The sequence below is a fragment of the Sciurus carolinensis genome, chromosome 19 (genome assembly GCF_902686445.1).
Source record: "Sciurus carolinensis chromosome 19, mSciCar1.2, whole genome shotgun sequence".
Taxonomy (NCBI): domain Eukaryota; kingdom Metazoa; phylum Chordata; class Mammalia; order Rodentia; family Sciuridae; genus Sciurus; species Sciurus carolinensis.
This window is the reverse complement of record NC_062231.1, coordinates 11,506,378-11,646,149: the sequence shown is the minus strand read 5'-3', so window position 1 is coordinate 11,646,149 and position 139,772 is coordinate 11,506,378. Positions and strand designations below refer to the sequence as shown.

At 52.5% G+C, this 139,772-nt stretch overlaps 4 protein-coding genes and 2 long non-coding RNA genes across 6 annotated transcripts; 3 read left to right on the top strand and 3 right to left on the bottom strand.

Moving 5' to 3' along the window:
- Positions 1-22,167: 22,167 nt before the first annotated feature.
- On the bottom strand, positions 22,168-27,195 carry LOC124971093 (uncharacterized). Its single transcript, XR_007106281.1, has 3 exons — positions 27,095-27,195; positions 23,237-23,348; positions 22,168-23,097 (listed from the first exon to the last, which is right to left on the bottom strand). It is a non-coding gene; the product is annotated as an uncharacterized LOC124971093 (long non-coding RNA).
- Positions 27,196-57,944: 30,749 nt separating this feature from the next.
- On the bottom strand, positions 57,945-66,131 carry Lsm3 (LSM3 homolog, U6 small nuclear RNA and mRNA degradation associated). Its single transcript, XM_047534762.1, has 4 exons — positions 66,043-66,131; positions 63,990-64,100; positions 61,730-61,825; positions 57,945-58,328 (listed from the first exon to the last, which is right to left on the bottom strand). The coding sequence occupies exons 1-4, from the start codon at positions 66,061-66,063 to the stop codon at positions 58,248-58,250; spliced, it is 309 nt and encodes a 102-aa protein (XP_047390718.1). The 5' UTR covers positions 66,064-66,131; the 3' UTR covers positions 57,945-58,247.
- A 144-nt stretch (positions 66,132-66,275) lies between these two features.
- Xpc (XPC complex subunit, DNA damage recognition and repair factor) lies at positions 66,276-95,911 on the top strand. The gene is given in 20 exon segments (XM_047534714.1): positions 66,276-66,468; positions 73,685-73,883; positions 76,399-76,514; positions 78,269-78,392; positions 79,646-79,730; positions 81,724-81,881; positions 82,278-82,398; positions 82,879-82,968; positions 84,495-85,128; positions 85,131-85,336; positions 87,819-87,979; positions 90,029-90,093; positions 90,096-90,109; positions 92,455-92,565; positions 92,567-92,590; positions 92,667-92,721; positions 92,724-92,835; positions 93,251-93,344; positions 94,014-94,106; positions 94,973-95,911. Coding segments are annotated over 20 exon segments (2,778 nt in total). The 5' UTR covers positions 66,276-66,368; the 3' UTR covers positions 95,189-95,911.
- Positions 95,912-99,385: 3,474 nt separating this feature from the next.
- On the bottom strand, positions 99,386-113,102 carry Tmem43 (transmembrane protein 43). Its single transcript, XM_047534706.1, has 12 exons — positions 112,912-113,102; positions 109,383-109,532; positions 108,466-108,600; positions 107,303-107,397; positions 106,561-106,610; positions 106,216-106,285; positions 105,496-105,566; positions 104,523-104,644; positions 104,252-104,326; positions 103,788-103,889; positions 100,926-101,043; positions 99,386-99,730 (listed from the first exon to the last, which is right to left on the bottom strand). The coding sequence occupies exons 1-12, from the start codon at positions 112,921-112,923 to the stop codon at positions 99,528-99,530; spliced, it is 1,203 nt and encodes a 400-aa protein (XP_047390662.1). The 5' UTR covers positions 112,924-113,102; the 3' UTR covers positions 99,386-99,527.
- Positions 107,292-109,410, top strand: LOC124971025 (uncharacterized). Its single transcript, XR_007106269.1, has 3 exons — positions 107,292-107,510; positions 109,027-109,208; positions 109,291-109,410. It is a non-coding gene; the product is annotated as an uncharacterized LOC124971025 (long non-coding RNA).
- Positions 113,103-113,268: 166 nt separating the features above from the next.
- On the top strand, positions 113,269-124,323 carry Chchd4 (coiled-coil-helix-coiled-coil-helix domain containing 4). Its single transcript, XM_047534708.1, has 3 exons — positions 113,269-113,473; positions 120,387-120,485; positions 123,161-124,323. Exons 1-3 carry the CDS (start codon positions 113,452-113,454, stop codon positions 123,460-123,462), a joined length of 423 nt encoding a protein of 140 aa, XP_047390664.1. The 5' UTR covers positions 113,269-113,451; the 3' UTR covers positions 123,463-124,323.
- Positions 124,324-139,772: the final 15,449 nt, after the last annotated feature.

Here is a 139,772-nt window from a genome sequence, read left to right as displayed (position 1 = left end):
GTCACGACTATACTTCTGGGTATTTGTCCCTGAAAAATGAAGGCTGTCTATAAAAACCTGCCTATAGACATTCATAACAGTTTTATTTGTAATGACCTCAAACCGGAAATACCCACGTGTCCCTGCGTAGGTAAGTGACTAAACAAAAGGTGATGATCCATAGAGTGGAATTCTGCACAGTGATGAGAAGCAATGGTCCCAGTAACTCAGGAGGCTGAGGCAGGAGGCTCACGAGTGCAAATCCAGCCTCAGCAGCTTAGTGAGGCCCTAAGCAACTCAGAGGAACCCTGTCTCCAAATAAAATAGAAAAAGGGCTGGGGATGTGGCTCAGTGGTTAAGTGCCTCTGGTTTCAATCCCCAGTATCAAAAAAAGAAGGAAAAAGGAAAAGCAAAGCAAAGCAAACAGTGGGCTGTTGATAAACATGTCGTGAACTGATCTGAACTGATCTCAAGGGAATTATGCTAAGAAAAAAAAAATGCCAGCATCGAAAGGTTATCTACCGTGTGATTCCATTTACATAACCTCGTCAAAGTGACACGATGATCACGGTGATGCAGAACCGTGTCTATGATGGGTGGTTGCTAGGGAGTAGGGCCAGGAGAGGCTGAGAGCAGAGAGTTGACATGAGGGAGTTTCTTTGTGGCAGCTGGAACAGTCCCGATCCCAAGGGTCACGTAGCCTGTCGCCGTGACAACAGTTTATAGAGCCTTGCACCCTAACACAGAACCGGCCCCAGCAACCTCTGCATGTAAAACCTGGTGGAGTCCAAATAGCATCTGCTTTTAAGTTAACCACATTGTGCCTGTGTCAGTTCCCCGGCGTTGACAATGTGCCGTGGTTACGTAAGATGTCATCACTGGGCTGCGGGGAGAAGCGGGGTGAAAGGTACTTGGGAACTCTTTGTGCTATTTTTGCAACTTCTTGTGGTTCTTAAACTATTTCAAAATAAAAATTTTAAAAAGTAGCTATGGTTTGGAGCTGCTTTGCTCCATCCGGTTTTCTTTTTTTTTTTTTTCCTGGAAAAACAACAGCAAGACGAGGAGTGTGTATAGAGTATCACTTGTGTGAAATATAGATGCTGAAGTAATCCTGTTGATGACAGAATATTTCTGGAAGATACCGAAGGGACTGGGGACATGGGAGCAGGTCACGAGAAAGGGCAGGAGGCCGGGACACAGGCAGGTAAGAAGGGAAGCCTGAATTCTTGGTTTTCCTTTGGAGATTTTTGAATTTGAAACCGTGAACCTCTGTCGCTGCCCTTGCCTGTCTGTGCTGCTGTAACAAAATGCCACAGTCTGGGTGGCTAATCAAGAGCAGAAATCCGTTGCTCACAGTGCTGCAGGCCGCAGAGGCCACGATCGGAGTGCCGGGAGATTCTCGTGTGTGTGTGTGTGTGTGTGTGTGTGTGTGTGTGTGTGCGCGCGCGCGGTGTGCAGTGAGTCTGCCTTCTGGCTCATGGATGGTGCCTTCCCACCGTGTCCTCATGTGGCGCAAGATTATAAGGAGCTTTCTGGGGCCTCTGTTATCAGGGTCCTGATCCAGACATCAGGTTTCCACCCTCGTGACCCACCTGATCACGGACCAGAGCCTCACCTCTTGATACCATCACCTTGGGGGAGAGAGGATCTCGATATACGAATTTTGGCAGGACACAAACATTCAGGTAACAGTGATCACCATTTAAAACTCTCAGTGAATTTTTGTAAAGCTAAGAGCAGGATCTGAGGCAGTGGGGGAACTCAGGAGTCATTTTGACTCAGAGATACTTAAAAAGCCGTTCCAGTGAGGAAAGGCACAGTGCCGTGGGGATAGAGGTTTTATCAAGAGCCAGTGTGTGTCTGGGTGCAGCGGTGCATTCCTGTGATCCTAGTGACCTCGGAGGAAACGGCCAGAGCACTGCACATTCGCGACCCCCTCAGCCACTTAGACCCTGTCTCAAAAATAAATGAATGAACCGGGTGTGCTGGCGCACACCTGTAATCCCAGCAGCTCAGGAGGCTGAGGCAGGAGGATTGTAAGTAGGAGGCCAGCCTCCACAACTTAGTGAGACCCTGTCTCAAAATAGAAAATAAAGAGGGCTGGGGATGGGGCTCAGTTGAGTGCCCCTGGGTTCAATGCCCGGTACCAAAAGCAAAAAAACTGTTTTACTAAGCTCCCGGGATGCGTAGAACACGCTCACCCAGAATCTGCAGCTCAAGGAGGGCACCTTGCTCCAGTTGGCGGGGGATGGAACCCTCACCTGTGTTACAGCAGCACCGAATGGGGCCTGTGATGAGGGGCAGGTGCGAGGCGGCCTGAGCTGAGACGTCCCCGAGGAGGGCACGTCGGGGCGAGGCACCCCATGTTCCTGGTGGGCCCAGCGTGGCCTTGGAGTCAGCTCCAGCTCTGACGCTGGACCAAGCCCGATTAGCCCGCCACACGGTGCTCTGTCCCGGGAACGGTAGTGTTGCAAGCGTATTCAGGGGTGACCAAGTGCTGCAGACGGAGCGCGTCTCCAGGCTGCCTCCCGAGCCTCGGTCTTAGGCGTGTTTCTAGGATCGGGAAGCAGGTGATTGAAGGTGTGCGTGTCGCTAGGCCGTGCGTACCCAGCTCCTCGGAAGGCGTGTTCGGGAGGTGACGGCCAGTGCCAGGTGAGGGTGAGCCAGCAGGTGGCCTGTCAGGCACCGTGCAGGCCCAAGTCGAGAGTCGGTGGATTCGACCAAAAAGGACCAGGCGCCAGAGCCATCCTTCAGCAAGCCTGGGAGGGACAACAGTGTCGCTCACCTGTGTGACCTCCCAAACCAGGCATCTTTCAAGTCCACTGAAAGCACGTGAACTGACAGGGTTTATCCAGGCGGCAGTCTTTCTCTACTTTCTCTGCTTCCTTCTCAAACATGGGGAGCATGCGAGCGCCTGCCTCCGTGGCCTCCGCTCGTCTCCAGCAGGCTCCAAGCATCAGCAGGTGAGAGGGTGACTGGCAGACCCCTACCTGGAATATTACGTAGCAGTGAAGAAGAGCATACCCTAGCCAGATGCACAGATGAACTGCCCAGAGTGTCGAGCAAGAGAAGCCAGCGGCCGGGAGGGGAAGGGTACAGGCTGCATCGTTCCATTGACATAGAGCTAAATCTATGGGGAGGTGGCAGTGGGACTTTGGGGACCATGGTCACTGTGGTATACTCACTTGTGACAACTCATTAACTGGATGGGAAGTGGTGGCCTGAGATCGTGCTTGGCCGAGTTGCAGTTTCCTGGCCTTGTAAGTGGATGGAACCCGTGATCCTTCCTGTTGAGGGTGTCATCAGGATCAGGTGGTGGCAGGTGATCTCATGGCTGTGAAAGTGACTCCATGGGAGGCCACCGAAGGGTGGGTGGCGGGCCCCTGGTGGGGACAGCACTGGTGAGAGAGCCGCAGGCCAGCCTGGGAGCCCAGCCCTGCAGGAAGGGGAAGCCTGCCCTCACCGTGGACCCCGCTGGTGCCACCAGGCCTAGAGCTGATGGCCCGAGAGCCGAGGGACCTCGCAGGGCAGGGCAGGGCCTGCTGAGCAAGTCCACTTTCTCTGCGGTTCCTTCTCTCCAGGCCCTCGGGGCCCCCTCAGCCGAGCCCCGGCAGCGTTTTCCGGTCCCCTCCTGGGGACCGTGCGCAGTCTCATTTTCAGTAGGGAAGCCCGCCTGGTCCTGCTGGGTTGCTGGCGAGGTGCTGGGGTGTGCGAGAGGCCGTGGCGCCCAGGGAGGCCCGGCTCCGGCTTCCCAGAGGGCCGGTGCTCTTGGCTCAGGACCCGCCCCCCTTGCTGCTGCTCTTCCTCTGACCTTCTGGGAGGCTGGGCTCTGGGTGCAGGTCGGAGCCTGAGGAGCAGGGCCCCGAGCACATCTCTTCATCCCGAGTCGCCGGCTGCGTGGGGCTGCTGTGGCCCGCGCTCGAGGGCCTGGACTTCCCGCCAGGAATCCGGGGCTGAGTCCTGTTCTGCCACTCCCTGGCTGTGTGGCTTGGGGCAGTTGCCTAACCTCTCTGGGCCTCACTTGCTCGTCTGTAAAGTGGGATCACTGAGGAGCAACCTGGTGGGAGTCCTGTGACGGAGCCAGCTCCTGGCCGTGCGCGTCTCACAGGGCACCGCTCGGCGTTGGCGCTGAGTCGACCTGCGCTGCCGGCGAGGTGGTTTCGGGTGAGGTGACTTGTGCGAGGCTCATGCTCAGGCGAGTGCAGCGTCCTGGCCCGGTGCGCGTGACCCTCCACTGCCCTGTGTCCACAGCGGCCGTGCTGCGGGATCTGGTGTGCGTGGCACCTCAGGGCCCGTCAACCTCTCTGGCCTTTCCTGGGCCTGGCTCCCAGCCCTCCTGGCCAGCCAGAGCTCGTTCAGTCTGGGCTCGGGAGGGACCCAGAGCCTGGGGCGGAGGGGCAGGGGCTGCTGGGAGAGGGGCCGGAGGGTGGGTGCGTGCGCAGAGGCACAGTGACAAGGAGGCCATCGGGCCTGGACGAAGCTGGAGGAGCATGTGCATACCGGCCCCGTGGGCTGCCGAGGGGGCGACCGGCCCCAAGGTCACGTGGGGATGGGGCCAGGGAACCCCGGGTGCCCCAGAGACCCAGGCTCCCCAGTGCCGTGCTGACGTGGCCACGTGGCACGGCTTCTGCGTGGCCGCAGGGGGTACGTCGGGGGAAAGAAGGCCATGGGCGTGGCGTGGTGTCCTCGTGCGACAGGAGGGTCCTGGGAGGGTCCTGGGAGGGTCCCGAGATCTCCTCACACACGCAGTGGCCACTCCAGGATCTGTGTTGGTCTTTCCCCTCTGCGACTGGCAGCCATGGCGTGGAGCCGGTTGGTGACCTCTGGGGCCCCGGGACAGGCTTCGCTCGCCGTTGACCTGAACTCCGGGAAATCCATTCGTTTTAATTAAGAAATATCCTTAACACTTAGGAAAGTAAGAAAAAAACCCACCAACGCCTGTGATTCTGTAACTCCGACTCTGACCCGTTCCTCGGTCTTCTCAGGTGGCAGGAGCCTGGCCTCCCCGGCTCAGCTTTCCCGTGTTGGTCCTTCCTCCGTGCTGTCCCTGGCGCTCCGAGTGACTCCCCGCGTGCAGCGTCCCTGTTCAGGCGTTGTGTGAGTGGAGCTGTACCGCGGGAGTCGCTCTGCGACTTGGTTTTCTTTTTCTCTTTTGCCTCAGCCTCTCTCTGGGCAGGCTGTCTGCACACGGCTGCGCAGGACTCTAATCCACTCATTGGAAAGTCTGTAAATAAACTGTGTTTCCTCAGGCCTCCCTCCGTGACGGGTGGCGAGGCTGCTGCAGTCGTTAGTCTGGGCAGCTTTGAACTTGCCTGCCCAGCGTGGCGTGTGCGGGACTTGATCTGGGAGCGCATCCCGTGCGTACCTGCGTGGAGCTGGAATGCCTGGCCCGCCCGCTGCCGCGCCACGGCTCCTCCACGTTCACGCTCCCCGGGGACACTTCTTAAATGAGAAGACTCAGGTTCCATGGAGGGAAAGGACCCGCGATCCCAGAGTCAGCAAGAAAGGGCCATGTTCCAGATACCTGTTGCTGTATAACAAAGGACACTTAGGAGCTTCGAAAAGGTCCCTTACGTGTTTTGCTCAGGAGTACGCGCACCAGGCAGCGCTTGGACAGAGGGCTGTCTGCTCCTTGTGTCAGCTGGACCAGCTTGGCAGGGTCCTGGACAGTCCTTTTCCAAGATGGCGCACACATGGCAAATGGCTGCCGGTCATCCGTGGGCGTGGGGAGCTCTGCAGGGGTGAGGGTGGAGAGGGCCTTACTTCAGCAATCGGGCCTCTTCTTGGGCTGCTAGGATTTTCTCAGGGCAGAGTGGTTGAATCCCAAGAGCAAGAACTGGTGCGATGATTCTTGTGTCCTCCCCGTGGGTCAAGCCATCACAGGATGGGGGTTCCAGGGGAGGGAGAGCTCCGTGACACCCGCCTCTTTCCCTTTTTTGGGACACTAGCAGTAGAACCCACGGGCACGGAACCCCTGAGCCCCACCCCTAGCCCTTTTTATTTTTTATTTTGAGACAGGGGCTCACTAAGTTGCTGAGGCTGGCCTTGATCTTGGGATCCTCCTGCCTCCGCCTCCTGAACCTCTGGGATTACAGGCCTGCGCCTCCAAACCGGGCTAATACCTGACCTTTTGATGGAACAAGTATCAAAGAATTTAGGCGTCATGTGACACGTGGACTTCTGCCTCAGGTCTGCAGTAAGGTAAGGTTCTAGATGCTCTGCAGGCAGCAGATGACAGAGCAACGGGACAGCCATCCTGTCTACTAGGAGCCACGCGGCTCATCTGTGACTGCAAGAACCAAATCACCCAGAGTAGCAAGGGCCTGAAGCACGGGTTCCCCAAGTACTGTGCATTATTTGGCCCAAAAGGAGAGGTTTTGTGTAAAAATAATTACCAGACTTTCATACTTGGTAGCTGGTGCTTTAAAAATCTGGGTTTGAAAATCAAACTTGCTAACACTGGACCTTCCTTCCCAGAGGCCCCCTGTCTGAATAGCCACTCTGGGAAGTCCTCTGGCCCACGGCGGTACCCAGCCTCTTGAACTGGCCTCTCTGGACCTTGGAGTTGGCAAACCCCAGGTCACCGACTTGAAGACATTCAGACGACATGGTGTGTGGGGGACAGTCATTCCACAGTGGTCGTAGCCGTCACAGCTGGGAGCCCACGGCTGGCGGGCACGTGAGGGGTACCATAGGGAGGATGCTCCGCTCTGCGGGAGGAGTAACCCTGAAGACTTCCGAGAGGAGGTGACGTCTGAGCTGTCGGTTAAGATTTGTAAATGCTCAGAGCTGGGACTGGTGTGTTTTGTCTCCAGATGGACATCTGAACCCTGAGGTCAGGAAGGAAGCAAGGCAGGAAGGTCTCCCTGGATTTCTGCAATCCCAGATCCCATCTGGAAGAAGAGCGAAACTGAGGCTCTAAGTGGGCAGTGACTTGACCGACGCTCGGGGACGCCAGATACGAAGACCCTGCCCTGGATGGCTGGCCCTCGGCACTGTACTGGGCCTGGAGGAAGCGCGTGTTATTTGCGAGGGAGGACGTGTGCTCCCCAGAGTCGCCCACCCGGCCGCCGTAGAGCAGGAGGCCGGACTGACCCTGCAGGGCAGCTCGTGTGGAGGGGCTGCCGGGGGACACGGGGGTCGAGGCTCCCGCGAGCTGCATCTTCCGAGAGGCCACCATCCCAAGCTCTCTAGGATCCTGAGTTGTATGGTTGTCTTCTTAAGTATTTTCTCCGCTTGGTAGTTTTGAAAATGTAATCTAAGGATACTGTGGTTCCAAGAATCCATTTCTAGACTGGACGTTTTGAATATTCAAGTTTTAAAATTCAGTCATTCTAAGATTTGATGAACCCATCAGACTTTCTCATCTAGGTCCAGAGCTGGAAGCCTGAAATGTGCAGAGAAGACAAGAAGACAGCGATTTGTCTGTATACTGTCTGTGCCGCACTTTCCTTTATGTTTAAAATTTAAATTAAATTTAAATTCTTTTTTTTTTTTTAAACTTTGCCGCCTTCTAAATAACTGAAGTCATGGATTTGGGCATGGGTTCCTCTGGGCAGTGGGAACGTGGGGTCCGCCCACCGCGGCGTCTGAGGAAGGCGAGCAGGCGGCCTGGGTGCAGGTGGGGCTGGGGTGCTCTCTCCCTGGGGCGTCTCCGGGGGCTGGAGCCCAGGGGCTACTGTGCAACACCGCCACCTAGTGGCCCGTGCAGGCTCCTTGAGAAGGCGTCCCCACACTGGGGAGCAGTTGGAATCAAGGTACAGGGACAGGTGAAGTCCCGCAGCTGTCCACGTCCTGGGGGGCGGTGCCTGCCCGGGAGACTGGCCGAGCTGGCTGGGCCAGCAGCTGTGGACGAGCGCGCAGCTCAGCCAGCGGCGCTGTGGATGCGCGGTACTGGTGGGAGAGGGAGGAGGACGCGGTCAGAGGTGCTGCGGGCACGTGCGGTGCGCGTCTAAGGCCATTTCAGATGCAACCTGGAGTGTCCCCTGCTCTGTCTTTGCCATGCGGTGCATACCCTCCCCCCACAGCCCCGTGGCCCACCTGAGCCTCACACCAGGGCCCCCGACTCTGCCTCTCCCTCCCAAAGCGCACCCACTTCTCGCCCTCTCCACGCCGCCGCCCTGGGCCACGCCAGCATCGTCTCTCCCCTCGCTGACCCCAGAGCCTTCCGGATTCTAACCTTGCCCCTCTTTTCTCCCCTGTGACCCAGAGAGCTTCCCAGCACCCGCCCAGCACGCTGCTGCTGCTGTCCCACTTTAGACCCTCCGAGGGCAGAAAAGCCAGCCCACATTGTGACTGTCAGGCAGACCCCGTCCTGCCCGGATCCTCTGTCTCCTCCCCTCAGCTCCTCCGAGCTCTTGACTTGCCGAGCCCTTTCCCACCCGCCTTCCCACCGGTCCCACCCTGCAGTGCCCTGGCGCCTGCCTCTCTCTTGGAGCAGGCTTCGTGTTTTCTGGTTGGTTTGGGGGATAATATTATTTTGATAAGATTGGGAGGAAGTAATCAGGTTATTTTCATTTTAAGATAACATCGGAAATATAGACCATTGGCACAGGGTGCATTCAGAGGAGACTCTGAGCTGGAAGATCAGGGAAGGCTTCCAGTGGAAGGAAGTGGAGCTTAACTCCTGGGAGAGAGAACATTCCAGAAAGGAAAAGAGGCACAGAGGCATGGAGGTGGGCAGAGGCCACTGGAAGAAGTAGCGTCTGGTGATTTTGCCTGCCTCACCCTGGACTCTGTGGCAGCACCCACTTTCCCTCTCAGGAGCTGTCCTTCCCACAGTGGTGGGCCACGTATTGGCAGAGGGCTGATGGTCCTTGTGGGCGCGTGAATGGAGCTGGGCCCTTGAGAGCCTTGGTCTTAAGACTTTTATGTCATCAATCAAAAGGGTCGTTGCCTTTCTGCTGGACTCACCGACTCCAGGTGGGAGGCATGATCCCAGACCTCTTTGCTAACCCAAGGGAAGAGCCTGCCTGAGAATGTAGTCCATACGGGAGGAAGCAGGGCCGAGATGGAGAAAGTCACCTCCCAGCCCTTTTTATATTTTATTCACAGACAGGGTCTCACTGAGTTGCTTAGGGCCTTGCTAAGTGGCTGAGGCTGGCCTCCAACTTCTGATCCTCCTGCCTCAGCCTCCCATGCTGCTGGATTACAGGTCTGTGCCCCTGCACCTGCTAAAGTCACATTATCGATGTCAGATTTTGAGCACCTGAACCTGCAGTCATTTCCCCAAAGACTTTATGTGTCTGTGAATCAGTGAATCCCCTCTTTGGGGTTGAAGTCTTTTTCCCTCGATGCCTGTCACTTGTCACTCGTGGAACTTGTGTAGTTCCAGGTCGTCTGGCGGGATCAGAGACTTGCTGTGGGACGTGGAGAGGGAGGTGAACAGAGGCAGCAGAAGCAAGTGTCATGGCTCTCTTCTGGAGGCAGAGCTTTATCCCAGGGGACCGAGGCGTCTGCTCTGGGGATTGGGGGGTGTGAGCTTTGGACCACGCCAGAATGTGGGACGGCGACGGGCCTCTCCTCTGGCTGTCCGCAAGCCACGTCTCCGTCCACCCAGAAATCCTTTGAAAGGAGACCCAGGCACAGACATGGCCCGGAGCAGCTCCTGTTCTTGGCTTCCTGCGGTTCTGGAAGGAAATGTTCGAAGCCGTCCCAGACCACACGGGGAAGGCCAAGCATCCACCAGACAACTGGCCCGGGAAGGGGACGCGGGGAGGGGACCGTTCGGTGTGTTTCCCACCGCTCTTCTCGAGGACCTTTGGTCCCTGGCGAGGGGCGGGGACCCTGGGGGGGATGACACGCAGCCAGTCTGTTCCCTCTCTGAGCTGCACTGCGGTGTGACGCGTGGGAACCGCCAAGAGCCTGCAGGGCCGCCCCTGGGAAGCGTGTCCTCCGTGACGCCGAGCCCGTGCTGGCTCAGGGCTCCGTAGAGGGCCCGGCTTCCATCTCGAACCCAGACCCAGAAGGTCCGAGAAGGAGCGGGGCAGACGCTGAGGGCCAAGGCGCCATCCTGGGAGGGCCGCCGCCTGGCATCTGGAGGGCGTGACCCGGCCCTGCGGCTGCTGCTCATCTGGATGGCAGTGAAGAATCGGCCCCAGCTAGACGCAGCCTCTTGTGTTGGAGAGCTGCAGCTGCAGCTGTGAGCTAGAAGCAACAGATGGAGCAAAACAGTGGTTAGATTCAACACCCTTCATCATCCAGACTTCCAGAAGTTTCTTCCTGTGATAAAGTGTGCCTGCTGTGCACACGCGTGTGCTCACACGTGCACACACGCATACGACTCACATCATCACTCACGGTGACGTACCCAATGCCTTTGTCCCAAGGACAGGATCAAGGAGGGGGCAGCTGTCCATTTCTGTTCAGCTCTGTACTGTACGGTCCCATCAGATCAGTGAGGCGAGGTATAAAAATGAGACGAATGAAGATTGGAAAGGAAGCATAGTGTTGTCATTGTCATCTCAGATAGTAATGTTGTGTATGGAAAAAATCCAAAATTATCTGCAAGCTACTAGAATTAATGAGGAGGCTGGGGATGTAGCTCAGCGTGGAGCATCTGCCTTTTGTGATCAAGGCTCTGAGTTTTATCCCCCCCAAAAAAGAATTAACGAGTAAACGAAGCAAGATCACTGGATACAGTCCACATAGGAAAATCAGTTGAGTTTCTGTATAGTAGCAATAGTTAGAAAAAGTTCACTGGGTGTACGGTGCACAGCTGCAGTCCTGGAGGTTTGGGCAGGAGGATCACAAGTTCAGGGTCAGCCTCAGCCACTTAGCTAGACCCTGTCTTAATATAAAAAATAAAAAGGGCTGGGGATGTAGCTCAGTGGAAAAGCACCCCTGGGTTCAGTCCATAGTAGGGAAAAAGTTTAAATGACATTGACAATAATACCCCAAATCATGAAATACTTAAAAATAAATCTAAAGATGTACAGGACCTCTATGATCAAAACTACAAAACATTGCAGATAATTAAGACCTGAATAAATTGAAGGCTGTACTACAACCTCCCCAAATTGATCTTTACGTTCAATACAGACCCAAGTGACGTCCCAGCAAGTATTTACATGGAAAGTGGTACGTTGATTATAAAATTTATATGGACGTTCAAAGGACCTAGAGAAGGTCACATGATCTCAAAAGAGAACAAAGCTGGAAGACTAACCGTACCAGTTACCAAGAGTTTTATGATCCATAGGAATAAGATAGTGTGCAAATAGTATACTCAGCCAAGCAGACCAACAGAGCAGAATTGGGAACCTAGGAACAAACCCATATATATTTGGTTTCCTCATTTGAAATAAACAGGTACCATGTTCAGTAAGAAAGATGGTCTTTATGATAACTGATATTAGCTCAAATGGATATTTGTGGGGAAAAAAAAAACCTGTTTAAACCATGCACATATATTAATATGAAGTGGATTATAGATATGAATTAAAGTCAGGAATATTCTAGAAAAAGAAAAGGGAATATCCTCATGAGCTTGGGCAAAATAGAGAATTTATTTTTTCTTTTCTTCTTCTTCCTCTTCCTTTTTGTTTGGTCCCAGGGATTGAACCCAGGGGTGCTTGACTACAGACCCACATCCCCAGCCCCTTTTATTTTTTATTTCGAGACAGGGTCTTGCTAAGTTGCTGAGGCTGACTTTGAATTCACAGTCCTCCTGCCTCAGCCTCCCAAGTGCTGGGGTACAGGCGTGTGCCACTGTGCCCGGCCAGAAATTTCCTCAAGTAGATTGAGAGCAGATGTGTGCCGTCTGTCTGTAAACCAGAACTCATATCCAGATATGTAAAGATCTTCTGTGAATCAATAAGAAAGAGACATACATACCAGTTTACGAAATGGCCCAAACCCAGGATCAGCCACTGTAGAAAAGAGCGCATCAAGTGGCTGGTAGTCCCCTAAGCATCGTGCGTCATTGGGGAAATGCAGATTGAAATCACAGTAAGATGCCATCGCTCTGCCGGCTGCACTGGCTGGCGGGGTGTGGTGCATAGAGATGCTGCCACCCTCAGGTGCTCCAGGGGTTAGCTCCCTCACCATCTGCCACCAAAGGCCACACCCCTCTGGGTGAGTCCACGCCAGGTGACCTAGTGAGGCAGGGCTTGGAGACCTGCTCTGGGTTTCCGCTGGATGTGGGTCTCTGCTGTCCTCACCCCGGCCCCTGCTGGGTTGGCTGCAGCTTCTCCCTTTGCCCTATTCTGCTCCATCACCCTCTCTTCACAGGTGTCCTTATTCCCTAATAAACACTCACGACCCGACTTTGTCACAGCGTCTGTTCTGGAAAAACCAGCCTGCAACAGCCAGGATGTGGAGACGGAGCAACGCAACCCTCGATTGTGATCACTGACGTGACCCAGAGGACGCCACTTCACGTGACCCAGGAAAGCTATTTGACAGCAACTACTCAAGCTAACCGAGCACAGACCCAGGGACTTGCACGTCCTCTGCTGGGGAGATGCCCAGCGTGGCCATTGCTTCCGTCCTCAGAAGTCTTGCTCAGCAAAGCTCCGTCAGCAGAGTGGGCAGATACCTGGAGTAAGTTCACACCACGCAACACGGCGCGGCAGACGAGGAGGAAAAACGTGCTGTTAAACACAACAACACGGGTCAGTCGTAGGCGTTTTGCTGAACAGAAGCAGCCAGGTACCGGAGACGACAGCGCGGGGTCCCCTTCTTGTGGCCTTCAAGCCCCGACATGCTAATTGAGGATGACGGAGGTCAGAACAGTGGAGAAGTTGAGGCTGGAGGGAGCCTGCTAGGGATCTGGAGTGTCCAGTCCCTGGAGGGACTGGTGGTGGTGGTGTGCACGTGTACACATGCACAGATTGATCAGGGTCGACAGTGAAGATCGGGGCACCTCACTGTATGTGACCCTTTGACAAAAATATAGGTCGAAAAATTGGAAGCCCCAAGCTTTCGTCATGCTCGCCTTCCTTAGCGCTGCCCGGTCCAGACCCCGTGCTTCCCGCCCGGATGCACGTAACCCAGCGCACTCCACACACCCCTCCACGCGTAGGGCACGACCACACAAGCACTCGGATGCACTCACGTGCACACACACCCACACGCGCTCCAGCGCGCTCACACGTCTGGCTTGGATCAGGAACATCCCCGGAGGCCATGTGTTGAGAGCCGAGGTTCCCAGTCTCTGGTCCTTCGGGGAGGCGGTGCGGCCTGGAGGAGGTGGCCCCGTGGGAGGAGGTCGGTCACGGGGGCGTGGCCTTGAGGGACGCTGGAACCCTGGTTCCCCGCCCCCCCTGCTTCCCTCCCCTGCCACACATGCAGCCATGTGGCTTGACAGCACAGGCTCCCGGCGATGGCCAGGTGACCGCGTACAGAAACCTTTGCAACCGCGAGCCAAAGTGAGCATTTCCTCCTTCCAAGCTGTTTATGCCAGGTGTTTTTTTTTTTGTTTGTTTGTTTGTTTTTATTATTGTAAACAAATGGGATACCTGTTGTTTGTCTGTCTGTACGTGGCGTAAAGGCATACCATTTGTGTAATCATAAATTTACATAGGGTAATGTTGTTTGATTCATTCTGCCATTTTTTCCCTTCCCCCCACCCCTCCAACCCCTCCCCTCCCTCTATACAGTCCTTCCTTCCTCCATTCCTGCCCCCCTCCCTAAACCCAACTCCAACCCCAACAGTAACCCCTCCCACCCCCCATTATGTGTCATCATCCACTTATTAGCGATATCATTCTTCCTTTGGTTTTTTGACATTGGTTTATCTCACTTAGCATGATATTCTCCAGTTTCATCCATTTGCCTGCAAATGCCATAATTTTATCATTCTTTATGGCTGAGTAATATTCCATTGTATATATATGCCACATTTTCTTTATCCATTCATCAGTTGAAGGACATCTAGGTTGGTTCCACAATCTGGCTATTGTGAACTGAGCAGCTATGAACATTGATGTGGCTGTATGTCTGTAATATGCTGATTTTAAGTCCTTTGGGTATAGGCCAAGGAGTGAGATAGCTGGGTCAAATGGTGGTTCCATTCCAAGTTTTCTGAGGAGTCTCCATACTGCTTTCCAGAGTGGCTGCACTAATTTGCAGCCCCACCAGCAATGTATGAGTGTACCTTTCTCCCCACATCCTCGCCAACACCTGTAGTTGCTTGTATTCTTGATAATCGCCATTCTAATTGGGGTGAGATGGAATCTTAGGGTGGTTTTGATTTGCATTTCTCTTATTACTAGAGATGTTGAACATTTTTCCATATGTTTGTTGATTGCTTGTAGATCTTCTTCTGTGGAGTGTCTATTCATTTCCTTAACCCATTTGTCGATTGGATTATTTGCATTCTTGGTGTAGAGTTTTTTGAGTTCTTTATAGATTCTGGAGATTAGTGCTCTATCTGAAGTATGATTGGCAAAGATTTTCTCCCACTCTGTAGGCTCTTTCTTCGCATTGCTGATAGTTTCCTTTGCTGAGAGAAAACTTTTTAGTTTGAATCTATCCCAGTTATTAATTATTGCTTTTATTTCTTGTGCTATGGGAGTCCTGTTGAGGAAGTCTGGTCCTAAGCCGACATGTTGAAGCTCTGGACCTACTTTTTCTTCTATAAGATGCAAGATCTCTGGTCTGATTCCGAGGTCCTTAATCCATTTTGAGTTTAGTTTCGTGCAGGGTGAGAGATATGGGTTTAGTTTCATTCTGTTGCATATGGATTTCCAATTCTCCCGGCACCATTTGTTGAAGAGGCTATCTTTTCTCCATTGCATATTTTTGGCCCCTTTGTCTAGTATGAGAAAATTGTATTTATTTGGGTTTGTGTCCGTGTCCTCTATTCTGTACCATTGATCCACCTTTCTATTTTGGTACCAATACCATGCCGTTTTTGTTACTGTTGCTTTGTAGTAGAGTTGAAGATCTGGTATTGTGATACCCCCTGCTTCACTCTTTCTGCCAAGGATTGCTTTAGCTATTCTGGGTTTTTTATTCTTCCAGATGAATTTCATAATTTCTTGCTCTATTTCTGTAAGGTACATCATTGGGATTTTAATCGGAATTGCATTGAATCTGTATAGCACTTTTGGTAGTATGGCCATTTTGACAATATTAATTCTTCCTATCCAAGAACATGGGAGATCTTTCCATCTTCTAAGATTTTCTTTAATTTCTTTCTTTAGTGTTCTGTAGTTCTCATTGTAGAAGTCTTTCACCTCTTTTGTGAGATTGATTCCCAAATATTTTATTTTTTTCGAAGCTATTGTGAATGGGGTAGTTTTCCTAATTTCTCTTTCTGAAGATTCATCGCTTGTGTATAAAAATGCCTTAGATTTATGTGCATTGATCTTATATCCCGCTACTTTACTGAATTCACTTATGAGATCTAAAAGTTTTCTGGTGGAATTTTCTGGTTCCTCTAAGTATACAATCATATCATTAGCAAATAGGGATAGTTTGAATTCTTCTTTTCCTATTCGTATCCCTTTAATTTCTTTGGCCTGTCTAATTGCTCTGACTAGAGTTTCAAGGACGATATTGAATAGAAGTGGTGAAAGAGGGCATCCCTGCCTTGTTCCAGTTTTTAGGGGGAATGCTTTCAGTTTTTCACCATTTAGAATGATATTAGCCATGGGCTTAGCGTAGATGGCCTTTACAATGTTAAGGAATGTTCCCACTATCCCTATTTTTTCTAGTGTTTTGAGCATGAAGGGTTGCTGTATTTTATCAAATGCTTTTTCTGCATCTATCGAAATAATCATGTGATTCTTGACTTTAAGTCTATTGATATGGTGAATGACATTTATTGATTTCCTGATGTTGAACCAACCTTGCATCCCTGGGATGAAACCCACTCGATCATGGTGCACTATCTTTTTAATATGTTTTTGTATGCAATTTCCTAAAATTTTGTTTAGAATTTTTGCGTCGATGTTCATTAAGGATATTGGTCTGAAGTTTTCTTTCCTCGATGTGTTTCTGTCTGGTTTAGGAATCAGGGTAATATTGGCTTCATAGAATGAGTTTGGGAGGGTTCCCTCCTCTTCTATTTTCTGGAATACTTTGAGAAGTATTGGAATGAGCTCTTCTTTAAAGGTTTTGTAGAACTCGGCTGAGAACCCATTGGTCCTGGTAGGCTTTTGATGACTTCTTCTATTTCATTACTTGAAATTGGTCTATTTAAATTGTGTATATCCTCCTCGTTCACTTTAGGCAATTCATATGTCTCTAGAAACCTGTTGATGTCTTCGAAATTCTCTATTTTGTTAGAGTATAGATTTTCAAAATAGCTTCTAATTATGTTTTGTATTTCAGTCGTGTCTGTTGTGGTATTTCCTTGTTCATTCCGAATTTTAGTGATTTGGGTTTTCTCTCATCTTCTCTTTGTTAGTGTGGCTAAAGGTTTATCAATTTTGTTTATTTTTTCAAAGAACCAGCTATTTATTTTGTCAATTTTTTGTATTGTTTCTTTTGTTTCAATTTCATTGATTTCAGCTCCGAGTTTAACTATTTCCTGTCTTCTACTACTTTTGGTGTTGGTCTGTTCTTCTTTTTCTAGGGCTTTGAGCTGTAGTATTAGGTCATTTATTTTTATTTTAGGTCATTTATTACTTCTTTTATTAAATGCGCTCCATGAAATAAATCTTCCTCTAAGTACTGCTTTCATAGTGTCCCAGAGATTTTGATATGATATTTCTTTTTTCTTATTTACCTCTAAGAATTTTTTAATTTCCTTCCTAATATCTTCTGTTATCCATTCATCATATAGTAGCATATTGTTTAATCTCCAGGTGTTGGAGTAGTTTCTGTTTTTTACTCTTTCATTAATTTGTAACTTCAATCCATTATGATCTGATAGAGTACAAGGTAGTATCTCTATCTTCTTGTATTTGCTGACATTAGCTTTGTGGCATAATATATGGTCTATTTTAGAGAAGGATCCATGTGCTGCTGAGAAGGAAGTGCATTCGCTCCTGGTTGGATGGTATATTCTATAAATGTCTGTTATGCCAGGTGTTTTTGTCAGTGGTGGAAATCTGACTAGCACAGGGACCAAACAGACCTCAGCAGACACACACACGTGTATACACACACACGTGTACACACACACACACACGTGTACACACACACAGCGTACACACGTGTGCGCACACACACACACAGCAGCTCCAAAGCACTGCTGCGTGTGGGCCTCAGGCAGAGCTGCTGATCCCACCATTTTGACCTTGTGCTGTGGTGTTGGGACTTTAAGGTTCGGGTGACCCCGTGTCCCTGCATCCCAGACGTGATCACACACTACACTTAGCACCGGGCTGGCATGCAAGGACGGGTCACTGCAGCTGGGCTCTGCGGAGGGAGGACCCTCCTAGGAACACGGAGCCCAGGGTGGCTGGCAGGAAGCTGGCACACACACCAGTCTCACTGGATCGTGCGTGGGCCTGGGGGAGGCTCGGGCCAGACCGCTGTAAACACCTGCATCGTGCACTTGGGTTTGCAGAGTCCTCTCAGTCCTGCGGTGGCATTTATGCCTCTGCAGCCTGGGAGGGATGGTCACGCCCGCTCCTAGAAGCCAAGGCTCCCAGCGTTGGGGAGGAAGAGGGGCGATGAAGGATTGTCCATCGGCTCTTGGCCTTTGGTTTTGAAAAGCAAGGGGAATTCTGATCTCTAGCAAAGGATTGGAGGATTTGCAGCTCAGGGAAGCCAGGAATCACCCAGTTGAAAGGCCAGCTGGGTGTGAAGTCTGAGGCACAGAGATGGCACCCGGGAGACGTAGGTCACACAGCGACTTAGCAGGACCAGAATCTGCTGCAGGGTAAGGTCTGAACGCTGCACCTCAGACAGCATGGCCGCAGGTGGGGAGGGAGGAGGAGTGGACGCTGAGCTGCCTCCTCCCCGGTCCTTCAGAGACCGACCTTCCTGTGGGCGCAGCCCCGGGGGCAGTCGCCATTAGGACAGAGATCCAGACCTGGCGCCCCTTTCTTGTGGGAGGACTTTCAAAATACAGACAAGAACCATGCTGGGGACGTCCCCCACCACGCTCAGAAGAGCACGTGGACCGTGGTAGTGTCGTCCCTGGAGCACAAGCAGACACTCAGCAGAGTCCAGCGCTCGAGACCAGGGGCAAGAGATGGGGCAGCCCCGGATCCCTCAGCTGGCCTTGCAGACAAACCTCCGTCGACATGGCTGAGACTGTATCCTGGACACCACGTGGAGGCTGGCTAGCCTGTGGTCAGGGCTGCCCTCAGAGGAAATGAACTTGGCAGTGGATGAGAGAGGTCCTGGCAGAACCCAGACTGGGTGTCACCCCTACGTGTTGAAGTGGGTGGCTTCTGTGACGATTGGTGGAGGCTCTGAGCGGGGAGGATCTGTGACCTGGTCGCTGAGCCCGTTGTTCCCCGACCAGTGGAAAATTGTGCAACACACACAGGCCCCGTGCCCGGTCTCTCCTGCACGCAGCCCCACGGGGCCTCCCGCAGCCTTGCTTCATCCAGTCTCACCCTGAACCCCACGTCCCGTGAGCCCCTCTTTGCAAATGCCTCTGGGCTCGCTGTGTCCGGGGCAGCGGCTGCAGCCCCTGAGGCTCCCCGACTGTACTCCTGGTGGCTGGGGAGGCACCGTGGCGGATGTGCACCTTTATGCCTGTCCTGCCTCGGAGCGTGCATCCTGTCTAGCCTGGTAGCCTGGGTGGCTGCCCTCACCCCCGTCCTGTGTAATGACAGCACAGCTTCCCCGCAGGACTAGAGCCAGGGAGGCCCAGAGGCTGGAACCACGGTCCCTAACACGCCCAGAGGGCCTGAGGACAATGCCTTCGAAGGCTTGGTTGTGGGGACAGCGAACTAACCACTCAGCTCAGCTTCTGACCCCTGCCTGCTGGGGACAGCTGTGGAAGGCCAGAGGATGCAGCCAGCGGGGCAGGTCCTTGCTCTCCAGACCCTCTTAGTTCTTGGGGCGAGGCTGACACAAAGGAGGGGTGACTTCTTGGTTTGGGGACACTGTCAGGGCTGCACAAGGAAGAGAGGGGCCCCCTCAAGTGGAAATCAGGTCTTCACTAGTGGTGGGTACAACAGAGGGCGTGGGGCCCCGGGGTCCTCCCGGGGAGGTGGAAGGGAAGGCGGAAGAGCCCAGCAGAGGGCAGACGTGGCTGCTCCGGGCCCCAGGCCGCCACCTGTCTCGTGTCTCCTTGGCGTCTTGGTCTTTGCCCTTCCGTCTCTCGCAGTCTTCCTGGTTTTCTCTTCTCTTCTCCCTCCGTGACGCATCGTCGCCTCGCCACTCCCTCACTTCCTCTGCTGTTTCCGCTGCCCTAACCGTTGACCAGGCCAGTGTCCAGCACCTGGGCCTTTGGATTCCTGTCCTGCTGCCTTTCTGGTTATAGGCCACTTCCTCCATGGGAGCCCATGGAAGGATGCCCATGAGGGATGCAGGACCTTCCGCAGAACTCGGAGTTGAAGAGAATCTAATCTGACTTTTTAAAAGTTCAGAGACAGCCAATGTGGTGGTGCAGCCCGTAATCCCAGTGACTCAAGAGGCTGTGGGGGGACAATCCCAAGTTCAAGGGCAGCTGGGCACCTTACCGAGACCGTGTCTCAGGATGAATGATAAAAAGGACTGGCTGAGTTGTATTCGATGTATGAATTAATTATATATTGATATATTCATTACCTGTCGGGGGGCATTGAGGTTGTCTGCAGTTTAGGGCTGTTATGAATAACATGCTGTGGACATTTGTGTAACAGTCTCTGTGTGGGCCGGGCTAACCAGCCGAGGGGACACGCTGGCACAGTGACTGGAAGTGCCGGTGCTGGCGAGGGCTTCAGGAGTGGCTCGCTCCAGAGCCTCTGCGTCTGCTCTGCGTCCGCTCTGTTCCCTCTGTGCTGGGCGCAGGAGCCCGTCCTCAGCCTGGTCCACCTCCCCACTCCTCCCGGAGCTCAGCCAGCGCTCACGGAGGCAGCTCTGTGCCGAGCCCTGAGCCACGATGAGCGTGTCCGCTCTGCCCTTGCCCTGGTGGGACCTAAGTCCTTGGGGGAGATGTGGACAGATAAGCCCATGGATGACCGTGGGGCTGGAGCAGGGGAGAGCGGAGGGGCGGGACGCGGCGCCTGTCCTCTGGGGCGGGTGGTTTTGCTGTTTCTGCTTCTCTCTCTCTCTCTCTCTCTCTCTCTCTCTCTCTCTCGCTCGTCTGTCTGCTGCTGCCCAGATGTGATCTTCCCAGCGTCAGCTGTGCGCGCAGGGCTTCTTTGTTTGCTTCTGCTCACAGACTTGTTTACAAGGATGGCCAGGGAACACGTTCCTTATTCCAGCGGACACCAGAGCCCTGCAGGAGAGCTGCGTGTCCTTGAGGCCGGAACTCGGTGTTCCGCGTCGGTGTTGCTCTCCTCAAGACCTTCTCAGCCACCAGGGCCAGTGCGAGGGATTATTTATTGACCAGATGAAACGTGTCCTCTGGCTGTAAACCTGGTGCCAGAGTCCTAGGCCGTACTTCCAGGCTGAGACTGATTTGTCCCCTGAGGGAAGGGTTCTAAGGATTGTGGCCTGTCCCCACATGTCACGAGGCGAGATTCTGGATTAGCACGGGATATTGTGTCCCTAGCGGTTTTTCCTCCAGAGCCTCCGTCCAGCTTAGCATTTCCTTCACGTCTGGCACACAAGGCACTGGGCCAGGCTCCAGCGCAGGACAGTGAGCAAGACAGACCCAGATCTCTCCCCGGTGGCGCGCACAGGCTGGCGGGGGACAGATGTCCACCACATGGTCACGCGTGTCATCCCCGTGACTCGGGAGGACTGCGAGTTCGAGGCCAGCCTCAGCAGCTTAGCGGGACCCTTTCTTAAAAAAGTTGAAGGGGCTGGGGATGCGAGTCACCGGCAAAGCGCCCCAGGGTTCCGTCCCCAGAACCACCACCACCGACAAACAGGAGGTCTTAACGTGTCAGTCACAGTCCTTCAGCGTTGCCAAGTTGCTCAGGAGGACATAGAGAAGTGCCTGGGCTTTAGGTGGGGACAGCAGGTAGCCTGGTTCAGCGAAGGCTTCAGTGACATTGGGGCTCCAGAAAGTTGAAGGGTGAGCACAGCGACTTGGAGAGGGAGAGGAAGCAGCCAGGCAGCACGTGCAAAGGCCCTGAGGAAGCCTGGCAGAGCGCATGCCTGAGGAGCCCGGAGGCGGGCGTAAGAATGCAGGAGAGCCCCTCATGAGGGGCAAGGCCAGTGGAGAGCAGGGGGACTGCAGCTGGTTCTGGAGCCTGAGCAGCTGAGGAAGTGCGAGCAGGAGGCCCCTGGCTGCTCCCCTGGACCACGGCTCCAGACCCCCCACCGGCTCTTCCTCTGATCCTTCCGCTCACTCAGGCTCTTCCCAAAATACCTCCTGTCTCACCTGTTCTTGGCCTTAGAACCTGCCAATGACTTCACTGTGCACACAAGCCTAGCGCCCTTAGCAGGCACTTGAGGCCTCTGTGACTGGTCACGACTCTGAAGAATAAATAGTGACAAAGTTCCCTGGAGGTGCTTGTTGCCTTGTCTTGCGGCTAATGTCATGCCATGACCTTCTTTAGGGAAGAGGTCACGGAACAGCCTGAGCACGGACACGGTCATTGCTGTGGTGACGATGGCGGTCATCAGGTCTGTCGATCAGGTTGTGATCGCTGTGCTAAGCAGTTTACATGCTGTATTCGTCAGCTGTTGCCGGGTAACATGACTGCCTAAAGTGAATGGCTTCTTCCTTAGCTCAGGGCTCGGCAGTTGACTGCGCTCAGCCGGGTGGCTCTTCTGGAGCTGGCTGGTCTCTCCGGTGTGCCTGTGGGTCACTCTCAGCTCAAGGTTCGCACTACCCATCTCTTGCTTTCTCTCCCTCCCTGCATCTCCTCCGGGCTTCCCACCGTCAGTAACCCGGTTCCTGACCGCGCAGTGAGATACGGGTACCCGAGCTTTGCCTCTGGGTCTGTTGGAGAGGCAGCATATCTTATAATAAAAAGAAGTTGAGAAAGTTATCAAATAGCAACCCCCCAAAAACTCATAGGGCTGGCTGTACCTGGTGTTGACCAGGGTCGGGAGCAACTAGAACATTCATATAGTGTAACGTGGAACAGCCACGTTAGAAAACAGGCCATCTGTTAAAAAGTCAAGCGCATACCTATCGTATGCCCTGATCTTTCCACTTCTGAGTATTTATCCAAGAGGAGGAAAAGAGCATGTATACTGCAGACTTGTACTTTAATGTTTACACTAGCTTTATTTATGCTGGCCCCAAACTGAAAACAACTCAGCGGTCTTAGCTAGTGAATATATAGACAAATGGTGGCGTATTCCTACAGTGGAATTTTACTCGGCAGTAAAGTGAATGAACTATTAACGAGTGATTCTCAAAATCCAGACGCAGGCTGCGTGATGACCCCATGTACAACTGTGGTTCCTTAAAATAGGTAAGCTGCAGGCAAAGTCCAGCAAAGAAAGGGCGTGCTGCTGTTTGATTCCATTTTTCTAAAATGACAAATGATGCAAGCCGATGGGTAATAAAAATTTAAATCTAAATCTAAAATAAAAAGGGGGTGTCTGCAAATAGAAGTGGGGGGGAGATGGGCTGCAAAGGACACGAGGACACTTCTGAGGATGAGGGACATGCTTGTCATCCCTCCTCGGAGAACCGTAGTACACACGGCAGCCTGGGTTTGGCACACGCCTGTCATCTCCTCTACTCAGGAGGCTGAGGCAGGAGGATCACAAGTTTGCAGCCAGTCTGGGCAACTTAGCAAGACGCTGTCTGAGGAAAAAAAATCTGAGGATGTGGGGGTGTGGCTCGGTGGTGAAGCATCTTGGATTCAATCCCTAGTGTTCCCCACCCCCTAAAAATAGTAGGGGAAAATCACCAGGCCCACAAATGTAGCCAACCAAGGCTTTAGAGAAATGATAACTCCAGTGCTATTTAAAGCATTTCTGGGCATAGAGAAAGGAGGAAGGCTTCCAAATTCCTTTTATGAAACCAGCATAACTTGGGTACTGGAAACCTGGCAGAAAGCGCACATCCACGAGGACTTGCAGCTCTGTGCACACACTTGTGGAGTTATTATTAACTCTGTAAATCATCCACGCTGCGGCCGACCTAGATTCACCATTTCTTCTCTCTCCAGTTTTCAGCCATTTCCTGCGGATCTCTTTGGGTGCCTCCTGTTTGGGGAAGTTAGCAGCCGGGTTAGATGCGAAGAGGGGAGAGAAGGCAGGTTGGCTTCTGCGGGGGACGTCAGTGTCTGGGCTTCTCACAGGGGGACCCAGGGACCCAGAGCAAACCCTGATCACCTCTCTCTACCTTCAGGATATTTCCCAGGGCAGAGAGCACCAGGCAGTCCACCCTTCCAGCGATGCTGCAGCTCCACGTCACGCAGCAGAGATGTCCCAAGCTCACGGGGAATCAAAAAGTCCTGGGAAGAGAATTAGGAGCCAAAGAAGGTAATGATTTGGAGACACTAACAAAGTCCCGACAAAACTCCGCTCTCTCCAGCCCATCGATGGGAAAAAGGGCGAATTGACAAGGCAGAACCCTCAGGGAACCTGCTGCCTATCTATACACCAGCCAGGGGCGCGAGGACTCGCCAAGGCCCATGATCTGTTGCTGTAACAAAATACCTGAGGCTGGGAGCTTTACAGAGCACAGGAATTTGGCTAGCTCACAGGTTTGGAGGTCCAGGGCCTGGCGCCAGCATCTGCGTGGCTCTGCCTAGGCCTCCTGGTAGATGGCATCGTGGCGAGGGTGCAGTGCCAAGGGGAGATGGCAGGGTGAGATGGGAAGCCAGAGAAAGTATGGGCCAGGCTTGCTCCCGATAGCGGCACGCACATGCGCACCCTGACGAGTCCCCAGAGCACAGTATTGCCCACTTCCAAGGGTGGCGCCCAGTGACCTCGCCACCTTCCTCTGGACCCATGTCCTAGAGTTTCTGCCACCACGGCGTTGTCCTGGGGTACCAAGCGCCCTGCATCATGAGGGGCGCGCTCAGACCACGTCCAGACCACACTGGGAGCCTCACCTTCGTCCGCGTGAGGCTGAGCACAGGCCCCTCGGCGCCTCTGCTGGAATGGTGTGGGGGGGGACCAGCCAAAGGGCTGCGACAGCAGGTCACCCTTCCCACTCCCCTGGACCCCACGTCTGGGAAGTCTGCATGTTTACTGGTGGTGATGAGCGTCTCTCGCTCTTCCTACTGGGGTGGTGTCAAAGGTCAGTGGAAGGTGGGACCTTGGGCGTGGCCTCCCATGCTGAGGTCCCCTCATCAAAGTGCTAGGGAGCCACAGCTCACCCCACTCAGCAGTTGCCAGAGCCCTGCCTGCCTTGGGTGTTGATGGAGGCCGAATGTGGCCCCGGACTTGGGCCTTCACTTGTGAATCGTGAGCAAGTGCCGCACGTGGCCCCTGTGGGATGGGCTTAGGAAGATCCAGCAAGGCAGAAGCCTTTAGATACAGAAGTGTCCAGCAACGTCAGCAAAGCCAGAAACACTTGTCCTATCAAGAGCCAGGAAGATCTCCAATGGAATGAATAAAAGACGGTCACAGTCAGGTGACCACCCACACCTGTCATCCCAGAGCTCGGGAGGCTGAGGCAGGAGGATCGCAAGTTGGAGGCCAACCTCAGCAAAAGCAAGGTGCTAAGGAGCTCCATGAGACCCTGTCTCTAAGCGAAATACAAAATAGTGCTGCGGACGAGGCTCAGTGGTCGAGGGCCCCTGAATTCAATCTCCGGTACCAGGGGAAAAAAAAAATTGATAGTCACTAGGTGCCACAAGCATGGCAGAGATAGTCTGACAGATCTGAAAGCGGCCACCATAAAGTCTCATCAAAGAGCTGTTAGGAACACATTGAAAAAGAAAAAGCAAGAAAAGAAACCCTCAGCAAAGAAATAGAAGGTAGAAGAAGGTCCCAATAGACATTTTAGAGCTTCGAAGTTAAGTGACGTAAGCAGGCTAATAAGCTCAGCGTGATAAGGGAAGCTGGAGGAGGAGGAGGAGGAGGCGGCGGGACGGAGACGGGAGGACAGCAGGCTTCTCCTCAGAAAGAGGTGGAGTGAGGTTTTTCATGTGCTGAAAGAAGAGGACTGTCAACTCAGAGTCCTCAGCCCAGTGAAGCTGCCCTTTAGGAATGAGGAAGAAATTGGAACCTTCTCAGACGCAGACAACGAAGAGGGTATGTCACCAGCAGACCCCCCTAGGAGAAGAGCTAAAGAAAGGTTTGGGTGTTTGTTTTGTTTTAGCAGAAAAACCCACCTGGCACTACACTGTACTTTTCAGTCAGTATTTCAGAGTGTATTTCTACTTATAAAAACATTTACTGTAGGGCAGGCGCTGTTCTCTCTCTCTGTGTCTCAGCACTGGATATTAAAACGCAGAGCGCTGTAGTACTGAGTTACATTCCCAGCCCTTTTATGTTTTTTATTTTGAGTCAGGGTCTCACCAAATTGCTTAGGGCCAAACCAAACTGTTGACGCTAGCCTCAAACTTGTGAGCCTCCTGCCTGGGCCTCCTGGGCATCGTATCTCCATCGCATTATGTTCCGTGCTTGACTTAACGCCCTGCTCTGCTTGCTGTGCCTTGGGAGCAGTAGGGTCCAGACCCCCGCCGCGTGCCCTCTGTGGCCGTAGGCTGTCCTGTTTACTTAAGTGGACTCTGTGATGTTCCCGCGACATCAGGGTCCCCTAACAGGTGCATCGTGTCTGTCAGCCCGTGTCTCTGCCGTTCAGTGAAGCGTGACCGTGTGCGTGACTGCGGTAGTCCTGTCCTGGGCTCTGCGACTGCCTCCGTCTGCTGCCCGTTGCCTGTTGCCTGTTGCCTGTCCTCTCTGCCCTGTAAGCGCTCTAACTGCTCGTGGCTCGTTCCCTGGTCACGTGAGGCACCCCGAACCTCCACTCCCGAGGGGCCCGGGCCATCGGTCATGCTGGCAGAAATGGGTTGTTGAGGTTTCCACTGACTTAGGTCCCAGGACGCGTAGGATGAGGAGAACCTGAGGTCCTGACGTCCTCTGTCTTGTACTACTTGGCACAGCTGCGTCCACGTCGCGCAGCAGACTTCTGACGGCACGGTCGTCACCCCATCACCCTCATCCCAGATGAGGAGAGTCCCCGAGCTGGGGAGAGGCAGGGCCGGGATTCGTAGCTCGGTGGCTCGGCTGCGGGGTCTTGTGCTTGCCTCCGTGACCCCCCGTTCCTGCTGGACTGGAGGACCCGACGTCCACTGCCTCCCGCTCCCCTTGTCTCATGCAGCCCCCGGAAAGCCAAGGGCTGACCTCTGGCCGTTCTCCTCTGGCAGCGTCGCTCTAAGGACCTGAGCCAGTTCGTTCTGGGCCAGTTGCTTTCTGGGGAGCCGGCAGCGCAGGAGAAGCTGGAGAGGCAGCGGGCTTGGCCAGGGCTCCGCACACAGCAGCTTGTCCAAGGGCCCCTCCCAGGAGCTCGGTGTCGGGGCTCGGCTTCCCGCCTGCAGCCAGACCTGGCCTGCCTCTCGCCTGCCAGCCTGGGTGTGTCCCCGACCACCCACAGCCCTGGTCCCCAGGTGGCCTGGCTCCGTCTCTCCCACAAAACAGGCCCCTTCCAGGGGATACAGGCATCATTTCCCGGCCCAGGCTCAGTGATAAGCATCTATTTAATCATCCCTGGAGCCAGCAAGGAAGCTACTGCCATCCCTAGTTTATAGATGAGGCTCAGAGGAGGATCCTCACTCAAAGTCACACAGTCAACTAGCCAGGTCTGTTGAGCTCCAAATCCATCCTTCCATCCAGAGAGCCCCGCCTCTGTGTGTCTTTGAGAGGATTGGCATTAGGGAAACCTGAAGACAGGGCTGAGCTAGTTTGTTTTGCGTTGCTATAACAAAATGCCTGAGACTGGATACTTTATAAAGAAAAGTGCTCACAGTTCTGAAAGCTTAAAATCTAAAATCAGGCAACCCTCTCTGGCCACTGCTGAGGGTCCCATTTTCTGTACCACAACAAGATGGTGGTGGCTTCACAGCCAGTGTGCCTGTGGGAGGGAGAGCTCACATGGTGGGACCCGAAGCCAGGGAGTGGGGTGGGGCCAGGCTCACCCTTTCCCAAGGACTAACCAGGGTCCCATGAGAGCTACCTTAATCCCCTCTGAGTGCAGCCCCTCAGTGAGTGAGCCCCTCCCATTCAGTCCCACCTCTTAAACACCCACCGCGTCTGACGCCATGCTGGAGACGCTGGAGACGCTGGAGACGAAGCTTCCGACTCATGAACCCTTGGGTGACAAACCCCCTCCAGAGCAGGCAGCGGGTGAGAACTGCTCTCAGTCCATGTGGTCTGGGGAATTTTCTCAGCCTGAGTCCCTCATTTGCATGGTGCAGGGATTGGCTGAGAGATGGGCATGTGACTCAAGCCAAGCCAATCAGAGCTAATCATGGAGCTTGTTCTGAAAGGAAGGAAAAGACGTGGTCTCTCTGTCGGGACCACTAAGTGCAGTTAGGCTGTTGCCTGGTGGCATCCCGCTGCTCCATGGGGGACGCCCTGCTTGATACTGAAGTCAGACCAAGAGAGGGTAGATCCAAGCCACGGAGAGAGACTTTTCTCTGACGGGATTATTGGAGGGCCTGATCTGAGCAGGCCTCTGACAGCCTCGACTGACACACCACCCTTGGCACACAGCTCAGATTTCACACTATTTTGGGGTTAAAACCCACCTCCCTGGAACTTACACTGATCAGTCCTAGTTCTCCCATTCTGAAGAGCAGCAGGGAACTCTGAAGACAGATGGATACAGATGTGCGGTGGCGCACGTCTGTCATCCCAGCAGCTCGGGAGGCTGAGGCAGGAGGATTGGAAGTTGGTGGCCAGCCTCAGCAATTTAGCAAGGTCCTAAGCAACTCAGCAAGACCCTGTCTGAATAAAATATAAAAAGGGCTGGGAATGCGGCTCAGTGGTTAGCACCCCTGGGTTCCATCCCTGGTACCAAAAAATAAGTAAATAAATAACAATAACCCATACTGAGGTTAGAGGCGGGTCCTGAGAATTGAAAGGTCAGAAGTTCTTCGCTTCTGCTCTCTGACCGTCTAGTGTCCTGTTGCCTTTGTTGTTAACAGATTGCAAGTCCCCAGGCAGCAGGGACTTGGTTTAACTCAACACAGATTCCCCGGCACTCAGCAGTGGTTGGCACAGAGTAGGCGCCCAGTAAATGCTTGTCAAAATAAATTCGAAAATAAATCTGACTTCCCAACTAGAGTGGGATACTAGGGAATAGCTGGCCGGGTCACCCCAAATCTATCCTCGTCCCTGCCCTCACCCTCACCATTTCTTTGCATAACATGGATGGTTTTCATCCTTTAAAAAAAAATACTAACTCAATTATTCTGTGAATATTTATCAGTTAGGACCAAAGGAATGAAAATCAGCTTCCAGAGCACAAACCCCCCAGATGTTTGGGGTTAGTTTCTAACACAAGGCTCAACTATTCTACTTATTTAATGTTTTGCTTAAGAAACAAAACAAAACAAAACCAATCTGCCCTGCAATTTGGAAATGAGATCTGGTTCTCACAGTGTCCCCTGCTCCCTGCTGGGAGTGGTGTGGGCATACTTGGCAGTCACGGCAGCTGCGGGGATGGGACAATCAGGTAATGGGAAGCAGCTGCTTGGCTTAGCTGTCTCCTGAGCTCCAAATTGGTGACGAGGTGCCTCGGACAAAGGACAGGCGGATATGGTTTGGGTGGGGGTTCCGTGAGGAGCCACCGAGTCCTCTTGCCAAGTTCACCAGGCGAAGCAGAGCCTGCCCGGCTGGTGCTGGACAGCAGGCAGCATCTGTCCTCAGCAGCCGTTCACGGGCACCCAGCGGGGTGAGCCCAGCAGGCCCAGCGGGGCCCATGCTCTGATGGTGGAGGAGCAAAAACCATCGCTGAGAAGAGAAGCGAAACCATCCTTTAGATCAGGAGTCAGCAGAGGTTCCTCGTGAAGAGCCAGAAAGGGAGGGGATGGCTTAGGCCCTGTGGGGCCGGTGGTTTTTGTCACAGGTGCTCAACATGGCCGTGTGAGAGCAGAATGAGCGGGCCAGACTGTCCCAATAAAACTTTACTTGTAGAAGACAGACGCCGGACAGAGACAACCCATGGGCCGGCCGTAGTTGGCCAGCCTCTTTATTTGATCCTTGGCTCCTCTGCTCAGAACCCTGTCACAGTGTCTCATTCCCTGGGTGCAGAGCTGGAACTCCTGCCTCTGGGCAGCAGGGGGCGGCCTGGGGTGGCCCCTGCTGACCTCTGCACCCTGGCCACCACGCCCCAGCCCCGGCCAAGCACATTCCTGCCTCCAGGTCTGCACTTGCTGTTTCCTTACCTACAACACGACCCCCTCCCGGCGACATTTGCACGTGACTCACACATCCCGCTCTTTAGGTCTCAGCACAAATGTCCTTTCCTCTGAAAGGCCCAGCCTGTGACCTCTCAAGTGACCATCACCTCCCTCCCTGGCCCCTCGTTATCGCAGCACCCTGTTTTATTTTCTGCACAGCACTTGCCACCTTGGAAATGGTCTCTCCTGTTCATCTGATGGCTGTCTGTCCCCCATGAACTCCAGGAGGGCAGGGGAACTGACCTCTGGTGCCCGTGCCTGCAGGGTCGGGGCACAGTGACTATTCAGAGAACGAGCGGCGCGGACGGTGGACCCTCGTGGTCTCTCCACCCTGTCAGCCACGTGCTGACAGACAGATCACGGCCTCTCTCCCCGTTAAACCCTCTAACAACTTCCAGTTGCTCTGATAATAAAATTCCCCCCTCACTGCCCCCACGACCCCGCAAAGGGGACCCCTACTTGCTGCCCTCAGCCCATCCCTCATCCTGAAGAGCAGGTGCCCATAGGGTCCCCTGATGTGACCCCAAAGGACACCGCTTGGCACTGGAGGTGTTTTTGCACTGATAACAGAAAACCGGTGATGTTCCAGGAATTCTCCTCGGACTGAAGAATGAGGCCATGAACACCTGACCCGTGAGAGGCTGGGAAGTCGTCCAGTTTCCTCACCTCGCCCCACCCGGCCAGGCTCCCTCCTGCGACAGCTCGGCACGATCTCTGCAGACCAGTGCCAGAGAGCCATGGGCTCGCGCCCGGGAGGCTGGGACGGGGGACTGGCGCTCTTGCTGGCCTGGCTGCAGATGACCGCAGATTGAAGTGGAAAAGAAAAGGGAGACTGAGGCTTCACCGTCAGGGCTTCCTCCACAGTTGCCGGGTGCTCCATGAGAAGCTGAGGGGGAGATGACATCACGGGCATGCTGCCAGCCAGCACAGAGCACCGCCCGGGGCGATACTGGGGTGGAAGACGGATCAGCTTCCACCCACGGCTGTTCAGATGGGCCTAGAAAGTAACCTCGAAGCGGCTGAAAAGCCAGGACGTCTAAGTGGCTCCATATGGAGCGGGTGATTGAAGTCGCCAGAGGACCCCCTTCTCTGCAGGAGTTGCTGAACTGGCCCTCTTGTAAAGGCGACCCCGGGCTCCGCGGGGCAGTGTGCTCCGCAAGTCGTGACGGGCACCGCACTTCTGGTCATTTTTAATGTCAGGCCAGTGCACCAGGCATCAGCCTCTGCCACACTTAGGAGAGCGATTGCTTAGTACCCTCGTCCTCGGATCCTAGTTGATCTTGACTCGCTTTCACTCGGCTTCTGTCCCCTCCTGTGACGTCTTGCCCGGTCCTGAATGCCTCCTTTTTTTCCGATTATCTCTGGTTTGATCTCCTCCTGGCACCTGGGCCTGGCTGTCCTAGGAGGTTAGCTCATGGCACCTCGCCTTTTGTCCCTGTCTCCTGTGTCCCCTAACTGACCAGCTCAGTCCTGGCCCTTGCGTCTCTGCTCGGTCACAGTGGCACTGTGCAGCACAGGGCAGATGGGGTCACTCCGCGTGCAGCATCCCATCCGTCGCTTACCCTCCTTGACCAGAAGGCCTCCAAGGGCAGGAAACTCACCACTTCCTGCGACTGTCCTTTTCAGCTTCTGTCCACCTCATCAGAGGGCTGGGGCCGCTGACAGGCTCGAGAGCCCTGAAGTAATCTGTTTCCTGCCGAGGCTGACGGTGTGGCGTGACGGCCGGGCCGCTGTCAGCACGCACTCTGCCCGTCGCTGGCCGGGACGGCGCAGGGCATGCGACATGGGTTAATCACTTCCACTTTTCACCACTATGGCTCCTTGTGCTTTTTCTGCCTCTGGTCATTCATACTGGGCAGATAACGGATGGCCACGGCGAGCTCTGGAACACGGGCAGGATTCCGGGCTGGCCAGATATAGCCCGTTATCGTGGCATGTACGGTGTGTGGCTCATTGAGAAGTTTCGGGACACTTTATCAATGAGGGGGCAGTCCCAGGAACCCTGGTGTTGGGTTTCTCGTGAAGGAATGTAGCTGAAGAGAAGGCTCCTGAGATTGTGGGGCCTGCTCATCCGACGTGCTCTTCCCAGGAGGTCAGGCGACCAATGTCAGGACCGTCCCAAGTGGAAACAAGCGGCACAACACCAGGGAAGGAGACCCAGGCTGTGCACGGGACAAAATGGAGTCCGATGCGGGGACCAGACCTGACCAAGGTCATCTGGGGAGATCACGGCAGGGACTCAGGGCCTCCCACCAGCAAAGAAGGGCCTTGTGCCCTGTGTGAGCTGACGACCAGAGGGAACAGATGAGCCTTCGAGGGTCGTGATGCTTTGCATATTTGCTCTGAAAACATACAAAGAAATCAATAAGGAGTCAGCAGGAAGCTAGTTCTTTAGAATCCCGGTTTGTAACTCTTTCTTAGATGACATCTTGAACATATCCCTGAGGTGCATGTGAAAAGAGAAATTCTAAGTAAACATGCATTGATTCAATCTACCCATTTTTATTGAGCACACCAGATTCGTTCCTTTAGTGAGACTTGTTCCAGGCACCGGGGCTACAGAGGTGACTGGAGACGTTGCTCCTGCATCGGCGTAACTCACTCTCAAATGGAGATGGATGATACACACACCAGAACCTGGAGAATGTCAGGCAGGGATAGGTGCTATCAAAGCATGCAGAGGGCATAGGAAGTTTTTAGGATGAGGTTGTGGATAACCGGATGGTCAAAGAAGGTATTACAGAGTAGCTGTCGTGTGTGGAGAAAGCTGAAGAAATGTGGGATCATATTTGGGGTCCATCTGTGGGAGGTGCTCCAGGCAGGAAAAGCAGCAGTGCAAAGGCCCTGGGGTAGGAGCTTGGAACATTGAAGGAACATCTGCAGAGCCAAGGGAGAGAGGAGGGGAGGGCTGAGGAGATGAGGGAACAGAGAAGGCATCAGGGACTGATCACGCAGGACCTTGTGCATCACTGTTGGGATTTTGAATTTATTCAATGCAGATGTGGGAAGCCAAGAAGTAAACTGACCCTGTCGATCTTTTGACAGGTCACTCAGGCTGCAGGGTCACAGACAGAACTATAGTAAGGAAAGGGGAGAAAGGGAGAGACCAGTTTCTGCCATGTCCATGGACTGGATATGATAAGGAGTCAAGGGGACCCAGTGGTTTTGACCTGAACTCGTGGGCAGAGTTGCTAAATACTGAGGTGGAGAAAAGGCAGGAGGAAGAGGTTGGGAGGAGGAGAGACTCCGGATTTTGGTTTGTGCTACAGTTTGAATATGAAGTGTCTCCAAGGCCCATGTATTAAAGTCTTGGTCCCCAGCCTATGGTGTTCTTGGGGGTGGTGGTGGAACCCTTAAAAGGTGTGGCCTATTGGGAGGAAATTAGGTCATTGGGGGTGTGCCTTTGAAGGGATCTTTGGGATCCCAGCCCTTCTCTTCATTTCCCGGCCACCATGAGGTGAGCAGCTTTGCTGTACTTTGTGCTCCCCACCATGATGTTCTGCCTCACCACAGGCCCAAAGACTAAGGAGCCAACCAGTCATGGACTGAATCCTCTGAACCTGTGATCCAAACCTTTCTTTCCTTTAAGCTGATTGTCTCAGGTATTTTGTCGCAGTGATGCAAAGCTTACTAACAGAAGATGGGTGTGACATACTTACGACTATTCAAGAGAAGGTTGCAAGGGGCAGCTGAATACAGCGTGAAGTGTAGTGATATTGGTTTGAGAGTCGTTAACCTCAACAATGCCTTAAAACCTACATGAGACAGGCTGATGTCACTCCTCAAGAGAATGCGTGTGGTTGGAGAAGAAGCAGAATCAGACTTAAGCCCTGCAGCCTCAGGTCAAAGGCAGTGGGAGACAGAGGAGGAAAACCAAGAGGAACGATCTGGAAAGAGCAGAGTGCTTCAGGAGAGGGAGTCACCAGCATTGTCCATTGCTGCCGATGGGTCAAGAAGCAACGAGGAGTGACCATTGACCCTGTGACTTAGCAGCTTGGAGGTCATTGTGGATCCTGGGAACGTCGTGGAGATACGCGGGTTGAACGCCTGATTTTGAGACTGGGAGAGCATGTGGACTCCAAGGTGAGGATGGTGGGGAGGATTCTTTGGAAGACTTGCTGTCATGAGACGCTGAGAAATGAACTCGCTAGAGGGGTCAAGGGTCAAGAGAGCAGTCAGCCCTCGAAGTTCTTGCAGATGCTCCCCCACTTCCTGTCCTTGAGCAGGACTAGAGATCAGGTCCAGGGCTCTGTGCTCCTGGCAAGTCTCGGCGCCCCCATCCTTGGACACCAGCCTCCCCCTCCCCATCCACCTGCCTTGCAAGACTTTCAGGGCCTGTTCCGACATTTCTTTGTGGTCTAACTGGCAGGAAGATGTCGGTTGGATAAATGGACCAACGCACATACCCCAACAGCCAACAGCAGGAAACAGGCAAGTCGAGTCTCTTTGAAAGAAAACCAGGGAGAGAAGCGGTTCACATGAAGCGGCTTGGAGGAGAGCTCCCCGGGAAATGACGTCCACGCTGAAGTCTGCAGCCCGAGTGCCAAGCCACCAAGGGGCAGGATGGGTCTGAGGTGGCGGGCAGTGCGGGGGGCGCGGAGGCAGGCTGGGGTCAGACGACCTAGGGTCGCGCACACTGTTGGGGAGACTCCACGACTGTCGAGGTGGTTTTCATTCCAGGTGTGACGGGCAGCCGTCCAGGAAGCTGAGCGTCACGTCCACCTCGGTGCCCCGTCTTCCTGGTTGGAGGGGAAGGAGAGCACTCGGGAGGAGCACCCAGGCTTGGCACTTAGGCTTGGCCTGGCTCCCCGAGAAGCAGAACGCAAGCCGAGGGTCTGACTGCCAGTCGCTTACTTCGTGCCAAGGAGTACTTGCAGGGGATGGGACGGAGGCAAAGGGGACGGAGCCGAGGAAGTCTGTGTCACCGCACAAGTCGCCATGAGAGCAGCCCGAGCCTAAGCCTCCTGGGGACTCGGGGCCAGTGGGGAGCACAGGGGCATCCTGACACCCTCAGACATGGCCCCCGAGGCCGCGCTGGGGTGGGGCCTGCAGCCAGGGGAAGCTGCCGGGAGGGGCAGACCTGAGGAGGGAGGGTGGGCCAGGACGCCCCGCGCCATCTGCTCCCTCCCGCTGCTGGCTCTTCCTGGAGGCCTCCGCCACCCTTTCTGCACAGAAGGTAAGAAAGGGCGTCTGTGAGACAAGCTGCAGGGGCGTGGCCACCACAGGCTCCCAGGTCACAGTCGGCGCCACCACTCGTTCTGGAGAGCCTCCCTCTGGACCTGCCCTCCTGCTTACGGAGGGCGCTGGTCTGTGGGGTGACGGGACCTTTGTCCCTGGGGTCTGAGCTGCCAGGCACTAGGCTGTGGTGAGACTCTGGTTGCTACACTGCCCGTGATTATCGTCACTGGACAGAAACATCAAGATGACGAATGAGTCCCCCGAGTTCTGAGCGAGTTCTTTCCTGATCCCATTATCTGACAGCAGACCCATTTCCTCTGGTAATCAGGATTTAATGTCCTTACAAGCCTAGGAATTCATTTTTAAAATTTGTTCGCTGCTCTCTTGGCGAGAGCGGCTTGAAGTGATGAGGGGAAGCTGTAGCTTTGGGTGTCCTTGGGAGAAACAGTCCCCTTCGCTTACCCCTGGCACATCAAGGGGCCCAAACTCAGTCCCGCAGAGCCCAGGGCCACGGAGCTCCCTGACGTGGCACCCGTCCGCTCTGACTTGCACTCCTTTCCCCTTATTGTCGTCGGGTGGGGCCCCAACACTATGTGGCAGCCGCCCCTCTGAACTGCGCACTGCTTCCTACAGCATCTTAGACTAAAGGCGGCAGAGCAGGGCCCTGCGAAAGCCTGTCCCTCCACAAAAGCAGCAGATGACCTGGCAACATCTATCAGAATCAACTTGGAAAACTGAATCTTCCTAGCAGCCAAGAGCGCTTCATCGAGAAAAAAACAGAAAACGAGAACTTCACCGGAATCTTGGTACCTGAGCGTGGCGGTGTTCGAGGCCCCCTGGCTCAGCAGTGGCCTTGACGACAGCTACCCACATGCCTGGTACATGTCCCGAGTCCATGAAGGACAAAGGGACCTACTTCCCACAGTCGTGGTGCCTCCCTGAGGCGTGGCCACCTGCCTTCGAGGGCTTCACCTTTCCGGGAGGTCTTTGTTAAAAATATTAGAAATACACAGGCTGCTCCCACTTGGGACAGCAGGGAACAGTTGGGACATACTACAGACAAACCAAAGGATTAGGAGGAAAGGAGATTGAAATTTGGGGAAATAAAGACTTTGCAAAGCTCTTGCGTATTCCCACAGATCTAGAAATGGGCAGCCTGCCTAGCATGGGAAAGACCCAAAATTTCCCCTCGGGCTGACCTTTTTGACCCCACAAACAGGAAGTGAAGACTGAAGCAGAGTTGTTAAATGTCTAAGTCGATGGCATGTCCCACCATGAACGTACTGTTCATTTGCAAGCACCGGGAATCTTCCCCCGCAGGAGAACAATGCAGGTCTATGCTGAAATCGCCAGCTAACTACGGAACTACCAGAACTGACACCTCAGTGCTGGTATCTGATAAGGAACAGAATCTTTGCAAAATTCAGAAAAGAGAACTAAGCACACAAACAATAGTGATCACAAGAAACAGCCACAAACCCTGGGGAAGAGGGGAAGTGAATTCCAGGGTTAGAATATTGTAATATTAAAATGTTCAGTTTTCAACCAAAAATTATGAGTCATGAAATGAGACTTAAAGTATGGCCTCTACTCAGAAAGGAAAAAAAAATGGAGATGGTCTATGAGAAAGCAAAGGCATTGAACTTATTAAAAAAAGACTAAGTGAACTTCAAGGACACTCCAAGAGCTAAAACACTTCCATAAGTAGACAACATTAATAAAGAAATAGAGATCACAGGGGAGCTGAAGAGCAATTCTGGAGTTGAGAAGTATAATAACTAAAATGCTAAAAGTGTTACGAGATGTTCAGTGGCATCGTTGGGCACGCTGAAGAAAGACTCGACAAACTAGATGACAGGTAAAATGAGATTGTCTCGTCTGAGAAAAAGAACAGGAAAAAGGAGGAGAAGGAGGAGGAAGAGGAAACAGAAGAGGGAGAAGAAGAGGCGGAGGAGGAACGAGTAGAGATCTGAGGTCTGCTACCGAGCGTACCGACGTGTGCATAATAGGAGTCTTGGAAGGAGAAGAGAGGGGAGCAAAGAGTATTTCCACTGGTACTGACCAAAGCATAACAGATTTGATCAGAGACATAAATCTGTACAACCAAGAATCTCAGTGAATCCTCAGATCCTCACTGGGACACATCATGATCACATTGTTGGAAACTAGAGAGACCGTGTTCTAAATGCAGCAAGAGAGAGAGGCAACCTATTATGTGTAAGGCATTTTCAGTGAGATTGACGGCTGATAACTCTTCAGAAACCACGGAGGCCAGAAGACAGTGGGATGACTTATTCAAAGTGCTGAAAAATAACATGGTCAGCCAAGAATCTCATATCCAGGAAAACTAGCCTTCAAAAATGAGAGAGAAGCCAGGGGTGGTGGTGCACACCTGTCATCCCAGCAACTCGGGAGGCTGAGGCAGGAGGATCACAAGTTGGAGGCCAGCCTCAGCCACTTAGTGAGGTCCTAAGCAACTCAGTGAGACTCTGTCTCTAAATAAAAACTAAAAAGGGCTGGAGATGTAGCTCAGCGGTGAAACACCCCTGGGTTCAGTCCCTGGTACCAAAGCTGCCATTTATTCCATTTATGGGGCAGTATGGCAATACTTGACATCTACTGTCTCCATTTATTCCTTTTAGGGTGAACATCTTTGTTGTGCAAATGGGGGCACTATCTTTTTTAAAATATATATTTTAGTTGTTGATGGACCTTTATTTTATTCCTATGTGGTGCTGAGACTAGAACCCAGTGCCTCACACCTCTAGGCAAGTCCTGCGCCACTGAGCCAGGACCCCGGCCGAGGGAGCTCTATTGACTTAAACTGGAGTCACTTCCTGGTGTCCCTGGGCCTGAGAGGGCGAGGTGTCCATGAACATGTGGCCAGCCCCCCGGGGTTTCCTTTGTGAGATCTGGCCCACCGTGGCAATCCTGTACCCTCCACCCACCCAGCCCTCCTGGCAGGCGCTGCTCATCAGTCATGGCTGCTTCTCCCAAGTCCGGACTTGACCATCCTCTGCAAGACCGTCTCAGGCACTAGTGACCATTGATCATACAGGAGCTCCCCTAGGTCTGTGCTTTCATTTTCTATGGTTTCTGTACCGTGATCTGAAAATACGTAGTGGAAGATTCCAGAAATAACCCACAGGTTTTCAGTCGCGTGCTGTTCTGTGTAACAGACGTGATGCAATCTCGTGTTGTCCCGCGGTGTCCTTCCTGGGACGGGATCACCACTTGTCCTGGGTTCACATCGTGCCTGCTGTCCGGCTGTCGTGGGGTGGCCGTCTGGGTTAGTAGACTGACCGTCACTGTGTCACAGTGACCTTGGTTTAGGCGATAACAACCCCAGAACGCGAGAGCTGTGGTGCTGGTGTTCAGAATTGCCAAACAGAAGCTGGGAAGGGCTCTAAGTGAAAAGGTGACGCTTCCTGACTTCCTAGGAAAAGAGTCGGCTGCTGAAGCGGCCGAGGTCTATAGGGTGACGAGACTCATGACGGGGACAGTGTGCGTTCGCGTGCACCTGACCATCGTCTATCGTATAATTGTTCTGTGATGCATTTTTGCCTTCAGTCCCTTACTGTGCCTGATTTATAAGTTAGACTTTATCACAGATGTGATCGTTGCGTTCTATCTGCAGGTTTTGGCCTTGCCTGTGGATAAGGGGAGACCGCGGCACGGGAGAAGGAAGCCTGTCCACCCTCCTGGCACCTACCTGATGCTGCCCTGTTCTGTCTGAGCTGGCATCGGCTGAATCTCCCTTTTAGCCAGCAGAGGCCCAACTCAGGGCAAAAGTCCCTGAAAATGATGTGGTCACGTCTGAACGAGGAGGCCCGAGAGCCCGGGACTAGCTGGACACAAAAGGACAAGATTTGGAAACTGAAAGAGATAGGAGGAAACACGAGGCAGGAGACCCGGGTCCCAAACTCATGTCTGCTTCATCTCCAGGAGGAAGCAAGTGACCCAGGATTGGCCAGTGAGCCCGGGAAAACAAGTGGAGCCAGATGGAGCATCAAGAATCCTGAGACTTCGGTTGGAACTTCAGGGAAGAGAGGCTCCGCTAAGTTGTAGAATGTTCGGTTGGTGGTGCTGCGGCCATCTTGGTGTATGTAGGGAGTACAGGAGTGAGGAGTCAACGGCAGGGTCAGTGGAGCCACGGAATGGAGCAGGGCAGACATCGCCCGAGCTCCTGGATACAACCACACCTGCAGTCCGACCCCTGTTCATTTTTTTTTTCTTTAAGCCAGTTTTGAGGGATTTTTTGTCGTTGTTGCTCTTGTTATTGATTGCTAACCAAAAAGTTAATATAATTTTCTGCCATAACTTCTTGTCTGAATTTTCATTTAAAAAACTAGGCCCTTCACCTTTGATAATGAAGGATTGAGTATTTCTTTACTTAGCTTCACCCCAGCTGTTACCCTCCCTGCCGCTCTTTGGTGGAATGCTGAGCTGCACACTACTGGACGGCCTCTCCAGAGCACCCAGGGTTGTGAGAGAGAGCTGCCAAGCAAGCCTCGGTAGAGCTTTTGTGAAAACTGCTTCTAAACCAGGAACTGCTGTGTTTATTACCCAGTGTTCCCCATGAATGAAGGAGCTATGATTATCCCCTTTGCCCAGCGGGGAACTGGGGCCCTGAGAGATCAGTATTCCTGTCTGAGATCATGGTGGAGCCAGGATTCGAACCCGAGGTTTCATCTTTGCAGGGTGCTGTTCTTATGGACGGTCACAAGCAGCTACTCCTGTGGGTGGAGCCATGACCGACTCCCATCCCCGCCCCCCACAGCCTTCCTCACCTGCCAATCAAGCTGCTTGGTTAGAAGCAATCTATAGCTGGAAAAGGGGTCAAATGACTATGTTTGAACCCTCTGTTCCCAAATGGAGTCTTGGAAGGTCCACCCAGGAAGAACTGAAGTTATCTTGTTCCACAGTTACCTTTTCAATATAAGCTTCAGAATCAGTTTATCTGGTGCAGTAAAACCTAGGTCAGCTAGCACGTTATTACCGGGCTGTCTCTGCTAATCGCAGTTTTCCAGTCTTACCTGGAGGTGTAGCTGATGAGAATCGTGAACCTAGCTAGGCACGGTGGCGCACACCTGTAACCCCAGCAGCCCGGGAGGCTGAGGCAGGAGGATTGAGAGGTCAAAGCCAGCCTCAGCAACTGAGCGAGACCCCGTCTCTAAATGAAATACAAAAAAGGATTTGGGTTCAATCCCTGGAACCAAAAAAAAAAAAAAAAAAGAAAGAAAGAAATGAGTTGTGAACCTGCAGTTCACAGAGTTCCAAGCCCACCTCTGCCAATATCTACGTACAACTGCAGGTGACCATCTTCCCCTCTCTGATCACTACATTCCACGTACGAAAACTTGAGAGGTGGTGTGTTTTCCAGTGGGCAGTTTTTACGAGAGGGATTGGGCAGGGGGCTGGAGACAGGCTCCTACCTCTGCCACCCCACCCACCAATCCCAGGTCCAGAAATTTTGGCAGTACTTGTTAGGACAAAGCTCAACAAAATATATTTACTGCAGGACCTGGAAACTTCTTTTTTCATGGTACCGGGGATGGAACCCAGGGCCTCACACATGCTAGGCAAGCGCTCTACCCCTGAGCTGCTCCCCCCACCCAGGATCTGGAAACTTGAGTCCTGTGCACCGTGACTTGTGGCATAGGGAGGCAGAGAAGAGAAGAGTTCCCAGGCTCATCAGACAGAGGAAACCTTCCTGGGTTCCGCATCCCGGGGAGGCGGCTGGTGGAACAGACTCTGGGGAAAGTTCCTCTCGGGGGTCTGCAGGGTCCCTTTCAGCTCAGAGGTTTGACTTCAGACTGCATTATTTTGACCTGAGGCTCTGTGGGATGCTGAATGACCTCCTGAATCCTGACCACCACCACGATCGGGCGGCAGTGAAGTTCAGAGGGGCTTCAGTGGCAACTCATAGAACTCCAGTTACTAAAAATGAGTGCAGATAGAATGGACGCCAATGACCCAACCAGCAGAACATCCGGTGAACTTGACCATGGTGAGCAACCCAGGGCACGACACCGCCAGCCGACCTGGCTGTGACTACCTGGATTGTCCACCTGTTCCACCTAAGTCTGGGGAAAGTGGAAGGTCTTAGAAACTCACAGCTTGAGGAAGGGCCCTAGAGACTCCAAGTTGCAAAATCAAAAAGGCTTTGAACGTTCGGAGAAAGAACCAGACCCAGAAAAATAAATGTCTCCTGGTGCGTGTGGTCTAGCAAGGAACTAAGGAGCAACTCGCTGAACTGGTCTGGGGAAGAAATTAATTCCACAAGAGGCTTAATTGCTAATCATAAAAATGTGCACAATCTGATTGACACCCTATTCAGAGAGCGTCCTCTATTATATTCTGCTGAGCATGAAAGGTGCCCACAGAAAAGGAATTCATAAACACAGTCCTGATGCAAGTCCTCCAAGTCTATTGTCACACAAAATTGAATTTTTCCCTTCATGGGAGTTCTCGGGAAGCAGCAAGATGGGGGGCAAAGGGCAAGGCTTTGAAGTCAGACATTTATTTGACAGATATGTACTGGGGTGTCCTGTGGTCAGCCCCAGCTTGGGCAGTCTACAAAGTCCAGTGTTTCTTACAGAGGAATCCTTGGCCGAGGTTTGGGGTCAGTCAAAACTCAGTTTGCTCAGCGCTGTCGCCAGGTTATGAGCTTAGTTTTGCTCCCTGTGAAAAATGGGGTTAATAACTCCCACCTTTGAATGGAGGTTGTCGACACCTGAAAAGAACATGGATCATATCTGAGTGTCATGGTGCACACCTGTCATCCCAGTGGTATAGGAGGCTGAGGCAGGAGGATTGGAAGTTGGAGGCCGGCCTCAGCAACTTAGTGAGGCACTAAACAACTCAGTGAGACCCTGTCTCTAAATAAAATATAAAAAAGGGCTGGGGATGTGGCTCAGTGGTTAAGCACCCCTGGGTTCAATCCCTGGTAGTAGTAGTAATAACAATAATAATAATAATAAAATAATAAAGAAAGAAAGAACATGCATCTTTAGTTGGAGGACTTGACTTTAAATTCTGGCTTTGCCATTTACACAGCAAGTCACATCCTGTCTCTGGGAACCTCAGTGTCTTCATCTGCAAACTGGGGCTCTAGCATCTGCCCTGAAGAATCATTGCTGCCCAGGAGCCAACCCACACATCACACCTGCACGTGGGAGAGGATTGATACTGAGGAGTGGCTATTAATGGGGTTATCATTTAAAATAATGACCTCCTGAATCCTGAATGACCTCCTGAATCCTGACCACCACCACGATCGGGCGGCAGTGAAGTTCAGAGGGGCTTCAGTGGCAACTCATAGAACTCCCGTTGCTAAAAATGAGTGCAGATGGAATGGGCGCCAATGACCCAACCGCAGAACATCCGGATGAGCTGATGAGCCGAGACCATCCCCTGCTTCCACCACGATGCTCACCTTTTCCGGGCTTCTGGTGCTGGGGTTCCTCTTGCCTCTCATCATAATGGGGCTTCCTGTGGCCCAAAGCTGCATCCAGAGGGATCTCAGGGGCTGCCCAAATTCCTTCAGGCTGCACTGTGCACAGCCCACGCAGCCCTTCCTGGCTAAAGACGTTTTCTCAAATCTGTCTGTTGTGTCCTCAGATACATAACGCCCCACCGCTGTGGTCTGAATTTCCCCTCCAAAGCACATGTCAAAATTTAATTGCCCATTGTAAGTGTTGAGGTGGGACCTTTAAGAGGTAATCAGGTCAGGAGGGCTCCAGCCTTATGAACGAGTTAATACCGTTCCTGTGGACAGGGATTAGTAAAAAGCAAAAGATGTATACACTCTGAAGAGAAACCAGAGTATGTGAGTGCGGATTAATGATGACAGAGTGGGTTTGTTATAAATTTGGCCTCCTTGCACACACTTTCTACCTTATACATGCTCACTTGCCCTTCCACCCTGTTATGATGAGACAGGAAGGCCTTCACCAGATGCATGCACCATGCCGTTGGACTTCCTGCCCTCCAGAACCATGAGCCAAATCACCTTTGTGGTTCACAAATTCCCAGGCTCTGGTATTCTGTAATAGCAGCAGAAAACAGACTAATACACATACTCACTGTGTTCCCCTGTGATCCTCATTCTGGATTGTGTGTTGTAGCCCGTGCTTGGTGTAAACCAAAGCCGTCCTTTCTTTGTGTGATTTGAATCTTGCACTTTGTGCCTTACCCGCTATGAGTCCTCTGCCCCCACGCACAGCTGTAAAACTGGTTCTCTCTTCAGAAGACTAGGTGACGCCAGAAGGGACTGGGATTCCTGAATCTTGGGGCTGGAGGTAAATGGACAGTACTTCGTTGAAACTTTGTTTTCTTGCTTGCATTTGCTGCACCCGACCCTCTGCCAAAGGTGGACTGGCCTCCAGGTTTGGGGAAGGTGGGTGTTTTCATCATCTGTGTGTTTGCCAGTTAGCTGCCCTGGAGCACTTGAGGAAAAAATAAAGTGACATCGAACAGCAACGGAAAAGCTTCTCCCCTGAGTGAGCCATCTGTGAGCAGGAGTTCCAAAGAACAGTACTCTTCTCTTGCCCACCCCCTCCCAACTCGGAGCTTGGTGGCCCTAATAAATGGAGATCCGACATTTTTTCCTCTAGAATAACAAAACTCTCTTACTGCGTCTCTTCTTCACCCACCCACTCCACATCCTGCAAGGGTTCTGCTGCAGATGCCCACAGAGAATACATTTTCAATTCTCAACATAATTTGTTGGCTTCCAAAAGGAGGAGGAGCAGCATCCATGGGCACAGATAAATCATCTCCTTGACCAAATACCCTCCTCCACTTTCCGACAGGGAGGGAGAGTAGTCTCAGGATGTGACTTGGTGGGGGTCACATGAATTTTTTGGTTGTGGAGTTTCAGAAACCCAGGCAGAGAAGATGGCCCGGCAGATCCAAGGCAAACCACGCACCAAATCCCAGGAATTTGAGACCTCCCAGCATGGTAATCGATCTCCTAAGACAAACATTTGTCTTGCTCGCCAGGGATATTTACAGTGGTCCTCAGAGAGGACTTCTGGAGACAGAAGATTATAAACAAGGAAATGGGGCCTGGTAATAAATTGAGTGATTAATTAGCATAGAACTTTCAAATAGGGACAGAATCAATGAGTGGAAGAGAAATGAAACAGCTTTTAAAGAAATTTCCTGCTCCCTGACATTGTTCTGATTCTTCATGCTCCGTCTCTTCGTGAGACATTTTTGATGTGGTTTTTATTTTGTTTTCTTTGTGGCCTTTTTTTTTTTTTTTTTTTCCAGTTCTTTTTGCTGCCAAGGTTATTTGATTTCATCTTCAGCTGAGATTGCTTCTCCCGTTCAGTTGAACATGGCCTTGGCCCAGTAAAGCAGAACGGTCTCTCGCTTATCTGAAGTTGGACCGAAAGAACATGGACAATCAAAAACATAACCAGAAATGGCTGAGACACAGCACGTTCTGTTTTTCTGCCAAGAAGGGGACAGTGAGGATTAGTGCTGGGGTCATGGGACACAGGTAGGTGTGATGGCTTTGGAGGAGCCACCCCGGAGTGTCAGCTCCCCGCAGCGTCACTTCTTTACGTAACCTCGTCACCAGAGTGGAGCCTGCAGGGGAGCTTCCCAGCTCAGCCGTGGACTCGCTGTGTGACTTCAGCCTGCTGGGCGACGTTTCTGAGTCTCGGTTTCCCGGCCAGCTCCTGCTATCGTGGCGAGCTCCCTGCGGGTGGGGCAGTGATTTCTCCGCACCTAGCAGGCAGCAGGCACTGGGGACGGATCTGCTGCATGAATGAACTCAATAAGGACGCCGTCATCAGTACTGAAGGATCATGGTAAGGGCTGGGTAGAAGTTCAGGGTCAGGAGCGGCGTGGGGCCCACACCTGTGGTCCCAGCTGTTCCATGTCAGACCCAGAAAGGATTCTGGACGTTGTATCAGTTGCATGTTCTGCAGCCGAGAAAATTGGATCTCAGCACACGGCCTGCCATTTGTTCACTTCACGTCTCCACCTCTCCACAGGAGGAGCCTGACGTTTGTTCCACACTGTCCTCGGGCAGAGAAACAGGCTCCAGCCTCATGACGTTTATGTTCTACTGGGAGGAGAGAGTTTTTTCTTCTTTTTCTTTGTACTGGGGATTGAATCCAGAGGTGCTTCACCACTGGGCCACATCCCCAGCCCTTGTGATTTATTATTTAGAGACAGGATCTTGCTGAGTTGCTTAGGGCCTCGTTAAGTTGCTGAGGCTGGCCTCCCAACTTGAGATCCTTCTACCTGAGCCTCCTGAGCTGCTGGGATTACAGACGTGCGCCACGGGGCCTGGCTGGAGGACATAATAAATGAGACAAATGTACAAAAGACTAGTTCTACATACAGAGTACTGTGAGAATACGGAACTAGGTGGTGTGAACAGAGGGCCTGGGAGGGGTGGCAGCGGGTGGTATTGGATGGGGTGACCAGGTGGGACCTATCTTTGGAGGTGACATAGAAGCAGAGACTGGAGTAACTGGAAAGAGAGTCACGCAGAACTTCTCAAGAGGACTGTGTCTCACCGGGTTTACTTTGGTGTTTGTTCTCATCAGTCCTTTTTGGCAAGAAAGAACGAATATACTCTGCAATAATTGTAAACTTCTAGAAAAGTTCCAAGAATAGTACAAGCAAGTCTTATCTTCTAGAGTCAGCTATTGCTTGTGTTTTGTTGCTCTGTGTCTCTCTGTAAATATGCATCATACTTATCACACACACACAGCCCTACACACACATCGTGTGAGTGAATCACGCGTCCGTGTTTCCCTTTCAGACCATATACTTCGGTATTTCCTAAGAACACAAACTTTCTCTTACATAACTACAGTCCATAGCTAATCGGTCTATGTTTAAATTTTGTCGACTGTGCCAACAATAATCTTTTAAAATCACACATTTTTCTCTAGGTCCAAGATCACATGTTCTATTTATCTGTCCTGTCTCTTTGGTCTGCTTTAATTTGGAACAGATCCTTAGCCATTCTTTGTCTTTCTTTTTTTTTTAAATATTTTTTTAGTTGACAATGGACCTTTATTTTATTTATTGATACGCGGTGCTGAGAATCAAACCCAGTGCCTCGCGCATGCTAGGCAAGCGCTCTACCACTGAGCACAACCCCAGTCCCGTTCTGTCTTTCTTGACCCTGAAATTCTTTTTTTAAAGTGTACAGACAAAGTACTTTGTGAAACCTTCCTCTCTTTGGGCTTGACTGATGTTTTTGAGGATTGGATTTGGGTAGTGCCTTTTTTGGGGGCAGGAAGGCCACAGAAGTAACAGCGTGTCCTTATCAGTACGTGATACCAGCAGGCACGAAGTGTTGGCTTATTCCAGCATTGGTGAGGGTGACTTTGGTTCTGTGGTCAGGGTGGTCTCCCCACGGAAGCCACTGCTTTTCTCTTTTATTAATAACTCCTTCGTGGGGAGGAGCTTTTATAATACCATCATTTGACTTGTCATTAGTCTCAGCACTCCTGGGCAATTTTCTTTCTCCATCTTTGCTTCTACTTATTAGTTGGTGTGTCAGACAGCTTTCTGTCACTGTGGCAAGACGCCTGAGATAATCAACTTAAACGGAAGAAAGGTTTGTTTTGGCTCACAGGCTCAGAAGTTTCTGTTCACGCTTTCTTGGCCCCGTGGCCTATGGGTCTGTGGTGAAGCAGAACATCGTGGCAGAAGCATGTGGCTGAGGAAAACTGTCACCTCGAGGTCCACTGTAGGAAAGGGGTTTTCCTCCTTCCACGTTTATTTACGCAGTCATCTGTTTTATAACTATGAATTCATGGATTCGTGCTTCACTCAGTTGGTTGTAATCTGCTATCAGATTTGTCTTAGATGAGGCCCATGAGAACCTTTAAACTCGCTTCTGTCTCTGACATGTCTCCATCATTCTGGAAGCATTTCCTTATTTTCCGGCAGAGTAAGATGTTTCAGCTCCTCTGGCACATTCCCTGCTTCAGCCTTGGGATCAGCCTTTTCTCCAATGAGCCTGGTCCTTTTGGTGTGAAAAAGATACTTAGGATCTACGATCTGCTGTGGGGTGGGCTCCTGCTACCAACATGTCATTGCTTCCAGGCCCTCTCAGGCCACAGAGCTGGGAAGCTTCTTTTTTGTCATTTTTAGCTGTAGGTGGACGCAGTACCCTTATCTTGTTTATTTGTTTCTATTCGGTGCTGAGGATGGAACCCAGTGCCTCACACGTGATAGGCAGTCACTCTTCCACTGAGCCACAGCCCAACCCTCCAGGAAGCTTCTTGATACATAATGTGCGTGAGTCACTGAGGATCTTGTTAAAGTGCAGGTTCTGAATCGGTACGTCAGACATGCCAGCTGGGGTTGCGTCAGAGATTCTGCACATCTGACCAGCTTCCTGGGCGTGCGGATGCTACTGGTCCACGAGGCACATAGAATACAGTGGTTCTCAAAATCTCGTGGCAGCAGAGTCAGCTGGACAGCTTTTAAAGCGTGGATTTCTGGGCTCTACTCTAAAGTTTGTGATTCAGCAAACCTTAGGAGGGGGACTGAAAGTCTACATTTCTATTTTTCTTTTTTTTGATACTAAAGATTGAACCCAGGGACACTACCACTGAGCTATATCCCCAGCCCCTTTTTATTTTGAGATAGGGTCTTGCTGAGTTGCTGAGTCTGGCCTCCGATTTGCAATCCTCCTGCCTCAGCCTCCTGAGTTGCTGGGATTACAGGTCGTGAACGATAGACCTGATAAGAGCCTGCATTTCTGTCAGATCTTGGTGATGCTGCTGCTGCTGGTTTGGGACCCCACTTTGAGAATCACTGGTGAAGGGTATGGGTTTTCAAAAGTGGCCCCACATTGGAATTGCTGGCAGCAGGGAGGTCTTTGGTTTTCAAATACTGATCCTTAAGGCCCCGGAAATTATGATTTAATCGGTATGGGACCTGGGCTTAGCCGTGTGTTTCCTGAGCTCCGTAAGTGGTTCTATTGCTTAGCACAATTAAGAGAGGATTGTTCTAGGCAGAGGTAGCAGCTAATGGAAGGGACTTTGAGCGGGAATGAACTTGACATTTTTGAGGAATAACAAGGAGACCATCATCTCAGAGACTCGGGAAGCGGAGGCAGGACAATTGGAAGTTCAAGGTCAGCCTGGGCAATTTAGCCAGACCCTGTTTCACAATCCAAAATAAAATGGGCTGGGGACGTAGCTCAGGGTAAAGTGCCCTGTGTCCAAGGAGGCCGGTGTGTTTGGGCAGAAGGAGGTGAGGCCCTGCTCTTCTGAGAGATGGAGGCCATCGAAGGCTCCGCACAGGAGCGGTGTGATCTCAGGACTGAGCCACGGCCCTGGTCCCGTCGCTAGTCCAGGCACTGTCTGCCCAAAGCCCTTTGGCTTGGATGAGTGAAGGTGGAATATCCTCCCAGTCTCCTCTCAGTGACCCTCATATTTTAAACAGTGCCGGTGGATTTTGTTCAGGGTCACTTTTCAAAGCTTTGAAACCTTTGAAATTAGGTTTAGGCGCAGTATTAAAGCACTGTGTCATAGGAGAGGGACTTGGTGGATAGGGGACAACTTTAATAGACATCCAGGAGGATGTTGCTTTAAGAAAAGTTCCCGTATATTGCACATCAGTGTGAATAAACGTACCATTAGTGAGCCAGACCCTTAAACATGATTACGATGGTACGTTTTTGCAATTCTTTGACTACAATAAAAAATAAACCTGGCGCAATGAGGCACACTTCTCATCCCAATGGCTGGGGAGGCTGAGGCAGGAGGCTTGTGAGTTGGAGGCCAGCCTCAGCAACTTAGCAAGGCCCTAAGCAACTCAGTGAGAACCTGTCTCTAAATAAAATATAAAAAAGGGCTGGGGATGTGGCTCAGTGGTTAAGCACCCCTGGGCTCAATCACCAGTACCAATAATAATAACAATAATAATAATAATAATCAGGGAAATCATTCACAAACATTTCTCAAATACTTATTCTGTCTAGGGTGCAAAAATAAACTGTTAGTATAAAGAAGTTAAATGTAGGTTGACCAAATTCTGCACATTCCTCACATTTTGGACAGTTCTCAAAGATGTCAAAGGACAGGAAGAGATGAGTCACGTCCACCTAGATAGAATTAAAGCTTCAGAGCAAAAGATAATATTCACCGAACAGGCGAAAGACACACCAGCCACGCTCTGCACTCTCCATGTTTTTCTCCTTTTCACTCATACTTTAGGAAAGGCCCGAGTCTTCCACTCCCCTGTGGAAGACGATGTCACACCATGAAGAACTGAAGCCAGGTATGAGACAAATCAGATGAAGTCCTCTGACCCTCCGCAGCTGGGACAGGGGCTGGAGTTGGAGACGGCCCATCTCTCAAACAAACTGACTCTTCAAAGAGGGTCCCTCCAGGGCACCAAGGACACGACTCGCTTGACACGAAGCCTCGCGGAGACAGCTACCCAGAGAGCGGGGGGCTGGCTGCGGTCCTTGTGGGATGTCACTTCCAACCAAGTGACAGTAACGTGGAGGTCTGGCTTATCTGCCTGTCCCCAAAGGGCACTGCACAGCGTGAGTGTGCTTGGATTGGACAGGGTTCCTGTGACACGAATCACATTCTATTTTGATTCTGGCAGTTGCTAACGTTTCTTCTAGGAAAGGGGGGGAGCCCGGTTGGTGAGATTCTGCTGTTCCGAGCGCGTCTCTGTTCAGGGCAAACTGCGCGGACAGCTGTGGTCCCTGCTAACTCTCAGCCCTTCTCCACCCTGGCATTGGACGCGGGCCTGCCGTGAACATGACCTGCCCTTTGCCTTGGTTATTTGAGCCCCGGGTTTTTCCTGGGCAGAAGCTGACAATGATGTCACCGTCTCGTGATGTTGCTGGGTGACCTTGCTCGCCGGCTGGTTCCACCTACTTCTCTTGCACCCTTGAAACCAAACAGAGAAAACATGGCTGAGGACCGAGGTGGGGGAGGGCGGGAGATGCAGAGGGGACGTCGCTCGGGCCCTCGTCCAGTTCCAGATCCTCACCCGGTGGCTTTGTCCCACCTCGGTTCCAGCCGTTCCCTGCCTGGAGAAGTCACGAGAGAGGAACAGACTACAGCAAGATGTCAACAAGTTGTCCTTTGTTTTGTTTATAGTGCTGTAGGAGACTCAGCAGGCAGAAGCCGAGCCATCCTAACGTCGCCTTCGCTCCTTCTTACAAAGACACTCATAAACATTTATTAGTGGTCTTTCCACACTAGGGACCCTCCAGAGAGAGCGGTAAGGTGGTCAGGAGACAGGAAGCACCCGCAGACCGGAAGCTGGCCTGCGGGAGGGACACAGAGACACCTGAGCCCCTCGGCCAGCCTCCGAGCAGATCCTCGCAGACATCGGGGAGCCCTCAGCCCTCCTTCCGGAGGTGAGCACTGCTCTTGGGCCCCTTTCATGGAGGGAGAAACTGAGGAAGAGAGAAGCAGAGTCTGGTTCACAGCCTGCGAGTAATGGTGCCGGGCTTTGTATACAGGACGCGGATCCAAATCTTAACAGACAGATGTCAGCTGTCAGAGAGAGACCAGGTGTTTCAAGAACTCCAGACTCACTCTTTCAATCGGTAGCAGTGACTCTAGGCCTTTCTCTGAGACATACCTGGGTTAGGCCGAAAGGACATCAGGCAGGTGAGGGCACTACGGCTGTGAAGCAGAGCAGGATCTGCTCGCAGCAGTAGCAAAACCTGAACTTGAACCCTGGCAAAAGTCCTGTCCGGCCATCAACCGGCTACAGGGACGGGACCCTGCATGCTGGCAAAACCCAGCTTGCCTCTCCTCTTCGACGTCTTAGGAGGCGGGCACCACGGAAAGGCCATTTTCCCTCACCACTTCCTCCCGGGCTCGGAGAACATGACATGTTTTCTGTGCTTTGCTCTTGGCAGCAGTAGGGAGCGTAGGATCGGAGTTGCACAAACTGTTTGGATCTGAGGAAATCAGGGAGACAGAGCTTGCGGGCCAGCAGTCAGACGCGGTGACTGCAGCAAGAGAAGCTCTGCTGGAAGTGGAACAGCACCACCTGGCGTCCACGGCGGAGATGTGGAAGTTTTGCTGCTTCATCCGATGAGCAAGAAGACCCGAGACAGCATTAGGTGCTGTTCACTTCGGGAAAGCAACAAGGAAGGATGTAGAAAATTTTTACCAATGATAAATATTTGAGGAGGTGACTATGTTTAACCTGATACTAAGATTATACAATGTGCACATATTGAAACATCATGGCGCCCCATTAACATGTATGGTTTTTGTTTCCAGGTACCAGTTTAAAACTACTTAGTTGAGCTGGGTGTGGTGGCACATGCCTCTTATCCCAGCTACTCGGGAGGCTGAGGCAGGAGGATTGCAAGTTGGAGGCCAACCTCAGCAAGTTAGTGAGGCCCAAAGCAAGTTTGTGAGACGCTGTCTCAAAATATAAAATAAAATAAAATAAAGAACCAGGGGTGTGGCTTAGGGACTAAGCACCCTTGGGTTCCATCCGTAGTACCAAAACAAAACCAAAACCCCACATTCAATTGGGGGCAAATAAGACATGTACTTTAGGCACATTCTCTGGGCTTCTTAGATTACTATTATTTTTAAAAAATATCTTTAGTTGTAGATGGTCAGGGTGCCTTTATTTATTTCTACGTGGTGCGGAGGGTGGAACCCGGTACCTCACACGGGCTAGGCAAGCTCCCCAGCACTGAGCCTCCGTCCCAGCCCATCTGAGTCCCTCAGGGGTAAAATCATCTCCCTGCATCTTCCTTCCGGCAGGCGAGCTGTCGAGACCCAGAAAAGACGAGAGGGTTGTTGAAGCCACAAAGCTGGTGGGTGGCAGAGCTGTCTGGGCTCTTCACAGTGCCCAGCCGAGGGAGGGAGGCAGCCATTTTGCCACCAGGAACACGGGGGGCCAGCTTGCCTTTAGCCCAGCTGGCCGCTGGAAGCTCAGAGGGAGACGGAGAGGAAGGATGGCGAAATGGGAGCCCATGATTGGAACGTGCGGGACGTCAACCCACACTGCACATGGCATGGCTCTGGGGCCGGGGCGTGGACGGCCCTCGCTGGAGCTGAGCCAGGGTGGCCCCGGTTGACATTTCAGAACGAGGTCGGCCTCTTGCTGTGGCCTCAGGCAGATTTCTTTCACCTTCTTTGATTTTTCATCCCTGCCTGTAAAATGAAGGTGATGAATGCCCCCGGTCCTCCGAGGTCTCATTGATCCTGTCCCTCTGTCACCTCATCCACTGGGGCTCACTCTTTCAGGCCTGTTGACTCCTTGCTGATCTGTGATCCAGCAAAAATGTTCTCTCTCTTTTTTTTCTCCTGTTTTTCAGTTCTGGAACTGAGGGCCCGGTACATGTGAGACAAGTGCTCTGCCACTGAGCTGCGTCCCGCCTTCCCCTCATTCTGCCTTCTTACTCTGAGACAGGGTCTGGTTGAGTGGCTGAGGCTGGCCTCGAAATTGCGATCCTCCCGCCTCAGTCTCCGGAGTAGCTGGGATCTCGAGTGCACCGTCGAACCTGGCGTGTGATCGACATGTGATAGCGATGTGTAATTGAATCGATCAAATTATTACACAACCATGATGCTCTTGAAAGCTCTCTGGGGAGAGGACGGGAGTATTTGAAATACGAAAGATGCGAGTGGACTTGGCGAACGGCAACACTTCCAACGCTGCTTTCGCCTCCCCACCTTCTGCCCTGGTGCCGGTGGTCAGTCAGTGAGTCGGGAACAGTCCAGCCGCAGCCCGGGCTGCTCCTTTAGGTGCCTGCCAGTCCTTACCCGTGACCTTAGGGCACCTCATTTCCGCAGCTGGCACGTGGCCCAGCTGGGTGGGAAGCCGGGTTTCTCTGACGCCATCGCCAAGAGACCTTCCAGCTTACGGAGGGCGCCTCTGCCCCGTCCACTCCCCAGCCCGGATTCCCACAGCGCAGCGGGGGGGAGGAGGCGCACCACGAAGAAATTCCTCTGAGTAATCGATCTGAAAAACTCCAGTGGGGCATGTTGCTTCCACACCCAGGAAACTTCTAGAAGCAGCCAAGAAAATAAGAATCTATACGCTCTGGTTTACTAAGACTGAGCAGTGGTTTGAAAGGGAATTGCAAACCCGTGGTCGGTTTTCCATGTAAGTTGACTACTTAGGCATTGGCAGCTGCATGTGCTGGTGAACGGGGTCAGGTACGCGGTAACGGGAGGGCTCGGGGGACGACGAGTGGGACGCTCGCCCAGACGTGGGGAGGACACCCGTGTCTGGGGAACGGTGGGCAAAGTTCACCTTGGAAAGGACCGTTTCCTCTTCAGCCCACGACTGCCGATTGCAAAGCAGGGTCGTCCCCAGTTTGTCACCTACCTATTCATCCACTCGGCGTCGGCCGAGGACCGTCCTGGACCGGCCTTCCGCTAGGGGTCTGTGGGTACGGGCTCTGCAGTGAGCAGCCCCTCTGGTGTTCACGCCCTCGGGCATCTGCCCTCCAAGGAGGGACCCCAGTGCTTACCCTCAAGCTGACACCCCTCCGTGTTGCGGATACCCAGCGGGACCACGGCGAGGTGACTCGGCTACCATTGGGCCCCCCCTAGGACAAGCCTGAGTGCCACCCACCCTGGTCCCCCCTTAGGGGCTCCAGAGCAGTGACTTAAAATCACACCGACAAGTCCGTTCCGAGAAATCGGAGGCTGAGAGTCAGTGGTACGTCACAGGCATTCTGTCGGCGCCATACCCGGCCCTCCTCTCTGCAGAGCTACCTCCCTCCACCAGCAGAGGCGGGGATGACCCTGCACTCGGTTCCAGGCACGGGAAGTGACAGGAGCCCTCGATCTCCCTCACTCTCTCCACTGGAAGGAGCAGCCATGGATGGGCACGCGAGCCCATCAAGGAGATGAGACCCCTGTGGTGGCAGCAGGCGGGTGGCAGGTCTGGATCTGCTCAGGAAGGGCTTGTCCAAGAACGAAATCCAGAGTCCAGCAGAGCCGAGCGGCAGATTCATCATTTTTTTTTTTTTTTTAAGAGGAGGAAGTTTATTTGGGACTCGTGATTTCAGAGGTCTCTGTGCACAGAGGGCCGACTCCATTGCTCTTGAGCCCGAGTGAGGCAGAGCATGGGGCGGAGGAAGCAGTCAGGCCCCGGGGAGGGAGAGCAGAGAGCCAGGAACAGCAGGTGTGTCCCTTGTCTGGCAGGGGTGACCCCTGGACTTTGAGGTGTTTTCCACGTTCAGCACAGCTGAGTGCTGTCACAGCTGGCCGCAGTCACACAGTGGAACCCAGTGGAACATTCCTCTCCCGCAGCAGCTGGAAGCAGCGTGGGCAGTGGTAAGTACTGTTATAAGAATAAATAAAAGGGAGATTTCTGCCTCTTAGTGTCCAGAGGGACGATACCTCTAATTTGGGTAGATTTTCAAAAATCAAGATTTAAAATGTGTCCATTGATTTAAAATGTAGCCAATGATTTTAGTGCAGCTTGGGATGCTCAGAAGGTACTCGGTGGGAGGCAGAGGTAGTTCATTTGTTTCCCTTTCGCTCTTTTCTTTCTTCTTTTTAAAAAATTTTTTACAGACTGCATTTTGATTCATTGTACACAAATGGGGTACAGCTTTTCGTTTCTATGGTTGTGCACGATGTAGATTCACACCATTCGTGTAATCGTACATGTACGTAGGGTAACGCTGTCTGTCTCAGCCCTGTCTTTCCTCCCCCCACCCCCTCCCGCCCCATTTGCCTCTACACCATCCAAATTTCCTCCATTCCCCTCTTACCACCCTGCCCCTCCCGCCCCGTTACGTATCCTCATCCACTTATCAGAGAAAACATTCAGCCTTTGGTCTTTTGGGGTGGCTTATCTCACTTAGCATGATATTCTTCAACTCCATCCATTTACCTGCAAATGCCATAATTTTATTCTTCCCTTTCTAACAATTCAATTAACATTTAATGTTTTTAGACTTTGTTTAATTTTTTATGTGGGGCTGAGGACTGAACCCAGTGCCTCACGTGTGCTAGGCAATACTTTTTTTTTTTTTTAATGGCCCATAATTTTTTTATGGCAACAGATTTTCAAATTGAACTTTTAAAAAGTACATTTAATTCTAATAGTAAGATTAAATAAGTACTTATGAAAATATTTACCCTGCAATGGTTAGGGATACAAAGTGTTGGGGTCAATGCTACATTATACATCACACATTATTTAAAAGCCATTTGGTTTCTCTTAATGTAGGAAAAAAAATCACAATATTTATTACTTATATCAAGTGCAGGTTAAAAATCCAGCTAACCAAGCTGGGGAGATAGCTCAGTTGGTAGAGTGCTTGCCTCACAAGCACAAGGCCCTGGATTCAATCCCCAGCACCCCCCCCCAAAAAAAAAAAAAAATCCAGATAACCTTCAGTATCCTTATGCTAAAGGATTTCTCAGTGTGGTCAGGTGAAATGTTTTGTGATACATGTGAACATACTGACACATGAGTGACTTTTTAAAATAATTTTTTGTTTGTTCCTTTCAGTTACACATGCCAGCAGAATGTACTCTTGACATATCATACGTATGTGGAGTACAACTTCCCATTCTGGTGTTTGGACATGTGCAGTTTCACAGGTTGTGTATTCATATATGAACATAGGAAAGTTCTGTCCCATTCATTCTACTGTCTTTCCCATTCCCTTCCCCCCATTTCCCTGTCCAATTCGGTGAAACTCCATTCCTCCCTCCCCACTGCTCCCCCCCCAATTGTGTGTTAGCATCTGCATGTCAGAGAGAACATTCAGCCTTTGGTTTTTTGGAATTGGCATATTTTTGCTTAGCACCATAGTCTCTAGTTCCATCCATTTACCAGCAAATGCTATAATTTCATTCTTCTTTATGGTTGTGTAATATTCCATTGTAACATATTTTAGATAGCTGTGTACAGTTTGGGTTTTAGAGGAACCTGCATCGAAAAGTCCTGAGATGCTGGGTTTGTGACTGTATTGCTCATCTGGCTGATGTCTATTCTGCTGCACCGTTTCGGGGTTTGAGGTCTTTGCTGCAGACAGACAGACCCTCCTGATGAACGCAGCAATGTTAGCTATTATTGCAGAAGCTTGCTGGGCAAAGTAGTTAATTTATGACATCTTGCTGAAAAAAAAGAGTACCCAGCCAACCAAAATGACTGACGTAAACCCCATCTCGGAACAGCCTGCCCATATAACCACCTTCTCCTTTTCCCTTCCGGCTCATTCACCCTGTTTGCCTTCCTGCCCTCTCAACACCACTGCTGTGCTCCACAGCATCTTGTGTCTTAGACGAAAGTCCCGACATGTCAGTGACACCTCTTCTCTGGGACCTGTTCTGTGCCCGTGTTCCTCTCCCGTCATTATTTTGTTTGAGGAATGATCAAAAGCGGGAGATAGTCTTCCTTAGGAAGTTCTTACAGGAAAAGAAGTGTGTGTGGGAATCTTGTGAAAATCAAAGACCAGTAGAGCAAAGGGAGGGGGAGTGACATTGGCCAATGATCTCGTCACATCGTGCGTGTACCAACGTGTAACAGCGAATCCCACCGTCACATACAACGTGACGCACCCATAAAAATAAATAAAAAAGAAAGTTCTTTTCACAACGTCTGTATATTTAAGTCTTCAGACTCTTGGCCATGGGAGAATCTGAGTTGATCTGATGTCTGAATAAAACCCGGGCAGTATTTTCTCACATTTAGTAAGTATACTTGTTTAATTTGAGTATCTTCTTTTTGCATCTGAAGAAGACAGGTGTCCACCGGGAGAAGGTGCCAGGGCGGCCAGCGTCGCACTGGAATGGACGGCCGCAGGCCCGCGGTCAGGGTCAGATTCTCTCACTGGTGATTCAGGGACCCCGGAATCCGGCCAGGTAGTGTCATGAAAGTGAGAGGCTGTTCTGGCCTTGGCACTGTTGGGGTTCTCTAGTTGTCGCAGACGTTCCTACAGGACTCCCCTCAAGGTATGTGGTAACACGTAGAAACCACCTTCACCAGCTCCAGTGACGTGGCCACCCAGCTGGTGGCTGGGGCTCAGAGTGCGGTGCAGCTGCAGGAGCCCAAGGCATGGCCGCTAGGGGCAGCACCGCTGCAGGCTGGATAGCTGACCTCCATCCGGGGACGTGGCAGGCCCTGCGTGAGCTGTATGGACCCCGTGGAGGACCCCCAGCTCCACGAGGCTCCAGAGCTCACGCTGCCTCCCCTTTCATGTTAACGGTGTCTGTTCTGCAGTTCATCTTTTTTCGTCCCTGTCCCCGTGTCCTAGCACTTAGACGAGTGGGCATTTGTGTTGCGGTGTTGTGTGTAGAAAGGTCTCCACGTCAGATTTCCAGCTTCTGCATCTTAAAGACAAGTGCGAGCAAGTCTGTATGCGGTCAGTTCCAGAAAGACGACCAAGAATGGGGTGAGTGTCCAGAAACAGCAGCAGGTGCACAGCTGGAGAGGGCAGAACAGGGCCGAGCGCAGGGCCCGGCTCGGCAGCCTGGCAGAGGTGAGGGCGGGGCTGGCGGCCAGCAAGGGCCCAACTGCCTGCTGCCGCTCCTTAGTACCAGTGGTCACTTAAGCCCTTTTGTTTCTTTTTTTTGTGTGTGTGGTGCTGGGGATCGAACCCAGGGCCTTGTGCTTGTGAGGCAAGCACTCTACCCACTGAGCTATCTCCCCAGCCCACTTAAGCTCTTTTCTTTTTAAGGCTGCAGGGGAGGTTCTGTGAGGATTAGATGAATATGCATACAAAGTGCTGTGGCCCAAGCCTGTGGTTCAACAAAGGTGGCCATTCTTGTGTCACTGTCATGCAGTTCTGCTCAGAAAGGGATCCAGAATGGCCACTTACTACTCCCAGAATTGCAGGTTCCACTTTCCCGCAGTGAACAGGTTACCTCCAGGGACCAGTAAGGCCGAAGGACAGAGTGTGGGGTGCTGAAGTGAAGGGGGTGTCTCCTGCCTGCTCAGCTCTTCTCACTAACTTGCAGGGACAGGTTCAGTAAATCATGAAAACGAGACCTTTTTGACCTTTTCACCTACTGAAAGCCTCTCTTGCCATGGCTGAGATGGAGCCTTCCCGGCCAGGGTGTGTGATAATGGACTTGCAAACACATGTTCCGCACGTTTCTGGACAGGTCACCACAGATGCAGTTTTGATTTTCGGAATAGAACAACTGACTCGCAGCATGCCTGCTCTAAGCGTCCTGACGGGTAGGTGGAGATCGCAGCAAGCACACACAGGAAGTGCTAGAAATCAGCATGGCCGTGCTCAGCCTCTGCCTTACTGTGTCGCTGAGAAGTGCTTCAGACTCCTCGTCACTGAGGATCCAGGAGTGGAACATGGTCCACCCCAGTGTAGCCCTGGGAGCAGACGCCACGCTGTCCTGTGGGCACCTCAGCACTTACTATGGCCCAGGAGCCCCACTGGCATCTGACAGAGCCACGAGCGTATGATCTGGGTACCCGCCGTCCTGCCATGGAGCTGCCAGCTCCTGCTGCTCAGGTCGGGGCCTCGACGCGGCAGACACGCCCGTGTGAACGCGCACACAGCTTAAAAGAACTCACCAGACAGGAGGCCGCAGGGAAAAAGAAACCCAAAAGCAAACATCACATTTAATTCAAAGAAAAAAACCATCACGACTTGTCTGCAAGAACAATGGAGGAAACTAACTTGAAAAAGAGGGGCGTCGGGAAGGACTGGGGATGCAAGATGCGTCGAGCTGAGTCGAGAGTTATTTACAGACAGACTCCTTCCGGGTGGAGGATCCTCGGCCATTTCTTAGCATCAGGTGCACAGGCTCCGCTTCTGAAGGTCTGGTGCATTTTAAAGAGGCAGCTGAACAAAGCCTCCTATTTTCTACGCGGGATCAATTCTTGATTTCAGCCGACTCTCAGCGGAGGGGCCACGAGCACCACCCCGTCTCCCCGGACGAAGAGCATCGGAATATTCCGCTTGGTCGACTGGAAGAGAGAGAAACCAGACCGAACCAAACCACACTTGGTCATATCACTGCAGTGACATAAATGTATCATTTATGCTACATCTAAAAACATTAAGTATTAATATTTAATAATACAAGCATTGTCTTGAGGAAAAATGAAAAAGGATTCTTCACAATGTAAAAACATTGGAGCAAAGAACCACCATCTTTTTAGCACAAAGAACCCATCTACTCACTTTCCCCGGGTGTCACCGCTTGTGGCAGGCTGGTGCCAGCTCCCGCGCCCACTCCCCTCCTGGGCACAGCTAGACGGAGACTCCTCCTGCCCCCTCGCAAGCAGACCTAGCGCCATTTTCAGCCACAGGGAAGTGAACAGGGCTCATCCAGACCGACCCGCAACCCTCTCACGAGGCCCGTCTGTGGCTGTTCCCCTCCCGCTAGGTGGACTCGGGTGATGCCAGGAACTCAGGGGAAGCACCGAGTCCCTGCGTGCGAGCCCACTTGGGGCTGTCGCAGGGCGGGAGATGGGCTGCTTCTCCATGCTATGGCGGGCACAGGCACAGAATGGACCTTAAGGCGTCAGCTTACTGCTCAGGCCTCAGGCAGGCAGGAGACATGGAATGTCGTGCCTTGGCCAAATGTCAGGTGAAAGTTGGAAGGCAGCCTGAAGGCGTGCGAGGCGTGGGGACGGAGGGTAGAAGAGGCCAAGGGCGCGTAGGGATTGCTGCCACAGCAGGCATCCAGCAGGCAGGCAAGGAGACCCACCCAGGAGGAACCTGGCTGGTTTTCAAGCAGAGATGAGAAGGAACAGAATTCACAGGGTTAGAAAAGCCGAACAGACGTATGAAAATGAAGCTCTGATGAACAGGCCTAGCAGAGGCTCAGTCAAGCTCAGCCCCAGGCAAAGAACAGATTAAGGGTGTTGTCTTTCCACCAACTCACTGAGGCCAGTGAGCAAGTCACGTGGCAGATGCAGGGGACACCTGACCCCACAGCTACCTGGCCTCTGGGCCTCTGGCTCTCCAGTAAGGGAGGGAGCTGCTAGCAGAGGGGGCGGCATCCTGAGAGCAGCCCTGTGGACAGCGCACTCATCAGGTTGAGAAAATGGACCGGGACCAAGAGTCTGAGCCACAGTCAGCGGTCTGCACATGAGGCCTTCTAGGTGTGGAGCACAGCAGAGCAAGGCCCTGCCTTCGGCCTTCCTGTTAGCAAAGCAGGAGTAGCTCCATCACCCAGGGGATCATATACGTTGTGGGAAAAACCCCACAAAATACCCACGGTCCATGTCATTCAGTAAGAGAGCGGGACGCACGCTGGGCCGGGGGGAGGCCGTTCAGTCTGGTTCCCTACCTTGAACAGAGAGCAAAGCATCTTCTGTCACCCACTGACTGCACTTTAACACTCTCCCCAGTGAATCCTGACAACCCGGGAGCAGCTCCTTGGCCGAGCAGGCTCTGCTGACTCTACTCTACAGCTGCCTGGAAGCAGCACGGCACACCTTCATGGAGGCCGGTGACACAGACGGTGACCGGCACTCCGTCCAGAGAGGCGCTCGAGTGCACCCGTGCGCAGCAGCTCCCGCAGCTTCAGGAGCAGCGCGGAGCTGAGCAGGTTAGCAGGAATGGCAGCGGTGTCCCACTGTCACTGCGAACCTGGAGGGGGTGCCCTCTCAGAATGCACACCACCGCCCAAGTCACCTCTGTCACAAGCAGAAGTCAACGGGAGCATTGGAGTGTTTGCCAAGAGTCCGCTTCTGTGGTGAAATTCTTATGTTAATAATGTTACACAAGAAAAGTAGAATGTGAAACGATAGACTCCATATTTTATCACACTTGAGAAACGATCTGTAAGCTTTGGATGAACTAAAGAAAGAAAAATGCTGCCAATTAAACTGATAGTATTTTTTCTTATCATCTCAGTTATAAGAAGCAACCAGATTTTAGAGATGCTGAAGTCTAAGAAAAAGAAAGTGTACTGTAAAATTGGAACATTATAATTGTACCCGTGATACAAACGGTGAAAAAATGTAAAAAAATCCACAAAGATAATAGTTACTAAATGATACCTTTGGTAGAAAAAAAATACAGACACTTAAGACACACTTAAGACACAGACAGAATGAACAGTGACAAGAGTCAGGAGTGACTGGAGAGGAGGAAAGCTAGGATAAGCAGAACTACGAAGACCCACAAAGGCGAACGTTTGAACAGCCAGTAGTCAGTCGCCCGTCACTAACATGAAGGCTTTTTGTGTGACCTGTCAACAAATCCTCCACAGCCCTATGAAGCAGGCACCATCGTTACCCCTGCCTAACAGGCAAGAAAGCTCAGTCAGAGTCACGTTAGGCACTTTGGCTCAGTTATGTAAGTGGTAGGCGGGGGAGTCAAGACTTGAACTCAGGCTGTTCTGAAATCTAAGCCCACTGCTTTTAACCATGATGGTCTAGCAGGGCCAGAGATTGGCTATGTAATATTTAAAGACTTTTTTTTTTGAGGAGATTTAACAAATGTGATTGTTAAAATATTGACGAATGAAATGTGCCATTTTTTGGAAGATGTGCATAACTTGCTGAACTGGTAATTACCAAATGACCAGTATTTGATGTTACCAAATCCTGCATCTTACCAAAGACCATTTAAAGTGCAAGGCAGATCAACACATTTTCATGCTATAAGAATATAAAAGAGCTGACGGACATGGTTTCAGATGCCACACTGCAGTTAACCTTGAGTTTGGGTATAGCACCAACAGCAGGTATATGTAAAAATATACACTTGCCGTTCCAACTGCCTGTCTGTGTGGCCAGATCTTCCTTAACTACATAGATCATAGAGGGTGAAATGCAGGAAAAAAAGGCATGCAGATCTGTCATCCATCAAGTCAGGCCTGAAAGAGATTTGCAAAATTGCAAAGCAAACGCACGTCACTAAATACTGTTTTAGAAAGTAGTTATTGTTCACAACCATGTTACGTATGTTAACAATGTGGTAGGTGTCCATTTCTAAATGAATGATTACGTTTCAACTTTCTCATTTTCAGTTTCTGGTACGTTAGGTATTGCTAGGTCAAATCCACAGGACAGGGAGGAACAGCATTCTGTACGCCAGCTCTATGCAGCCCTCAGGCAGCACCCTGCTGTGTGGCGACAACTCCGGCAGTCCTGTGAGGTAAGGGGTAGCATTCCTGCGAGAAGTCTGCGTGGTTAACGCTCTTGCCCAAGGGAGTCCAGATAGGAAGTGGCCAAGTCCGTAGTGGAAACCAGATATGCCTGACCTCAAAGCACTTGCTTTTAATTGCTACACTCTATCAAGTCCATAAGTAGGTATCAAAACATGACAGGCTTCCCATAAACACATTAAGCTCTCGCTTATTGAGAACAAGCGACACATTCAAGGTGAGGAACAGAATTGGATGTCTTACTTTATATATCTCTTCGTAAGTCTCTTCATCGATTTCTATAGTCGTCACAGTTTCTTCCACATCGCCCAGGATCATGTTCAAGTGTTGATCATAAGCCTGAAGTGGGAGGGCACGGAATCACAAAAACACACCGATCCAGTTAAACAACCAGAGGGCTCACGGCATGCATTTAACACGTGTACCACGAACTTGCACCTGCAGGTAACAAATAACCCTGCTGTGCTGGAATACTGGTCTTCACAAATCACCTACAGTGACAAATAATCAACCTAATAAAACAACACTATTTGTAGCAGTCAAAAATGCATTTACTAAAAATTACTTGAAATGATTTTTAAGTATCCTCTCTGTTTAGCCACAGCAGTCATATCACGTGATTATGAAAAATAGCACATTTATCACTTGTCTGGACACTTGTTTCAGTTCTGCTTGTAACAGAGTGACAAGAAAGAAATAGTAAATGAGTTTCTTCCACTGCTAAGATGATGTCACTCGGTTTTCTAAGGTGCAGGACACTGTCATGAGACCCTCCCTGTCCTGGGACAGAACAGGCACACAAGGGTAAAGTAGGTACAGCAACCTCTCCAGAACTGGAACGTGGGCGGCACCTGTGGGCTGAGCGAGTAAGTATTGTCACTAAGACACTCAGCGCAACCTGCAGAGTGCATGCTTTCTGCAAAACGGTGAAGCGCCTGGCCCTTGTTCAGAATCTACTTCCAACTGAGCTCACATCCAAACGAACACAGGTCACACGCCCAGTGGGGAACTGCTGGGCAGGGAACACGAACGAGCAAAATATATAGTGGAGGAGTGGAGAACCTAGCTGGGGCCCCAGCAAGGGGCCATCGAGACTGCAGGGAACCAAGGAATCCCTGAGGGCTAAGTCACATTTCTGTCCTGGAGTGTCTCTCCAGGTGGGACAGACCCATGTCATTAAACTCCACTCTATTTTTCTCCCCCAAATTGACAACCTTTCATTTCTCAGAGTTCCTCTCCCCTCAGGCTGTGGGTTAAAACTACTCTGTCCCTAGGTCCCTGTCTCCCTTCCAGCCCCATATGAAGGTGTGGGTTCCACGGAAGGTATGGTCACAGTGCTCAAGAGTGGGGCTGAGGGGACACTGCCTGGATTCATATTCTGGCTGTCTTATTGGCTGTGTCACCTCAAGCACCTTCATCTTTCTGAGTCTGAACTTGCTCAAGTGCAAGGCAGGCATAATAGTGGTATCTGTTAGTGGTTTCACAGGGTTGTAACTAAATGAGATATCACATACCTCAGTAAATGTTAGCACTTTTTAATCAGTTTAGGGTAGAGCAACAGGGATGAGAACAGCACGGTTAGAAAAGTAACAAGTCATCAAGGAGAAGGAAAATCTCAGTGCACTCTATGAACAAGGAGGATTACTTCAAGGGGCCAATTCTACAGGAATAATTGCACATATGCTCAAAGAAATGTGCATTATTTATAGTACCAAGAAACAGAAGATAATCTAGACGTCACTATTATATATGTAAAGTCACCTTTATAGGCACTAGCCCTCACTTATACAGGACTAGTAGGTCCTCTGCAATGTAAATAAAGGATGGGGCTGGGTTGTGGCTCAGTGGTAGAGCACTTGCCTAGCATGGGTGAGGCACTGGGTTGGATCCTCAGCACCACATAAAAAACTAAAAAAACTGCAACTAAAAAAATATTTTAAAAAGAGATTTATATGCATTCATAATCAATGGTTTCCAAGAAAGATGAAATCAAAAAGGTGCTGAAAGGGCTGGGGATATAGCTCAGTTGGTAGAGTGCTTGCCTTGCGAGCACAAGGCCCTGGGTTCAATCCCCAGCTCCGCAAAAAAAAAAAAAAAAAAAAAAAAAGGTGCTGAAAAATATGGATAGCAGGATTCCATGTTTTTAGAGGTGGTGCAAATATATGCATATAGACACAAATGTGTGTGTGACGGAAAATAAAAGGCCTGAATGAGCATATATATATATATATGCATATGTTCAAGTAAATATGGAGAATAAATTTATTTACAAATAAAAGTGAAAAATGAGGGGGATGAGAATGAACTATAACAGTCCTGTTGAGAAAAAAAATGCTAGAAATATGAGTAAAGCATAGTTGAATTGGGTTTATAGAAACAGGAGCGACTTTCTACCCCCCTTTTCTTCTGCATTTCAAAATACTCTCTCACATCAGACAGGAGTGAGGGCAGGACAGAGTGGCAAGGAAGCAACCCGATCGCAAGGTAACCTGATGTTTCTTACGTGTAATCTGCCGCGAAGCTCCCGGTCATTTCTCATCTTCACGTAAATGCGCTCATCCAGGCTGAGCCTGATGAGATCCAGGGGCTCCTCGACAGTATTGGTAGTCTGTTGCTGATAAAAAAAAACAGGCTTAGTCATGTGATAGGAGAGGTGATACAGCGTTTCAATCACTGCTCTGCTGTGACACGGTGGGCAAGTGACTTGACCCCTCTGTGCCTCAGTCTTTTAATCTGTAAAATAGGAAAACAACAGTGTCTACCTGTACGGCTGTTTTGAGCTCAAATGCTACACATGATGGTTCAGCATGGGCTCTTGTAGGATAGCTGGTACATAAATGAGAGCGAAGCCACACACGTTCTGCAAAATGAGCCTGATCTTGTTTCTCTCAGATAGCATTTAAAACACTCATGTGATGTCTACGTGGATTCCACTCAGAATGCTAAGCAGAGGAGAAGATTTAAGGGAAGATTATGAAGTGAGCACAGGGCAGGTTGAATTTGTGATGCCAACTGGCCAGCAGGATGCATGGACTTTAGTGCCCAGTACAGGAAATTATTGACTGAAAGCACCAGCTTTGGAGTCAGGCAGTCTGGGTCCAACTCCTGACTCTCATCTGACACTTGTGAACTTGGATTACAAATCCTGCCACCACGACTCTCAGATTCCTCAGATGAAAAATGAGGAAGCCATAACCTTCCTTCAGGGTTCTTATGAGGACTAAATGACCCAATACCTGGTAAAAGGAAAATAAATGTTTTCCACTATTATTGTTAAAGAACTATTCAACAAAGTTTCAGAGGTGAGGGCTCCCATGACTTCAGGTCATCCTCATGGAAGGGATGGCTGCAGCCACTAGAGAGGGTAAGAGTATTCTAGAAGAGCAGCCTCAGCGAGTACACGAAGCCGGTGGACAAAGGTGACTAAAGGTTACAGGCCCTACTACATCGTCAAAAAGCTTGATGAGAGAGGGAAGAAAAATCCTGACATCAACTGGTGTGCCCCCGCCACCTCAGTTCAACAGTTAAGGGCTAGTTAACCAGCTGTGGATCACAGTGATGCAGAATCCACAGTCCCCGCCCTCAAGGAGCTTATTCTAGTGTGGAGAGATGCACATAAATAAATAATGAAGATACCATAAAAATATACATATGACAGTCCTCCTGCTACCTCAGTCTAGGATGCCCACTGTCCACCCTGAGTCTCCAAGTGTTGCCTTTTCAGTGGCCTCCCTGACCATCTGGTTCATTCGCTCAGTATTTGTTGAGCGCTTCCAGCACTGATCAGGAAAGGAGAGGGATGGAAAGAAATCCCCGTCTTATGGACTTGCGCTCTAGTGATGGGAGATACGCACTAAACGAAGACGCTCACATTTAACATGCAACACATGCTCCAAAGAAAAGGTGCCAAAATGGCCAGGAAATCCTCTTTCATGAGGTTGCGAATTCAGGGGACAGCTGAAGCAGGTGTGGCCTGACGCACAAGGACACCCGAGCAAGTAGGTGGAAAGCCCGTCCGACCATCCGCTATTCGGTGGACGTTTCTTGTTTCCTTCACACCACGTCACAGTTCTTGTCTACTTTTACCTGCCCTCCTCCAGGACAAGCCCCAAGTGGGGAAGGGGATCACGCAGGTCCCGGGAAGGGTACCCGGCGCCGAGAGCAGGGTCGAGCCCTCCGTCCACGCCGAAGGCGTGCGGGGTTCCCGCGCTCGGTACTGGCAGTGACGCCTGCCTTTATGATCACGCTTCCCGTCGGCATCCCGACGGTTCCCTCAGGCAGGCAGGGACGACTGTTCCCGTTAAGACTGGAGAGGGAGGAGGTGGCCAGCGTGACGAGTACCTGGTCGGGCGGGCTTGTCGGGGGTCTGCGGCACAATCAGGAAGGGGCGCGATAACTGAAGGAACAGATTAGGCAGTGGTGACCCCGAAAGAGGAAGCACGGCAGGCCACTTTCCCGCGAGCTTGGAGAAGACAGCCCTGACACGCGAGGCCGAGCAGGGCCGGGGCTGGAAGTGGGGAAGTCGATTTGTAGTTAGGTCCTTAGAAATCACTTACTTGGTCCACGTCGTCCGCCATGTTTCAAACCCTGCGCCCTTTCCGCCTCTCGCGAGAAGACGCGAGCGTCTGCGGGTCAGGAGAACCGGAAGCGCGATGACGCAATGCGCCGGAAGTAGTAATGATTATGTTTCATCCCGTCCAGCCTCCGAGAGTTTGTATTGGCCGTTTGGAGCTGGGGCGGAGCTTCCTTCTGAGGGAGGAGCTTGGCCCGCGACGATGGGGTGCGGCCAGGCGTCGCCCCGCCCGGGGACGGGCGGGCCCCGCGCTCGGCTGTTTTTGGAGCGCTACTGCGTCACGCGCGAAGGGAGCTTTGCCCGGGCAGCATGGCTCGCAAGCGCAGGGCGAGAGGGGAGCTGCGGGGACGCGAACCGCGCGGCCGGAGTGCCAAGGGCAAGACCGCGGCCCCGCGTGAGGAGGAGGCGGGTGAGAGCGAGGCGGAGCCGGGCCCAGCAGGGAGATGCGGCCGGAGGGCGGAGGCAGCGCGGGCGCGGGCGGCGGAGGTGCGGGGCGGAAGCCGCCGAGCCCGTCCTGCGCTCGGGAGACGCAGTTGCGGTGGCCGCGCCGGGCGGGCCCTGGTGCCGCTGCCCGGGTCCCCGGCACATCCCGGCGCCTTTGTGTTCCCCGCCGGCCCCGGGCGCCCCCGCGAAGCCCCGTCCGGGTCCCGTGACCCAGAGGATGAGGTCGAGCCTCCGGGCATTTGCTGAGGGCCGGACGGGGACAGGCGCTCTTTTGTGTCCCCGGAAGACACGGTCCGGGGCGTGGAGTGCAGTGCGGTGGTTGGTGCGGACTCCCGGGATCGTGGCCCCGACCGGACCTCACCCGAGTGCGATCCGACCCCACCTCCCCGCCTGCCTGCCGGACAGGCCCCCTGACTGACGCGGGCAAAGCGCAGCTCTTGGTTTTTCCTGTTCAAACACGCTTTTCTCATTTTTCCCAACTGAATAAATGAGCCCTTCACCCCCGTGTTACAGCACCCTCCCGCCTCCTCCCGTGCGTCCGCGCCGCCTGGGAACTGCCCTCCACCTGCGCCCCTTGTTTCGGTGTCCACAACCCCCGCTCCGCTGTCCAGCCCAGCGAGTGCGGCTGGCTCTTTTCTGGCTTCCCCTCATCCCTCGGCACCTGGGTGCCCCACCTGGCCGCCCCAAAGACGTTAACAACAGAAGTGTGCCTCGCTCCCGCCCCACCCTGGTCTTCCACCGCCCTGTTCAGGCATGCGTGCCCCTACCTGATCTGGATGCCGTCCCCCCCTTGTCTCCTACCACTCTCCCTTGCCAGGTATCCTCCTTGTTGGCCCTCGTTCTGTTGCCCAAATATGCCAAGTTATTTGCCCTTTGATGTTTGAAACCTTTGCTGTTGATGTTCCTTTTGCCTAGAATAATCTCCCGGGGCTCTTGCTGGAACTCTTGTTCTTTCAGGTCTCAGACCCTCCATGAGCGTCCCACCTAAGGTGATCTTTCTGGGGCGCTTTCTACCATCGTACAGTTCGTTGCTCTCCCACCATCTTTCTCAGTGTGTCATGATCTTGTTAATTTTTGATTACCTATCTAGAAGTTAAGGTTCAGGAAAGCGTGCCTTTCCCGCCACCCCTGCATCCTAATGTTCTCCCCGGCAGGCCCCCCAACATATACTTAATAAATACTATAAATCTGTGCAAAATGCGTGTCATAGACAGGGTGTCTGGACCTTCTGGAATAACTGGGTAGAAGATTAGACTAAGTAACGCTTTCCTGCTTCTGTGACATGAGATTATGTAATTCTGAACACATTCCGAGTTCATCAGCCGTTAGAATGTTGGCAGTCCATTAGGTTAATCAAATGGTAAGAAGTCCTAAACTTGGGAGGTGATTTACTCCACATTTAATAATACAGGTTCCATTTTTTTTTTTTTTTTTGCAGTACTGGGGATCAAACTCAGGGCCTTGTGCTTGCGAGGCAAGCACTCTGTCAGCTGAGCTATCTCCCCAGCCCTGGGTTTCATATTGTTCATGCAAATATTCATTCAGGTAAATTTTTTTTTTTTTTTTTTTTAGTATCTGGCATGTGCTGTACATCATCTGGGTGACACAGACGATCAGAGATGTCTTGGAGGAACTTAGAATACTGTTGACATAACATGCCTATAAAATATTCAAGGATAGCAAATTAAATATCATGAGAGAAGGTGCAAGCCTTTTTCACTTCCAAAGGAGTAATCAAGTTTGACTCTAGACTGGGAAATACTCTGTGAAGGGGTCGAGCTGTCCGGTGTGCCCCTCTCAGGCTGGGGCCATGAAAGAGAGTGGGTGTTACCCTCAGATTGTGTGCTGGGCATGTAGCAGTTCAGAAAGCTGAAGTTTTAATCTGATGAAAATGCTTCCCCCCTGTGTAGCATTTCTCCCCGATCAGTACTTCACCTGGGCACCAGTGTTGGGTAGCTCCAGCGCTTAGTAGTTGTGTGCACTTGGGGAAGTTATTGGGGACAAATGATTTAGACCTTGAACCTCCTTTGTGAAACAAAACTCCCCTACAGGATGCCTGTGAGTTCAGTGAGGTAGCGAATAACGCCTTTGGCCTGGTCCCACGTCAGGTATCAGTTGGACTAGCTCAGCATCTAGGCGAAGGCTGGGAAGGATGCCCTCCAGTTTAACTCATAAACTGTGGCACCCAGAGGCTTAGCAGTACGTTTCCAAGGCAACCTGCAGGGTTGTGGTTGGGTCGTAGAGCATAGACCTAGCAGTTGTGGTTTAGATGAAGGTGACAATAATTTGGGGGCTGTTCAGTGTCATTTCTAACACTATACCAGTGTAGATTTTTGTTTTTCCAATAAGCGTTGGCAGTTTTTATTTTGATTATATAAAAAATAAAATGTTTGAATACAGATAGACTAGAAGACAGCAACAAAAATAGTAATAGAATGATTAAAAATGGTAGGATTAGAAGTTTTTTTTTTTTTTTAAATCTCATTCTGTGATTTAATTTTTTTTAAAAATAGGGTTGGAAGTATAGCTTAGTGGTGAAGACTTGCCTAGCACGCACAAGGCCCTGAGTTCAATCTCTAGTCTCGTTAAAAAAAAAGTTTTTTCTATAATGAACATGTAGTAATTTTATAATCAGGAAAGAAAAAATCAATACTTTCTTTAGAGTTGAAAACTTCTGTTGGGCTGGGGATATAGCTCAGTTTGGAGAGTGCTCGCCTCGCATGCACAAGACCCTGGGTTCAATCCCCAGCACCACAAAAAAAAAAAAAAAAAAAAAAAAAAGTAACTTACAAATAATTAAAAAAAATTCTGTTAATATTTCTAACATTTTGTAAAATTTCTTTTGTTGACATTCAACTAATGATACCATCCAATAATGTCCCAATCTTCTCCCTGTGAAGACACCTTATATATCTTTTTTTAAAAAAATATTTTTTTTAGTTGTTGATAGACCTTTGTTTTATTTATTCCTGTGCGGTGCTGAGAATCAAACCCAGTGCTTCACACATGCTAGGCAAGCACTCTACCACTGATCTACAATCCCAGCCCTTTCTATATCTTTTGGATTTCAGAAATATTCGTTATATCAGGAAGATGTTTCAGAGAAATCTGGTGACCTTCTGCTTGAGCTGTTATGTATTTTTGATTTACTTGTTTTTCTTCTTCATTGTGAACAATTAAAATTGAAATACGTTCTGCTGAGATACCAAAGTTTTTTGGCACTTCTGTGCATGCAGATGCAGGTGATGCTCAGTTGCTTTGGACAGTTAGGAACAGGGTGGTCTTCCTCATTGCTTTCTTGTCGCTCTGAAGACCCCTGTGGTTTCTTCATAGTGCTCTATTTTGATGCCTTTATTGATCTAACTCATTCATTCCTCTGACAACTCTTTATTGAGCAGCTACTATCTGCAGACCCTGTTTTCCGTGCTGGGATTATAGCAGTGAACAAGGCAGACAAGATCTGTGTTGTTATGATGCTGAAAATATGGGGAGGGTCAGGTGCACAGGAACAAGATTGGAATCCCCCATTCCCCAGTTCACGTGGTGGTGGAGCTATGATGAAATCGAGGCAGGTCATTGCGTTAATAACCTGTCCTGTGTGTGTGTGTGTGTGTGTGTGTGTGTGTGTGTGTAGGAGGCAGCTACATCAGAATCCATGGTCAGGGAAGGCTTCTGAGGAGGTGACGTTTTGAGCCAATTACTGAACCTGATTATGAGCCACTGGGGAGAATGTTCTAGGTGGAAGGAAGGGTAAGCTGATGATGGAGGAGGGAGGGCGCCTGGTCAGTTGACTGGACACAGCATCAAAGGGGCGAGTGGGACACATCGAGGTGGGAGAAGTGACAGCATCCTGAGCTTGGAGATCAAGCCGAGGAGCTTGAATTCTGTCCTAAGTATGTATATGAGCTGTGATACGTAAGCTAGGAGGTTTATGCACTGTTCTTTTTTTAAAAAAAATTTTTGTAAATCTCTCTTCAACATGAATTTTCTTTGAATCCTCCATGGCAGATGCTTCCTTTTCCTGCATTGGACTCAGGGTGTTCTTAGCAAATCTCAGCAGTTGACCAGGCAAACGACCGTGGTGACTTCTGTACTACTGAAAGAACAGCACTGAGCTCACGGAGGCTGGTTAGGCAGGTTTTTGTACCCAGGATTGATCCGGGGTGCTCAGCCACTGAGCCACATCCCCAGCCCTTTTTATGTTTTATTTACAGACAGATTTTTTTTTTTTCAGTAAGTGTTGGCAGTTTTTATTTTGATTATATAAAAAATAATAGGGTGTTGCTGAGTTGCTTAGGGCCTTGCTGAGTTGCTGAGGCTGGCCTCGAACTCATGATCCTTCTACCTTAGCCTCCTGAGCCGCTGGGATTACAGGTGTGCACCACCATGCCTGGCAGACAGCTCTTGAGCTTGGAAAGTGATGAAAAATAGCCTCCAGATGTGTAGGGACCAAAAAACTAACCAACCAACCAACCAAATAATCACAGCAAAGAATAAAGGAAAAAAAAAGAAAACCTCATTTATATTTCTATCATCCAGAAACTACCACTAAATAATAGACCATTTCCCTTCTAGTCTGTTCTTCTCACACATACCAGAAAGTATACTGTAAAAACAACTTTGAATGCTTAACATTATGTCATTTCATGTCATTTTTTTTGTCTTAATAGATGACCAAATTATATTTCGTTGTGTGACTGAATTTACTTAATGATTATCCTATGATTGGATACTCAGATTTTGAAAAATCTTTATGGATACTATGAGTAGTGATACACTGAACATCTTTTAAATTGGGTTTTATGTTTCTTTTTCTCTTAATTCTTCTGCTTTCCCCAAATACAGAAATAGCAGCTGTACCTTCTTAGTTACCAAATAAGTGTGGTGACACCTCTGTGTTTTTAGGTTAGTTGATATGAAATATTTTGTATATTTTTATTCATAGAGGGCTAAAGACCACGTAAGATGCAGAAATCTAGATTTTGAGGGCAGGCTACTCAAACCGTCAGACCATAAACCTTTATGGGCTGGGGCGGGGGCTCAGTGGTGGAGCGCTTGCCAGGCACGTGTGAGGCCCTGGGTTCGATCCTCAGCATCACATAGAAATAAATAAAATAAAGGTATTGTGTCCACCTACAGCTAAAAATAAAAGATAAACCTTTACGTATCCTCTGGTCTTAGAATAAGACATCTATTCCCAGATTTGAGTCATTGATTTTGAAATATTTCTTTTTTTAAAGCGTTTGCTAAGTGTTTTTTGATCATGACTCTATTCCAATGTTTAAAACTTGGGGAATGTGCAGATCCCTTTCATAAAACATTGTAAAGACAGAACTGAGAACTGGGGTGTAGTTCAGTGGATGAGCACTTACCGAGCGTGCGTGAGGCCCTGGGTCCCATCCACACTGAAAAGAACAAAAAGGAAAGAAGAAGAAAAAAGACACTGAATCGAATCAATGATTCATGTAGCATTCAAACATCTCTCTCTCTAATGTGGACTTTATTTGAATTAAATTATGTTTTATTTATATCAAAAGGGAGAGTCCCCTAAACCCCATGCAAAACTACATTCTTGGAGAATATAAATACCTGTCTGAAGAGTCAGACAAACTATGAGCGAAAGGGGTGCATTAATTTTATATTTGAGGTTAATATTGCATTCCCTTTTAGGACTTTAGTAAAAGCTACCGTTTTTTTTTTTTTTAATTTTACAAAATTAAATGAAGCAGGTGGAGGAAGATTTATTTATGTGAATATACTTGCAAAGTAGGAAAATAGTTTTCCTGGGCCACTTTATTTATCAGAGTATTAAAATTAATAATATCACATGTAAACAGGTAATATGTTTAGATAACCTGTCCAACTGAAATCGACAGCTTATGAATTTTAATATTTCCCTTTAACAGAAAATCAACAATAATTATTTTAAGAAGATAATGGTATTCCCAATTCTGAAAAACCTTTTTTTTGAGTTAGGAATGCCTAACCAGTGAAGTCTATGGAAGTATTTCAGAATCCGAAAAAACTGTGGTGTCTGACCACTTCCAGCGGGGAAGCAGACACGCACTGCACTGTCTCACTCCAGCCCTAAGTTTGGCGAGGTGGTTGGTTCGATAGTGCCGTCTAGATTAGGTTGGAAAGGTTTTATCGCAGGATGTGTTTTGAGCAGAGTTCGGGCTAGTTATGCGGCAGGAACACAGGCTGACAAAGACCAGGCGGTGGAAAGACTTGGACGTGTGTGTGCTTGAACTGTGCATGTGAACCTGAACCGTGTGTATGAACTTGAACCGTGCGTATGAACTTAAACCGTGCGTATGAACGTGAACTGTACATGTGAACTTGAACCGTGTGTGTGAACTTGAACTGTGCGTGTGAACTTGAACCGTGCGTGTGAACTTGAACCATATGTATGAACTTGAACCGTGTGTGTGAACTTGAACCGTGTGTGTGAACTTGAACCGTATGTGTGAACTTGAACCGTGCGTATGAACTTGAACCATATGTATGAACTTGAACCGTGTGTGTGAACTTGAACCGTGTGTATGAACTTGAACGTGTGTGTGAACTTGAACCGTGTGTGTGAACTTGAACTGTGTGTGTAAACTTGAACCGTGTGTATGAACTTGAACCGTGTGTGTGAACTTGAACCGTGCCACTCCTGTGGATTCCCCTGCACACAGACCATGAGTCTTGGCAGGGCATGAATAAGCAAGGTGTCCATGAGTGGACTCAGGTGTTTTCCTTGTTGGAGGTCAGCCTAACTGTAAGCTCTGGTGTTTAGACGTCATTTGAGCCCTTCGGTGGTTTCTGCCGTCTCCTGAGAAACAGAGTAAACGTCTGGGTGAGGGGCGGGGCTTAGTCAGGGCAGTGGTTCACCTGTCACCCCAGCAAGTCGGGAGGGAAGCTCCCAGGTCAACTTAGCCAGGCCCTGTCTCAAAAAATCCGAAGGAGGCAGCTCAGGTCAGACCGACCCCTGGCTTCCATGTCTGCTGCTGCAGCATGGGACAGGAACACGGACTGGGCCCAGGTGGACACAGGCTGGGAGCTTCCTGTCGCCCAAACATGGGCGGGTGAACCCTGGTGGAGATGTGGTCGGGGGAGAGCTTCAGACCCTGTCCATAAGCCTCACTGTGTCCGCCTGTCCCGTTGTCCCTCACCTCTTGTTCTGCCTGCTCACCTAGATGTCTTTGAAGATGAGAAACCGGAAGTCCCCAAGAAGAGCCTTGTCTCAAAAGTTTCACAAGGAAGGAAGAAGAGAGGCCGCAGTCACCCGGGGGCCGCGGCAGATGGTCCCGCAAGGAAGAAAGTGGCCAAGGCGCCTGTCCGATCTGCAGACCTCATCGTGAAGGAGGAGGCCGTCAGCGACGGGGAAGATTCCAGGTGAGGTGACGGGAAGCGCCACACCCAGTGTCCAAGGTTCCCCTCAGAGAAGCGGGGACGATGAAACCCGCTCTGCTCTTGTCGCCAGGATCCAGGGAAAAGGAGGACTCTTTAGAGTCTGGTGGACCAGCTAGAGCTGGGGGCGTCTCAGAGGAGCAGCAGCAGCGTGAGTCTGAGATCCCAGCGAGGCCGCCAGGCAGTGGCCGCCCCGCTGCAGGGCCGAGTCCCCTGACTCCTGTCCGGCGCTCTTTGGGCTGCACGGAGCCGGGAGGGGCCTGCCCCTGGGGCGTTCTCTGGCGCCATCTGTTGGGGTCCTCGCTGCCCCTGCCCAGCTGGACTTGTCCGCGTCTGCGCAGCACATTCTTGTACTGTGCTGCTGCGGGCGACGCGCCTGCCTTCTCCTTCCACGTGGAATACTCTCTTGGGGGTCAGGTCTGCGGCCCCCTGCTCCAGGGTTCCCACTGATTCCTCCCCCTTTCCTCCGCCCGTTTCCTGTAATGCTTCTGAAGAGCATCGCATATCCACTACCGTTACTTGTGACCGGGCCACATGCTCAGGCTTACTGCCCCCTGAGCTCTTAGAGGGCCGGGATCATCTGTGAGTCATTTTCACGGGCTCTGGAATCCAGGACTGGCTCTGGTCTGGCAGACATCTAGGTTTTTGCATGGTGAGCGCTCCTCTGAACACGTGGTAAACAGGGGACGTGAGCCTGGTTGACTCTCTGCCTCCTGAGGAAGTTGGTGGATGGTTAGAGGAAGAACAGAGGTGTAAGTTTTATCTTTGCTTCAAGACTTTAGTTGTGGTGTTGACTTTTCCAGAGTCTAATCTAGGCATGGGAGGGTAGTTCAGGAAAGGGCAGCAGTTTCAGGGACATGGGAAAGCTTGCAGACTGGCCACCATAGTTTATTTTTTCTGTTCCCTTGTGAAGAATGCCTCTGAGCTGGGTATGGTGGCACATGCTGTAATCCCTGTAGCTCAGGAGGCTGAGGCAGGAGGATCTCAAGTTGGAGGCCAGCCTCAGCAACAAAGTGAGGCCCTAAGCAACTCAGTGAGGCCCTGTCTCTAAATAAAATATAAAAAGTGGCTGAGAATGGCTCAGGGATTAAGCACCAGCATCAAAAAAAAAAAACAAAAAACTTGAGCTACTGCTTCCTAGGTGGCTCCCTTTGCTGGGTGGATCCCATCTCCAGAGATACCTGCATGGACCAGGAGGCCAGGAGGCTGCCAAGGAAAGCTCTGGGTCTCACCTGAGAGTCAACCGTGTTCAAACCCATGGTAGACAGACATTTCCGCCATGGTTATTGTGAGGAAATTTATGTCAGTGTGGTGTTTGAAAAGACCATAGGCAGAATGGTGTGTGTGTCTTATTAGAACTGAAGACAGAAATGGTGATTTTAAATGTCTGTGCTAAAACCTTATTCTCACTTGATACCAAGTTTCATAGTTTGCACAAACTAAAAGTAACTCAGTATCTGAGCACATTTCTATATGAATTTGCATATATAATTGCATGTTAGCAAGCATTTAGTCTTGAATGATTGTTTTGCTAATTCTGGATTGTTACAACATTCCTGTTATACTCATGTTCTCATTTATGGTGAAATTAGAGTTCTGCCAACTTTGATTTACTTACATCTTTTTTTTTTTGGTACCAAGGATTGAACTCAGGGGTGCTTAACCACTGAACCATGTCCTCAGTGTTTCTTATATTTTATTTAGAGAGAAGGTCTTGCTGAGTTGCTTAGGGCCTCGCTAAATTGCTGAGGCTGGTCTCCAACTTGCCATCCTCCTGCCTCAGCCTTTGGATTGCTGGAAGGACAGGCGTGCACCCCCACACCTGGCCCCTTACATCTTATTTCTTAAAGGTGGAGAGAAAACCACTTCTGAGTTGCTTTACAGGAGCATGAACAAGTGGGAATTCCCTCTTTCCTCTGCCCCCGTGTATACATACAGATATTGCAAGTTTTCCTTCTGGAACTCGTGTTACTATAGTGGTTTCTTTCAACCTCCCCCACCATTCCAAGGCACAGCTGCATTTTCCTTCAGAGCTCTGGGTTTTCCTGCACACAGGTTGTAGGTGAATAGGTTCTTTCTGCGTTGATAGCACATCAGGGTTAATGAGCCCACCAGAGTGCATCTTGAGATTTTGAGACCCATGTTGATGGAGGACATGAGACTCAGCACTCAGTAGTCATCTTTACGTGCACAACTGCAACAATGGAAGGAGCTGTCTTTTTTTTTTTTTTTTTTAGTACTGGGAATTGAACCCAGGGTGCTTAACCACTGAGCCACATCCCCAGCTCTTTTTTGTATTTTATTTAGAGAGTTGCTCAGGGCCTCGCTTTTGCTGAGGCTGGCCTCCAACCTGTGATCCTCCTGCCTTAGCCTCCCAAGCTGCTGGGTGACAGGTGTGCTCCACCGTGCCCGGCAGGAGTTGTCTTTTAAAATCTGTTTAACCTGAACATAACCCTCCAGTGTCTGAGCCACCGCCTTCCTTCTTGTGGTCCTTACACAGGGACTTTTCAAGGGACTTCAAGAAGGCCCATCCAAAGAGAGAGGCTACCGTGAAGGGAAGCAGCAGTGAAGGAGAAGATGAGGAAGAGAGCGAGGAGGACTGGGAAGAGGTGGAAGGTAACGTCTTTGCTTGTCTTCAGAGCCGCCTGGTTCTCTTGGATTCACGTCACTTTGCAATCCTGTTGTTTTCTTTAAAATTCAATCAAACCAAAGACAAGGTTGCAGTTAGTGAGTTGCTGCCTTTTTTTTTTTTTTTAAACTGGGGGTTAAACCACCCAGGGGTGCTTAACCACTGAGCCACATCCCAGCCCTGTTTTGTATTTATTTAGAGAGAGGGTCTCACTGAGTTGCTCAGGGCCTCACTCTGCCTTTTTTGAAGTGTCCCAGTCTCTTGTTTTAGAAAGTTCTGGTTTTGTCTGATATACAGTATCTTAGGGTATTGTTAAACTGTGTCACTATTCCCTGTACTTGTAAATGTCATTAAGTCCCGAGACTTGATTGATTGAGTTTAAATTACTTTTTTTTGTAAGAATACTTACACAGGGCTGGGACTCTGTGGTGGAGCCTGTGTGAGGCACTGGGATCCATCCTTGGCACCATGTAGAAGTAAATAAATAAATGAAACAAGGGTATTGTGTCCATCTACAACTAAAAAAAAACAAGAATACTTAAAGGTTAAGCTGCATACCTCAAATTTCGTCCATTAAGAGGCACCTGTAGGTCCTCCCTCTGCTCGGGCTGCTGAATTCAAGCTAGCTACACTGTCATGTCCTCTTGATGAGGCTCAGTGGTTTGTGGGACCGTTTTTGTATTGTGGCACAAGGTTCTGTTCTAGCCTCACCTTTCCTTTCTTGCTCCAGACCTAAAACCAGCTTTTCCCTCCAAGTAGCCCCAGTGACCCTGCGTGGAGACGGGTACAGAGAAACGCAGGTCTTGTAATTCAGTGTATTCATTGCCAGTTGGGTGTCCTGGCTTCTAGGTTCAGAGCTTCTTTAAAGGTGCTTTTCCTTATGAAGGTCGAAGGTCGCAGTGAGAACCAGCTCAGCAGATCCGGTTCATGTCAGCCAGTGTGTATAAGCTACGTGGTGGGTTAGGAGCTGTTGCATAGCAGTTTCCAAGTTTCCAAGTCATGACTGGATACAGAGCAAATTGTGATCCATCTCATAGTACTCATAAAATGAGGTCTTTTTCCTTCTTTTAAAGAATAAGTACTGGCTGGGATGTGTCTCAGTGGTAGAGTACTTGCCCAACCTGTGGGAGGCCCTGGGTTCCATCCTTAGCATCAAAAAGGGGGTACAAAAGAACAAACCAAAAAAACAACTAAAAAACAACCCCCTCCCTCAAAGAATAAGTATTTACTAAGACATACGTGAGCTCTTAAAAGGAGGTTTTTTTTTTTTGCTTTTTTGTTTTTGTTATTAGGGACTGAACTCAGGGTGCTTAACCACTGAGCCACATCCCCAGCCTGTTTTTATATTTTATTTAGAGACAGGGTCTCACTGAGTTGCTTAGGGCCTCACTCAGTTGCTGAGACTGGCCTCCAACTCATGATCCTCCTGCCTCAGCCTCCAGAGCCGCTGGGATTCCAGGCGTGTGACACTGTGCCCAGGGTGTGTTCTTAATTCAGCTCACTGTGTCTGTGCTGTGCGTGTTTAGTTTTCTCATCTGAAGGTGAGAGACGCGTTGTTGCGTGGGTTAAATGAGGTTAATAGATGTCAAAGACCCAGCCCAGTGACAGGTGTGTTTTAGGAACTCCAGGCGTGACAGGTATGGGGCTCCACGTCCACTCTCCACTTCTCCCTCCCAGAACCTTGATGTTGTTTGGTACCATAGTTATGATTATTACTGATTTAAAAAATCATTGTCGCCAGAACTTGGTGAGCCTGTGCCGGGTGACGTGGGAGGCAGCTCGGCCTTCTCTGCGTCTGTTCTGCCTGCGAAGCCAGTGGAGATAGAGATCGAAACGCCGGAGCAGGCCAAATCGAGACAGAGAAGGTGAGAGTGGGCGCTCGATCCTCGGTTCTTGTCACAGGAGGTGGGGGACACGTGCCGTGAGGGAGGCCTTCTGACAGGTTCCTCGGGAGTGGGGCTGAGTCTGGAGGAGGTCAGGGACCTAGGTGAGCGAGCCCTGGGTTCACCTGCAGGACTGGAATGAGGACCCGGGTGACCGTGGGGGCAGGTGATGGGAGGCTCCCGAGTGCCACAGGCCGAGCAGGTGCATCTTCGTTACTGTGGGGCCAGAGGCTCCAGGAGGCTGAGTGACATTTCAGGAGTCACTCGGCCAGTAAGCAGGGGCCAGGAGCTAAACTCTGCCCCGTTTCCCACCACGTCCTGCGGCAGGACTTAGGCTGGCGCTGGCTGTGGTCGGGGCCCTCCTGTGCCCCAGGATCCCCGGGATCCCGCAGCCTCCGATGACGTGGGAAAACAGAACTGGTTCCATGGTTAGCTGTCCCCCTGTCGATGAGCGAAGAGTCAGGAAGGTTCTTGAAGGTCCCTGAGAGAGATCTGGCCCTAGAACAGTGTCATCCAAATGACTGTCACGAACGTGTGACGTTTGCTCAGTTTTCCTGAGCGGGGCAGCGAGTCAGAGCCAAGTATTCAAGTATGAGACGGCCAAGAAGTAAAGGTGACACGCAGCCCGGAGAAGAGCGGGGCACGGTGGCCGGTCCAGCTGGCGGGGGCCTGGACCCGAGCACTAAGGGAGCTTCATTTAAGTGGGCAGGAAGACTGTGGGATTCAGAGGGAGGGACTTCCTGAGGACCCCAGGAGGGGGGTGGCAGAGACAGCGGGGTTGGGGCTGAGCAGGTGACGCCACCTCCTCTACTTCCAGGCTGCCGCGTAGGAACCCGGGGTAGTCAGAGGCAGCGGGCAGGGTGTCCTCACACACGAGCCGTCCCCAGTCCCCGGGGTTTCCCCAGAGGTCTGGGAAGAGCCTCGCCGCCTTGAGCTGGCTCAGAGGCCCAGAGCTCACTCGCGGCCCCACAGACGGCCACGCACTGACTTGGCGGTTGGAGGAGCCGTCGGAGGCCTGTGCTGGCAGGCAGGCCGGGTGCCGGCCGGTGGCTCTGGGGTAGAGAGATCGTCCTGAGCTCAGTGTGCAGGTGAGAACGAGCGGGAAGCAGCGGAGAACAGCTGGCCTGCACTTGCTCAGCACAGCCGGCCCGCGGGCGGGCGAGCGCAGGTCCCGTGAGTGACGGCGTGGGGGCCGCTGGCAGCTTCCCTCTCAGACTTTCCACTCTGCATTGCAGTGAGAAGATAAAACTGGAGTTGGAGACGTATCTTCGGAGGATGATGAAGCGCTTCAATAAAGAAGTTCACGAGAACACACACAAGGTACGGCGTTCCCGGGAACGGAGGGGGCTGGGCGTCCCTCCCGCCGGGAGAGAGCTCGCTGCGCCGGACGCACAGGCGGCCCTGGCGAGATTCTTATTCCAGCTGAGCTTCTATGTCCTCATCTGTGAAAAGAGAGAGAGAGAGAGAGAGAGAGAGAGAGAGAGAGAGAGTGTGAGTGTGTGTGTGTGTGTGTGTGTGTCAGAGGCTGGGGAGTAGTGTCTAATTTCGGGGGTGGTTATGGGGATTAGGCAAATATTATATGTAAAATTATTTGGGACGTGTACCAGGGACTGAGTACCAGGTTCTTGCTTCCCATCTCTCCTTTCAACCTTTTTTTTTTCCTTTTTGGTACCAGGGATTGAACTCAGGGACTCTTAACCACTGAGCCACATCCCAGCCCTTTCTATATTTTATTTAGACACAGGGTCTTGCTGAGTTGCTTAGGGCCTCACTAAGTTACTGAGGTTGGCCTCCAACTTGTGATCCTCCTGCCTCAGCCTCCTGAGCTGCTGGGTTTACAGATGTGTACCACCATGCCTGGCTTCAGCCATTTCTTAACCTTGATTCTGGTCTTGGTTATAATACAGCAGCTTTGGACTTTAGCTGGTGGTTACTGGAACATGTATATAGACCTGACCAACTCATTATATGGCATTATGGACAGAGACTTGTATAGGTTAAGCCATTCCTAATCCAAAAAATGTCGTATCTGAAATACTTCGGAATCGGAAACTTTTTGACTGAGCATCATGTCAGCACTTTTTAGATTGGGATTTCGGAGTATTCCAGAGTTCTTATTTTTAGATAATAGAAGCCTTATGAGTAAGGTCTATGGCAGTATCCCAAGTCCAAAAAAATTAAAAATCACAAATCTGAAACACTCAGAATACTCAGCCTCTTTAAAACTCATCTTGGGGACTGTGGCTCGTTGGTGTTATGTGAGGGAAAGGCGATGCTGTTAATCACGGTTGGTTGGCCGTTGGGGAAGAAGGTGTCCAGCCGTCTGTGGGTGGAAGGGAAGCCAGCCTGCTTCAGTCGGGGTGAGGGCGGTTGGGGCTCAGGGAGGGGTGGAGTGCGGGCAGCAGCCCAGGGAGGTGGGTGCAGCCACGCGGAGCTGGGAGAGCAGCCGCGAGCCCCTGCCCGCCGCCCAGCTTCTCCATCCAGTCTCTTCTCATTCCTTCCCCGCTTGAGTTCCGCCTGACCTTGGAGGAGCAAATCCCAGATGTGACCGCGTTTCATTTAGAAATCCTGCAGTGTATCTATCTTTAAAAGGCACAACCTCTTGGGACAAAAACGTATGTAGTATGAGCTTTAAGATTTGATGATTAAAGCGAGGTGCGGTGGCGCACGCCTGTCACCCAGCGGCAGGAGGATGGCGAGTTCAAAGCCAGCATCGGAAACTTAGCAAGGCCCTGAGCAACTCAGTGAGACCCTGTCTCTAAATAAAATTCAAACATAGGGCGGGGATGTGGCTCGTGGAGTGCCCTGAGTTCAATCCCTGGTACCAAACAAACACACAACAAAAAGATTTGATAATTAAAACAAAAATACAACGGCAAAAAGTCCTCCCGAAACACTTAAGGGAGAAATATATATTGAGAGAATGAATACCTGCAGAGGAGAAGAGGGTGCAGAAGACTGAGTGTTGGGAAATGGCTACTGCTGCTATTTCTACTTCCTTTCAAGCACTTTTGGCTGCAAATATTTCCTGCCCTCAATATGTCTGAACTTGCCTATCATCCCAGCAGGTTGGGAGGCTGAGGCAGGAGGATTCAGAGTTGGAGGCCAGCCTCAGCAATTCAGTGAGACCCTGTCTCTAAATAAAACATAAAAAGGGCTGGGGATGTGGCTCAGTGGTTAAGCACCCTGGGTTTGATCCCTGGTACCAAAAAAAAAAAAAAAAAAAAAAAAATCTGAACTGGGTCGAGGTGATCTCTGCTGGTTTCCAGCCTTTCTTCCATGCCCACCCCTCCTGCTTTCTCCCCCTTTGCAGGTTCACCTGCTGTGTCTGCTGGCAAATGGCTTCTATCGAAATAGCGTCTGCAGGCAGCCAGACCTGCTTGCCATTGGCCTCTCCATCATCCCCACTCGCTTTACCAAAGTGCCACCCCAAGACGTGGACCTCTGCTTCCTCTCAAACCTGGTGAAGTGGTGAGGCCTTCCGCCCGTCCTGGGAGCCGGAGGGCAGGGTTGAGGCTCTCTTGGGCTGGGCTTCAGGTGGCACTGGACAGGGAGGCACCCGGCGCTATCCCCGTTCTGGAGGGGCGCACAGGCTGGGGCAGAGGAACACTCGCCAGGTCGTTAGGGTAGCGTGTGAGGCCGCTCTGGGAGAGAACGCTGGGACTGGTCCGGGGAACAGGGCGCCTACCCCAGGAAGTGCCATCGGAGTCGGGTCCTCGGCCCCGTGGCATCGACTGGCCAGGCCGGGAAGAGCAGAGCCGCGCAGGGGCTCTCCCGGTTCACTGCCCCGTCTAGTCTTTCTTGTCTGGAGAAGAAAGGGGTCTCCCCTTCACCTTGGCCACACACGGGGCGCTGGTTTCTCTCCAGGTTCATTGGAACGTTCACAGTAAACCCAGAACTCTCCACCAACGAGCAAGAGGGGCTGCAGGCGACCCTGGAACGGAGGTTCGCCATCTACTCCGCGCGCGACGACGAGGAGCTGGTCCACGTGAGTCCCTCCTCAGGCCCCACTGTTCTGTCACTGCTGCCAACAGTGTTCCTGAAAGTGCCACGGGCGCCGTGGGGCACACTTGTCACCTGGCGGCTGGGAGACTGAGGCCGGAGGATTGCAAGTTGGAGGCCAACCTCAGCAACTTAGTGAGGCCCTCAGTAACTCAGCAAGACCCTGCCTCTAAATAAAGTATATAAAGGGCTCGGGATGTGGCTCAGTGGTCAGCCACCCCTGAGTTCAATCCTCAGCCTCAAAAAAAAAAAAAAAAAAAAAAAGTGGTTTTTGTCCTTGGCAGGTGCCTATTAATCCATGTGCTTCAGTTTAGGAGCCTCAGTGTGTCAGCTTTTCTGTCAGTGTGACTAAAATGTCTGACAAGAACAGCTTTCCCTGTTATAAACAGGCATCAGAGAACAGAGAATTAAGTTAAGTCCTTAATCACTGTCTGAGGCTGAGTGTGTTGGTCTCTCTGCATCGTAGATATTTCTGTTGATTCTCCGGGCTCTGCAGCTGCTGACCCGGCTGGTGCTCTCTCTACAGCCAATCCCTCTGAAGTCACCTGTGGCAAAGGTAGGGTCTTGCATCCAGGGAAAGCGTGCAGTCCGTTAGGGAGGGGCGAGAAATTGTTAAACGTTCAGTTCTGTGTGTGTGTGTGTGTGTGTGTGTGTGTGACAGTTATTCATTCATTTTTGTATATTCTGGGTACTAGGGGTTAAAGCCATTGGCACCTAAGTTACATCCTCAGTCTTTTTTCATCTTTTATTTTGTGACAGGGCCTCACTAAGTGACTGAGGCTGGCTTTGAACTTGCCATACTCCTGCTCAGCCTCCCGCTCAGCCTCCCGAGCCACTGGGAGGACAGGCATGCGCTCTACACCCAGCATGAATAGTATGTCTTTAAGAGGCGTGGCACATGCCTGTCATCCCAGCGGCTCGGGAGGCTGAGGCAGGAGGATCGCAAGTTGGAGGCCAGCCTCAGCAACTTAGCGAGGCCCTAAGCCTCTCAGCGACACCCTGTCTCTAAATAAAATATAAAAAGGGCTGGGGATGTGGCTCAGTGGTAGAACACCCCTGGATTTACTCCCCTGCAGGTAACCCCCCATTCCCCCCAAAAAGCCTGTGGTCAGAGGAAGACTGGATACCTGAGTGGGTATCTAGGACTGTGTGCTTGGTGGCTCAGAGTACCCGGTAGAGGTCTGGTTCCCCGCGGTGCCGTAGCTTCTGCTCTGGGAACGGGGTAGAGCGGCCTCCGCCCTGACGAGCAGCGTGGTGCTGTAGGTGAAGGACCGATCTTTTTCTTCTTGGCAGGGTGGTGGTGGTAGGGCTCCAACCCAGGGCCTTGCCCCTGTGGGTGGGTCCTCCACTGAGCCCACAGCAGCCCAGGGACTCTGCTGCCCAGTACCTCCCGGAGGAGGCTCCTGGGTGTGGTCTGGAGCCTGACGGTCCAGGAGTTGGTTTTAATAATCTCTGAATTCTTCCTGGGCAAGGTGGCACATGCTGGTGATCCCTGCGGCTCAGGAGGCTGAGGCAGGAGGATCACAAGTTCAAGACCAGCCTTGAGCGAGGCCCAGCCTGGAAAAAAAAAAAAAAAAAAGAAAGAAAGAAAAGAAAAAAATGGCTAGGGATGTGGCTCAGGGGTGAAATGCCCCTGAGTTCCATCCTCAGCACCAAAATAAGGAAATAAATGAAATAATTTGTGAGTTGTGTGCTGGGGATTGAACCCAGGGCCTTGTGCTTGCAAGGCAGGCACTCTGCTGACTGAGCCCAGTTTGTGAATTCTCAGAAGGGCCTTCGTTCTAGTGCCTAAGGAGTTGCTCGCGGAATGCTGTGTGCGAGGTGGCTGTCGCCAGCGCTGAGGGAACAGACTTCAGGCGAAGCGCTCGGCCTCGTCTCGTCGTAGAGCCGGCGCTCTGGAGTTCAGAGCGGGGTCTGTTTCCGCCTCCCGCGCTCTTCGGGCTGCAGGTCGGCGAACCGGGGGCTCGGCCCGTCAGAGCTGGGGACTCGCCAGCCCGCACCTGGACCCGGTTAAGTGACGGGGTTTCTATCGGTCGCTGGCAAAACGGGAAACAAGGAATCCCATGTCTTCTTTGATTCCAGGGAACGAAGCTCTCCAAGGAGAGACCCACGGAGCGCACTGGGGGCGCCTCAGAAGCCTCCAGCCAGGTCCCCGGAACCGCAGGCACCCCGAAGTCCAGCCCAGCAGCCGGAGGGGAGGCGCCTGCCCGGGGCCGCCACCAGCCCCGCGCCCGGAGGGCGGAGGAGCCGGCGGGCAGCGGACAGCGGACCCGCGGGGAGCGCCTCCAGCGGGGAGGAGAGGCGGGCGGCCCGGGGACGCTCGGCCTCGGGGGCCGTGGGCGCCGGGTGGCCTCCAGGGTCTCGTACAAGGAGGACAGCGGGAGGTGAGCAGGCCGGCAAGCGGTTTCTGACTTTGAGCTTTCCAGCGGGGAGGCCCGGCGATCCTCCGCGAGGACTCCGAACCCGGCCCTCCAAAGCGAGGCGGGCCCCGGCGCCCCCAGGACAAAGCCCGGGTCCAAGAGCGACGCAGCACCCCACGTGGGAGGCCACTCGCAGGGCCCTGTGGCGGCCTCAAGCTCCCCGGGCAGCAAGAGGGGCCACACGGCGCCCAGGGGCGCGGCGGAGGCGGCCGGGGTGGACCAGTGGCTGGAGGTGTTCTGCGAGCGCCGGGCCGCCTGGGTGAGCGTGGACTGCGTGCACGGCGTGGTGGGCCAGCCCCGGCCTGCTACAGGTTCGCCTCCAGGCCCCTCACCTACGTCGTGGGCATCGACAGTGACGGCTGGGTTCGCGACGTCACTCAGAGGTACGACCCGGCCTGGATGACAGCGACGCGCAAGTGCCGGGTGGATCCTGAGTGGTGGGCCGAGACCCTGAGGCCCTACCGGAGCCCGTTTGTGGAAAGGGAGAAGAAAGAGGATCAGGAGGTAAGGCTGGCCCCAGCCGGCAGACCCCGTGGGCTCGCGAAAACTCCTTTCTTCCTTCTCCTTTTTGATGCACGGAATTGAACCCAGGGATGCTCAACCCCTGAGCCACATCCCCAGCTTTTTAGTTTTATTTGGAGACAGGGTCTCACTGAGTTGCTGAGGCTGCCTCTTAACTTACAGACCTCCTGCCTCAGCCTCCTGAAGGCATGTGCCACTGTACCCAGCTAATTCCCTTTTAAAGATTTATATGCCCAGCACTATGTTGGGTATTTTTAGTGTGGTAGCACTTTCCACTTGATCATAATACTGGAAAGCTGGGTTATTACTGCCTTAATTTTACTGGTAAAATGTTATGAACTGAGTGATTAACTTAATAGGTCTTTGAGCTCAGGTTTGTGTGGCTTTGGAGTCTAGATACTTTTATTTTTTTACTTCTTTCTTTGTTATTCATTCATTCTTTCAGGTATGCATGACGATAGAGGTGTATTCTGACAGATTATACAATAAGTTAAGTATGACTCATTGTAATTAGGATCCCGTCCTTGTGGTTGGACATGACATGCATTTACACCGGTCGTGTATTCATATATGAACAGAGGAGAGTGACGTCTGGTTCATTCCACTGTCTTTCCCGTGCCCATCCCCGCTCCCTTCCCTTCATTTCCTTTTGTCTAATCCATGAACTTCTGTTCTTTCCTTCCTCCCTTATGTGAGTCAGCATCCACATATCAGAGAGCACTTTTGGACTTTGGTTTTTGAAGATTGGCTCATTTCGCTTAGCCTGATAATCTCAAGTTCTGTGCATTTACCAGCAAGTGCCATAATTTCATTCTTCTTCATGGCTGAGTAATATTCCACTGTGTATATATATGCCACATTTTCTCTCTGGAGCCTGCCTACTTTGAAGTTATTGTCCCATTATGTATATGAAGCTTTAAAGTAATGCAGGCAAGTCATGAATAGGGCCAAGTGAAAGAAGGAATAACTCATCCATATCTCTTTCTTCTTTCTTCTTTTTTCGGGGTGCTCAGTATTGAACTTGGGGCACTTTACCATTGACCTCCATTCCCAGTGTTCGCCCCCTGCCTTTTTTTTTTCATCTTGAGACGGGGTCTCCTAAGTTGCCCAGGCTGGCCTTGAACTTGCAATCCTCCCGAGTCCCTGAGAGTACGGTGTGCGTGGCGGCAGCTGGTGCGGTGGCTCCTTTTCCATGGCGCATGCAGGGACACAGATAAAAGCTTCACTCACACGCAGCCAAACACGCACCTCCTGGAGAGGGAGGGACTCGGAAGGAGGAAGTCCCTTGTTTCTTGAGGAGGCCTGTTGGGAAGCAGGGACGTCCCGGGCAGAGCACAGCTGTGTCACTGGTTCTGGAAACGACTCTGACCCCAGGAAGAGGCCCTGGCGCCCAGGCAGAGCGTTACTGTGCTTGGTGGAGTGGACTGAGGGTAGTGGGGCCTGGGGTGAGCAGCGTCGTCTGCAGGGGCAGTCTCTCCGTGCTGAGCGTCCACACTGGGCTGCTCTGGTTCCTCTTATTTAGTACACGTGGCCAAGTTGACCGATCTGTTGGGGTTTGTGAAGGGGCGCCACGGGAAAACTTGAGAACTTGGTGAACAGGACGCGGCTCACAGCAGTGAGGTTGCCCCCTGAGAGCACAGAGCCCTCAGAGAAGTGTGGGGAGAACCCGGGTTAATTGTGGTGGGAAGAGAAAAGCTGCAGGAGCCAGTCACAGTGGCGCACGCCTGTCATCCCAGCGGCTCAGGAGGCTAAGGCAGGAGGATCGCAAGTTGGAGGCCAGCCTCAGCCACTTAGCAAGGCCCTGAGTAACTCAGCGAGACCCTGTCTCTAAATAAAATATAAAAGGGTTGGGGACTTGGCTCAGTGGTTAGCACCCCTGGGTTCAGTCCTGGTACCAAAAAAAAAAAAAAAAGGTACAAGATGCGAACGGTCATCCAGTTTTCTGTGGGAGCAGAATCAAGTGGGCCCACGTTCTCGGACAGTGACGCACTGAGAGATCCGGCCTTCTTACTGAAGAAAGCGTTTTCCTTCCTTGCAGCTGTTCAACGAGCAGGCGCCGTTCTGCTCAGGGTGGTCAAGGTGTCTGAGGGTTGGGAAAAGGTCGGGTGACTTTCCGAAGCGCCCCAAACCGCGGGGGGATTTAGTTCTTCCCAGCTTTTGATGAACCCACAACCTCCTTCCCGCCCAGAGCTACATGAGGCAGTAGAAGGCCACTCGTGCTGTTTCTCCTCGGCTGCCCCTGACAGCAGGGTGCACTCTGACCTGTCACACGTGGGGTGTGAGTCCCCTTCCCTGTGGTGGGACACGACCTGGAGCTTCCTTGGTCGCGTGTCCACGTGTGAACACGGGGAAGCTCTGTCCTTCCCGTCCCACTGCCACCAAGACGGTGCTGCAAGGGCCTGGCCCCCGCAGACCTGGCTTACTCCTCCTAGTGACCTCACTGTTGTCTGTCTGGCCTCTGCAGTTTCAGGCAAAGCACCTGGACCAGCCCTTGCCTACGGCCATTAGCACGTACAAGAACCACCCTCTCTACGCCCTCAAGCGACACCTCCTGAAGTACCAGGCCATCTATCCTGAGACGGCGGCCATCCTTGGGTATTGTCGCGGGGAGGCTGTCTACTCCAGGTGCGTGGGGCAGCCTGCTTGGCTTCCTGGGTTCCCTGATGGCCTGGTGTCAGCCACTGTCTTGGCTTGTTCCTGTACGCCCATCTCATTCATTTAATAGCATTCTAGGCAGTGCACTATAGTGCCGCCTCCTGCTGTGAAGGAAAGGTTGGAGCTTGGTAAAAAGTCCAGAAGGCTTGAAAGGCCAGGGACGAAAAAAGCTGGACAATAAAAAGTAGTGAGAGCCAGGCATGATGGTGCATGTCCGTAATCCCAGCTACTTGGGAGCTGAGGGACGAGGATCATAGTTCGAGGCCAGCCTCAGCAACCTAGAAAGACCCCATCTCAAAATACAAAGTAAAAAGAGCTGGGGATGTAGTTTAGCGTAGAGTGCCCTTCGATTCCCCAGAACTTCCAAAAACAAAACTACAAAATAAAATAAAACAAAAATCAGTTAAAATGGTATATTTTGTGATATGTTGTATATTGCAGTAAAAAGAAAAACAAAGGGTGCATTAAAAAGTAAAAAAAAAATAGTATGATGTATTACAAAATTAAAAGTGATAAATGTTGATTTAACTTGGAAGTGACAAAAAATAAAAATGGGAGCAAGAATTTTGAGAAATAGTAATAGCAAATGAAAGACCAGGAAAATAGGGTTGCCTTTATATATTTTTTACAATTTTTTTCTTTTGGTAGCAGGGATTGAACCCAGGGGTGCTCTACCTCTGAGCTACGTCCCCAGTCCTTTTATATTTTATTTAGAGACAGGGTCTTGCTTAGGGTCTCGCTGAGTTGCTGAGGCTGGCCTCCAACTTGAGGTCCTCCTGCCTCAGCCTCCTGAGCTGCTGGGATGACAGGCCTGCACGAGTGCGCCCAGCCAGGCTTGCCTTTAATGAGTGGGAAAACTGAAGAAGGTACAGAAAGAAAGAGGAAACTGCTGGAAACCTGCAGGGAGTGGTGACATGGCTTCCTGCCTGTCAGCCTGGTCAGCGGGTCCCGACGGGCCCCTCCTCTGGGCTTCACCTGGGGCCATGCTGGTGGGTGTGAAGAGGTTAGAAGTGGACAGTCCTGAGGGGCCCGTGTCCACTTCCCTGCTCTTCTCCTTAGGAACGTGCAGGTGGGACCCACCTGCCAGCCCCCTGCCCCCGCCTTCCTGTTCCTCTCTGAAGACGGTGACCGCGGGCAGTCAGATGCCCATCCTGCGGTGGGGCGTAGGGCCGGGCTGGGTGGCGCCCGCTTACTGACAGCAGCTTGGAAAGCGTTTCCTTCTTGTTTTAGCTGTCCATGGACCTTGATTGTGTGCTTATTTCCATGCGGTGCTGAGGGTGGGACCCAGGGCCTCACACGTGCCAGGCAGGCGCTGCCCCGCCGGGCCACAGCCCAGCCCCCATGTCCTTAGTGACCGCCGAGGTAGGGAAGGACAGAGTGCGTTACGCCCTTGATCACCAGGCGACTGAGGCCCGCGACACTCAAGGGGCAGTCCAGTCCCCAGCCAGGAGGGTGGCACAGACGGTGCTCGAGGTCTGCGCCAGGAGGAACTGGGCGCCCTTGCTTTTGGGGCTGCCCCTCAGGTGGAATCTAGGGTGCAGGCTCAAGAAGAGGTCGCCATGTCCTCTAAGGAGGCTTGGCAAGGGAAGCGCGGCCCTCTAGGGGAGCGCGAGGCCCTGGCGTGGGTCTAAGCTCAGGGAGCAGGGTCAGGCCCAGGCCCCAGGACGCTGCCCTTCATTCCACTGCTCCCCGCCTGCCTCCCAGCTCCACCACGGTTTCTTCCTTTGTGATAGTTTCCACGCCATCTTTGGGGTTCTCCGCCTGCTTTTCTGGGCACTATGCACCCGCCCAGTGGGGTGCAGCTGCAGATCAGACCCTCCGCAGGGGCCGCCTGGCGGGGGTGGTCCTACCTGCATGTGGTGCCCTTACCTGGCCCCGGGGGCTGCAGAAGGGCGCCCTCGCCATGGGCGCTGCGGTCCGGAGCGAGGCTGCCTCTGCTGCGAGGCCCAGGAGGCGCTGAGGTCCTGGGCTGCTGGGGGGTGTGGATGGCTGTTTTGTCGCTCCCCTGTCGCCCTCTAGGGACTGCGTGCACACGCTGCACTCCAGGGACACGTGGCTGAAGCAGGCCAGGGTGGTGCGGCTCGGGAAGTGCCCTACAAGGTGAGCGGCGCAGCCCGCGACGGGACGGGCGTTAGGCCAGGGCTGGCGGGAGCTTGTGGAGGGAGGGGAGCCGCTGCGCGCCGGCCTGTGATCCATCGCGCCAGGAGCGGCTCCCTGCGTGGGCCTGAGCGGGATTCGAGCAGCCAGGTGTCTGAGTCATTTCTCACCAGGGAGGAACCGGTAAGGAGCGCATCTTCCAAAACCCGCGCGGCATTTCGCCAGAGAGGAGCCCAGAGGCCCTGCAGATTGGGGCAGTTGGGCGCCAAGGGCCCAAAGCCCTGCTGCACAGACCCGCGCACCGTCCGGTTGCCTGTCTTACAGCCCACATGCCCTCTGTCCAGGCTCGGCCATGGCAGTTGGCACATGGTACCCGTTTTACAGATGAAGCAGACCGGAGCTCACGCGGGGGAAATGACTGGCCCAAGGCCGCAGCTTCGTAAGCTGGCCGAGCCCAGCGAGAATCCCAGGCCCTGCCTGCCCAGCGTCCTCCCTCCCCCGCGGCGCTGCGGGCACCTTAGGTCAGCTGCCCTGAGAAACAGGAGTTCAGCGAGGTGCCAGGTGGACTCCGCTCAGGACAGCGGTGGGCAGCGGGCCGCAGAGGAGCTCCTTCTCTTGGCCAGACCCCCGCGGCGCTGAGGGCTGGGGCGCTGGGGAGAGGGGCGGGCCTGGTGGGGGCGGGGCTCGGACTGGGGCGGGGCTCCGCCAGCAGCAGGTTGGCGCTGCTGGGGATGCTTCCGGAGCCACCTTTCTTGCGTGTTCCCGGTCGGACGCTTGGTGTCTTCTTTCTAGAATCGTGCTGTCCAGTAGGCACAAGATGCAGCCCCAAGCTGCCTCTTCTTAGCAGTTTTAGAAACCCACAAAACAGGCGGCCACTTGACATGTTCACGCGTGTTCTGGTTCGTCCAGTATCTCACCCCTGGGTTCAGTCACAGGTGCTCCATTCCGCTGTGCGGGCACAGCTCTAGAAAGACGCAGCTCTCAGGTCCGTGCTTTGTTCTGATCCCTACGGTCCACATCCTGCCTTGGAGCTCCCTCCTGGGTGACGGCCATAATCCTTTCCATTCCCAGCCTGCATCCGGTTACTGTGTCGCAGCTGTGCGGGCTTTCTGAACACAACGCTGTGCTCCCTCCACCCCGCACAGTGTCCTTAGCCCACCTGGCCATTTGAATAGAGCCCGTGCCTTCCCATGGTGCATGAGGGCTGCTGTGGCACCTGCCTGTGTCCAGAATTCCAGATACACCTCTGTGCCCTTTGGGTGGTGTCACATGCCCTTCTCCCCAGATGCCTGTTTTCCTGAGCAACCCTGCCACGCGCCCTTTAAGCCTCAGTTTATATGTGACTTGTTCTGAGCAGCTTTTATCTCCCTCCTCCGTCCTCAGGGCTGGGGAGTGGTCCACCCCCGAGCTGTTTCTCCCTGTGAGTTTCACGCCTTTCCCTGTAGCATCCTGAGTTCCATCAGGGCAGTGACGCCCCTTCCCTGTCCGTCCCTCGTGACTGGTGGCTCAGCACGTTGTGTGAGATGCTCCGTGGGTCCCCCCAGCACTGCTGGGTGAATGGCTTCCGGAGGTCCCTGGACCCCACCGGGTGCCTGGGAGGAGGGCAGGGCGGACACAGCTCAGGGTCACACCGCCTGGCCCGTTGGTAGGGCTCTTGACCTCAGAACATTTTCAGGATTGTGAAGGGTCATAAAAAGGAAAAGGATAGGGAATAAGACAGAGGCCTCAGGGGCCCCGGCACTGTGGGCGGTTCTTATGCCCAGGCCCGGAGCCGGCCCTTAGCCCTGCGCCACCTCCTGGTGATTAGGCCCCGTCCCTCCTTGCCGGCCCCCAGGGCCTTTCACCCCTTTACGCCCCAGGGCCCATCGGGGCGTTGGCGTTGGAAGGAGTGGATGGGGGTCCTGTGCTGTCAGTACTTCCTAGAGGGGACACAAGGTCACACAGTGGCTGACGTGCTTTACAGAGAGACGGTTGCTGTCTGGCTGTAGATTCTGGCTCTTGTCATGGTCACCGTACCTTAAACAGGCGACTTTACCCGAGTCCAGATTTCTCTGTCTGATGACAGGGCTGAGCAGGGGCTTGTGGCTAAAAGCACAGGCCTGGCCTCTGCCCCGCTGTGTGGCTTCAGGCACACCACGTACCCGTCCTGGGCCGCTCAGCTGTGACATGGGGACAGTAATGGGATTGCCTTGCCTGGTGGGCTTGATGAATAGTGTTCTAACCTCTGAAGCACATGAGCAGCGGCCTAGGGCTGAGGGGCGCCCAGGGCAGCGGCTGGCACACATGGTCACAGGCGTCGCCAGCTGGGGTGCGGCCTCGGTTGTGACCCGCGCTGTCTCCTGGGGCAGATGTGAAAGGCTATTTCCAACCGGGCCCGGAAAGCCCGGCTCGCCGAGCCCCAGCTGCAGGCCCAGAAACGACTGGGCCTGTTTGGCCACTGGCAGACGGAGGAGTACCAGCCCCCCGGTGGCGGTGGACGGGAAGGTGAGCGCGGCCCCGGGGTCAGGACCGGCTGCCGTGTCCTGCAGCTGGCCACAGCTGGCGTGCCCGCCCTCTGCAGGTGCCCCGGAATGAATTTGGGAACGTGTACCTCTTCCTGCCCAGCATGATGCCCATCGCTGCGTCCAGCTGAATCTGCCCAACCTGCACCGCGTGGCCCGCAAGCTGGACATCGACTGCGTCCAGGCTGTCACGGGCTTCGACTTCCACGGCGGCTACTCGCATCCCGTGTGCGCGAGGGGCCCGGGGGCGGGCAGGGGCTCCTGAGGCGAGGCTGGGAGGCCAGCGGGAGGCAGAGGCCCGGTAGCCCCTGTTGCTGGGACCCGACCTGGACTCACGGTCAGTCTTGGTTCCTGGCCAGCCCTGGTGTCGTCCCGAGGCAGCAGAGCCACCGAAATTAGTGTCCTGATAGCGCCGGGTTAAAGCGCCGTTCCCAGGGGGTGTCACAAGCTGTGGCCAAAAAGCAGGGTCAGCAGCCTTGGGGGTCCCGAGCTGCGTGCCGTTGTGGTGGTGGTCTGTCACTGCCCCGCCCAGACGTCGTTGCCCTGAGTGTTCAGAAGGCCCCTCTGTCCTCTGCAGAGGGGAGCCGGTGGTGGGGGACGGGCAGCAGACTCAGGGACGTTCACCCGTGTTGTGTCCCCACAGAACTGAGGGGTACATCGTGTGCGAGGAGTTCAAAGATGTGCTCCTGACGGCCTGGGAGAACGAGCAGGCGCTCGCGGAGAAGCGGGAGAAGGAGGTGAGCGGGCGGGCAGGGCGGCGGCGTGGGGGACGGGGCTCCCAGGCGCTGCTGTCTCTTTGGCTCCCTGGAAGACGCCTAGGACGTGAGCTCTGGGAGAACAGGCTCCTGCCTCCCCCCACAGCCACGTCACTGTCCCCTGCCAGCTGCCCAGGCTCCAGGGACTGCAGCCCTGCTGTCCACCGCTCCTGCAGTGAAAGCAGTGGCCCTAGGTCCAGGTTCTGGTGACCTCATCCATGGAGAATGTCCGTGACAGTGACAATTAAAAAGGGGTTCTTGGTGACTTTGCAGTGTGTCACTTTCTAGGATCAGACCAGTTTTTTTGGGGGGGTGTCCTGGGGATTGAACCCAGGGCACTGGACCCCTGAGCCACATCCCACCCTGCTCTGTACTTTACTTAGAGACAGGGCCTCGCGGAGCTGCTTAGGGCCTCAGTAAGTTGCCGAGGCTGGCTTTGAACTCGCGATCCTCCTGCCTCAGCCTCCCGAGCTGCTGGGATGACAGGCGTCGCCACCGTGCGTGGCCAGTCCAGTGTTTGGATGAGGCTTGGTATGACAGGACTGTCCTCTGACCTGCAGTTGCACAGCTGTGTCTTTGCACGTCTCTCCCAGACACCGTGTCTGACGCCCTCAGGCCTAACGTGCCCTTGCACTGTGTTCCCACCTGCAGAGGAGGGAGAAGCGGGCTCTCGGGAACTGGAAGCTGCTGGTCAAAGGCCTGCTCATCCGGGAGAGGCTGAAGCTCAGATACGGGCCAAGGTCAGTGTGGGGCCTTGACCGCCAAGCAAGCCTGGGTTGGCCAGGTTCTGCTCGCATCAAGGCCTGGACTCTCAGGACCCCAGTCCTGTGTCTCTGGGGCCTCCTGTCCTTACCTGTGGGGAGGGTGTTCTTGGAGGGAGGCCCCCGCTGGTGCTCAGCCCTGCTGGGTGTCCCTGTCCCTGTCCATGGTGACCAGCTGCTGTGGTGTGATACTGGCCGGGCCAGGTGCTGGTCTCCTGCGGGGACGCCCCTCCCGCTTCCCGCATCCCGGGCCTGCGGCTTCCTCCACACCTCTCAGTGCAAACGCCTGCCGTGTGCCGGGCCAGGCTTGGGAGCAGGTGGGACTTTGACAGCAGGCCCTGGGGTGGCCCTGGGGCGCGACGGGTCCTGTGAGACGCGGCAGGAAGGCGCCCTGGGATCCGGGGTGTTCCGTGGCTCCACTGCCCACCCCACGTCCACCCTATTTGTCCTTAGAAAACACTTTTGTCACGTGCTGCACCCACGTCCTGTCAGGGCCCCCTGCCTCTGGTTTTTGTTCTGGGGACCAGGCTGCCCATGTCGGTCACCCTCTATCCAGAGCCTCCCAGCCTTCCTGGGGTGCCACCTCAGGCCACCGTGCGTCTGTGCAGTTCAAGACACGGTGCACGTTTGTCCAGAAGCGAGGTGACAGCAGCGGGTGGCCTGGCTCTGCCGTGGAGGACATCCTTGTGTCCCCAGAGCTGTGTCACAGCACATTCTCAAGGCCCAGCCTGCTCTGCTGCGTCCTCCAGGCAGGTGGCGCTGGGACAGTGGCTGGCACTGTGCCGCCTGAGGGCACGTCCTCGGGGTGTCGCTGACCGGCCTGGGCTGCCCTCCACTGTCCCCCTGCAGAACGAGGCAGTAGCTCCCCACGCAGACGCAGGCGGCGGGCTCTCTTCTGACGAGGAGGAGGGGACCAGTTCCCAAGCAGAAGCCGCCAGGATCCTGGCTGCCTCCTGGCCCCAGAACCGAGAGACTGCAGAGGAGCAGAAGCCCAGGTGCCTCGGGAGGACCGGAAGGGCGAGGAGGGGGGCCGCCTCCCACCTGTTCCCGTTTGAGAAGATGTGACGGCCGCCTGCTCCGCAGCGCGCTGCTGCCGGCCCAGCGCTGAGCCCAGGGGGGCGTCCTCTGTGCGGACAAGGGGACAGAAGCAGTGTGCCCGCAGACCTGGCCTGGCCACGTGCAGTCACGGCCCTGGTGGGCTTCAGAGCTTCCTGCTGCCCGAGCCTCGGGCGTGGAGCGCTTTCCCGGAGACCCTCTCCTGAACCCGGACGGACCTGGGTCTTTCCATCTTTGCCAATGTGGCCTTTTTTTTGTTTTTTTTTTTAAGTACAGAAACGACTGGAAATTTTGGACGATGTGCGCTTAGGAGTGCGCTCGTCCTTCCTTCCTTCCTTCCGGTTCGTCTTCGTGGCTCAGACGCCCGCGCTTCCCTCTGCAGGCCTAGGGGCTTTTCTCCGCAGCCCGCTTCCTCTCCCCTCAGGTCCACTAATACTGCCTGGCAGCCTCTGCCCTAGGGCAGCGGGAGCGAGGTCCCTGGATCGTGGCCTTTGGGGGTCTACGTTTGAAGTCGCATTTTGTGATGAGAGAAGACTGGAACAGAGAGCTCAGATCAGGAAAGGAAAAGGAAACCAGGTGACAATTTAGGAAACGTTGGTCAAAGGGGACCGGCGCTGAACTAGACTTTCTTTCGTGGCTGGATAAAGCTCCATGCCTGGTAGATATTCAGGAGCAATAACTTTTATAAAATTGTGAGAAAAAAATAAAGCATTTATCTAAAAAGACTTGGCTCAACGTTTTCTGTCAAATTTCCCAGCAGCTCAGAACACCCGATGGCTGGGGTCGTGGCTCAGTGGCAGAGCGCTTGCCTGGCATGTGTGAGGCCCTGGGTTCCATCCTCAGCACCACCTAGAAATAAATGAATAAAATGAAGGTCTATTGACAACTAAAAAAAAAATATTAAAAAAAAAAAGAAAAGAACACCCAGAAAACAGTGATTGGTATGTACATTGAGACCCTCGGGAAGGTCAGATTCTGTTCTCCTGAGGCCCGGGAACTTGTCACATGTGGAATTTGTTTTCTTTGTTGTGTTTAAGAGAGGAGATATTACTTCATCTCAGAGGAGTCACTGAAATGTTGAGTCACTTTTATCCAAGAAAAACAAACTAAATATTTGGGCATGACTCACCCAGCAGGAGCCTGGAGCCTGGCTTGACCACTCCCGTAGAGAAACAGACCAGGGTTGCTATGGAAACCGCATTCTCACCCTGCAAGAGTCTGCTGAGCCTCTGGGAGGTAAGCCACTTGTTTTCTGAGGTTTTATGACAAGCTCCTTGCATCTTCTGGAGAAATAACCTAGTCAGGCAGATGTCAGCCACTAGGAGGCATGGGAATACAAGGAACAATTGATTTTGAGAAATTTAAGAATATGCTAGGCGTGGTGGCACATGCCTGCCATCCCAGTGGCTCGGGAGGCTGAGGCAGGAGGATCGCAAGTTGGAGGCCAGCCTCAGCAACTTACTGAGGTGCTAAGCAACTCAGTGAGACCTTGTCTCCAAATGAAATAGAAAAGAGGCCTGGGGATGTGGCTCAGTGGTTAAGTGCCCCGGGTTCAATCCCTGGGACCAAAAATAATAACAAAAATAAATAAATAAATAAATAAATAAATATATGAATAGGTTTGGGAAAGTTATCACTCAAGGTACTTAAGCTGCTAGCTCCAGCATGGATTGGCAGCAGTCTGTCACTTCAGACAGGAGGCAGAATGAAAAATGAGGTGCCCCATGTGCCAGGCATTTCATGGGCTTAGTCCTCACAATTCTGTGAGGCAGAAAACTCTTGTCCTGCTGGGCACATGCCTATAATCCCAGTGACTTGGGAGGCTGAGGCAGGAGGATCACAAGTTGGAGGCCAGCCTCAGCAACTCAGTGAGACCCTGTCTCAAATTAAAAAAAAAAAAAAAGGCTGGGGATGTGGCTCAAGGTAAAGCACCCCTGGGTTAAAAACCCGGTACCAAAAAAAAAAAAAAAAAAAAAGGCATTGTCCCTGTTTTGGCAGATGAGAAAACAGACCCAGCAATCTTTTGAGTCGCCTAAGGTCATGAGCCCATCAGTGGCAGATTTGTGAGTCCAAACCCAGGTCCGTGCGCTGGACTCAAACCAGCACCTTTTGCACCGTTTGGTACTGCCACCTCTTCTAGCACAATTCTGCAGATGGGCGAAGCATGAGTCATTCACTTTACAGTCAAAACAAAGTAGGCTTTATTACAGTGCTAGGAATGTCGAGTTGCCCTTTTAAAAAGAACTGCACCCTATTCTAACCACTCAAAGCAACGTAGAACTGATTTATAAAAATTCACAGTTCTCAGTGAATCTGGTGGTTGAATTGTTTGAAGGAACGCAAAAACAACAACCTCTAAAAAGACGCACCAACTTCAAAACCCAGAACGGGGACGGCAAGGTCCTCCTCCAAAGATATTTAGCAGTTTATTTTCCAATTTTCATCAAAAATACAAATATATACAAATTCCATGGTGTTTTTTCAAAGCCTTCAAATGAATTTTAACATTTTTGCTCTTGAACAGTTTTAAAAGTGGGCAGTTTAAAACCCTTATAAGAAAAAAAAGACACAAACCAAATTCCAAGGATTTTATATTAGCTTCACCTAATTATACCAGGTCTCGTTTTCAAAAAGTATCCTTCTCAAGTTTAGACTGCGACTTTGCCTGCTTAGTAAGCAGTAGTGAATACGGTTTCGATTCTAAATCTAGATAAGTCACCTCTGGTGCCGACTCTGTTCTAACATGAATCCCCATTTGTAGCCCAGGTACCTCGGAGCCACCAGAGATTACGTCCCTGGTTTCAGTAGTTCTGGTTTCTTCAGCCACCAGGTACTCGGTTGCCTGACAACCACTCCCAGCAAGGAAAAACATTTGTAAATAAAAACAAGATAGAGGAGGTACGAAGGACCTGTTAAAACGCGAGGTTCCAACACACACCGCGTTTTAAAGGGGCGAAAGAGTAAGTCGGAAAGAAATCACGAGAAGTAAGTGTGGGTGAGTTGGGGCAAGTCAAGCTAGGGACACCAGACACAGGGCTGCTCAGAAGTGTCCCCACAGTGAAAGGAACCGAGGCCACATGTGGGCAGCCTCTGGCCAGCTAGTCCTCTCTGATGCTTGGTTTTGGTTGACTGGGGGTCCCCATGAAGGAGCCCCGTTAGTATAAAGCTTCCAACGTTTCATGATTGACTGAAATTTTAAAAACCAGGTTCAAGTGAACAGGTAGTTTGTTAGGCCAGAAGATTGGGGAAAAAAAGAAGCACCCTAACCCACCCACTGAGCTTCCCTTGTCCTCGCAGTGTGAGAACAAATTCTTTTGCTGAAAACACTCATTTCTTTTTCTTTTTTCTTTTTTTGGTACTGGGGAATGAACCCAGGGGCATTTAACCACTGAGCCACATCCCCAGCCCTATTTGGTATTTTATTTAGAGACAGGGTCTCGCTGAGTGCTTAGAGCCTCGCTTTTGCTGAGGCTGGCCTCCAACTTGTGATCCTCCTACCTCAGACTCCTGAACCCCAGGGAGCTCGGGAGCTGGCTTAAAAACACTGATTTCAAAACACCTGAAATCTTCCTCCCCCCACCAATTTAACACCTTTCCCTGCTCTGAATTAATCTCCACGGACAGAGTACAGGGTATTTTTTTGTAACAGTCCTGAAATGTTAAGTGTTCAGGAGTTTTTTTTTTAAATCTTAGCCAACTCCTTGGGATAGGAAAGTACACACGACGGAGGGAAGAAAACTGAAGTTGGACCTTCGTGGGTCTTAGGCACTAAGAAGATTCTCCAAACCACGAGAGAAGTGTAAAACTCAGCAAGTGTCCATTTTTCTCATGACGTTTTTGGGTTTTTTTTTTAAAGTTCCGGATTGAGTTCCGCCTGCAGGTCGCTGGGGCACACCTGCTTCCCGTCTGGGTGGCCCAGGGCAGCCTAGTAGGAGGGGGACCCTCTGGGGTGGCACTTGCGCTCGGTGGCGAGGACTGGGAAGCAACAGGGCCCAGCCCTTCGCCAGCGGCCCCTGGAGCTGCACGTGGCGACAGATCTGCCGGGTGAAGCGCAGCTCGCCCTGGACACGGCTCCGGCCCAGGAGAAGGGAGGGACATGAAGCGCTGGTGCCCGCGGGTCGCTGTCCTTGAGCTGCTCCTGCCCAGCAAAGCCGCACGCTAGCAAGGGAAGGGGAGGGACGTGAACAGACGGGCACCAGGTCCGACGGGCACCAGGTCCGACGCGCAGGCGGCCACACGGGGACCCTTTGGCGGAGTGGGGGGTGCAGCACCCACAGCGGCCCCCAGGCCTGCTCCTGGCAGGGAGTCGGCAGAGGCGAGGGGCCAGCGGATCCTGAGGCTCACGGGGTCACTCCAGCTTTTTGGCGGGCACGCGGGTCCGGGCAATGAGGATGGGCACCAGGGCCAGGCCGCTGATGAGAAGGGCCCAGAGGGGCCGGTAGAAGAGCCAGCCGGCGGCCACGGTCAGCAGGGTCAGCGAGGTGGCCATGCAGAAGGCAAAGGCTTTCAGGCCGATGTTGACCAGGTCCCGGAAGACAGGAAACCAGTCCACTGCGGGCGGGAAGGACAGTGAGGCCCCGAGGAGGGGCCCTGCCGCCACGGGAGCCGGGACAGTCCGCGGGGCAAGGGCAGCAGCCGCCCTGAGACCCGGGGGGCCCGGGGGCAGGAGGAGCCCCCGGAGCCACCTGTTCTGCCACTACCAGGAAGCGACGCAGGCGACCCTGAGCCTCACCCTGGCGCCGCGACCCTCTGAGGCCAAGGGACACACACCCTGCCGCCGGCAGACTCAAAACCAGGCTGTGCACTGCAGGCTGCCGCCCGCCTGAACCCGGGAGAGGGCGCGACCCTGCCTGGGCTGCCCGCTGCCCGGTGCCCAGGCCCCTGGTGAGCGTAGGAACGCAGGGAGGTGTGCACCGCCTGCTCCCGGGGTCCCTGCGCTCCCTGCGGCTGTCCTGAGTGTCACCACTCCACGGCTAGATCCGGAGGATGGCGTCAGACAGACCAGGGGCAGCGGGGTCCAGGAGGGCGTGGCCTGTCCACAGACAGCGGCTCTGTCCTGTCTGGGAAGGAGGGAGGGGTGTCCCCAGCCCCCGCAGCCAGTGGGGGAAGGGCTTCTGCGGGTGCCAGACAGTCTGGACAGGGTCGCGCCAGGGTCAAGGCTTGGACGGCAGGTCCCCCGAGGAACCCCGTTTCCCAAACCGACAGTCACACCCGGCACCCTGATGCCCAGACAGGCCGGGTCATGTGCGCCCACCCAGCCCCGTGAGCAGACCCCCGCCTGGCCGGGCTTTAGGACGGGAAGGACACGCAGGCTTCCAGCGTCTACGTGTCCAGTCGCTGCCCGCGAGCGCGGGGCGGGCAGGACACAGGGGACACTCAGGTGGGAGACGGGCAACCTGGTCTCCAGAGCCCGGGCTGAACGGGTTCAGACGCAGGGCCAGCTGGCTCCAGGGGCTGGCCAGCCTCCTCACCAGGGCTGCCCCGGGTGGGGCGCAGGAACGGTGGAAAGGTGGACACTGTGTGGCTGACCTTCGGATCACAAAGTCCAGGCCAGCCTCCTGGGGGGGTCCCACTGTCCCCACCGTCCCCACCCTCTGGAAGCGCCCTCTCGCGCACGGATTCCAGAGCTACACAGTGGGGCACAGACATGGGCCACATGCCCGGCCTCTGCCCCAGGGAGCCACAAGCAGTGACCTGAGGGGCTGGGGGAGGCGGCCGGCCCCCCGCCCGCGCCCCGCACACCTACCCAGCGTGTAGAGGATCCGCGTCATGAGGTTGAGGCCCATGAACATGGCCATCCAGCCCGCCGCCCGCAGGCCCCACGTCTTCACCGAGTTGCTCTTCTGCTCCCGACGAAACGCCTCCTGGGGGACAAGGCAGGGTGGACGCTGGGGCCGAGGGGTCAGCGGCCTGCCGCTGGGCCTGAGGACTCGGGAGCGTTGGCGCAGACCTCTGCTCCGCGTCCGAGTCCCTCTGTCCACCCGGCACGGCCTGAGAGGACTTTGTGGAAGGGGCAAGGCCTCCTGGGGCAGGGCCTTGGGCACCGTCTCCCCTGCAGGGACGCCACCCTCGTTCCCACGGCCGCGGACCTTTCCAGAGCCCTTTCCACCCTGGGCACGCGTCGTGATGTCGGATGGCGTATGCTGGGCACTGCGCGCTGGGCTGCAGGCCCCGTGTGTGGCGCCCACTGGCCGCAGGGCACTGCTCCTGGCTTCAGGGACGCCTGGCCCTCCTGTCGCCTCCCTGCTGCTCAGGCTGCACCTCCTTGGCCTCTGCTGGCACCCCGCCCCTCCTCCGGGCCTCCCAGGGCCGCCTCCATGGCGCGCTCTGCCCGAGACCTCCCATCGTGACCCCAGCACCTCTGCTGGGCCTGCAGCTGCCACCGCCTCCAGGACATTGCCACCTGACCAGCCGGCACATTGGCTCAGACCCTGGGGCCCCCACCCCAGCTCTGTCCTCTGCATCTCAGCAGATGGGACCACCCCCATTAAGCTGAAAGCTGGTGGGCACACGCGGCCTGCTCCTGCCCTGGCCACCCTGTCGGGTCCACTGGCATGTCCCTCAGCTCCACCTAGGACCACCGCGTGGGGCCTTGTCCTTCACCTGCCAAGGTCCCACCAGGACCAGGTCAGGTGCCCTCACCTCCAGCCTTTGCATGTGTGGGTGGCTCTGCTACAGCTCCACATCCCGCTAGTGCTGGCTGAAATGCTGTTCTCAGGGCCTTCTCTGGGTCCCTGCTCTAAACCAGGCCCCCGTCTTAATCTAGAACAATGGACAGTGTTCCTTGCATGATAATTATCAGTCGCACTGGGCACAGGGGCACACGCCCGTCATCCCAGTGTTCGGGAGGCTGAGGCAGGAGGATCACAAGGTGGAGGCCCTCAGCAACTCAGCGAGACCCTCTAAATAATAAATATAAAAAAGGGCTGGGGAGTGGCTCAGTGGTCGAGCGCCCCTGGGTTCAACCCCAGGTATCCCCCCATAAAGATAATCTGTCGCTATCTCGAATGTTTTACAAGTACACTTATCCGGTCCTCAGGATAACCCAGGGAGGCAGGAACGCCTGTCCCCGTTTTACAGAGGAAACAGCCTGTAGGAGGGTCTGCCGTGGACAGGCCCAGGCTCTGACTGTGGGCAGCTAACGACAGGCTGCCTCTGAGAGCAGGACCGTGTCCGTGACCCCCCACGCTCCTCAGAACCCTGCTGAATGAGCGAGGCTGACAGCAACCAAGTGAGGGGTGGTGATGATGGTGAAGGTGGTTCTCTTTAAAGATTTTCATCTCGCAGAGGAGGCAACAGGCTCAGAGGAGAAAGCCCCAGCCGGGAGGCAGAGTGGGGGCGGGGGCCTCTCGGGCCACTGATGGCTGGTCCCCCGTGCTGTCCCCAGGGGTTGTGGTCCTGGCATCTTGACTTTGGGCCGTGGCTCTCGTCGTGCCTGGGGTGTGCCTTTGGCTCGGGGTCTTTTCTCCCACTTGGCCGGGACCTCGAGTGGTGGGGTGGGTGGTGGAAGGCAGGGGCGGGGATGGCGATGCAGCAGGAGGCCCAGGGTGAGGAGGAGGCCGCAGGAGGCCCAGGGTGAGGAGGAGGCCGCAGGTCCTCTGCGGGGTCAGAGCTTCCCTTCTGGGAGTTATGTAAACCACCGGCCCCACCCACTCCTCTCCGCGGGCAGGAGACCTGGGCCTGTGCCCACGGAGCCTGGGGCTGGGCCAGAGCCCGGGAGCGGGAACAAGGCCTGGCAGGGCCTCTTAACTTCAGAAAGTCCCCAGGGTGACTCATGCACACCAGGCTGGGAGGGCGCAGCCCCACCCTGAAGCTGGTCAGCGGCTCTCGTGCTGCGGCCTCACCGTGCCCCTGTCCTGGCCAGGTGCGAGGAGCGGGCCAGGCCCAGGCCCCACGGTGGCCAGGAGGCACCGGGTAACAGGAACACAAGCATCCCCGCTGGCCCCCCGCCTGCCGCTGCCGCCACCCTTGGACACCCTGGTGAGCCAGCCAACGCAGGGCCAGACAGCGTGTCCCAGCAGCGACCGTGTTGTCCACGGCAGCAAAGTTGGCGCGCTGGACTCGACTTCCTGCCTAGGGAAGGAGGTGCTCGGCTCGCGGGTCCGGGGCTCTCCTCCCTGATGACCCTCCTGTTTACAGATGGCCGGAGGGTGCCCGTGGCTGTGGGGACCTGTCTGGGGGTGCCCGCCCTCCTTCACCCGGCCCGGACACTGCAGCTCAGACCCCTGCGCCGCCCGCCTGGTGGCCTCTGCCCTCACGGCCTGCCTGCCCTGTGCTCCCGCTGTGTCCGGGAGGCGGCCCTCCTCTCTCATCCCCAGCTGAGCCGGCTCTCCCAGGGCTGATCCCCTCCCTGTGTGTGAGCCTCCGCAAACGGGCCTCCCGGGAGAGCCCTGCCGGCCAGACGGGGAAAGCCCACCCGGTCAGCGGGCTCGGCCCCGTGGCCGCCGCGATCCTCGCGAGCTGCCTGGCCGAGGCCGGCACGCCCCCTTTTTCTTGCCGCATTGCAGTGGCTACTTGTCCAGCAGCGCGAGCTTCTTAATCAGCCCCGGGCAGGAAAGAGGGGCGGACGCACCCCTTCCCCACCACACGGCCGGGCGGGGCGACTCACCTCTGCGGAGAAGTCCCCATGATGCAGGAGCAGCAAGGTGTCCCCAGACTTGGTAGAGTACGGGACGAGCTGGTCACCCCGCTGCCGCGCGATCACAGTGACCTAATCGGAGAAATCACGGTGGGCACCGAGGAGGGCCATCAGCGGCCCGGCCCAAGGCGACCTCCCCCGCCCTTCTCTCTGGGACGCTACGCCAACCGGGGAAGTGAGCGAGGGGACCCTGGGGCGTCAGTCAAAGGTCCAAGGAGGACCTAGGGCGCGAGGCCAGGGCTGGCGCTGCTAGATGGACAGCTTCTTGAGGGCAGGACCTGGCTGCCACGCGGCGCCAGCGGAGCCACAGTGCAGATGGCGGGCAGGACCCGTCGCGGGTCACGTGACCTCTTCTTGGCTGGCGGGGGCCCCAATGTCTTCCCGGGAGGGGCCCCAGCCGTCACCACGTCCTCCCGGGGTCATTGCCGGGTTACCACGTGAGCTGGGCCCAGGTCCGGGTCATCGCTGCTCAGTCCCGCGTAGGAGAAGTAGACGCGCAGGTCTCCAACCTGGGGCGGAAGGGGAGGGGAGAGTGGGCGTGGCCGCCCGGGCTGGGTCCCCGACACCACCGACCCGTCGGCCCTTCCTCCACCTCCACGCCTTTGCCCAGGCTCTCCGGTCACCTCCCCGTCTCCAATTTTATAGCCCGAGGGACACTATCTGAGACCCGGGCTCTGCCCCCTGAGCAGCCCCTGCTTCTCGTACCTCCGGGTACTTGGGGTTTTCGCTGTGGTAGAAAAAGTCTCCCCGGCGAATAATGTCCACGTGGGGGTCCTCCAGCTTGGACAGGCTCAGTGGCTTGAAATTGTCGATTTTGTCGATCAGGCCTGGCAGAAGCAGAGGACTCAGGAGCCCTGGTATCCACGGGACCCGCGCTGCCCGCCGCAGCCCCACGTCCTTCCTGCCAGGCTGCCCCCGCGCCCACAGGCTCACGGCCTCACAGGTGACTCTCCCACGCCCTGTGTCAGCTGCTTCTCGGTCACCGCCTCCTCCAGGGGAGCCGCTCTGTCCCTCTCCCTGCCAGGCCAGTGCCCCCTGCTCTGAGAGTGGCCTCAGCCCTTAGCCCAGTCTATCTCCCGTCGTGGTCCCCATGTCCCAGCTGGCTGTCCTCCTGCACTGAGAGCTACTGTGGGCCAGAGAGCAGCCGCTGAGCAACACGGCGGCTGGGGTGGCCAGGCCCTGGTCACTGGGCTTCTCCTCCCTCGCTTGGATCTGGACCCCAAATGTCTTCTCTCTGGCCCTCCGGGGTTAGGCCCATGGCAGGAGTCCCAGGTCACTGTGGCTCATGGCGCTGCCTCAGCCTGGACAGCTTCTCTTTGGAGTCACCGGGGCAGCCTGTGCCTCTTCCGGGCCCACAGGTGAAGCCACAGGGAGTCTCAGGGAGGGAGGGCAGCTGGCCACAGCAGAGGGCACAGCAGCCCGAGGGGCAGGGGCTTGGGCTGCTCTCCACCTCAACTGGGTTTCACGGGAGCCTGGTGGCGGTGGGGGCCACGCAGAGTCCTCACCTCCTGGGATTCACCTCCGCCCTGACCCCCAGCCCGAAGTGTGACTTGGGCTGAGCCCTGCCCCCCGCAGCCTGAGGGCTGAGTGCTGGGACCCCTGTCCCTGGGAGGGTCCAGGTGGGAGGGACAGGGCCTCTGGGTTGGCACTGGCTCCTCAGCAGCCGCCTGAGACTTACCTGCTGAGAGGAAGAACCTGCCGATCTGCACAAAAGGGGCCGTGGCCGTGAAGGACTCCACTGCCATCGCGCTGTGGGCAGAGAGGGACCGTCAGGGGCACCGGCCCAGGAGCTATGCGGGCCCTGCAGGTGGATTGGGCTGGCAGGGTCCCGGGGCCTGCGAGTCCGAGGAGGCCAGCAGAGCAGATGTCTTGTCTTGACCACCCGCAGGGGCTCCGGTCCCCAGAGCCCATCTAGCCCTGTCAGCCACAGACGCCCTTTCCTGGACTCGGACCCCTCACTGGCCCCTTCCGGCCCACCCAGCATCCAGACCTGGCCATCGTCCTGGTCCAGGTCTGACCATGGTGACCTGTGGCTCAGGTCCCAGTGGTGATGGAGGGACACGCCCGCTCCTCCACCTGGTGCTGCTGAGCTTAATCCGCCCCCACTGACACCCCAAGAAGGCCCAGGTCAAAGGCCACCGCCCCTGGAAGCCCTTCCTGCTCGTCCTCCCGGAGACCGTCAGCGGGACCCTCCCCGGCTCTGTCCACGCTTCCTTCTGGTCTCCTGTGGAGACTCGTCTGGGGGCGGAGGACTCGGGACTTATGTGTTCCCGGTCCCTCACGTGGGACCAGGCCTCGAACCATGTCCCCCGTTTCTAGGGACCCACGAGGCAGAAAACGCGAGCCCCTGGCTCTGCTGGAGAGGCCCAGGCTTGCTCAGCTCAGGCAGGGCGCCCACCTGGGGTTCTTGTGGCCGAGCTCCCGGTCGAAGTTCTTGCTGCTGACGATTTCTGACCTCCATTCGGTGTCTGCTCGGGGAGGGGACAACTCAGAAACCGTGGGGTCAGAGCCTCATGGTCGAGGCCCCCTGACCCCGAGTCTGGCGCCCTAGAGGGCCAGGGGCAGCTGCCGGAGCCCCAGATGGGAGGAGTCCGGGGCCGGGTGCCCCGCCCATGGCTCCGCCCACAGCTCGTGCCCTGCCCACGGCCCCACCCACAGTCTACGCACTGCCCATGGCTCCGCCCACGGCTCCGCCCACAGCAGCCCACAGAGGAGGCTGCAGCATCTGCCGGGCGGTACTCACTGTAGGAGTAGCGCGTCTCGGTTCTCGTCTGCCCGTCCTCCGTGTACTCCCTGCAGGGGAAGCACAGGCGCAGGGCGTCAGCCCAGCCTGTCACCCGCAGTGCCACCCCTCCACAGTCCCCAGGAAAGAGGAGGCTGGTCTGCCCAGCCCAGAGCCAGGGCCCTGCTGGGCCCAGAGCCAGCTACCTCCCTTGGAGGCCCGACTGCCGGGATGACCTCTGCCGCTACCGGGCCCACACCACAGGCCCTCCCTGCCCTCTGGCCTCAGAGATCTGGCTGTGCCCTCTGCTCCAGGGCAGCCCTGCGGAGGGACCCTGGCCATTCCCACCCCACTGGCTGGTGAGATCCTGCTTGGACGCCTGCCAGGCTGTCAGCAGGGAGGCCACCTCTGCCCACCATGGGAGCGAAGATGGGACGGAAGGGAGGGAAGGGTGGGCACAGAGGCTGGCCACCGAGGGCTGCATGGTGCCGGGGTCACCTGAGGCCTGGATCCCTGTACGTCCCCAAGGTGTGCATCCCTGGAACGCCCCTGATGGTCCCCCTGTCTTTCTGGACCCTCTCTGCACTGGATCTTTGCCTCCTCCAAATGAAAGGCTGTTGACTTTGGGATGATTTGATATTGTTCTGATAGGAAGAGTCTGTACTCTTAATTTCAGAGGTTTCAAAACGAGAGCAGCTGGGTTTTCTCCTGACGCGAGCGCGGCCTCTACCTGCAGCTGAAGTGTCACCTCCCACCAGCTCACCTCGACTCCTCACTTTCCACCCACTGGTACATCTCCACGTGCCTGCGCAGCTTCACGGCCGGAAGATGGACTCCGTAGTTGGGATCAGACAAGAGCTTCCAAAAAGAATCAAAGGAACCAAAAAATAAAGATAAGCTTTGCATCCACCAGGAATCCCTGGCTCAGGGGGGGAAGCTGGACTGGAAGAGAATGTGGAAAACAGGGACAGGTAGGAGAATCAAGGGAGAATCAAGTGAAGCTGCCTGTCCCAAGCTCTTAACTCTTTTTTTTTTTTTCTTGGGGGAGGGTACCAGGGATTGAACTCAGGGGCACTCAGCCACAGAGCCACATTCCCAGCCTATTCTGTATTTTTTAATTTCTCACAGAGTTGCTTGGGGCACCACTAAGTTGCTGAGGCCAGCCTTGAACTTGTGTTCCTCCTGCCTCAGCTTCACAAGCCGCTGAGATAACAGGGATGTGCCACCACACCTGGGCATCCCAAGTTCTTAACCCTTAAAACCCATGATCCTGACTCTCAGAGTGTTTAAGATTAGGCTGCATGGCCCATAGCAGCATGCCGACATTCAAGTAACAGCGTAGCCGGGTATGGATGGTGCACATCTGTAATCCCAGTGACTTCGGAGGCTGAGGGAGGAGGATCACAAGGTTGAGGCCAGCCTCAGCAACTTAGCCTAGAAACTTAGTGAGGCCCTGTCTCAAAATAAAAAGAAAGGGCTGGGGATGTGGCTCAGTGGTTAAGTGCCCCTGGGTTCCATTCCCCAGTATAAAAAAAAAAAAAATTAAATTTTATATATATATATATATATATATATATAATTTAAAAAATATTTAAGTGTAGAATACGTAAGTTAATATATATATATGTGACAGCAGAGCTCTGGCAGCTAGATAGCTACTGTCAGTCATCAGTTCCATGCTGGTCATAATCAGGACAGCACCTGCTCCTGAAGTTCATACCACGCGCCAGGCACTGTGCCAAGGAGTTAGCAGCCTGATCCCACCCAATCTGCAGCCGGCTGTGTGCAGTGGGCATCCCCGTCCTCATGCTGCAGATGAAGATGCTAAGACTGCCCAGCAGAGGCGTCCGGAGTCACCCGGGAGACGGTCTCCAGGGCTCGTCCCCAGCCCGAGGCAGGGCGGCCACCAGGGCCGGCCACGCCTACCTTGGATGTCCGCAGGGCTCCAACAATGTGCACCAGCTTCCCTTCGTTCTCAGGAGCCACCACGTGGATGCTGTCGGGGGACACCACGAGGGATAGCCCCTCGGCCAGCGAGGTGGCGGTCTTCAAGGCCCGGCCCTGGGAGTGAGGGGAGGGGCTTCAGCTCGGCTCCACCCGACGCTGCTGTCTTTAGACCCCTCTCCGCACCTCCCCGTGGGAACGCTGAGGTGGAGCTAGACTCAGGATGGGGCGCCAGGGGCCCAGCTTCCCCCGCACACCTCTTCCCACGCCCCCTGGCTCCCATCAGCCCCCGCGACGCCCAGCCCTCCTGGTGGGAACCGCGGAGTCTCTCTGCCCTCGATTCCTCCCTCCCTTTTTCTCCGCCTTCTCCTCTCCTCTGCCCTGGAGTCCCTGTGGTTGACACAAGCCTTGCCAATCACAGGGTGTGTCTCCTGGCCCCAGGGATTGGTTCAAAGGCCTGAGACCCCACCAGGACTCCCGGAGATCATTCTGCAGCTTCTGCTAAATTGGTTTAGAAAGAGATGGTTCCTTTTTTTCCTCTAGGATCTGTAAGCTACTTGGATGTGAAACTGGAATTGCCAAATCCACCTCTGCCAGCCAAAGGAGGGCCCTGCCCAAGAGAGATGCCACAACAGAGAAAAACAGGGAAGGGTCGAAGGAATGGAGAGTCCTGGTGACCCAACAGGAACACCTGGATCCAGCCATGCCTGAAGCAGCTTTTTCAGGTGTGCTGTGTTTATATCAGGCTGCGGTGGATCACAACAGAATGAATCTGATTCGTTTAGTATTATTCTTTCTCTTTTATAGAAATCTGGGTCCTTTATTGCCAAATCCAGCCCCTGGATTCATAGCCTTGGCTCCCTAATAGGCTCTGCACGTGGTGACCCCAGACATTTTACCTCATTGGTGAAAATTAAGTAGAAGGAGATGAGGAAGGTCATGAGCCCCACAAACATCCCGCCTGAAGTCTCGCTCAGCCGCTCCAGGAAGCCTGGCTGGGGGTCAGATGTAATTTTGACATGTTCTCTTCTGCTACCTGTATTTGAATACTGGAGAAAAAAAAAAAAAGGAGAAAAAAATCGGAATGAAAATCAGCTTTTAAAAATATATTGGATTTTGCTATTTATGATGTTTTTATTGAGCATAAACTTAATCATGGACCTATAGTTTGTATACTAAGTACAGTGGTTAAACGTGCAATCAGATGGGTTTTGGCAAGAGGTGTTGGTACCCGAGGGAGTCCCGGACCCACCTCCCAGCAGATCCTGGAGGACACCCTCGCCTGGCGTAAGGGGTGGCCCTCCTCCTGGGCCTCCTTCCCTTCGAGGCCGACCTTCACGCCTCCATCGAGAGGTGGGCTGGGGGCACCAGGAGGAGGCGTGTCCCCTTTACCTGCTGCATCTGGATCCCAGCAGAGCCCAGGACACAAGGAAGACGGCCTCGGGCAGAGGGGTGGACGGGGGCCGCTGGTCCGCCCACGTCTGAACGCTGGCCCCACCCCTTGGTAAAGGCTGTGTGACTGGGTGGGTCCTTAACCACCGAGCCTCGGTTTTCTCATCTGTGAAATGGGCTGGCGCTGGCCTCCCGGGGCTCCCCTGTGATGGGCCAGCGTGCTGCTGTCACCACGGGGATGGGTGACGGCCGCCAACCTGCCTGCTGTCCTCACTCCACTCATGTTCCAAGGGGCAGCACAGATTCAGGCCATTTCTGGGCGCAGTGAACACGGGGTCCCCCGCAGGCCTGGAGTGTGGGGACGGTCAGAACGCAGGATGGGCTCCGTTCAGGGACGCGAACTCCCGTCTCTGCTCTGAGCCCCCAGTGCCAGCAAGGGGCCCCGCTCGCCTGGAGGACGTGTCCGTGACTTCGGTCAGCTCCCCGGGACTGGCCCTGTCTCATCCATGGTGGAGCCTGCTGACACTCCTGCCTGCCATGCCCGCCTGGTCATCACGTCCCACCCTGCGCCTTGGATTTTCACCCCCGTTTAACCAAAGAAGAAATGGAGGACGTGGAGGATCTGAACCGTTCGCCAGGACCCATGACTCAGTGCGACCAGTGGGACCCCAGCCCAGCCCCTCTGCCTCAGTGACGCCGCTCTGGATCGGCAGTGGCTCTGGACTGTGCCTGGCTCTTGGCTGGGCAGCGCCTGATCCACGGACCCTGGAGTTTGAGGCCTACCCGGGTCCTGCCCGGGCATGCCTGTCGCCTCCTCTCCCCACCGGCTCCACAACCCGGTCGAGCAGAGAGGGAGCTGCGCCCCAGAGTCACTCCCAACTCCCACATATTGCTGCAGCTCCCCCGGATCCCCAGGGCCTGCCTCGATACCCCAGCTGGAGGGTGCAGCCCAGCCCTGGGCTCGCCTCTCTCACTGGACACTCAGCTTGACCTCCTGGTATTGTCACTGGTTATAACCTGAATGCCACCAACAGGTCATCTACCTCTCTTTGGACCTCAGAGGAACCAGCATGCCCCTCTGGAAGTTCAGCTACTCCTTACTGAATTGAATTAAAAATACATTTCTAACCTCACATGGTGGCACACGCCTGTAATCCCAGCGACTCAGGAGGCTGAGGCAGGAGGATCGCAAGTTGGAGGCCAGCCTTAGCAACTTAGCAAGACCCTGCCCCAAAATTAAAAAATCAAAAGGGCTCAGTGGTTAGGCACCTCTGGGTTTGATCTCCGGTACCAAAAGAAATACATTTCTAAACATCTCTTTGTAAAATAGCTTGGAAGTTAAACACATATCTTCCCTATGATCCAGGAATGCACTCTTAGGAACTCAGTTAGAATCCCAGCTTCGCCAGTCAATTGCTGTATAACCCTGGGTAAGTTGCTCTGCCTCTCTGATCCTGTTTATCGATGGCAAAAATACACTCATCACAGGACAGTTATACTGAATTCAGTTGCTTGCCTGCTCCACCTTCAGGTCTTTCTTCCTTACCTGGTGAGGCCCGGTGGCTCCCATAAAAGTGTCCCCAGCTACTGGATGAACTGACTAATCTTGGCAGCAGAGGGTGTTCAGTTGTGCTCATGGTCTTTACTGAGGGGTCAGATCCCAACATACCTAAGCTGGTCTCTGCCCACCAGGGCCATCTGTGCCAAACTGTGAGGAGGGGTCTTTTTTGTACACTAAGTACCAGGTTCTGTGCACTTTGCAGTAACTGACCCCAGGAGAAAACAAACCCAGAGACATTAAGGCCACACAGCTGAGTGGAAGGTCTGTATTTGCCCGCAGGTCTGTAGACTCCAAAGCCTGTCCCTTGGGACACCTTCCCGTGCTGTAGCACACCCCGCTGGCTGAGAGACCCTGTGCAGGGGCTTCTGCCAGGGACATTGCCCATCTGTAAGATATGGAGGTTGTGATGATGGGGTGGCCTGGAGCCCACCTGCTGGGGACAGGCTACTCTACTGCCGACCTTCTCCCCTGGCAGACTCCGAATCTCGGGGACCACCTTTGAGGACTTTCAAGGCTTCTAGACCCCCCTCCCCACAGGCCCGGCAGAGCTTGCTAGGGCAGTGGGTGACAAACTCTGGCCTCTTAGGAGGCGTGGGAGGCAGCGGGGAGGCTTGGGGACAGAGGAGGGACCTGGAAAGGGCGTGTCTGGGGCTGGCGGTGCTCCCGATCTGGGCTCCAGAAGCACTTTCACAGAGGCCGAGGGTGAGTCACCGGCTTCTCCCACACCCAGTACCCTGGTAGGTGCTGCTGCTCCGGTGGTTGAATGAATGTTGGGCTCAAAACAGAACATTTCCCAGGGAAGGCCGGTTAGAGTGAGAAGAGGATAGCAGCCTGGAAGGAGCCGCGTTCACCCAGGCTCCTAACCAACTCCGCGCCAGGACGAGGCCGGGCAGCGGGAAAAGCTCCCCCTCTCGGCGATGCTAACGCCTCCGCTCCCCGCCCAGGACCAGCCCGTCTGCAGCCTCACGGGCTCGGTCCGCAGACCCCCTCGGGGCGGGACTTGACTGCCCGCCCCGACAGCCCCGTTGGTCCACGCTGGACAGCTCCAGCTGGGCGGGATCGGCCTCCCCACCCTCCCACCAACTGGCTCCTTCTCTGGGGTCCCGTCTGGCTCCCAATTCCACGAGAGTCGGAACCCCAGGGCCCGGGCGGGAAGAGGGAGTGCAAGGGGCGGCTGCCGAGGGGCGCCGCGCGCGAGCGCATCCCCCGGGAGGAGCCAGGCCGCCGAGTGTCCCTTCCCGAAACGCGCGCCCGCAGCGAGGACGAGGTCGGCCGAAGAACACGGACAAAGGGAGCCTGGGCAGAGGGACGGATGAGCTGCGGGAAGGCACAGCGCCGGCGTGCACGGGGAGATCGGGCACCCGCCGCACGCACGAGGTCAGACAGCAGTGTGGACCTACGGCGGTCCCGGGGCGAGAGGAGGCCCCGGGCGATGGGGAAGCTTGGGTGTGGCCGGCAGACCAGGGGACACTCACATTCGCGGCCATGGTGGGACCCGGCTCTCCGCCGCCGCCTCGCTCTGCTCAGCTGCGCTGACAACCGGAGCGCGGAATCAAGTGGCCTCTTGCCGGTCCCAGAGCTGCAAAAATCCGCGTGGAGTCCAAGATCAGGCTGGACTTGCTACAGAGTTACCGCCCCGTGGGGACCTAACTTTGCTGCGCTTGCGCGCCGCAAGGCCTTCTGGAAATTGTAGTCCGGGGTCAGGCGCTTTCGCCACAAAATTTCGACCCGCCCGGTAGCTCACCGGTGCGCCTGCGCGCTGCAGGACTTCTGGGAAATGTAGTTTTTGCTGCCGAGGAGGCGCGCGGCCTGCTGGGAAGTGTAGTGTCGGGCGGAGGGGCCGGGCTGCGGCTGGGAAGGCGCGGAGGCCGGCGCGCGGCGGGCAGGCCTGGAGGGGGCGGGTCCGCGCGGGCCTGAGAGCCGCCCGCCCAGCCTGAGGAGAGGGAGGTCACAGCGCGAAGGTGTAGCCGCTACGGCTGCCGCTTCTGAGGGGCCGAAGCGCCAGGCCCGCAGCCATGGCCTACTGCCGGCAGGAAGGTAGGGAGGGCGGGCTGCCATGGAGACCGGCCCGTGAGGGCCTGTGGGAGACGCGTGGGCCACTCGGTCTCCGTAGGCCCCGGCGACCCGCGACCCCGCAGCCGGCGCGGGCACCGAGGCGCCGCCCGTGTGCCCTTCTTGGGATCCTCCGGGGCGGGCTGGGCGGCGGGGTCGCCAAACCCCGTTTGAAAGTGGACAGAATCGAGGAGGAAGTGGGGCTGGTCCAAGGTCACGGTGAGGCTCGAACCCGGACCGCAGAGGGGCCTGCACGTGGGAGAGTCCTAAACCGGCCCGGCGGGGACCGCGGAGCTGCGCAGCACGTTGCATCAGGCCGGTGTTTGGGAATTTGTTGGGAATTCATCACCGTCGTCCCCGCCAGGCACCCACGTGTTCCCATTTGTACGCGGTTTTTTTTTTCTTTTTTTTTTTGGTACCAGGGCTTGAACCCAGGGGCGCTTCACCCCTGAGCCACATCCCCAGCCCCTTCTATATTTTATTTTGAGACAGGTCAGGGTCTCCCTAGGTTTCTTAGGGCCTCCCTAAATTATTGAGGCTGGCCTTGAACTCTCGATCCTCCTGCCTCAGCCTCCCCAGCCGCTGGGATGATAGGCGTGCGCCACCGCGCCGGGCTGCACGCGCTCTTTTAACTGTCTGGGAAAGTCGCCGCGCGGGCCAGAGTGTGCTGTAGAGGAAGTACCACCAGTGGGAGCACTTATTGAGCTCTAGCTGTGTGCCAGGCACCAGTTAAACTTTATATGGCTGATCTCATCGACCTCGCAGCGACCTTTTCTATTCAGGCTCTCTTACTGTCCATAGTCTATGGAGCAGTAAACTAAAACAGGTGGCTTGACCGAAACCACCAGCCAGGGTTGGAGACCTGTCAGTCAGATTCCAGAACTGCATTCTTCCATCTGGGGCCCAGTTGGGACATCTCTGCTGGGAGGGACTTTCTATCCCGTTTCCCTCCTCAGGGTGGGATGTGGCCCTCCCACTTCCTCTCTGTTTTCATCTGTCCCCAGTGGCTCAGAAGTGGGAAGGCCTCTCCTCACTATCGGGCTTCTTGAGCAGCCACCTAACCCCTGCAGTCCTCAGACTCCAGGGGAGGTGGGGAGGCTGCCTTGGAGCTTTCTGCACTATAATGAAGCCCGTTCTCAGGGCCGGAGAAGGGGGATGGCGGGCACCTGAGAACACAACAGTACCCAAAGAATCCAGACGCAGCTAGAAATTACCTTTGGCATAATGAGGTCACTGCTCCTGTGCGCGCTTACAGGAGTCCCAGGTTCTCTGGGAAGCGGGTAGGCAGAGCTGCCACCATAGCATGGATCCTTTCCTGGTTCAAAGATGGCGCCCTTTCCTAGTTCAGGGAAGACCGTTCCCTTTAGACCTTTCTTCGTTTTTGTCTTTGCCACACCCCTGTCCCTTAAAAAATCCCAACTTTTTAGTTTTCTATGCATAGATTCTGTGTTTTCTGTGGGTTTTCAGAAAATGATCTCAAGCTCTTTCCTATCTAAGGACTTAGCCCCCCCTGTGTCTGTCCTCCGGCCTCATCATTCCCATCCACCCCCTGCCCAGCCTCTCTGACCTCTGGGCTTATTGCCTTAGCCAGCTGCATCCTTCCTCCAGGTCTTCCCATTGCTGACCCCTTGTCCTGTAAGAGCAGCTCACATGTCCCTTCCTCTCCCGCCTTCCCTGGCACTTTGTGTCTCTGAAATGACCTGGTGTATTTTTTGTCCTCTGATCTCCTGCGTGTTTTCTCCCACCAGCCTGAGAGCGCGCTCAGGGCGGGTTTACAGTAGGTGCTCAGATCTGGATGGAATGAGCCGCCACACGTGCCCGCCCTCTGTTGGGAGTGGATCCTTGCTTGTGCCTTTCACGGTCCCCCTGTCCCCCGCCTGCAGGGTGAAGGCCTAGCTTGGCACTGAAGGTGGTCTGGCGCGGGCTCAGCCGCACTCCCGGGCCTTGGGCCGCCCACCCTTCTCTGTCACGGCCTCACTCCTTCCAGGCAAAACCTGCCTTCTGTCTAGTTGACAGATACTTACTGAGCACGTGCGGAGTGCCAGCCCCTGGGCATAAGTTGTGAGGACAGTCATTCTCGCTGTGCCTTCGTGGCTCTGTGGCAAAGGTGGGCATGGACTTTACCAGGTGAGGGGTGATTCCAAACCCGGACAGGTGATAGGAGGAGAGTGCTGTGATGGTGTAGTGGAAGGCTGGGCTGCCTTCTGGAACGGCTGACCAGCCCCTCTCTGCCCCCGCCCCCAAGCTCTTCCTCAGGGACTGTGGCCTGGTGGGAAGCCACCCCTGGGCCTCCCTTTGTGACGGCTTTGCCCGTGTTGTCTTCCGCTCTGGCCCCACAGCAGCGCCAGTGAAGGTGGATTGACACTGAGGTTCTTCACGCATGCTCCCTGAAAGCCACTTAGATGTGTGTATAGTCCCTGCGGACACACGTCCCTGTGCACACCATCCCCTTCAGATTTAGGGTCCTAAAGGGCAAATGGGAAACCCTCGGAAGTCCCTGGCACAGACTTGGAGCTCAGTCAGTGTTCGAGGTCACCTTCTTTTCTAAACAGCGGGAGCCAGGTCTCTCGAGGGACTCGCAGCCTCCACATGGAAGGTCCTGGGCAGTCTGAGCACATTGCAGGTGCAGGATGAAGCCAGCTAACCCCGCTTTCCTTGTGGCTTTAGCGGTCTTGTTCTCGGGTGAGTGGCCACAGGAAGTAGTGGGGCTCGCAGCACTGAGCGCATCGGCCTGAGGGAGGCAGAACTCAGCCGTCGAGCCAGGCAGGAGCTGGCAGGCGGTGGGTCCTTCTGGAAGTCTTGGTAGGTAGACCCCCTGGATTTCCTGAGGAGGCAGGAGGCCCAGGCCTCCTGTGGTCACCTCCTGTGGGCTTCCTCTCGGTGGCTCCCTCCACTTCCCGACCCTTCCCAGGTTTCTGGGGCGAGGCCCGCCCAGCTTCCGGCTGGCTTCCTCCTTGTCCAGACAGGTGAGGTGGGAAAGCGCTCCTCGACACCTGTCCCGCTTCCGGACCTTCACTGATGCCTCTAGCTTGCACGGGACGCTTCCCGCCCCTGTGCCCTTGTCCGTTGGCACCACTGTCCTCTGAGTGGCTTTTCAGGTGAGCGCAGAGTTGCACTTCACTCCCTGGCTTAACCCTTTAGCTGATTCCCCCTGAGCTTGGGAAGGAGGGAGACAGAATCGCTGGTGGCACCTGTTCTCTGAGACGAGGTGGGAAGGGCCCGAGTGGGCTGAAACTGCAGTGCCCGTGCGCTCTGGGGCACTGGCGCCCCCGTGAGCCGGAGGGTAGAGGGGTTTATCCACGTCCTTCCAAATACACCTAGTCCTCCTTTGGTTTGGTTTGGTTCATCTTGGAAATGAAAACAAGCTTTTTCTTATTTTATCTCTGGGGAAATGGCTGAGCGATTTCCTGGGAACTGCTAGTCTAGCCGATGGCTGCCTAGTTGGCCGTCTTGTGACTAGTTCTTTCTTTCGCAGTCAGGTTTGTTAAAGACTAAACAGCACTGACTTTGCATCAGCATTATATATATCTATTTTTTTTGGCTGGTCCGCTGGGCTAGCACATGCTAGGCAGGCGCTGTCCCACGGGGCACACGCGCAGCCCCTTCCACCTGCTTTAAACATCCCCAAAGCAAAGGCCTGGTGAGACAGGAGTGCCGTGCACAGTGCGAGGTGACACTCGGGATCCTTGAGACCAGAGTTCCTGTTCCTGCTCTGCCCTCACACGCTGTGCGCCTTTGGGCCTGCTTCTCTGCTCCCTGGGCTAAGGAAACACCACCGCATCATCACTGTGAGGACATGTGAGGACCAAGGAACTCACGGTGTGAAGCGCACCTTGGGGGTGCAGGCCTGTGGAGGAGTCAGCTGTTACTTTCTACCTGACCCGCGTGACGAGAGCTGAGGGAGGCGTCAGGAGTGTAGAGGACTTGGCCCTCTGGGGCTGGGGCGCCCTCCATGGATGCTGCTGGGCTGGCGAGCCCTCACCTGGCTGTAGGGACTTGCCAGAGAGCTGGGCTCTGCTTTTGTCGGGTGAGGCCTGGCCTCTGTGCATCCCAGACTCCACAGGTGCCCCCAGAGCTTGACCAAGTTTGCACCCTCCTGGCCTCAGCGCGGGGCTGTGCCACGCTCAGATCTCAGTCAACAGAGTTGTCACGGCCCAGCCGAGAAATTTGCATCAGCCGTTCTGCTTGGCAGGCACCTTTCTGCGATTGCCATCGTCAGGGTCACTAGGTGTGTGAGCGTCCTGGCTGCCTGATTCTGAAGCTCCCCGGGCCGCGGGAGAGGTGGCCTGCGAGCAGAGCCTTAGGTGGGCGGAGGTCCCAGCCAGGGCGCAGGGAGGGCTAGCCGTCATTGCTCACCTGATCCGGGAGACCCTGTGCAGGTGTGAGTGGCCAGTAGAGCACCAGCGACTGTCCTTGTGTCCCCGGAGTGTCCTCATAGAGGCGTCACTCAGGCTTTGGCTGTTACCCTCCGGTGAGCCACCTTCTGCAGGCCTTGTAGGCCTGGGTTCCCACACCAACTGCTTACCCAGCCCGGGCCCAGGGCCCTTTGGGACGTAACCTGAAGACAAGAGTCTTTTTTTTTTCCTTGTGCTGGGGATTGAGCTCAGGGCTGCTCTGCCCCTGAGCTACGTCCTCAGCCCTTTTTATTTTGAGACAGGGTCTTGCTAAATGCCCAGACTGGCCTCAAATGGTGATCGTCGTTCCTTAGGCTCCTGAGTCCCTGGGCTTGCAGGCCTGTCACCACGCCTGGCCGAAGAAGGCTGCTGACCCTGTTTTGTTCAGATTTGTTTGGGGCGGGGTCTGGGTTGCTCAGGCCAGCCTCACGCCAGCCTCCTGAGGAGCTGGGTTGACGCGTGAGCACCACCGTGCCCAGCTCTGAAGAAGGGTTTTGAGATGCTGGGTATCTCCTGTCCCCGCAGCGGAGGGTCCCATGATCCCAGCTCTCCTGTGATCTGAGTGGGCACTCAGGAGGGCAGCAAAATGTGTCCTTATACTTTTTCTAGAAGTTTCTAGAAAGATCCTCTTTATTCACTCAGCAGACTTTTCGCTGGCTTCTCAGTGGGCAGGGGTTGGGTGTTGTGCCTGCGGCTCAGTAGCCAGCAGGCAGCGCCTGGGTGGCGCCCAGTCAGGGCTGTTCTGGCAGTGGGGGAGGGGACGTGGGCGCCTGGCGAGGACGGGTGTGGACTTTGGAGCTTCTCGGCCGTGGGAGCCTGGGCAAGTCCTCCCACAGCCTCAGTCTTTGACCCTGAAGGCCGGTCCTTTCTCCCTTTCAGAACTGAGGAAGACTGAGCTGCACTTGAGGCGCAGAGATTTCCTTCTTGGCGAAGTAGAAGCGGGAAGTGGATCCCCGGTGTCCTGGGCACCCCTTAGGAGGAGGGCAGACGGGGCAGAAGAACGAGGGGCGGCCCGGTTCACCAGGGGGCTGCTTGTCTTGGGTTCTGCTGAGGCTGGAGGTGGACTGGCCTCGCTCTGGTGGCCATCTTAGACCTGGCCAGCCCGCCTGCAGGGGCAGCCCTGGCCTGGGGCCTGCTGTGCTCCACGACAAGCAAGGGCAGGGCAGGACACGGCTAGGCCAGCCAGACGGGGCACGACCAGGGCAGGGTCCTGCTGGCCGCCTCTCAGGGTGGCGACGCCACACAGGACCCAGAATGGACCAGCCTGGCCTGCCCTCCAGGGACTGCCAGGGAAACGCATGGCCCACCGGCAGGGCTGAGGACAGGGTGGCATTCCTGCTGGGGCTGGCCAGTGGCTGTCTGCCGCAGGCCAGTGTCCAGGGAGAGCAGCAAGGAGCCGGGGAGCTGAGCGCCCGGCCTCGCTGTTCCCCTGGTCACCTTGAGCAGTCACTCTGGGCCATGGTTTCTGCTGTCCTCCTGGGCGGGTGCTAGTAACCTGTGCTCTGAGGGCCACCGTGAGGCTAGATAGCTCCGTCCCTGTCTGGTGGGCCTCATTCCTGTCCCTGTGCTCCCCAGCCCCACTGGGAAAGCCCCCAGTATGCAGTGGTCCTGGTCGTCACAGCCAGGACGTCGGACGCACCCGCCCGTCCGTGGAGCGCTCCCGTCCCCAGCACCATAGCTTTTGGGAAATAGTGCCTGGACCCCGGGCTGTGGGGAGTGGCTGTGCTGTTCCCCACCGACTCCATGACCCTCCATCTCCTGGCCGTGATGAGAGACCAGGCGCCTTGGAGGAGTCCTGGCCCTGGGTGCCCTCGGGCCACCTGGGTGCGCACAGCAGCCCTGGCTGTGCCCCGCCTCTCAGGCCGCCTCCGTCTTCCTACTTCTGAACCGAGGCGGACCCCGAGGACGCTGGAGAGCATCCTCCTCCTTCGGGGCCTGCCTCCCGCCCTCGCCCCAGCTGGCAGGAGCAGCTCGCGGAACCTGGACGCAGGCGGGGACCAGGGGCCGGGGACCAGGGACCGTGGGGACAGCTGAGCATCCCTGGCACTTCACTGCGCAGGGGTTGTCTGAAGGGGTCTGTCGGCGGGTCCGCGGGGTGGGAGGAGGGGGCCGGGCAGGTGGGGGTGTGCAGGGTTGGGGCGTTGCGCTCGGTGCCCTGCGAGTTTGTTTGGTGGTATGGGGCGCGTTGCTTTCTTGATTGACTGCTCGCACACCTGGGGACTAAGCGCGGTCACATGTGCCTGGCTGGGGCTGCCGTCCGGAGGGTGCGCTGGGAGGGAACTTGGAAGCGGGTCTGAGCTTCCTCCTCGCGCCCGTCTCCGTGGGATTGTCGCTGCAGCTCCAGGTCCTTTTTGTGAGTGGCTGCCAGGTCACCCCCCGGGTGAGTCATGCAGTCCAGGGTGAAGGTGACAGCCTGCAGACCGGGTGTGTGCGGCTGTGACGGGGACACAGCGGATTCACTGCTCTCGAGTGAGATGTTTCCCCCTCTTGTCTCCAAACACTAGGGAAAGATCGCATCATATTTGTGACCAAAGAAGACCACGAAACTCCCAGCAGTGCAGAGCTGGTGGCTGATGACCCCAATGATCCGTATGAGGAGCACGGTGAGCGACGCGGGGCCTCCTGGGGTGAAGGCTCGATGCTGAGAATTCCCTCCCCGTTGGGTCCAAGCCACGCTGGGTCTGGGGTGCCATCTCAGCCCCGGGTCGGCTTTGCAGGCAGCGTCTTGTCCCCCTCCAGGCTGCGGCCATGCCTCCTCCCCGGGAGCTCTGGCTGGGCCCCGAGGCTGAGTGAGTGCCTCGTAGGGGTGAAGTTTTACGGGAGGGTGTCCTGGATTCCCGCAGTTGCAGGGAGGGTTGGGTGACGGGGACCTGTCTGCTCTGTCAGGCCACCAGGTTGAGTTCTGCCACATCTGCCAGCCTTGCTAGCAAGTGGTCGCACGATCATCTGTGAGGCTGCTTAGGCCCTGCTGTCCCCCTTCAAAGTGCTCCAGCAAGCACTTGGCGTGGAAAGGTCACTAACGTAAAGGGGCTGCTTTCCAGCAGCAGGATGCAGCCAGCCTGGTCAGAACTGTTGCCCTCAGTCCACGGCCAAGTACAGCGGTGACGTGGCCTAGGACGTCACTCTTAAGGCTTCGGGCTACTGGACTCACCAGGACTTAGCCAGTTCACGAGTCAGTAGTTCACAGTTCACCCACCAGTCAAAACCCACTTTTGAAAACAACTCTCTAAAGTGTAGATGTTCCTAGGTGGGAAACTGCTCCTCGGTAAAGCTAAGGATGCCTATGTGGCACCCTGTTGGGGACAGTGGAAGGTACAGCCATGACACGAAGTGTCAGTATCCTGTGAAGGACAGCCATAGCAATAACCTTGAGATAGAGCTCTTTTCCTTTGTTTTGTTTTCTTTGGAGGGGGTGCCAGGATTGAACTCATGGGCACTCGACCCCTGAGCCACATCCCAGCCCTATTTTGTATTTTATTTAGACACAGGGTCTCGCTGAGTTGCTTAGTGCCTCGCTGTTGCTGAGGCTGGCTTTAAATTCGTGATCCTCCTGCCTCAGCCTCCTGAGCTGCTGGGATGACAGATGTGCGCCACTGTGCCCGGCTAGTTAGAGCTCTTTTATGAAGAAAAACAAATCATTCCTCAGTTCCAATACTCTGTCTAACTTTAGTTCCTAATTATTTCAGCATATTTTGTTGATTGAGGAAGACTCTGGAGGCCTACAAGCCAGGCTTTGTTTGGCTTGCCTCTTCGGGTTTGAAAAGTGTACCTCTGGGTTTAATTAACTGCCGAAGCTCCCAGCTGTGTGGATTTCTGTTGTGTCACTGAAGTGCACATCCCTGCGGCCACTGTCGGCACTGTCTTATTCCAAGTCACGCTCCTCTGAGAAGCAGTGGAACAAGAGCTCCGGCAGACCTGGGCTGTGATTTTAAACGTCAGTGTTCTTCCTTTCGGGAACGGGTTGCAGGTTTTTTAGCGGACTTGAGCCTCCAGGGGCAGCATCTGCCCAAATTTTGAGCACCTAGATCCCTGAGAAGTAGGGGGAAGTGGTGAGATTTGGGGGACACACTTCGGCTCTGGGAATCCTGGGAGCCCTGGCTGTAGCCCCGACTTGGATCCCAAGAAAACCGGAAATCGTGCACACTGGGCATAGTGCCTGCCGCAGAAGGATGTCAGGGTTCCTTGATGACCAGGCGTTGCTCAGCGCACAGGAGCTTGCTTTGCTTTGGTTGATGGTGTTGGTGGTGAGCGCCTTGATCCACTTGACTCCCCATCATTACCCCATGTCACAAATGAGGAACAGTGACAGCAGATCTGTTCATCAGTGAGGCTTCCCACGTTGGAATTAAGGGGTGGGGTTCAGCCCAGGACTCTAGACACCAGGGCAGAGTGCCGCACCTGGATATGTCCTGGAGTAAAGGATCATGTAATTTCAGTGGCATTTTAGAGACTCTCTTGAAGAGACTTCCATGTGAATGACATTTCTCTGTCCATCACAAAGCTCATAATGAAGCCATCATCTTTAAGTAAAGTTTTGTTAAACCAGGGAGTACTATGTAGATGTGAACAGAGTTCAAAGATAAGATGTCACAAGGAAGAGGCCTGGGTGGGGCACCGAGGCACACGCCTGTCATCCCAGCCACTCAGGAGCCTGAGGCAGGGAGATCCCAAGTGTGAAGCTGGCCTACGCAACTTAGTGTTTCAAAATCTGAAAAGGGCTGGGGATGTAGCTCAGTGGTAGAGCGTCCCTGAGTTCAGTCCCCAGCACCAAAACAAAACAGAGTCTTCGCTGAGGGGCGCTCTACCACTGAGCCACATCCCCAGCTCTTTTTATCTTGAGACAATTTGCTAAATTGCTTAGGGCCTCACTAAATTGCTGAGGCCAGCCTCCAACCTGGGATCCTCCTGCCTCAGCCTCTGAAGTTGCTGGGATGACAGGTGTGTACCACCACGCCCTTCCAGTGACCTCCTTAACCATCTGAGTGACCACCACTTTGGGTTAAATGGTTCCCAGTATTTAGTTCTTGGAGCATGGCCTCGTGGCACTGGGGGTGTCTCAGGACAGAGATGAGTGTTGCCATGGAGAAGGATCCAGTGGCTACTCTGTCCAGCTGAGCCGAGGAATGCTGGAGTTGTGCTAGGCTTGGGAACCTGATCCAGACCAACAGGTAGGTGCACAGGGGAGTGCCTGTCAGGACTGCGGCCACTGGGCTGATTTTGCATTTTCCGAGACCGTAGAGAACATCTCACGCTTTCCCTGCCCGTCTTCCTGTTCCAGGATTGATACTGCCAAATGGAGACATTAACTGGAACTGCCCGTGCCTTGGGGGAATGGCCAGCGGCCCCTGTGGGGAACAGTTCAAATCGGCCTTTTCCTGCTTCCACTATAGCACAGAGGACATCAAGGGGTCAGACTGTGTAGACCAGTTCCGGGCCATGCAGGAGTGCATGCAGAAATACCCGGACCTCTATCCCCAGGAGGATGAGGAAGAGGAGGAGGAGAAGAAGGCGGCAGAGCGTGTGGAGGAAGCCACGCCCACTGAGGCCACTGCAGCCAAAGACGCGGAGGGGTCCAGCTAATGAAGGCCACGAGGCACTGTGTTCCTGTCCTGCTGCTTGACGTGGACGTTTTGCAAAAAGCCTTTGAGTCCCCCACCTTCCGAGAAAGTGTCTTTCTCTCTGTTGTTCTGTGCACTGTAATGTACACAATAACTTATTTTGATGACCAGGGCGTCCTGGCCCCTTGACACATACACTGAAAAAAATAATGGGGGTGTCGTTTGTGTCCTGCCCACCCCTGTCAGCGAGTGTAGCCACCACCTTTGTCGTCTCTTCTCAGTTTGCCCTGAGTTCTGCCACCTAACTTGCTGAACGTTCTCAGCAGCCAAAAATCACTATCCGGGAATGGTTCTTGTGAGCGAGCTGATTTCATCTGATCCGTTCTAGCCCTTTAGTAGGTTTGATTCCTATTTGGGAAATGAAATAGAAACAAACAAACCTTTCTTTAAACATGCTGGCGTGGGCCCTTCCTAAGAGAAGAGGCCAGATGGTCAGGCCGGGTTGCTCACAGACCATCTAGCCTTTGAGGATGTGAACAAGTACTGTACTTCATTCCTGAGAAAGTCTGGTCTTTGCATTGAGCTCAGGTTTTCTCCACTTAGAAGGTGGGAATTTGGATGGTTTGGTTCCAGCTTTTTCTCAGGTGAAAGGAGAGGCTGGCTTTTGCTGTTCCCAGAGCCCTGCTTTGGGGCCTGTGGTCACGTTGGCCCTCTGGTCCAGTGCAGTCTTCTTGAGAGGTTGGCACCTAATTGTTGCCAAGAGAGGAAACAGTGTGAATGAAGTACTCAATTAAAAGGAAATGTGATTTCTACCTGATTTTGAACGTGTCTTTTATTTTCACAAGTTACTTTTGAGGTAAGAAAATACAAATTCTGAAATATGCTATTAAAATTCTTCTTTTAAAAATACTGATAAACCGGTTTTGAGTCTTAAAATTTTCTATATTGAGTTCAAAGCCAGCTGGTTTTTCTTTGTGAACAGATTCCTTCACGCAGACATTGCAGCTAACCCGTGAGGCGGGAATGCTCCCTCTCATTGGGAAAAAAGGAAGGAGGATCCCAAGTTGAAGACCAGCCTTGGCAACTTCCCATGACCCTGAACAACTCAGCAGGACCCTGTCTCAAAATTAATAAAAGGACTGGGGATGTGGCTCAGTGGTTAAGCACCTCCTGGGTTCAATTCCCAGTTTCCCTGCAGATGGATTTGCTCAAGGTAACTGCTGGGTAGTTCTCAGGCTCCGTGGTATAGTAAGATCTCCTGCGTCCCAAGAGCATTAGTTGTGATGTAAAAAATCACCTTAAAATTTAGCATCTTGAAACAGTAAACATCGCCTCACAACTTTTGTTGCTCGGGGTCTGAGCATGGCTTCCCTGGTGTCTCTGGCTTGGGCTCAAGAAGTTGTCCTTGCAGGCTTCTCATGGCCTGGCAGGCCTTTGAGAATCCTCCAGGTGACTTGGGGGAGGATCTGGGAGGCCGTTGGATCGAGGGCCATCATAGGTGGTCTGAGGAGGTCTCCGAGGGGCACCTCACTCAGGATGACAGGATCCTCGACAAAGGTGTGGAAGAGACAGACGCGTCAGATATTGAGGCACAGGAACGGAAGGGGCTCGCACTGAAGGGAGACGGTGGGCCGTCTGGAGAGAGAAGCTTTTGGGGTCTTGGGTTCTCGCGTGGGAAGGCGCGTGGGGATGACATCAGTTTGGCATCACAGGACAGTTCGCGGCAGTCTGGCAATCCTCGGGATCCTTAGGTCGAAGTCTTTTCCATTATCTGATCAGCAGATAACAGGAAGACGTCGGTGTCTGGGAAAGTGTCCAGTACTGCAGGTTTGACGTGTCCCTTTGTTGGCTCTGCTCATTAGCATGTATTCGAGCGCTAATGTGCGGCTGGAACAGCTGGCAGTCAAATGTCCCTGCTAATTTTGCCTCAGACAAGGAGAGTTCTTAAACCTGCGAAATAAAACAAGAATCAGCAGTGCTTCAAAGACAAAGTCAAAAAACCGTAATTCTTCATCAACCGAGTCCTATGTCACTGATTCTTGTTTCACTTGATGCCAATTTAGCAGTTTGATGAGTCCTGTTTTTCCATTATAGTTCTGGAAATTTCTGTCCTTTCCATTTGTGTGCTCTCAAGTTATCAGAAGCCTGTTGGGTAAGAGTCGTTTCCAACTTTTCCACGAACCTTAGAAATGTCACACCTGAGGGTTATGTTGTTTGCAAAGAACTTTTAGTAAAAGCAACAGGACTTCAGCGCTGGGCATGGTGGTCCTTGCTACTCAGGAGGCCGAGGCAGAGGACCCCTTGAGGCCAGCTTGGGCAACAGTGAGACTGTCTTCGCAAAACAAAAGAAAAAAGCTTCAAATAGACACGATCCAAAGGTCTGAGAGTTTGTATGATAATGATGACAAGAAAATTTGGTTACTCCTGTCACAACAATTTGATATTAGAATCAACGGATAACATAACACGTCAGATTTCTAGGGATCTCATACAGTTTTAGAATACGTATTAATTACATTACAAATGCAACTCAAATTTGAATATTATTTCTTATTGGATGATGTTTCCCACATAATTTTAGCATATCGAGTAAGCCTTTCTGAAGTGTTCAAAAGTTAGTTTGGGTCAAAAAAGACTTAAAATGCTTTATTGAAATAGAATCACAGGTATCAGTGCATACTTGATACAAAAGCTAAATTTTTTTTTTTTTTAAACTGGGAATTGAACCCAGGAGGTGCTTAACCACTGAGCCACATCCCCAGTCCTTTTATTAATTTTGAGACATGGTCCCGCTGAGTTGTTCAGGGCCATGGGAAGTTGCCGAGGCTGGCCTTGAACTTGGGATCCTCCTGCCTTAGTGTCCCAAACCACTGGGCTTGAAGGCATGTGCCACGGTGCCCAGCACACAAGCTACTTTTAATAAAACTTTATAAATGAATCCATCAATCTTAGCTTAAACCACACAGAAGAGATATTTACAAACCTTTTAGAAGCCTTTTGAAGACCCATTAGCCTTGTCTCGTTCTTTTCTTTATTCATTCTGAAGTTTTTCTTTATGCCTTTTCTCATCAAAATACTTCTTGCTTTCTTTGTACACTTTGCATACAGAATTATTCCTCTTATTTCTAGCAGTTTTAATTATATATATTAAGTAGGATTTTTTTTTTTTTTTTTTTTTTTGTGGTGCTGGTGATTGAACCCAGGGCCTTGTGCTTGCAAGGCAAGCATTGTATCCACTGAGCTATATCCCCAGCCCTTAAGTAGGATTTCTAACTTTAGAACTGAAATTTCTAGTTAAAACCTAGGAAGTCAGCAACTTTGAATAGTCATGTACCAATACAATTTATGAAGACACATTTCATAATTTCTAAACTGAATATTTACTCACACAAGAGTTTTTCAGTGATGCTTAGCACATACTTACTAATGATCCAAATATATTTTGTCTTTACATAAAATTTAAGAAACCAAAAGTAAATAAACCTATGTTTAGTAGTAATAATGTTGCTGTATTTAGATATGACCTAGATATCCAATGAGTGAGTATCTAATTTTACTTAGAAAACTTCACAAGGGTAGAATTACTGAAAAGATTTTGGAAACCTTTTTAAACAAGCAGGTGGGGTGTCCCTTGTCTGAAATGCTTAGGACCAGACATGTTTTGGATTTTGGATTTTTTTCCAGAATTTAGAATGTGTGCATAGCCATAATGAGATGTCTTTTGGACGGACTCAAGTCTGAACCTGAAATGCGTTTGTCTTACTTGCACCTTATAGACAGACAGAGGCCAATGGTAATTTTATACAACATTTTTTTTCTATATTTCGTTTATTGGTGTATCCTAGTTGTATGTAATGGTGGGATTTATTGCTACATATTTGTATATGGCAATATAATTTGGCTAATATTCCCCATTCCACATTACATAGCGTTTGAAATAATTTTGTGCATGACACAAAATTTGGGTTCATGAGGTTGGTTGTGGAATTCTCCACTTACGGTTGCATGTTGACATCGTGTCCTGGGAGGCTGGACACCAGAGGAATTAGCAGGAAGCAGGTTTATTTAGCTGCAGCGTTCAGTCCAGAGTGATTAGCGCCTAAAAATCTCTGGACCTTGAGTCTAGAAATTCTTTGACCTTGATACCCAGTGGGTACCCAGACTAGACAGAGGTTTCACAGGTTTTTAACCACAGAAAGCACAAGTAGTAATTTTTGTGCATCATCAAGTTTGCAGGCAAATTTTAACTTTTGTAAGAAAGAGCAACTTAGCCCTTATAGAAATTAGGAAGCTCAAATCACATTGAGCATTTTGCAGAAATTTTTGCTGATATCCTGTTGATAAGAATAATTATGGTGAGGGTCTCTGGAGAAGCTTAATTGTGACTCTTTGGTGGAGGAGGGGGTGCCACTACAATGTCACTGCTTAAAGTTTCTGATTTTGGAACATTTTGATGTTTGGATTTTCTTAGGGATACTCAACCCATATTACAGGAAGGAAATTACTGTTAAAAAGATTATTTATAAACTTTTAGCCCACTTACCTCTATTTAATTTACTTGTTTTTAGCTGTTATGCTTGGAAAATATTCATCAGACATTAGACACAGCTCAGCTATCTTAGTTTTCCATTATTCTTATTGCAAGTGCATATTAGGCAATAACCACCAAAAATCACCCTAAAGTTAAATAGACAGATATTTTGCTGATAACTTGGAAGGCGCAACTGTTTTCACTAAAGCAGTAATGTTAGTCTTACTTGTTAAAGATTCACCCAAGTCACATGAACTTGAAAAGTGTTTGGGTTAGTTATTTAATTCATGAGGGTTCGTTTATTTCCAAATCAGTTTGGTACCACATACATGTAAAAGACGTAAAATTGTACACATAACTCCACCTACGTGTACTCGTGTACATAAAAATACAGGAACGTCAGGTTCAATCCTCAGTACCAAAAGAAAAAATAAAAACTTACTGGTTTCATTAAATGTTTACCCCTAAGACAGCTACAAAAACTCACCAGTTAAAGCACAGTGGGGTCCAAATAGTGTTTCTGAAAATGGAACCAGTTAATCTTTTCCATGGCTAAAGAAGACCAGGTAGGAAATTTTACGTTTCAGAGACCCAGAGAAAGCGCAGGGTCTTCCAAGAGGTGGTTTGGGGCATTCTAGGCAGGTGGGATGCAGAGGAAGACCTGGGATGGAAGCCGAGGTAGCATCACATCTTAGGAATCCATTATGGGATTTGGTAAGGAAGTCTGCGGACGAGCCCAGGAGGACATTCAGAGATCTCCTCAGTGTAGCTTCTGTTTCTCGCGTGGTCCACTAAGTTCAGGGTGGAGTCCATTAATGAAGAGGGCTAACGAAGCATCTGTAGCTTCTGGGGACTTGTGCTTATGAATGTAAAAGGCAGGTTCGGCTTGGAGCACTTGAGCCCCATAGGTCAATCAAGCACCCTATTCCTGTGCTGAATCCTGCCCCTCTTGCCCCAGAACCGAGGCAGAAGCCCCAAAGGGAGATGCCATGGCAATGGGCTGCCCCATATTCCCATGGAGCTCCTCACTGTGAGGGTATCTAATGGCCACCCGACATGGGTGGGCATCTCTTCACCAACCAGCCCACTCTGGTACCCGCCTACCCACCATGAGATCTCTGTCCTGGTGACTAGAGCTCCAATAGCTTCCTAGTGCCCAGACCAGCAGACATGGCCCGCATGCTGGATCCTTCTGAGCAACCTAGCCAACTTTTTTTTTTTTTTTTTTGGCCACAAATTGCTATTTCCTTCCTGTTTGATCTGAGCAGATATTTGAGATTTTTCTTAACAATTACGTACGCAAAGAAACAGGATAGGAAGTCACGAGTTTGCCTCCTACGGTAATGCCCATTTATTATAACTGCTGTGAGATACATTTCTCTTTCATTTTTTAGTTCTTTTGAGATATATATGATGGTAGAGTGTATTTCGACATATCGTGTATGCGTGGAGTCTGACTTCCCAGTCTTGTGGTTGTACGTGGAGTTTCCCTGGTCATGTCTTTGTTTATGAACATAGGAAAGTGACGTCCCATTCATTCCACCATCTTTCCTATTCCCATCCCCCTGCTTCCCTTCATTTCCCTTTGTCTGATCCAATGGACTTCTGTCTGACTCCCTTTAGTTACTTTAAAAATTGCTGGTTTGGCTAGTGACTGGACACCCTCAACAAGTCCAGAGTGAAGTGTCTCCTCATAGCACAAAGTAACCCGTGGTACCTCAAAAGCCAACGAGATCAGGGAGCTCAGAGCAAAAGAGTAGAGCTTCAGACCTGAGAGGAACCCACCCAGGACTCCTGGGGTTCTACAACGAAGACAGGATCCGCCAAAGTGGGGGAGTAGTGCCTTCCTGTGTCCCTCCAGGGTGTCCAGGATTGCTAGAAGTTTCCTTTCGGTCTCTTCCTGTGGCAGCCAGAAGTCCCCCTCTCCCCTCTCCCCCTGTGGGACTCGGGATGGAACCCAGGCTCTTTGAGTTATTTTTCCTTCATTGACCTCAAGAGCTTGAGAATTTTACATTATCCTTAGCAAGTGATGTCACCAAGAAAGGAAGCAGACAGGGATCAGGGGTCATTTTAGCTTAACTTGAATGAAAAATTTTTTTTATTAAATATAAACCAAGATTTTATTTTATTTTTTATTTTTTTTTGTGGTACGGGGGATCGAACTCAGGGCCTTGTGATTGCGAGGCAAGCACTCTACCAGCTGAGCTATCTCCCCAGCCCTAAACCAAGATTTTAAATCAAAGTAGGGTATGTGTGTGTGTGTGTGTGTTTCAGATAGGGTTTTGGTAAAGTTTTTTTTTTGGCTCAAGTGATTCCCCCAGCTCAGTCTCCCGAGAAACCAGGACTATAGGCGTGTGCCGTCATGCCTGCCCAACCAAAGGTAGATCTAACAAGTGAGTCCAGATTAAATAAGTCCTCTTAGTTAATTTTGGGTCATTGTAACAAATAATGAGATAATGCAAATATGGAGATGCAAGGATTCTTTGGGTTCACAAGCTTGGAGGTTGTAGTTCATGACTGGTTGGTTGTGGGGGGTTCTCTCTGCCACGTCCTGCGTGGAAGAGGAAAGGGTTAACTGCCGGAGGAGGATGTTGGCGGTTTTTCTATCTGTCACCCCAAGGAGCTTAGCTACTCAATAAACACAGAGAGCCAATACTCTTTTTATGACGGGATTTGACGGGTCTGGCCGTACCAGCTCAGGCCCCTTATGACAACCCGCCCAACTCTTATTTATAACATGCAGGTAAAGGGGACCAGGACCGGGAGGAGCTGCTTCTGTGATGGGCAGGTCAGGGTGGAGTTAAGGGAGCCACACTCTTAGGGGGAAAGTTCCAGAAGGAGACAGAAAACCACTCCCATGCAGCGCCACTGCTTCCTGGCATTTCCTGGAAGCCAGGCCTCTGCGTCCCATGGCTCAGCCGAGTCTGATTCTGCTACATAAGGACCGTGTCCCACAGTTGATTGTGTTATTTTGGGGGTTGTGGAAAGGCAGCACATCATGGTGGGAGTGTGTAGTGGGACAAGTTTCAGAGAATGACAGGGGCTGGGGTCCCCGATCCCACTAGGGTGTGTTCCCAGTGACCTGGGTTCTTCTCTTTTCTCCCTCTCCCCCTCTCTGCGTCTCCCCCTGTGGCACTCGGGAACCCAGGTCCTCGCACATTCTAGACCAGCCTCTACCACTGGCTACATCCTCGGCTCCTGGGTCTCACCTCGTAGAGGTTCCCCGCCTCCCAATAGCTCCATCCTGGAGACCAAGCCTTGACCACACATGGACCTTGGGGGCTGGTGAGGATCCAAACCATCAACTGCTTCTTTATGGCCTCAACCAGGACACCAAAGAGGGCACATAAACACCCAAGATCCAGGCCACACCTGCAGGGTAGCCATGGAGGGCTCGGCAGGGTGGCCGTGGAGGGCTCAGCATGGTGGCCGTGGAGGGCTCAGCATGGTGGCCGTGGAGGGCTCAGCATGGTGGCCGTGGAGGGCTCGCCGTGGAGGGCTCAGCGTGGTGGCCGTGGAGGGCTCAGCGTGGTGGCCGTGGAGGGCTCTGCCGCAGGTCAAGGCTTTCCAGGAGATAAACCCAGTGACACCCGCCGCCGTAGTAGAGTATTTGGCGGTCCCCCTAGAGAGCTATGCAGCAGCACCGTGGGAGGGTGGGGCGCAGACTCTTGGCAAACACACAGAGCTGACATCCTGCCACCTACAGCACCACACTGAACGCTAAGAAATAAATTCTAAAGGAATTTCTTTTTTCAACAAAGAGAAAAGTTCAGTCACAAACATCTTTTCACTGTCTCACAGTGAAACGACTTGGCTGTGCTGTAGAGCTGGCCTCTCGGTGGCAGAGCGAGCCACCACCCCTGGCCACGAGGTGATGCCACCCTGTGGGACCGGCTGTCTCGGGGGGACGTCGTGCCTCCCTTGCTGCTTGTGTTGGTAAGAAACTGCTTCCGTCCATTCGGGCGGGTCGCGTCCTCCACGGTGGTGGGGCAGCTGCAGCTGTGATCTTGGTGGCCTTACCAGCCATCGCATGGCAGCGTGGGGACTGCTTGGCAGCAGCTAATGGACAACGGCAGGGAACTGTCAGTGTGATCGTGGGGTGCTGGGGTTCCGAGCAGCAGCTTCGTGCACCTGGCGTGTGACTTGGTGATCTCTCCAACACTTCCGTTCCCCTCGGTGATCAGACAGAACCAGTCTGCGTTATGTGACAGGGGCTGTCATTGCTTTAGCCATCTTGCCAGAGTGCTCGGTCTACTCTCTTCCTCTCTGTAATGATAAAGTCTTGTAAACACTGACATTCCCTGGAATTAATATATGACCCCTGATGACACCGTGCTAATGGGTTTTGGTGAACACAGCATGTCAGAAGTGCCGTAGGTGCTTCGGTGAGATAGCATGTCCAATATCATGATACACATCATGTAAAAGTTTAGGGGTATTGTCAGTCTTGGCGGGCCTTTCGAGATTTGTGGGGGCAATATAGTCCATTTTAGGACATGCAGCGCTGATCGGTTACTAGGGTGATTTTTATTAAAAATTTTTAATTTTTACAGACTGCATTTTGATTCATTGTACACAAATGGGGTACAACTTTCATTTCTCTGGTTGTTCACAATGCAGATTCACACCATTCATGTAATCATACATATACATGTATGATGTATATGTAATGCTGTTTCCTTCTACTATCTTTCCCTCACCCGCTCCCACCCCATTTTCCTCTACACCATCCAAAGTTCTTTCATTCTTATCTTCCTCCTGCCACCCCCCCCCTTGTTATATATTGTCGTGCACTTATCAGAGGAAGCATTTGGCCTTTAGTTTTTTTGGGCTTGGCCTATTTCACTTAGCATGATATTTTCCAACTTCATCCATTTAACAGCACATGCCATAATTTTATTCTTCTTTATGGCTGAGTAATATTCCATTGTGTATACATACTACAGTTTCTTTATCCATTCGTCAATTGAAGGACATCTAGGTTGGGTCCACAATCTAGCTATTGTGAATTGAGCTGCTATAAACACTGTTGTGGCTGCATCACTGTAGCATGCTGATTTTAAGTCCTCCAGGTATAAACCGAGGAGTGGGATAACTGGGTCAAATGGTGGGTCCATTCCAAGTTTTCTGAGAAATCTCCACACTGCTTTCCAGAGTGGCTGCACCAATTTGCAACCCCACCAGCAATGCATGAGTGGGCCTTTTCCCCACATCCACGCCAACACTTATTATTGTTTGTGTTCTTGATAATCGCCATTCTAATTGGGGTGAGATGGAATCTTAGGGTAGTTTTAATTTGCATTTCTCTAATTCCTAGGGATGGTGAGCACTTTTTTATGTATTTGTTGATCACCTGTACATCTTCTTCTGTGAAGTATCTGCCCAGTTCCTTAGCCCATTTATTGATTGGGTTCTTTGTATTTTGGTTGTAAAATTTTTTAAGTTCTTTATAAACTTTGGAGGTGAGCGCTGTGTCTGAAGTATGTATGGAAAAGATTTTCTCCCACTCTGTAGACTCTCTTTTCATATTATTGATTGTTTCCTGTGCTGAGAAAAAACTTTTTAGTTTGAATCTATCCCATTTATTGATTCTTTCTTTTATTTCTTGTGCTATGGGGGTCTTGTTAAGGAAGTCTGGTCCTAAGCCAGCGTGATGGAGATTCAGGCCTTCTTTTTCTTCTATTTGGTGAAGGGTCTTGGGCCTAATTCCTGGATCCTTGATCTATTTTGAGTTGAGTTTTGTACAGGGTGAGAGATAGGGGTTTAATTTCATTTTACTGCATATGGATTCCAGTTTTACCAGCACCATTTGTTGAAGAGGCTATCTTTTCTCCATTGTAAGTTTTTGTAGCACCCTTGTCTACTATGAGGTTACTGTACTTATGTGGTTTTTGTTTCTGTGTCCTCTATCCTGTACCATTGATCTATCTGTCTATTTTGGTGCCAATACCATGCTGTTTTTGTTACTATTGCTCTATAGTAGAGTTTAAGTTTTGGTATTGTGATACCTCCTGCATCACTCTTCCTGCCTAGGATTGCTTTGGCTATTCTGGGTCTTTTGTTCTTCCAGATGAATTTCATGATTGCTTTTTCTGTTTCTATGAGAAATGTCATAGGGATTTTAATTGGATGCATTAAATCTGAATAGCACCTTTGGAAATATGACCATTTTGATAATATTTATTTTACCTATCCAAGAACGTGGGAGATTTTTCCATCTTCTAAGATCTTCTTCAATTTCTTTTTTTAATGTTCTTTAGTTTTCATTGTAGAGATCTTTCACTTCTTTGGTTAGATTGAATCCCAAGTACTTTATTTTATTTTTTTGAGGCTATTGTGAATGTAGTTGTTTTCCTCATTTCCCTTTCAGATGTTTCATTGCTTATGTATAAAAATGCTGTAGATTTATGTGTGTTGATTTTATATCCTGCTATTTTGCTGAATTCATTGATGAGGTCTAGAAGTTTTCTGGTGGAGTTTTTTGTATCCCCTAAATATAGAATCCTGTCATCAGTAAATAGTGACAACTTGAGTTCTTCTTTTCCTATTTGTATCCCTTTAATTTCTTCAGTCTATCTAATTGCTCTGGCTAGTATTTTAAGGACGATGTTGAATAGAAGTGATGAAAGAGGGCATCCCTGTCTTGTTCCAGTTTTTAAAGGGAATACTTTCAGTTTTTGTCCATTAAGAATGATGTTGGCCATGGGCTTAGCATAAATAGGCTTTACAATGTTGAGATATGTTCCTAACTATTTATTTTTTCTAAGGAGAAAAAAAGAAAATCTACAGTATAGCAGTCATATAGTAATGAAACCTCCCAGTGTTCAGTAGCCTGATCATGAGAGGTACCTGACAATGAGCTTCAAGCCTCCAGCAGGCGTCTCAGGATGGGATTTGCCCCACCTAATTGGAGCTCTGGCTTCCAGGATTATCCACGATGGCCGCTCTGGCTTCCAAATGTGTTGGCAAATGGGGAGCTGCAGCTCAGGGTGTGGACATGGTCAGCTGGAGGTCCTGGAGGCGGGGTACGGTTGGTCAGGCAGGGGTCCTGGAGGTCGGGTGCATTTGGTGTGGTTGTGGGATCCTGGAAGCCAGGTGCAGTCGGTCTGGGTCCCGGTGATAGGGCGCAGTCAGTTGGTCTGGGGGTCCTGGTGGCAGGGAGCAGTCAGTCGATGTGAGGGCCCCAGAGGCAGGGAGTGATCGGTGGAGCTGAGGACTCCTGGAGACAGGGCTCAGTCAGTCTGGCCGGGGTTCTATGGGGCCTGGCTATTGTTTCAAAATGGCGGCAGCCACGTGTAATCAGACCTGCAGGTAACAGCAGGCAACTGGTGCTCCACTGGCGGTCGGCGATCAGTTTGCTGACTGTTGTCGGAAGATTGGGAGGTGAACCTCGTGCGTTGGGTGATGGATAGGTGTAAGGCAGGTGATGGACAGGCGAGAGGCAGGCATATGGCTGATGATAGGCACCTGACAGTAAGCAATCTGCACTCAAAAAAGGCATCGATATGCTGGCAGACTGCAGGTGGTCACAGCAGACAAATGGGGTAAACAGCAGGGGATCGATAAGCAGCAAAAACTGCCTCACCAAGAAACAGATATCCTCTGCTTGAAACCGGAGTTACAGAGGGACAAGGAACGCAGCCTCCCTCTAGTCCGCCATCTTGGATCTCTCCCTTATTTTTTCTAGTGTTTTGAGCATGAACAGGTGTTGTATTTTGTTGAACACTCTCTCTGCATCAGTTGAAATAACCATATGATTCTTAATCTTAAGTCTATTGATGCGATGAATTACATTTATTGATTTCCGGAGTTGAACCAACCTTGCATTCCCAGGATGAACCCCACTTGATCATGGTGCACTATCTTCTTAATATGTTTTTGGATACAGTTTGCCAGGATTTTGTTAAGGATTTTTGCATCTATATTCATCACAGATATTGGTCTAAACTTTTCTTTCCATGATGTGTCTTTAGCTGGTTTGGGTATGTGGGTGATATTAGCTTCATAGAATGAGTTTGGTAGGGTTCCCTCCTTTTCTATTTCCTGGAATACTTTGAGAAGTATTGGAATGAGTTCTTCTTTGAAGGTCTTATAGAACTTGGCTGAGAATCCATCTGGTCCTGGATTTTCTTAGTTCGTAGACTTTTGATGGTTTTTTTCTATTTTCATTGTTTGAGATTGATCTGTTTAAACTGTGAATGTCCTCCTGGTTCAGTTTGGGAGGATCATAGTCTCTAGAAACCTGTTGATGTCTTTGGGATTTTCTATTTTGTTGGATTTTCAAAATAGCTTCTAATTATGTTATGTATTTCAGTGTTATCTGTCATGATATTTCCTTTTTCATCTGAATTTTAATAATTTGGGTTTTCTCTCTCCTTCTCTTTGTTAGTGTGGCTAAGGGTTTGTCTATTTTGTTTACTTTTTCAAAGAATCAACTTTTTGTTTTGTCAGTTTTTTGAATCATTTCTTTTGTTTCAATTTCATTGATTTCAGCTCTGATTTTAATTATTTCCTGTCTTCTACTATTTTTGCTGTTATTCTGATCTTCTTTTTCTAGGACTTTGAGCCGTAATATTAGGTCATTTAGTTGTTGACTTTTTATTCTTCTCTGGGTTCAAGCTCTGGTACCAGAAAAAAAAAAAAAAAAAAAAAAACTTATGTGGGATAATTCAAATGAGAATGTTAGTGTCTTTGAAACAGAATTTTGTGGGATAAAGAAATATGAAAAATTGACCAAGTGTATTAAAACCCCTATGTCTTAGCCTGAATTCCAATTATCTTGTCAACTCAGTATACTTTTCTTTTAAACTTTCCTTTAGAAAAAGCCTAGAAATAAGTATAAACCTAATGGTAATTGTGTTTGTCAGCTCTCTGTCACTATAACAGATACCTGAAGTAATTGATTTATCAAGAGAAGAGGCTTATTTTGCCTCAGTTATGGAGATTTCCATCCAGGATCAGTTGCCCATGTTGCTTTTGGGCCTGTGACAGGACAGCGCATCATGACAAGAGTGTGTCAGAGGACAACTGCTCATCTCACAGCCTGGAAGCAAAAGAGAGAAAGACTGGGGTCCTGCTAACCCCTTTGAGGGCATGCCCTCAAGTGACCCAGAGGTTTCCTGCAAGGCCCTATCTCTGATAGGGCCACACTGGGGACCAAGCATATGGGTCTTTGTGGGACATTGAAGATCTCGACTACAGCAGTCATGAATTTTGCAAGCACTGTCTGTGATCTCTACAGATTGTTTTGTAAAATGGTCCCAAGACTTCTTGGAGACATGACTGACTTCAAATCTGGGACTTGGAACCCCTTAAACTAGGAAGTGTACCTACTGTGCTGTTAAGCATGAGGAGGGTTGTGTCCAAAGACTCAGGATTCAGAATGAAGAGACTCCCATTTGCCAAAGACTGGACAGTTTGATCTTTAGTGTGAATAATTACAATATATTGGAATTTATTAGAAACCATAAAATATGTTTAAACCTGTGAGTTCATAATGATCCAAAAAGTAGCTCAGAGGTTAGTTTGGAAACAAAGTGATATATGAAAACCAGAACTGCCCCTGACTTCGGGTACTTGCAATGTCTGGGTATGTCAACAGTTATAATGAGTGCTCTTTATTTGAACCAGATTCAAACAAATATATATGTACATACATATATATAATATATTAATATATGTAAATATGATACATACATATTTATATATAATAAATCTATATTTATATAAATATCATAAATATATTTATATTATAGATATAACATATAAACTCATATATAAATATGTATATATCATAATCACATATCTCTTTGTTTTCAGACTGACCTCTGAGCTCTTTTTTGTATCATTTTTAATTCCTCGGTTTAAACATATTTGATGTGTTCCAATAAATTCCAATATGTATAGTGTGGTGTGTGTGTGTGTGTGTGTGTGTGTGTGTATTTATATATACAAATGTATATATATGTAGTCAATGGGAAATGTGAATAGGAACATTTGATACTTTATATATATAATACTGTTAGATTTTTAGGTGTGATGAAATTGTGTGTGCATGCATGCGTGCGTGTGTGCGCGTGTGTGTGTCTTTTTTCACTACTAGGCATTGAACCCAGGGCTTCACACATGCTAGGTCACTGCTTGACCATGGAGCTATATACCCAGGCCTTAAATTTTTTTTTTTTTTGTTAATTTTGAAATTGCCTTGAACTTGTGATCATCCTGCCCGAGTCGAGTAGCCAGGATCGCAAACTGCACTACCAGGGAGGTCCCTACAGGTGATGGGAAGAGAGTGATATTTTACTGATGCAATGATATTAATGGGATCTGTTTCAACATGAGGTGGAGGAGCAGAGACTATAGAGGGAGCACATTGATGATATCTGAAGTAGAGTAATGAGCATGTATCTGGTACTACACTATCCTTTCTGTTTTTGTTTATATTTCAAAATTCTCTATAATAAAAAGTTTATGCATTGGGAAGGGATCCATAAATGGGTAAAAAATAAAAAAGCTACTTTCAAACTGGGAGAAGACATTTATAGCACATATAGTTTGCAAACGATTAATATGCAGAATATCTAATGGGCCCCTAGTAACAAAACTACAAAGAAACGAATTGGAAAATGAACAAAAGACAAAAGGCTTTTCAGAGAAAAACGAGCACTTTTTATGCATTGTATAATATATTTATGTTCATGATGAATGAAGGAAATACAAATGTGAGATACAACTTCAAACTCTCAAGATTGGGGAAACTTTTTGATCACAATATTGGCGGAAATGAAAACACACACTGCCAGTTTAGGAGGTGAATTTATGGAATCATTTGGAAAAAAGAAGTTTAGCATAAACTAATGTAAATAAACACAGGTATAATTAAGGAACAAGCACATTCTCTCAGTGACAGACCCTCTAGAGAAAAGACCACACCTGACCGGGGACGTCCAGAGTGTTCAGAGGAGCCTCACTTCCATGTACGTGGTCAGAGGACTGGATAGAAACATGTCGCTGTGTCTACGCAGCGTCAGTCCCTAGAAATGTCAGTGAACTTCAGCTTCCCATGTCCGCAAGGATTTTTATCAAAAGGGAAAACAGCTTAGAAAGAAGGGTACTGGGAGTGAATCTAGAGCAATTATACATAAACTGTGAAATCAACAATATATAATATATTTGTAATGTATATCAACAACATTAAGATGAAAACAAGGGAAACAATCACTGTAAGATGTGACCATTTTTGCAGTTTTTTTTTTTGGTTCAATGCCCTCAGGGGCTTCAAATATATGAAGAAATTCCCACCTTTTATAAGCTGAGTGGTAATTTTAGTAGGATTGATTCTATTTAATATCAAAATAATTATTATTCTTCATATCCATTTCTCAAATAAAAGGTTTTTAGAAAATAAAAAAACTCAGAGATCCCTTGGAATTTATTTGGGAACATTTGTAGGATATGGGTACAGCTTCTGTTTTTCCGTGTGGTTAGCCAGTTTCCCACCATGTTGGCTACAGTTTTAAGTGCTCTCTATAACACACCAGTTACATGTATGGGTGAACCTGTTTCTGGGCTCTCATTGGTCCTTGGTTTAATTGTAGAAACCTATACGAATGCCACGTGGTTTTATTTGCTATAACTTGAAATTATACTTGATACTTAAGCTCTCTCATCTTACTTTTCTTCTTTTATCTTCTCCTTTCCCTACTTCTTTCTCATTTTTCTTCTCTCTCCAATTTCCCTTGGTACTTTGACTCATTGTTATTTGATATTTGTTTTGGATCATACTGTAAATTTCTAGTGAC

What these genes read in the sequence shown, in the direction of transcription:
- Tmem43 (XM_047534706.1), bottom strand. An exon ending in CGAGACGCGCTACTCCTACA is followed by an intron (nt 106,286 to 106,560) that starts GTGAGTACCGCC and finishes CTCCCCGAGCAG; the next exon opens with ACACCGAATGGAGGTCAGAA. An exon ending in GCGGATCCTCTACACGCTGG is followed by an intron (nt 99,731 to 100,925) that starts GTAGGTGTGCGG and finishes TCCCGCCCGCAG; the next exon opens with TGGACTGGTTTCCTGTCTTC.
- Lsm3 (XM_047534762.1), bottom strand. Translation starts at nt 66,063, where the DNA reads ATGGCGGACGACGTGGACCAA. An exon ending in TGGCGGACGACGTGGACCAA is followed by an intron (nt 64,101 to 66,042) that starts GTAAGTGATTTC and finishes TTTTTTTATCAG; the next exon opens with CAACAGACTACCAATACTGT. An exon ending in CTTACGAAGAGATATATAAA is followed by an intron (nt 58,329 to 61,729) that starts GTAAGACATCCA and finishes TCTCTCTTCCAG; the next exon opens with TCGACCAAGCGGAATATTCC.
- Chchd4 (XM_047534708.1), top strand. Translation starts at nt 113,452, where the DNA reads ATGGCCTACTGCCGGCAGGAAG. An exon ending in GGCCTACTGCCGGCAGGAAG is followed by an intron (nt 113,474 to 120,386) that starts GTAGGGAGGGCG and finishes TCCAAACACTAG; the next exon opens with GGAAAGATCGCATCATATTT. An exon ending in TGATCCGTATGAGGAGCACG is followed by an intron (nt 120,486 to 123,160) that starts GTGAGCGACGCG and finishes TTCCTGTTCCAG; the next exon opens with GATTGATACTGCCAAATGGA.